This window comes from Cyprinodon tularosa, unplaced genomic scaffold (assembly GCF_016077235.1).
Source record: "Cyprinodon tularosa strain WSP-4 unplaced genomic scaffold, ASM1607723v1 ctg434, whole genome shotgun sequence".
NCBI lineage: Eukaryota > Metazoa > Chordata > Actinopteri > Cyprinodontiformes > Cyprinodontidae > Cyprinodon > Cyprinodon tularosa.
This window is the reverse complement of record NW_024039157.1, coordinates 5710-149888: the sequence shown is the minus strand read 5'-3', so window position 1 is coordinate 149888 and position 144179 is coordinate 5710. Positions and strand designations below refer to the sequence as shown.

Sequence of the window (144179 nt, the reverse complement as noted above, 5' to 3'; positions counted from 1 at the left end):
ACAGATGATCAAGAGTAACGTTATCAACCACGTGACCAAAGCGCGCTTGGGTGACAACAACAATGGCTGCCGCTGGAGAGTTTGGGTGAGTAGATTCTGCTATTAGGTCTGTTCTAGAAGATATCGACAGCAAATTAATTTTAAAAGAGGAACAGAGAAACGCGATCAAGGCTCATCTTCTTATTCTAGGCGTGAAACTGCACGCTTTGATTTTTGTGGACAACAACTGTGCCTCGCTTAACATACGTCACGCACTCCGTTGCTCTTATTGGTTGTAGGTCTATCCAATTGAGTGCAGAGGCATTTTTTTCCTGGTTCGTTCAAAACACGCCCCATAATTACAGCTCTATGGAGCAGTATCAGACTCATATTCTAACTAGAATTGAGTCGGACTACGTCAGGCTAATCGAAAATGGTATCGAGTATCGAATATTTTCCTTAGTATAGGTATAGAGTTGAAAAGTTTAGTATCGTGACAACCCTACCCATGACTCATATATATATATATATATATATATATATATATATATATATAAAGATGCAAAATCCTTTGTCATCTTTACCGTCGACAGGCTGCAGCCATGTCCCGAATTCCTCCTTTTCCAGCAACTTTTGTTGGAATTAGAATTTTCCCCATTCTCTAGCTGTTTCTCCGCCTCCAGCTTCATTTCCGAACATACGGCTTTCGATCAACGGGAAGCAGTTCCACGTAAATATATCGCAATATAACATATCCGATTAGGGCTGGGTATTTTGGCCAAAGTCCTGAATCGATTCAATTTTGATTCATACAGTTTTAAATACCTTAATTTCAATTCGATTTGTTTTTACAATAATGAAAGTGGTTCAACTGTGTTTCAAAACACTCATGTATTATATTTTTTCCTATCATATTAAACGCAAAGTGCAAACTTGTAGTCGGACAGTTTAAACATGAAATGTGAACAAAACAATCTCAAAAGTGCCAACTTGTTTGTGAAAAGTGAAAAAGCCTCACATGAGCAAGCAGACGTGACACAGCAGACATGCATGAGCTGCATTATCTCCACTGCACAAACCATATATGCAGCGTTGTCTGTAACAACTACAGGGTGTTTGCTGGTCAGCCTCCATTTGTTAATGTCTTCAGTCAACCTATTAGCTATATTTGCAGCTGTCTGGCTTGAAGTATTATGGGTGCATCTTTCCTGCTCATTTAAATGTGAACGTCACCCACGTCACTATAAAAGTAATCGATCTCATTCGCTAGACATCGATTTTGCAAAAATGTAAAGGAATCGATTCAAAATCGATTAATCGATTTTTTTTACCCAGCCCTATATCTGATGAAATTGTTTTTAGAAACGATTTTTTTAAATAAAGCATTTTAAATGTCACAATGCTAACATTTAATAAATTTTATTGCCTATAAGGGCCTTAATTTAAGAAATAATAATGTAATGATTTTTTATAATTTTTAAATGACCCGCGGGAATCCTGCATAAATGCTGACAAAAATCAAGAGATTGTGAAAAACTGTTAATGTTGTAAGCTTATAGTCGGTGCTCTACGCTGCCCCCTAGAGTTAGCCAGATGTACAAAGCATAATATCAGTACATAAGCACCTCATTTTCACGCAGAATGTAGATGGATCAGAACAAACCAGCAATTTGTTGTGGCTTTGCATTAGCAGGGAGTGTTTGCACGTCCAGATTTTCAGTTTCAAAGAACATACCACCTCCTAGTGGCGTGGCAGGGAAATTACAATGTTTGGTTAAAACACTATGTAGATTTTTTTTGTAACCAAAAAATGCAGAGTGTTTTTTCAATGGATCCTTGTCGTCGAAATGGATGAATAGGTTTAGAGAAAAGTGTTTTGGCTAATTTTGGTCAAACAGACAACAGCATCGCTCCAAATTGTTTCACCTACAAAGCAAACAAATAACAAGAATAGCAAGAAAAATTTCATAAAAAACAAAGTGAAACTACAAACCAGACGATGCTCCACTAACTACAGTAAGGTACTAAAGATGCCAACAGGCACACGCTAATGTTAGCATATGACCCATCTGTTGCTACATGACGGTTTCATATCTTAACATCCATCTAAGGTTCCTGCATTTAGTTGCGTTTTGTTCTTTTCCACTGCAACCAGAGTTTGATGAAAGATTAACATCCAGGGACAGACAGTTAGATCAATAAGTTGTAAAAAGTAGCATGGTTATAGCAGCTAATGATAAAAACAAGAACAATCAGACTGCAGCCAACAACCTATCAAGCTACTGGACCCCTGCCTGGATCACAATGCAGAATTGAAACAAGAACCAAGTTCTTGATTAAAATCTGTTTTCCAATTAGCTGCACAGGTCCGAGACTGGATTACTGCAACTACAGAGGAGATCAAGAGTCAAAACAACTGCTACAAAAAAACAACAGCATTGAAACACAGTGGAGACAGTGTCATGTCCTAGTCTTTTCTCATGTAATATTTCAACTTATTGGACGATTTGAAACCTTTAACAAAGACTAAACGGCAGAAAAACTAATAAATCTGGAAAGATATATATATGTTTATATAATGCCATAAATAGTGGCCTGGAATGTGGATGTTCTATAGAATCTGTGGTCTGGTTAGAGGACGACTTAAGAGTAAAACTCACTATTTATATACTCTATGTATCCTCACTAGATAGCAGCTGTGGTAATGATAAAAAGAGGTTAATCTAATTCCTCTTAATAAAAGTTCATCATTTTGATTTATATATATATTTTTAAATATCCTATTGCTCTAAATTTTTTTTCAATATGAGTTGAAAGCTTTGACATTTAGGACTGTAGAGCTTCAGCCATGAAACATGGAGCTTTTTTTGAATAAGGATCTGCCAAAGCGCTGACAATCCTCGTTTTTACATTGCTAATGAATGATTTGAAAGTTGACATGGGCAGATAGCATATAATCCCTCTACCTGGGAACGGATTTCAAAAATATATACATAAAATAGAAGAAAAAAGAAAAGAAATTCAACTTGCCAAAGTTTGAGTCATAGTAAACAAACATTAAGCTTTACTACAAAAGAGTAGAAAACCCGAGTCTAACCCATTGGATCCAATTAGATTAGGTTTAATAAGACAATTTAAAAGAAAAACAAGTGAAAGAGTTTTAAACTAGGCTGACAGACTCTGGCCTAAAGACATTTTCTAACCGCCTCAGCAGAAATCATGTCAACACACAAACACCGGAGCTTTTTCCGGTTGTCAGCTCAACTTTCCATTAAAAAACTATCTTTAAATTCTGAAACAAATCCAAATGTGTTTATCACGAGCTAAAGCGTTGGAGTTCGCTTCTTAAAAGCTGTTTTTATGCGTAAGGCCTCCTGACTGGAGACACTAAATTAGCACCAACTTGTGCCAACACGACGGTAACAACATGGTTGTTATTGATAGCAGCAGCTAGCTACAACCAGAAGCTTCGAAAAGCTATCTCCGAATCACTACTATTGCTACTAGAGCGTCTGAATAATGTTTATCATTAGCGAAATGGGCTGCAATGAAGGTCAGAAGCTAGCTAGCTAGGTAGCTAAATGGGATAGGAGGCATATTTAGCTAGAAGCTAGCGGCTTTCAACAACAGCACCTGCTTACGTCGCCTGTAGCTTCCGAGCTGCTAGCTCCGGCTAGCTCCAGTTAGCTTGTGTAAATGGTCGTTACTCACCTTTAAATGGAGTTCAGGTTTAATTTTACTCGGTGAAGCAGTGTTAGCGTCCAATCCGTTCTGTTGTTTGACTGAATGAGGGTATCTGAGAACAATCTTTAGCTAAAATTGAGGCATAGATTTCAGAAAGCCACAGCCACATGTCAAGCAGTCTAGCTGCAAAAGTTGCGCTTCTGGCGCCCCCTATTGGAAGCACGGAGTATTACAGTACATGGTTTATCCATTCGCTTTCGTTTGTGCTCAAAAACAACCAAGCTGAAAGACCATGGGCCACCATAAATAAAGTAAGGACTTGGAAATCTCTCTACATACAGGAGCATTCTCAGGATATTTAGACAGATCAATAAACAAAGTTACCTTCTATGCAGATGATTTATTTAATTTCAAATTGCCTTATTAATTTGCAATTTGTGTTACAATGTTTTAGTTGGAGGAGAAAAGATTCCTATCACACGTCTTTGCCCTTTTCCTGCATGTGCTCTGGGGGAATTTATTTTGTTTAGCTTTATGCAGACTTAGCAAGTCTTGGCAATGATTGATCTTTTTTTTTTTTACTGAACTTTACTGATCTCACATTAGAGAAATTTACCTCTGTATTTAACCCTGCCCCTTGGGGAGCAGTGGGCTGCCATATTGGGGCGCTCAGGGAGCAATAAGGGGTAAAGGGTCTTGCTCAGGGGCCCAGAATGGCAGTGAATGAGAGTTGATTTTGAACTTAGAACAGGATTTCAAGCTCTATACCCTGACCACTAGGCTGCCACAATCAGGTCCTTACTGCAATAGCATAGCATCACTCTAATTAAAAATTAAAGCTTCCGGTTTCCCTTTAATAACAGATCCTGTAAGATTCCAAAATGTTCAAAGATCAGTTTCTGTATGTTCGAACTACAGGAAAGGTTCTAGAGAACTCCTTTTTAAATATAAATGTGAATTACTCCAAAAAGATTTCCAAAATAACTTTTACTTTCATTTCATGCATGAATTCATTTGAAAACTGAATCTTTCAATCAGGCTCTTTGAGCTCTAAATATGTTTAATCTATAAGGGAGGGACAACCTTTCAGCTCTATACACCTGAAAAACTCAGATTTTCCTGAAATCCTGTTCTGTAAATAAGCTAAATAATTCTTGAGATGAAAGAAAAGCAGAAACAAAGAGTAAAGCCCAGGCAAAATGTTCAGTGTTTTATTTAAAAACTATAAACAGTCACCAAAGTAAATAAAGCCAATCTCTAACAGACTGTTAGGTCTATGTATAGTCACACATCCTACTGACACCGCAGAAATGAAGATGGTTGGGGTCGCCCCGGTCAGATGCTAATACGACAGGCAGTCAAAAATGTTACACAACACACGGTAGAGAGAGGACAGTCTGAGGACGTGAGCCGGAATGTGGCATGGTAGTAAGAATGAAAAAATAGTACAATAAAACTCCACACTATATTAAGATAGAAAAAAGTAGTGAAGAAAATATCATACCTGCACGTAAAGCAAAGAACACAGGAGAAAACCTGTATAAAAACTCCATGTATTTAAACCAATTTACAAATACAAAAAAAATTTTTTTGGTACGCGCCCCATGCCCGTACGATGACAAAAAGAAAAAAAAAAAAAAAAACGTTTACAGTGGATTATATGCTCCTCGTGTGTGTGCACGTGTTTTTGGGGAGAAGGGGGGTGTGTGAGGGCATAGGGAGAGGGGAATACCTTCAATATTTTTTTTTTCTTCTACAAAATGACATGAGATATATTATTCCATACTCTTTCAGCCAGCAAAATGAGTTCTACAAGGTATTATAATACAAAAAATGTCACAGTTCCACAAAAAACTGTTTTTTCCCCCATCCCTTAGCTTTACAGCATCAGTACCTTTGCAGAATTATTTACAAGTTTTTAAGTACATTCATCCACTGCTGAGTATAGAATCACATTAGATACAAGTGACCAAGGATCATAAAAAAAAAAAGCAAGATAACAAAAAACAAACATACTACTTTATTAAATCCTGTCAAAGTAATGCTTCTATTACCCCACAGAGCATGTTCTCCAGTGGCTGCATCGGCATCAAAGGATCTTCTTTATATATATTCACAACATATTTACAAGATTCTTTTTTTTATTCATTGTAATGGTATTCATTTTGATAATAAATAAGTGAAAATATATTGACTCAAGTAAGAAAACCAAGCTACCGAGTTTCTAAAGAAAAATTTCTCTGCTCCAGTCGCTGAGTCCTCCTTCCACCCAACCCTGTGAGAACCTTTTGTAGCCCCGCCCCTTCCAGGCCCCGCCCTGTTCCTGCCCTTCACCCAAAGCTCCAACACACTATTGTTTTATGGGATGGACTAAAAAAAAAAAAAAAAAAAAAAAAAAAAACAGGGGGGGAAAAACTTACTCAAACTAAATGTGCTCATGTTTGGGGTTTTGTCAGTGGAGTCCCTCAGGGAAGCAGTCTCAAAAAGAGCTCCCCCTGGTGGGCAGCTGGTGGAAGATCCCCAAAGGCAGTTTTTTTTTTCCTCCCCCCCTCTTTCTGTGTGTGATGGTAGAGAGCGGGTTTTACACAGGTCGCCGAGGAAGAAGGTGAGGGATTGAACGGACGTTTAGGGGTGGAGGTGGAAGCTGCAGAACTTTGTCCTGGTTCCCCCTCCTCTGCTCCCCCCGTCCCTCAACACATGGACCAGCTACTGCTCACCGGCCCCTCGCTCCTCTCTCCTCAGGAGCGGGACCAGAGGATGGTAGGGGTCGTCCCTCTGGCGTTAAGCCTGAAGCGAGCGCTTGAGTTCGTAAAGGCATTTGGCGAGCGTGGTGGAGACCTCCATGTTACTTAACGCCAGCACTGAGAGGTGCGTCTCATGCCTTTTTACCAACCTGAACAACAATGAGGAAGAACATTTTTAAACATCAGCAAAACATCATATTGAAATATGCAAAATTTAAGTCTGAGAGAAAACTTAACAGTCAATTATTTTATAGCGACAGTATGTTTACAAAAAAGGAGTAAAAAGCCTTTACATTAGTAAAAAAATTATAATAATTTGAGCTTACTTAGTAGGAAAGAAATCCCTGTAAAATAATGCATATATAGCAGCTTGTTTTATGACAGGAACAGATCTGTTTGATCACTGCTCTGCTGTAGAACTACAAAGGGTTTAAGTTTAAAATCGACATGTGGTCTTCTTCAGTTTGATTTAATAAAAAATAAAAATAAAGAGCCCATAGTGTCACAGATTGTGGAGCGCTTTTCAGCCTCACACTTTCAAAATAAATAAAAGTGATCAATCTGTCTCCTTGGACAGAATAAATGTTCCAGTAAATTCCCAGCAGTGATCAGCAAACTGCCCGTCTACCATGTGGGGCGTCTACACATTGCTATAGAGACTTTGGAACCCCTAGATACAGTTCCTTGCTCACTAAGCGTAGTGCAAAACTAACTACATGTTCCCATTGAGGGCCTCTGTGTGCATCACATTTACACCAACAAATGATATATAAAAAAAAAACTAAAATAAAAGACGAAAACTGGTGCTTGGCTACATTTCTTTGACCATCTGATTATTTCTGAGAATACTAAATAATCCAATTCAGATCATTGAATGGCGAACTTACATGCGACCACAGTCGGAGTGCTTGGCGATGTTCTTTAATGTTAAGGCAGCAGTTAGTCGTATGTGTTTGGTCACTGGTCCCTCCTTCTCATCCTACAGGAAACAAAAGAAATGTGACGCATGACTCAGCAGATTATCGCAGCAACTAAAAATCTGACGTGCTCCATATTAACTGGCAGGAGAACAGATGAGCTGAACAGATTTAGGAACAGAAAGCGGAGACATGTGGCGTGCTCTACTCACTGTGAAGTCCCTGAAGACCAAGTTTCGAGAACCTCTGCGTAGGGCCATGAGAGCTGCGCTGGGATGATTGACGATTGCTTTCGGCGCCCGCTGAGCCGGAGTGCTGCCTGCTGCTGGCGGCGTCCTTCGCAGAACAAAAAGCAAACTCTGGTTATTAAAGCTGATTTTTGATAAACTGTGATACGAGTCGTGTTAGAGTGGAAGGTCGACGCACTGGGAAGATGTCTGATTGGGACTTTGCGCCTGCTGCTCCTCCAGTTTGAGTCCAGCCAGCAGAGCCTCTCGCGAACAGTGTTTATCCTGGGAAAGCAGAGCAGACCCTGTTAAATCAAAGCGCTCTAGATCTGAACCTAATGAATCTCTGTGAATGATGAGAGGATTTTACCTGCAGATGTGTGATGAAGGACAGTCTCTGACGGGGAAAAGGCTCGCACCCCTCCCACAGACACTGGCCTCCATACACCTCTTTGCCTCCATGTTGCGTCGCTGCGTGGTAAAACACCTGAGACGGCGTCTCGAACCACCTGGAAACCAAAGATGTTTAAGGCTTGATAAAGGTGGATCCCATCAGATGGGAGCGCTACGGAAACAGAACAGAGCTTTGTACCGTTTGCAGGACTGCCACAGGCATTTGAAGTTCTGCCCTGCTTTCCTGCCCGGTTCCGACGGTGCGGTGGAGGTCTGCTGCGCCAGGAGGTGCGGGCTGTGGTTACCTGCTGTTGCGGGCTGCGATGAGGGAGCTGGGGGCGGGGTTACAGCCGGCTAGAGGGGAAACACAGTTTTAGTTCTTCTGATTCAGAATCAGACCAGAGTGGGTTTGTTGGCTGAGATGTAACCCGGACCCGTCTCTTGGTCCAAGTTGTTCTCTCAGCTGCTTTGCTGTAGGAGGTGGGTATCAGTGAGAGCCACATGGTCTTAACTGGACTCACCTTCTTAACCTCCACAACTTTAGATCAGACTAGCCACATTAAAATATAAATTTTTTGTAGTTGTAGAAATGTTTACACAGAGATGGTTCCTGATTTCAGCCCTGAAAACCAAACTACAGCAGAGATGGACCCTCAGGGTTCAACACATGCATTTACCTCGAATAATCAGGACTAATCTTTTCTTTCAACTGTTAATTAAATCTTAACTTTAATCTTAAAGATTCCAGAATTGACTTTTTAAGCAGAAGTCATAAAACTGTGGTAGCAAACAAGGAGACGGGGGTTGGTCCCAGACCACAGTGACTCACCGTGGATCCAGCCGCTTGTGTAGGCGAGCAGTTCCTCTGCTGAGTGGCGTTCTCTATTGCTACTTTGGCTACTGTGCTTGGGTCCGTTCCTGCCGGCACCGCTACCATGGTGGAGCTGCTGCCGGCGTTATTGGGGTCGCTGATGGTGATGATCCGCACTCCCACTTTGCTGGGGATCCCGGAGGGAGCCGTTCCTGTGCTGCGGTCCTCGTTCTCGGCGGGCCTCTTCAGGCCCCGGGGCTCTGAGGCCACTCCGTTGGCCGGGACGGCGGGCAGCGAGGAGTTGGGGAGCAGCTGCTGCCGTAGAGCTGGCACGCCGTGCCCTGGGCCTAGAGGCCCATTGGTTAACTCCGCAGAGGGCCGGCGAACCGCTGCATGGGGGCCGTTGGCCAGGCGCTCCGCCTGCTGGGCTTTGGCAGTGTCCTGCTGGGAAGGGGGGGGACTGGGGAGACTCTGATCTGCAGTCTTTTCAGAGGCGCCCACCTCCCCGTTCCCCAAGTACTGTTTGGAAGCAATGTGATTTGGAATGTTTTTGTTAAAGTTTCCGCCGCTTTCGCCTCGCTCAAAGTCACACACCCCGTTGACCAGGGTCTTTTTGGGGTCCGGGTTTCCCTCCAGCGGAGCGTTCGGGCCTGGAGAGAGAGCCTGCTTCCCATTGGAGGAAGCATTCTCCGTCAGTGGGCCGTTGAGGACTCCCTGGCTGTTCCCTGAGTTATATGGAGGTAGATTAGGCTCCACGCACTTCCCACCGTTTAGTAGCTTGGCACCTGCAGCAACGTCCCCGTTGCTGGTTTTGCCATTTGAAGAGTCTCCTTCTGCCATGGAGGAGTTCTCCATCACCTCAATCTTCCTCTCGTGAATGTGCAGCCCTGTGGCATCCTTGGCCTCTTCCTCCTTCTGACAAATGATCTTGTCTCCTCTGAGGGGTGCCGGCAGTGGTGGTGGAAGTGGTGCTGAGATGTGATGGGGGACTGTTCCAGTAGGAAATGGAGGCTGGGGGACGCCCTGGCTCACAGCAGCCACAGCAGAGGTGGAGGTGGTGAAGCCGGTGTTTGGGACCACAGTGAACGTCACTCCGGCGCCTGTGGGACCCTGAATGATGGCGGCTCCACCAGGTGAACTGGTGGAAATCAGCGGGCCTGGCAGGAGCTGAACCGTCTGGAGGGGAGGAGCTCCTGCAGCGGGAAGCTGGCCTGGGACCAGCTGCACACTGACCGGCTGAGGGGAGGGGCTCTGGTAGATGACCTGCGGATTGGGGGCTATCGTGTTGTTAGGAGGGGGGACCTGTGGGGCGGGCAGGATTAACTTCCCTCCTGGCGTCGAAGGCCCTCGCTTTGGAAGCAGTAGCTGTTTGATCAAGCTGGATTCAGTGGAGGTAGGCTGAGTGGGAGGAGTTTGGGAAATGATTTGAAGCGGCGGCGGCTGCTGCTGATGAGGCCGTTGGGGGGTCAGTGTGTGGACCTGGGCGTTTGATTGAGAGGCAGCAGGCGAGCAGGGGCTGGAAGCTGCTCCGGGCTGTCCTATCTGGACAGGCTGGGCACCGGGAATGGTGGAGGGGTTGGTGAGAACGATCTGGTGGATGGCCGGGGTATAGGCTGCATTCTGCTGAGGGTTTGGGCCGACTATTACCACGCTCTGAGGCGGCTGCTGGTTGGGAGGAGCCGTCGTGGCCGTCGGCCCACCTGACTGGTTTGGTGCTGGTTTGGGAGCTATGTTCTGAAATGTTACACGAGAACCTTGGGAGCTGCCGACGCCCTGAGCCGGATTCCCTCCCCCCTGGGTGGAGGAGGGTACTGAAGCTGCAGCGGAACCCTGGGCGTCGACCTGGGGCACTCCAGAGACGGGGAAGGTTTGAGGCAGAGGTGGTTGCTGGGCGATTGGGGAGCACACACCTTGTACCCTGGCGGTGAGGATGTGGCTTGGTGGTACTGGCTGAAAGAGGGTAACAGGAGTCCCTGTGGGGAGCATGGGGGAGTGCTGCTGCGGAGGCACGGGAGGAGGCGTGGGGTTCTGCGGGCTGTGATTCTGGGCGGCCGCAGACGTCTGCACTGGCGGAGCGGTCCGGACCTGAAGCTGCGGCGCCGCCAGAGGGTTTGGTGGTAACTGGGGGGACGGCTGCCGCAGCACCGGATGATGGGGAACAGTTGGGGGGTTTACACGAGACGTTTCCTGGGCACCTGCCGCCAAAAGCGGAGAGCTCTTTGAGGCACCTGGGGGCCGAGCAAACTGTGGTCCAAGATTAGGATGTCCTGGCGGTAACCCTAGTAACACAACACAGAAACACTGTCGGTATTTCAACAAGTAAGAGGCGAGCATATCCAAGTGGAAAAGCAGCTCTACCTGGTGGGGGAGCTTGAGGGTCTCCAGGTGCTTCATGCCGCGCTGCTGGAGGTGGAGGCGCTGCGGTCGGGTTCTGGGGCTGCTGGTAGTACAGCTGGACGGGGAGAGGGATCGCTCGTCGCCTTATTCCTACAAGGAGAATCTGAAGCTGGTTGCTGGATTTGGCCTCGTCCTGCCGCCTCATGGTGTGGTTGGGAAACACCGTCCTGTGAAGAGCAGTCGGCCATCATCAGAGAGAATCTCTACATTTGCTGATCTGCTTCTGTAGCTGCAAACTGCCTGGGATGCAGTTCGCTCTGTACCTACCGGAGGCATTTGAGGAAGCCGGTGGAGTTCAAGATGTTACTTCTTCCCATTTTGCTGCAGGTGGCCAGGTACTCAGAGTACATTTCTGATCGGGAAATTGTTCCCTCAGGGCTCGTCTCAAAGTGTGCGTTTAGCCTGTTAGAAACAGGTTTTAATTGAACAGGAAAGAAACAGAAAGCGTTTTCCTTTCACATACAAAGAGATTTAGAGAAAACCCAAATCTTACCACTGTAGCGTAAACTTCTCCCCATCTAGTTCGACAATGCCAGGTGGCGGCACATTGGGCTGAACCGGGGCCCTCGTTACTGAGGAGAGAAAAGGAAACAAACATAAGAGGAAAAAAAAAAAACGACAATTCACAACAAAACATTTCCTTTATTCCTGTTTACTGCATAGCTGTAGTACTACTTAGAGCTCACTAGATGTCAGCAAACCAACAACCGTGAATAAGGAACCAATCAGCAGTCAGGAGTCTCTTTAGTTCACAGAAACTTTATCTAAATGAAGATGTCATGTTTGTTTGCTTTGGTTCAAGGCTGCCTGTTTTCAGCTGATCGGAAACTCTGATTTAAAAACAAGCAACCTTTTAACAAAAGCTCCAGTAAGGCGAAGAGTCTGGAAAAATTGTTGTTCGCTCAGAGCTTCTTCTAGTCAAACCTACCAACTTCACAGGATTCTTTGGAATGTTTTGCCACCAAGAACCTCAATACCCAAAAATCAGAATTCAGAACTCAATTATAATTTAGCTCTGGACTTTAACTAGGCCATTCTGACAGTCTTGTATTGTAGCTCTAATTTAATAGTATGGTTTTTTTGTCTGGTTGGCAGGACAGCACGAAGCCGGGAGTTAAGTAAATTCAATACTTCTAAGGGTTTCAAAGCGTGAGAGGCATCTCCTAGAAACGTACCTGGTGCTGAAGCCGCCTGTACTGCCGCAGGTACCTGCTCCACCAACTGCGGTCGGACCTCGGCGGCCTGATCGGCGTTAGCTTGATGCTCGATCAACCGCACCGCTGTCAGGGCGTCCGGTCCGAACGTGTGCAGATCCACCGATACTAACCGCACCAACAAGTCTGAACAGGGAAGTGGAAGCAGAGTAGAGTCAGTGATGATAAAAGAACAAACTTCTTCAAACTTGTGTTTTAGATTACAGACATTTTTTAATCTAAGACAAACTTTAGCTTTTGAATACTTTGTTTATTAAGGGAGAACAGCCACTCTGTCACAATCTCACAGGGATTTCAGCCCAGACTTTGACTAGGCCAATCCAAAACCATCTTTCTCCATATCCAACCAGAGAAGTGCGGCAATTCTTATTTCTAGATTTTGTCAGCGTTAGGTGATGGCAGTAAATGGTTACCTATGCTGTGGTCCACCGAAGCGATCTTGCTGCAGGGAATTTCTCCCAGTTGGGCCAGCAGGTACAGCACCTCCAAGGAGGCCATGAGGAGCATGAGGTCCGGCAGAGTGAGGAGCATTATGACCTCCCTGTAGGACTCCTGGTCCACATACTCACAGATCAACACACCGTTATCATCCGCTTTGCTGAGATTCCCCAGGATCTCCATAGCTAAAACCCAAATATTTGAAAGATTAAAATCAATATTTTCCAAGCAAACACAACCGAAGGGACTAAACTCACCTCTCATTTTGAGGAACCGGTCTCTGGACATCAAGCATTTGGTTATAGTTTGAAAGATCAGGTGCGTCGTCCGAAAATCAACAGGATCCAGCTGGAGCTACAAGAAGAAAAACACATTTTAGACACCCATCATGGGCGGAAATTTCAGACAGGCCCAGAAAGGGACAGCAGTGTCTCACACGGCAATTTAACAGACAATTTAATATCTAAACCGACCCCAGAGGAAGCAGACTGAAGCAGAAAAAGCATGAAGATAGCAGCTAAAAGCACAGATCAACACTTTCCTGAATTCAGAGGAGGATAAAAAGCTGGTTCATGTTCTGAGTCACAACATTCTCAGTCAGAGTTGAAAATTAACTATAATAAATTCACCCGAAATCGAAATTAAAGAAATATTTGCTAACAACAAAAGTCCCATTTCATGAACCGATTAACACTAAAATACAAAAGTGACCGAATTCTCTTGGGCCCAACAGTGGGCTGATCCTATAAGAAAACTGTCAAAGATACAGCAGAAGGCCATCTTTTGGTCATTGAATCCTTAGAGCTACATGCTAACTGGCTGCCTGGGAAAGCGACTGGAAACAAAACAAAAAACCTCTTCTATCCCACAGTCATGATCATAAAGGAACCCAGGCAAACTTTTCTGTAGACCTACCTCAGCGGCTACGTTGCCCAGAGTGTCGAGTCCGAGCTGTCTGAGTGAGATGAGGTTACAGTGGGCGCAGAGCAACAGGAAGCGCAGGCACGTTCGGTTGGCCGCCAGCAGCTTGACGTTGGCCTCCTCGAAGGAGAGATTTCGCAGGATGACGGCGATCTGCAGCACCCGCTGGGCCTCCATGTCACCGGTTCCTGGGTTCCGCGGCGGATGGAAGAGGCTCTGCCAGTGTTCCTCCCGGGACGTACCATCTGTGAAGCGGACGGGGGGAGCATTCAGATAAGAACCAGAAATCTAGATCTATGATCTAGAAGTGACACTAAACCCAACTGAAATCCATTGATGAGTGGTTATCATACATTTCTGCTTAGTTTTTATGTTAAATAATCAATCTTATGATGCACGGCTGAGCATTTTATGCCTTCACACACCCTGATGTGATTTATTGATAGTGTGTCAGATATTTTAGTGCCAGAGGTTCAAATAAGCCACTTATTAAAGCAGCTGTTTTGAAATGGCATGGAGATTTTCCCTGCTGTTTTTCTCCTAGTTAAAAGTGTTGTTTTCTTGTAATTTTTAACAGCAGAAATCATATGCACCCTTATTTCCATCTACTCCTCTTTTAACATCAAAGTAAATACAATGTTAACTCCAAAATAGGCAACTCCTTTTCATTTTAAACAGCAGGAGCTGGAGTTTAACTTAAATTTCTATAATAAATAAAGATCTGCTATAAATCGGCATGAGTTTGAGCTGGAGAGTGTGAAGTGGCGACAAGACTTTTGCTGCGGGCCGTTTACCTTTTGCTGAATTGCTCTTGTCCCAGATCAGCTCCCTGACCTCAGCGTCCTCCACCACCTCCTTCCAGAACTGTAGAGGAACAGATGCTGTTAATGTGGCTGTAAAAACACCAGCGTGACAAAATCTGCAGCGATCCTCGCTAACAGTCTGGTCCAGGTTGTGATCTGCTACCAAAGTGGGAGCTCAAACTAAAGGTTATAATTAGGCTAAACAGCAAAAGGAGTCAATATGACTCACTGTCAGACCAAGAGAAATATGTGGAAACAAGCTAAGTTTACTTGCGCAAAATGTTCCCGATCCAATCTAAACCCTGGTTGATCTGAAAAATCTCTGTTTGCATCGACACTATATAAAATGATCCGATCATGTGTTTGCATGCACCAAGTGTTCTATCAGATCAAGTAATTTAAGTATGCGAGAAACAGTCTTATTTTCCCCCAAACAGTCAAACAGATGTTGCACACATGTGCAGTGGAGATTATTTTCCTCCAACGCTCCGAATGGGTGTGTAATCGGAATGGTGACCATGGGCACCTCTCCTTTTCAAAATGCAATTTATTTCCAATCATTCCAATTTAGGGAGGAATCTTTAGTCTAACATGCTAACCTGGAACATTTTTGAGCTGATCGGGTCTTTAATCCCATCAGTTGTGTCCATGCAAACGCAGCTAGTGAGGTATCTTAGTTTCAAGCTAATGAAATCCCAGTAATGTGGCGGTTTTTTTTATCCAGTGTTCGCCTTTACAATTCAAAGACCAACCAAAGATGAAAGGCAGATATACTTTACCCTGGCAAAGTCTCTTGAGGTTTTCTCCTTCCAGTCTGTCCCAAACACTCCAGAGAAGCTGGCCAGAGCTGCAATAGAACATGGGGTTAGTGGGGGCGGAGCTTAGCTCAGAGTTAGACAGGAGGTATAAAAAGAGATGGACTTTGATGGTAAAACAAACAAAAAAAGGCAGCAGTAGGTGGCAAACTGTTGTAAAAGAGATAGAGTTCTAAAGCAAAAACTATTTAAACTCCAAGTGAGTGGGCGGGGCTTACAGTCGTCGAAGACTCCAGCGTGAGCGAGCAGTAGCGTGACCAGTTTGGGGTCCTTGTCCAGCTGCATGGAGTGCTTGCTTTCGTTAGAGAGCAATGTGCAAACGTTAACAGCAAAGTCCACCTCGTTGGGTAAGCCGGAGAGGAGCGAGAGCACCAGTTTGTTGTAGTCGCACGGCTGAATGAAATCTGTAGCGAGTCCATAACTTTGGCGGAGATAGTCTGAAAGAGAAAGGAGGAGATGGATCAGGGAACATGGATCAGCAGTGGAGAGTGAGAGATAGAGCAGTGCAGATCAAATCCAAGCGTTTCTAAAGATGTTAAACCACAGCCAGCGCTCTGACTGCTAACAGGAAGGTTAGCTGTGAGGAGAAACTGGCAACGCTTAGAATGGTGTCAACAAAGACCGAATGTTAAATAAGAACACAATCTGTAAGACAATTCCTAATCATGCTCAATTTTCCTATCCCCCGAATCATTTCTCCAGATAAATGCTCCTCTATTCTGGTGCAGGGTTTTCAGTGCTGCATTTCTATGCTTTTAAGAATCCTGCTAAAAAAAATAAAAATATCACCAGTGATGCAACTTCAGCAGCAGATAAAAACTGGCCTGAGAGATACTGCTTTATTTCATCACTTCATGAGTCTCTTCCTGCTTTATCTGAAAACAGAACCTCCCCAGTGCAGTGCAAAAGAAATCAGTCTTCATCAAGCCTTTCGCTTCATACCACTTAAAGTTTCTTTTCCTGAGCCTTTGTTTTTTTTTTTCAAGCACCAGTACTCCTGGCCCAAAGCCCATGCTTTGATAAACATAAAGAACTGGTTCCTAACTGGGCGAGTCATTCAAATACACACAGCATCACGGACAGTAGCTTAAATTAACCATGACTGAGCCTGATAAATCCTACTATTAGCAATAATTCATTATGGTCATTTATCAAGATTATATATAAAAAAAAAAATCCAACACATCGGTCTCCGCCAGTCACGTGACTTTTGTTGCTAAGACGCCATTTTAGGTGTAAAAGGTGTAGTGTAAACAACCGCAGCATAGCTAAACGAAGGACTAAAGGCCTGTTTACATAGCAGCCTGTCCAAGATAAGTCATTACAGTTAACATAAGCCTGAAAACAGGGGCGGATTTAGGAAAATCGGTCTCCGCCAGTCACGTGACATTTGTTGCTAAGACGCCATTTTAGGCGTAAAAGGCATAGTGTACCGCGCCCGAGGTAAACAATTGACGTCACTTGGCGGAGACCGATTCAACTAACTAACTGTACTTTATGGCTATCCATGCTTTTCTCAACTAACTCCTTGCTGGATGTTTCAATGAACGTTCATAAATAGAGCAAAGAAAAGCCAGAGGTAAGAATAATGCTGCTCAGATGATCAGGAGTTACAGGTGAGGTTCTGATTTGATCATCAGAGTGAGGTATGGGGTTCATGAGCTATGATAGCTTTGAATATAGAATAATAAAAAGATTTAGAATTTAAAGATTTTTTTTTTTTAAAGTTGGACTTTGCCATTTCAGCATAAACTGGTAAGTATTGGTTAGTGAGAGAGATGTTCAGGACATCTTTATACAGTGTGTACAGGTAGTATTTGGATCCCTTTAAAGTTTTCACTCTGTTTCATTGCAGCCATTTGCTAAAATCAAAAGAGATAATTTTATTTCTCATTAACGTACACTCAGCACCCCATCTTGACAGAAAAATGTACTAAAAAGAAAAACTGAAATATTAAATGGTTACAAGTTTTCAGACCCTTTGCTGTGACAGTCATATTTAACTCACATGCTGTCCATTTCTTCATCTCCTCCTTGAGACGGTTCTATTCCCTCATTGGAGTCCAGCTGTATTTAATTAAACTGATTGGACTTGATTAGAAAAGACACACCGGTCTATATAAGACCTTACAGCTCACAGTGCATGTCAGAGCAAACGAGAATCATGAGGTCAAGGAACTGCTCAAGGAGATCTGGCCAAGGTTACAAAAGAATTTCTGCAGCACCCAAGGTTCCTAGGAGCACAGTGGCCTCCATAATCCTTAAATGGAAGACGTTTGGGACGATCAGAACTCTTCCTAGACCTGGCCGTCCAGCCAAACTGAGCAATTTTGGGAGAAGAGTCTTGGTGAGAGAGATAAAGTAGAACCCAAAGATCACTGTGACTGAGCTCCAGCAATAAGGAGATGGGAGAAAGTTCTACAAAGTCAACTATCACTTCAGCCTTCCACCAGTCGGGGCTTTATGGCAGAGTGGTCCAGCGGAAGCCTTTTCTCAGTGCAAGAAAGCATGCATAGAGTTTGCCAAAAAAAAAAAAAAAACACATGAAGGACTCCCAGACTGTGACAAAGAAGTTTCTTCTCTCATTGAACCTCATTGAACATGTTGACATTAATTCTAAGTGGTAAGTCTGGAGAAAACCAGGCACTGCTCATCACCTGCCCAATAGAATCCTATCAGAGAAACATGGTGGTGGCAGCATCATGCTATGGGGGAGTTTTTCAGCTGCAGGGACAGGACGAGTGGATGCAATTGAAGGAAAGGTGAATGCGGCCAAGTACAGAGATATCCTGGAAGAAAACCTCTTCCTGAGTGCTCAGGACCTCAGACTGGGATGAAGGTTCACCTTCTAACAAGACAATGACCCTAAGCACACAGGTGAAATAACAAAGGAATGGCTTGGGAACAACTCCGTGACCAATCTTGCCTGGCCCAGCCAGAGCCCTGACCTAAACACAATTGAGCATCTCTGGAGAAATGGATCTGCAAGGAAGAATGGCAGCTGTGAAAAACTGGTTTCATCATTCCCAAGAAGACTCATGGCTGTAATGGCTCAAAAGGGAGCTTCTAATAAAAAAGAAAAAAAAAGCTGTGCTTCTACTCAATACTGAGCAAAGAGTGTGAACACTTATGACGATGTGATATTTCAGTTTTTCCTTTTTAATAAATTTGCAAACATTTCTACATTTTTGTTTTTTCTTTTAAGATGGGGTGCTGAGTGTACATTAATGAGAAATAAAATGAACTTTATTGATTTTAGCAAATGGCTGCAATAAAACAGAGTTAAATGTAAAAGGGTCTTCTTTTTGCTGTCCTGTTCGTTAAACTAGTCTTTTATTAGGCCGTTATCTTGCTTACTAACCTACATTCACACAGCAGGCAAATGCGACACAAATATTTCTTTGTCTCTGTAACTCGTATCAACTTTAAGCAGTTCGTTTTTAGATATTTTCATCTCTAAAAATCTTAAAACGGTCTGTTTCTGTATTTGGTTCTAAATCCAATTGTATCAAACAATACTGACACTGAAGTTTTAAGCATTGGTCGATAACAATGCAACTACTTCTATTACCAATTGTATAGTAGAAAAAGTTTCATGAGGTCACATAATTTAGAGAACATTAGCATAAGAACAACCGACCCATTTATTATCTACTGCTCATCCATGAGAAGCAAAATACCAAAATACATAAATGATCAATATCCTCTGATGAACATATACAGCACTTGATGTTTTATCTAACGCATAAGGAAAACCAGTTGATTCCATCCAGTTACTGATTTTGCAGGATTTGCTCCTTCAGGATGTGGAGACAATAAGACATTTGCTGCCATTTCAGGTAGAAAACTTTTCACCAATCTGACTGTGTGACTATCGAGTTGACTCTAAAGTATCCTAAGGTGACATGTACATATAAACTGCATTATTAACCGATGTGTACCATCAATTTTAGGGATAGGTGGAGTATTTTCATCAGCGTGCCAATAATCTGCTCCTTAAAGACACATTGTAAATCATTCTGCTCACTTTTTTAGACCCTTCTTCTTCTTGTTATAAAGTGAGTATAATATTACCAGTTCCTATTGTTCAAGAACACCATTCAAAGCAATTTCGATCAGTGTATTTATAAAGTAAATTCACAACACACGTCAGTTTGGAGAACTTTACAGAGACGATTCACGTCTTCAGTCAGATTGGTTCAGTCTTCCATCTAAGAAAAAACAGCTAATTGCATCCAGTCACTGACTCAACAGCAATCCCTCTCAACAATCGCCTGCATCTGCTATGAACTCCATTAACAGTGTGCTGCTGTGTGATGTCTAAAGAGTTGAGTTGAGGTCATCAGACTGGGGTCTCGTGGCGGCCGAATCCAAGTAGCAGTCTAGATGAGCCTTTAGCAGCTCATCAGCTGCAGGTTAAAAATGGTACAAACCCAATAGGAATTACATGCAATGTTCCTTTCAACTAAACACCAAACTGTCCCTGTTTTATAAAATCTGAAATACATTAAATTTGTCCTCAACAAAAAGAAATATGTGATGAACTTTCAACCAGCTGGAAGGCAGTGATGTAATACTCTAAAGGTCTGTATAGGCAGATACAGTTCTGGTTATTCTGGTCATTTCTTTGACTTAACTTAAAAACCCTTGAAATCCACATCACCTTGGCTAAAAAGGCAAAGCCGTACACAAACATTAAATACAGTCTAAGCACCTCCTAGTTCCTTATTTAATAAGTTAATTATTCATTCTGTGTGCCTAGTTGAAATATTTAATGCAGAAAATAAAACTAGATGCAGTGAAAAAAGAAATTAAGACTAAAGCTGTTGGACAAATTAGTAAAACTACGCCATCTGTTAATCCATCAGTCTATTCCCCTATTGGCAACCCCATCGTGTTTTTTAAATGCAAAATGCTTTGTTGAAGCCAAGATAACCATCACCATTAGGTACAGTAAAACTATAACAGGTTTGTGATTCAGGCTTGCTCATTAAAATCCAACTTTTGAGAGTAGCGAGGGAGAAAAGGCCACCAAACTGCATTTTCCCACAGTGATCATGTTTTGGAGTCAATTAGCTTAGCAGACAGAAGGCTGTCTGCTCCAGAGAGAGATTCTGGGACTAAAAGGCTGGAGACTAATCTAAACTGAGGTGAAAGGAAAACCAACAAGTGCGTCCTTCTTCCCTTCATCAATAACCGCTGTCAGGAAAGTCAATTATCTGAGAGAGCAGGGCCCGCCGGTCCACACTACAACTGTGTGTGGCAAAGGGACATGCACAGATAAGGCAGAGAGACCCGTCTAGTCGACAAAAACATTCAGCTTAAAACGGGACTTTACTCAGAGCGTTTTTTTCTTCTCACACTCCTGCTGCAGAAAAGGCTGGACTGATGCATTCATGTGGCGAGGGGAAAATAAAGAGGGAAAGTATCCTGATAACCTTGGTGAAAACACAGCAGTGCGGACTGAAAAGACTCAAAGCTCCGGACCCATTAGTTAGCATTAGGGCCCGACAGTCTGTAGTGGCTTTGGTCTCAGGACACGATTTGAGAAAACTCCAGTTTCAACCCAGAAGATTTTGTGTCTAAGTTTAAACTAGCAGAAACCAGGAGAGAAAAACGAAGGGCAGAGTCACAACTGCACTGCTGGACAAAAACATAGAAAACAAGTGTATTTAATTTAGAACATTTTCTCAAACTACATTGGCATTATAAAATCCAATTTACCAAGAGTTTGTTTTTCATTCCCTGTATTTAGATGCATAGAGAAAAATAACACTGCTTTTCATGTTTAACTATCTAACTTCCAGCTAACAGATGCAGCGTTTATGACAGATTTCCTAGATCATGTCTGACTAAACCAACAAGATCTAAGCTTTCATCTGGATTTGGTGACATATTCAGGCTTTCTGAGAGCAACAGTTTATAGCCAAACCAGGTCAATTTAGCCATGCTAAATATCTTCAATGCCAAAAGTGAAAAATTATCAGCCAAAAAATATTTTAAGCTTTTTAAAGGTGAAAATATAAAATCTTTCCAGCCAAACTTTGCGCACTCGTGTTCACCAGTTCTCATTCTGGACAGTTTGCCAGTTTAACCTTTTGTTAGCATCAGCAAACATTTAACTTACTTGTTCAGAGGAAAATTAGCCATCAGAACCCATTTACTGTTTTTGTCTTCTTTGTTTTGTTTTTTATTTTGCTTCGCTCAAAAACATGCAACGCTGAGTAGAAGTCATTCCTCAGGTCTACTACAAAGGTACTAGGGTCTGTTTCAAATGACTTCAAGCTACTATTTCAATCAGTAGCAAATCCTTTCAGGCCCACATCACTGTTGTATCCAAAAGTACATATTCATATACCTTTGACCAGGCTTTTAGCTAGCATTGCATACGGCTATACATTGTACGCCTGTTTTTCCCCCTGGAAACTTTGCTCAAATGTAAAAAATTTCACAAGCAGCAGATGCTGGAGTTGAAAATTTTTCCTTTTTTTGCTGCTTGATGTGCCATATCAACCGATCAGAGAAGCTAATCTGTGACCTGGCAGGAAGACAGACAACGCTGCTGATGCAGATCGCTATTATCAATCCTCTGAAACAGGTTATTAACGCCTAAATTAACTTAAATTTCGAAACTGTCGGCATATATGCTCGCTTTTATCATTCTTGTGCTTGCAGTTGGAGCCACGTACATGAAAACATTAACATCTGCTTCTAACCGCCACAAACAGCAGGGAAAAAACAAGCCTAAGGCAGCTGCTGCTGGGGATTCCCAGTGACAACCCACTGTCGCTTTGTGGGGGTCTGGGCAGCTTCAAAATAATATTTTAAGACAGGATCGTTCATGAACTGACTGCCCAGATGATGTTTTCAAGTGTACTTTCTTGCAAAAAAAAAAAAACATGTTAAAACTACTTTTTACTCACTTATCACAGCAAATATAGCAAAGCTACTCACTGCCATTGAACACAGGAGCAGCACAAGCATCAGATGCATCTGTACACATCTGACCTTAATGTGAACAAGCATCAAAAATTAAGCAGCAGATGCAATTTTGCTGGTTAAATCACTGTGTGAAGATAGCATTACACTTTCTGATTTTTTTAATTAACCTGTGAAACATAGGTACCTAAAAATGAAATTTCCACCTCTAGTCAAGCACACCTACTTCCCATAATCAGGAGAAAATTAGTGTTGTAATAAAGACAAAAATGTAGCTGCATTCCACCTCAGAATCCTTAGAGTCTAAATTTCAAGATTTTCTAGGGGAGGATACCTCCTTACCCCCTACACCATGCAAAGCCTAAAGATGTGATACACCAACGTGTACACCATAGGAAGTATCCCTAGATAAAAGCCTGTCTTTGACCCATCAGATTTTTTATAAAACAATTATTTAAATATACTGGTGAAGATTCCCAGTCATCCAGGTCATAGTCATTCCAACAAAGTTAAAAAACAAACCACTGGACTGAATCTTTATGTTGGAGAAACCAAACAACCTCTCCACAGACACATGGCTCAACACAGACTAGCTACCTCCTCCGTAAAAGATTCTGCTGTCAAGCTACACCTTAAGGACAAAAGACAGTCGTTTGAGGACCAGAATGTTCACATTTTGGACAAAGAAGACAGATGGTTTAAAAGGGGTGTGAATTATTTTAAGAGAGATAAAGCAACCTTAAACAGAGTGGGTGGTTTCAAGTTCCAAATCTCAAAAACCTGCAATGCAGCAATAGAGTCTATTCCTTCCCGCTATCATCTCAAACCTCATCGCCATGCATGGACCAAAACATGTCACCCATTAAGCGAGGCATGACAATGACCCTATGACTCCCTTTTCAGAGGCAAAGGCCAGTATCAGGTTTTTCAGTCCAAGACCTCAACGACTCCCCGTTACTAAAGGGAGGACCTGTTTTCTAGGTTCAATTTGCATGTTTTCTAAGCCATAATAAGGCTTTGGTGTGTACCCCTCTATAAACCTGAAACTCAACGCTACTCCAGACATTTTGAATTGAGAAAGCTTCCTGGACTGGAAGCAAAAAGTCTTCAGACTTGGAAAACAAAGTCCAGTGGCTTGTTTTAACTTTTTAAAATTTGTTGGAATTAGTTAAATACTCCATTTGTTTTAGTAATATCTTTATTCTGCACCACTGTAGATGTTTTATGGATGTATTTTGAAAAAAAAATATTTGTTTATTACCTTTAAATACATGAAACCATTTCTTTCATCTTAATTCACTGTGACAGTTTGGAGACTTTGGACTCTGTCGTCTAACACAAAAACGTAATTATGAGGTTACTTTTTTAGCTCTTAAGAATTTTGTCTCAAATAGTTTTTTTTTGGTCATGTAAACTGTACCGATTAAATATTAAAATCAAATTCTGCGTTGCTGTCCAATCCGTGTATCATTCGTTCTTTCTATTTTCAATTGTCAATCAAAAAACAAAAAATAAAAAATTGACTGGTTATTTTGTTTTTTGTTCTTTATGGTTAAACCAAAAACGAAAAAAGGATTTGTTTTTCATATATCAATTTTAAGCTCAGATCAAGAATACGAAATGGAAAAACGGACAGCAACGCATAATTTGATTTTAATATTTAATCGGTACAGTTTACGTGACCCGGAAGTTTGGTGGAGCGTTAGCTAAAAAAACAATTGGCTTACCCCCACCACGTTCGATCAAGCTGCACCAGATAAGGCAGTCGGACCTATCAGCCATGGACAGTTACGTGTTATTTCGAGGATCCAAGCGTGTGACTCTTAAGGAGGAGGATATGACAACGGAGAAAATCAGCAGGATTTTCCAGGTATAACTTTTGTCTTGAAACTTTTCTGTGCACTGTACTTTTAACTAGCAACAACAAACAGCTTCTCGATCAACATAGTGTATGGTTCTAGCGTCGCCATGGTAGCCACTTCATTACCCCAACTGCTGCGCAAAGAGCTATTTCCGGGTCACGTAAACTGTACCGATTAAATATTAAAATCCAATTATGCGTCGCTGTCCGTTTTTCCATTTCGTATTCTTGATCTGAGCTTAGAATTGATATATGAAAAACAAATCCTTTTTTCGTTTTTGGTTTAACCATAAAAAACAAAAAACAAAATAACCAGTCAATTTTTTATTTTTTGTTTTTTGATTGGCAATTGAAAATAGAAAGAACGAATGATACACGGATTCTGTCCATTTTTCCATTTCGTATTCTTGATCGGAGCTTAGAATTGATATATGAAAAACAAATCCTTTTTTCGTTTTTGGTTTAACCATAAAAAACAAAAAACAAAATAACCAGTCAATTTTTTTATTTTTTGTTTTTTGATTGGCAATTGAAAATAGAAAGAACGAATGATACACGGATTCTGTCCATTTTTCCATTTCGTATTCTTGATCGGAGCTTAGAATTGATATATGAAAAACCCAATCCTTTTTCGTTTTTGGTTTAACCATAGAAAACAAAAAACAAAATAACCAGTCAATTTTTTATTTTTTGTTTTTTGATTGGCAATTGAAAATAGAAAGAATGAATGATACACAGATTTTACAGGTACATTTGTTTTGTTTGCTCTATTGAGTAATATGCACATCCATTTGTTCCAGAGCGCTAAGAGGAAAGACTGATTTTTAAAATACAGCAGTGATTCACTAGTGAAAAGGAATTATTTTCTTTTAAAATAAAATGAGTTCAGAGCAATCAAACCAAGATGCTTTGGGATTTGAAAGTGCAGAAAATAAATTTCAAAGCAAATTATCTGGAAATTAAAAATGCTGAGGCTTAAAGAGACATTATGCTCAGGGGAACTGATTTAAAACACATCTGATGAAAGGAACCATCAGAACTCAGCTTTGAGGGTTTGTCTGTGAAATGAATGAAAAAAAAAAAAAGTATGATATAAATAGAGAAAGTTGGATCCCTGGTTGTAGTTGAAGATACAGAAACAGAACTCATCTTCTATACAGAGAGGCAATCACAACAGGAAGCTGCATCCTCGTTGCTGAATGATGTGAATTTTCAGTGAGGAGCTCCTCGGACAATTAGTGTAAAAGCAGCAAAACCAAACAGGATGAAGCGAACAGTGACACTCTGCATACCTGATACAACATGTTGCTGGTAGTTGTAGGAACTGGGGATTGCACCAACAGGAAGGGAGGCTTTGGGGTTCCCCGGCTGCGCTTCTTCATCATCCTCGCCAAAGTGGTGGACTTTCTCATACTTCTCCAAGTATCTGTGTCAGAGGAAGGAAAAAAAAACGTCTTCATTCTGATGTTTTTCCTTAATTTCCTGTTTGGTCTTATAGCAGCAGGTAGGGAATTAAAATTCTGAACAAAGTCAACCTGTCTGTGAGTTCTGGGGTAAAGGAAACAGATCTTATAAAAGTTAATTTGTTAAAGATACCACAACAACCATCACCAAACCATTGATACAATCTACTTCTGCTGGTACCTAAAAAGCAAAGACTTGTGATAAAAATCTAAACATTTTATGTGAATCCTAAACAATTTAAAGCATAAAAAAGAGGATTTCTTCTAGGAATGAGGACGACATTAAAGGCAGACAGAATCGCAATAAAGTAGGTGAATACTGCTGCTAACATTTTTAATAAAATCAGGCTTCAAGTGACTTCAAAGTAACAATTATATGTACTAATGTGACTCATAAGGGAGATGTTTTTGGGCCTGAAGACTCTGCAGAATTATCTGTAGCGTTAAAGAATATCTGCCAACAGTTAGGTTTCCTTGCCCTGCAGCGCAGCAAAGAGAAACATATCTGAGAACGACGTCCAACTCCACAGATCAACAAACAGTTGTGCAGCCGACTGGATAAGAGAGGAGAAGGCAGGAAGGGTTCACAACATTCATGCAAGAAAGGAGTCAAAACCTCTTCATTAATCTGGCTGATACTTTAGGCTGAAAATACAATGAAAAGTTTCTGAACTTAAGGACGAACATAATGAGCTTCTGCTGCTGCTGTGAGTCCTGGCTGTACTCATGAACCCATCTAACAACCCGCTTTTCAGTAATTCTAGCTTCTGACCCCAGAGCAGTTCCTCTTTTACTTTTATGAGCAGCTAAAAGTAAACAAAAACAAGCCGAGGTGTCCTCAGACTAACCCTGTTTAAACTCCTACATGATTCACCAACTGCAAATGATTCACCAGCTGCAAATGAGGTCTGATCAGAAAATTAAAGCAGCAGATGTTTTTTCTTCAATAAATAAGAAGAAAAAATGTCATTTTAGATTCAAAGAAAGAAAAATATCAGCTCCTCTGGCCTCTATTGAGGGGACGAGGAACCCCTCAACAGAAATCATCTTTAAAAATCAGCATTGCAGGCTGTTGTTATTATGACCTGATGGAAAGACTGTTTATATCTCCTGGCAGCGCTCTCCAGGAATCTGAGCCCAAACGTCTCCAGCTGATTAATATTCATGGCTATGTGTTGTCACAGCTGCCTTTTCAAAGCCCTGCCACAGGTTTTCAACACACTTCATGTCAAATGAACTTTTTAAACCCTAATATATCTTATTTCATTGGAAAATTGTCTCCTTACTGACTCAAATCTAGATAGAATAGAACCTTTCAATTCAATAAAATCCATTAACCAAATTTTTTCAGCTCACCTCTTTTCTCTCAGATGTGCATTTCTAACTGATAACTAGTTTTCATTGTTTATTGTGTAACATGATGATTTTACAACCGTGTTTCTTGAATTCTGTTGCCCTTTAAATTAAGGTCACGTCCCAGAGGGGATGATTGAAATCAAATCTAGTTTTTGAAAGCAATATTCATTAATGTCATTAATTTTATTATTAAACTTAAGTCAGGGTAAAACAAAAAGCAATTAATTGGATTTGGTAGGGAAAACATAAAATAATCAGAGATCAGATTTTTCCAGCCATATCCTCAAGAGCTAGATTCCCTCATATTTTAATGTTTGCAGTGCACCAGCTTTATTCACCATAGCTGATCATTACGCAAAATTATTCTGAAATGATGCCAAAAATGTTATTTTTACACATATATATATGAGAAACCAGACCATCCACCTACTGCATGCCTTATAGATTCATCCACTGAGTTTCACCTTGATTGGATTACAGGCAGGTGAACACATGCTGTCCTGCCCTGCCAGCAGACACAGAGAGCAACCTCAGATGGCAGCTCCTTCATCTCTAGACTAGATTCCAAGTTCATCTCTAAGAAGTAGCTACATTTGGGTAAAACATCATATTAGCTTAGTTTAACCACTTCAACTTTTGGCTTAGTTATCCATTTCCTGCAAATATCTGAAGAGTTTTTAGTTTAGCCAATAAAGCTTGTTTTGTAAACATTGAATCTCTGATCCACACATCCTGTGTGCCAAGAGGCAGAAGCTGGAAATGCTGAGCCTACACCAAACATCCAGGCCACATGTGTTGGCGACTCGCTGGTAGCAGCAGAAGCTCTAAGCAGGTTGCAGAGGAAAGCAGACGATCTTTGAGCGCACTCTGCAGTAATGACTGCAGACTAAAGCCGTATGCTCCGATTTTATTTGTACTAAATCTGCTGCCTGGTAATGGGATGGTTTTTTTTTATTATTATTTAAAGTTCAGATTTGATCGAGTGAGAAGAAATGCCAGAACCAAACACTGATTCAATAAGACGTCACATATTTTTTATTCTAAGAAATGTTGTGAAGATGAATTGCCATTTTAGTTTCCAGTAATGAATAGAAGTTCTTAAACCAGGTTAATAAAACCATTGAAGTACCCCAATGTCCACTCCAGTAACTAAGGTTACAACAGATATAAAACTAAGTTTTGAATGAACAGCAGGATACCATCATCAATAGAGACAGACTGAGACATCAAGTGACAAACCCAGGGACTTTTAGTCTTCTAAAGATTAGCCTGCAGATCACTCAAACAAGCAAACTAAGCAAAGAGTTTTCTCCTTTTCTTTCTCCCAGGAGTTATGAAGCTCCATCTGCTCCCATAACTGCATTCCTGCTCATAGATAAACTGTGATCACATTCCTCTGCTTTTAATTCACAGTCTTGTCTCACCCTGATGGGTTAACAGGTGGCTAACGACAGCTGCTTTTAAGAAAAATTTGTGAAGAAATAAAGTTAAGTTTTCTTAGATCACAAAGCTTTGCAATATTCCAACACGACTTTGTAAATAAAAGGATATTTCTCCAAGCCTTGGCATGCGCTTTTGCAATGGTTTGATAAATACCTTATAGTAATGTGATGAAATCTGACAAACAAACAGGGAAAATAGCTCAGCAGCAGCCGCCGTATTTGTGCTGAATCCAGTGTGTGTGGCCGTGAGTCACCAAGCGGGTGCCTGCCTCTGAATTAGGCCCCCGCTTGTTCATCGTGGCAGAGGTAATCCCCGGCTCTCTGGCTGCTGCCGCTCGGCACGCTGGACTATAAATACACTCTGCCATCATTTGTAGAGAGCGAGGGAGCCTGGGGGGGGAGGGAGAGGGGGCCAGGCCTAACTGCAGCGTCATCAACTGCTGTCTGAGCAGAGGCAAGATAAAAAAAAATAAAAAATGGGGGGTTAGTGAGACGGGTGGAGGCACGAGTGCAGCTGCATGTGACGGCACTTCCCCTAACACCCCCCTCCTCAAAAACCATGCATGAATAGAGAAACAACTGCCTCCTGAAGGACTGACATCTACCAACCGACAGAGAGCACAAACCGCCAGCGTTTGCATGAATTTAACTACAACCGTTTGGGAGAGAGCGCGTCTTTTATCCATGCAGGTACTGGGCTATTTTCCAGCAGAATAATACACCCAATGCAAAGCATGATCAACCCCCCCGCCTCCTCCTCTCCATCAGTGCCATTTTATTTTTAGACATCTGGATCGCAGAGGAGAAACCCCTGGCTTTGACTCCAGGATGCCAGATGCCCTCAGAATGCGCCCCCTGCTGGACATGAATACAGCCCATTTCTACACAGCTGTTTTGGCAGGAATTTAACCGTCACATCCCGTAAGAGAAGCACCCAGGGCTGTTCCATATGGCTAAAAAATAAAATCTCGATTTTTTTTGGTCATCTTGGACAATTATGATTTTAATCGGTTTAGAAGTATTAAAATCTACATGCATGTATTTTAAAATATTTTTACTTTATTCAAAATCTATTGTGCAAAGTAACAAATCTTTAGCCAACAATAAATGTATTGTAAACTTAAATATTAACATAAATCTTGTGCAGGTAACAAATGTTCAGCCAATGAAAATTATACAGATTTTTCATTCAATAAAATATGTACATTTACACTGGAAAATGATCTAGAAATAAGTAAAAATTAAAATGTTTACCCTTAAATTGAGCGGGTAAATGAGATGATTTGCCAATGGAATGAGTATTTTTACTCTTAAAATAAGATAATTAGATAATATGCACTTGATATAGGACAATGCAATTGTGTTTTGTTATTTTAAGTGTACATTTTCTTGCTCCATTGGCAAAGTTTCTTACTAACCTCCTCAATTCAAGAACAAATGCACTTATTTTAAGAAAAAATGACTTATCTAGATTTCGATTTTTTTTCCCAGTGCATATATTCAGTACAAGAAAAAGGAGCTTCAATTGCTGAAATATGTAATTAATCGAACAGTTAATAACTTTTATTGCATTATAGTCTGTACCCAAAGCAGTTGAGGTGGGTCCACTGGTTTAGGTTCAGGACCTTTATCATATTTGTTCCACTATCTGTCATCATGCACGCCATTTTCTTCTCATCGAACTTCCACCGTGCCAATGAGCCTTTGAGCCCCTGTGCAATGATCTCCACCGTGTGATTTTCTGGGAAGAAGGTGGTTTGTAAATAGCAGCTGGAACAAAGGCATGTAGTAGTTGCTTAAAACAAAATAGTCTAACTTGTAGTGTTTCGTTCTACAGTTTTGGTAGCGCAACTTCAGCAAAGGTTTTGCGACCTGGTGGGTCATATTTTGGATCACACATTTTTATCATGTGAAGGAAGCCAGGTGTAAACGGGCACCATGTCCTTCTCTATATGAACAGCTACAGCGTCGGTTATCTGTCGCACACTACACTCGTCGGTCGGCACCGCTTTAATAAATGAGGCAGCCAGGGTTACCCACACTGCACTCCCGAAGCTCCGAGTGCTGTTGTGCTGCTAGTCTTGGTTTTGAAAGCATTTCAACAAACCTTGCACACGTCTGTAGTCTGCTCCACATCGGCACATCGAACCAATTCCTATAATCGACGAAACACAAATAAATTTTCTCGGTACCAACTCTTCAGATTGAGCAGCGGCCATGGCGTGAGTAAACAGTGCTGCATGCAATCAGGCGGAAGGAAGCGGAAGCAAAGACGCAAGTAAATGCAGAAGAGACTTCCTCCATTTAGCAAAATTTCAAATCGTGGACTTTTGTTCCTTAGTCCCCATTGTGCCGTTTGTCCGCCAATTCTCTCCACAGAAGTCTGGAAGATTGACAAAGCAGCCATTTAGATTTTTTTTAAATACAAGTGGACTCCATAATTAGGTGAAGACAAAAGGTAAGTTATAAACTGGAGTTAAGAAGCATTACATTAAAAAGGGTCAAGGTTTACAGGTCTGCTACACTATTTTGATATCTAGGAATTTAAAAAATGAAGTAAAGAGGGAATATAAAATGTTCTCTCTCTCTCCAGGCTAACACCAAAGGCTAAAGGCAAATAATGGCGGACCTGTCAACCAACTACACTTTTGGACTGTGGGAAGTATAAAAAAAACAATGACTTTAAATGATCCCAGATACTCAGTTTCAAGAAAGATGTCACAGTTTGTTATAGCCGTCCAAAGCACATAAGAACGGTCTTATCATGTGTGCCGCTGCTTTCAGTCCAATCTGACATTTATTCTGATTACCATTGCCCATATAAATGTAGCTAAATAGAAGATGTGTACATTCGCAGTAGAATTAAGAAAACTGGGGAAACTGATTCCTATGAGAAAGAAGAGCTTCTAAACAAAGACTAAACCATGAGGCAGCTTTCCAGAAGAACCGTTCGCTATCTAAAACCACCTAGATCCCCCCAGAATATTTAGGCAACGGGTTCCCACTTAGCGAGCAAATATGATATAAGACGACAGTAAATAATGCTACTCTTTCAGCTCCTCATTGGCTAATGGCTTCTTTCCCTCTATTCAACGGCCAAATAAATAAGAATGCCGTTAACATACACATGGTGTGGTTGTACTTGTCCAGGAATTTGCTCTCTAGCCATGCTGATTGTTTTACTTTGTAAAGTTCTTGGTGATAGAGACTAAACTGGCATTTTCTTCAACCAAGGCTGCCAAATAATAATAGTTCTTCATTTTATCAGAGCTAAAATGACAAACAGACCAGACAGCAGTCCCCAAGACAACTGATGTAACTATATACAAAAAAACTGAAGGGCTTTTAGCAAAACTGTAAAGCTTACAGCAAAGCAGAAGTTTTTTTTTGGTGGGGAAATTGTATGTGAAAAATCATGTACATACAAGTAAGAGTTTTTGTAAAACGGTTTACAACAAAACAGCATTTCTTCTTTCTTATATAGATCAATGCTCTACATTTGGATCAAGTGGATGTGTGCCCACAATAAATCAAGTGCAGCATGCAGGAAAAGTCCTCAAAAAAGAAAGAAAAGAAAAACACCCCCATTCTCATTCAGACCGAACAACTTTCCGCATCCAGTATGAACTAAAAGCAAAGAATCCAAACTCAAAAGTCTGCTGTACTGTCGACTGTAACAATGCTATTCATCAACTACGGACTGGATCTTTGTTACCATCGAGGAACGCTTTCCAGAGCAAACCCAGATCACATCACAGCAGAAATCAATGAAATACAATACTGGATTTTCCTTTTTTGACCAAAGAATCCAAGTATATATGGGATGGATAGCAGATAAGAGCAGTAAAAAGAAGCAAACAGCTACATATGACCCATTTACACTACCCCTCTGAAACCCATCTGTGCCGAGTTCTGACCCAGCTTGGATCAGTTAACCATGCCGAGCTTGGTACCTTACGATCATTTACACATCACGCTAGCACGGTTCCTCACCTCCTATATGTGGTCCATGATACTACAGCTCTCAAGGCGGGAATCGCGCAAACAAAAATGGCACCACCAATAACATTCAGGAATTTATGTGGCTGGATAGCACCCTTTCAACCAGAGCCTCAGTCTTTGCATCATCCCAGGTCGCACCACACTTTTTTGATGCTATTTATTGTTCATAGGTTGAGAAGAAGTTCGTGTTGTGAACAGGTGAAGAGATCTGTGAATTACCAAGCTGGAAAACCAGTGAATCAACTGACTGTAAATAGTAGCTGAAGCGGCCTGCTCCTGCGCTCTTTGTCATCAGAGAACCGAGCCCCAGATTAACCGTCTCGAGCCCTACTGTTGAACTAGTACTAGATGTAGTGCGGTTTGGTTGTGTCTGGCACGGTCCAGTTCAGTTGCGTTCCATTTACACTCAACAGTTATCTCTGTTTCCGACCTCGGACTGTTCCCAACATGGTTTCAAAGCGGTAGTGTAAATGGGGCTATAGTCTTGTTAGTTGGGAGTAGCCTCTGATAAACAAAGTGCTAAAACTGTTCATAGAAAGGCACAGCGACTAAAAATGGACTCTTCAGGGAGCCAGTGATGAAATGTGACCAACTCTGACCAGTGATCAACATGTACCTTACCGACATTTTATCTTATTTATCAAAAGACCTCTTGGCTAAAAACGTAAGCTTTTCTCTCCATGTCTTAACATCAAAAAATGAGCAGAGAAAAACTGAGATCAAGCTTTATTATATTCATATATAAATATTCAGTTTGTTGATGCCTTAAAACTGAGAGTTTTAAGTATTGATTTGCAGAATGAACAAGGAGCAAGAGTAGATTACCCGGGAAGTACTGAATAGTTTAAGCCTTTCATTGACGATGAAGGTTTACAGCTTATAACCTTGATTAATTCCTACTAGACAGAGAAGAAACACAACCATAAGGGCTGTAACAGACATGGGACGTATCCTAAATATCATGAAGTGTTGAAGCCAGATTGTAGCTGCACTGCCAGGCATTAGGCAGATCTGCCCATCTGCTTGTTAGCGAGGAAGCTGAGAGAAGAAGATTAGGCTATCAGTGGTGGCCCACAGTGCTAGGGGGCAGGTCGAATTACAGACAGACCAAAAAACCCAAAGTCTCCAGAGACTTCAGATGTTATCAGCGATAACAGTTTGCTTCACTCTGTTTGAGAAGGAAGGAACTAGCACCAAGATGTCCATCTTTGTCAAAAACATGGTCAGGGTGGAATAAAGTGCAGCTAATGTGAATGAGATCAACAGGCTGCTTGTTTCAGATGAGCAGTGGGGGAATCCACTGTCAGACACAAGAGTCGGGGCAGAAACTGCAGCACGCGGTGTGAAAACTCACACCCACCGAACACATACAACAGTTTCTGATGGGGTAAAGTTCAGACCCGGTTTCTTTTTCCTTCTAGCAGCAATGAAACAACATCTGAATCCTGACTGCATATGACATTCATCCACATATCTGTTGCCAGTTAAAAAGACTTCATTACTGAGCACACGGATGGACTGATAATCTAGCATTTTAAATCCTGTCTGGTACTGAGGGCATCGGTACGCCTGCCAACAAATTCAACTCAAACATTCACCAATACACTGAATATCTTAGTATCATCTAAATGAAAGCAGGGACTTCTACCCCAACAGACCAAATTACAACAAAACTAGAAGAAGAATACGTAATAAAGAAGCTAGAGACAAATACCTGAATACAACATGACCCTATTTCAAGACATGACCTTTCAAATTAAAGTAAAAAATTCTGCGTTTTTCAAACAGTTCTATTAAAATTTTGAGAATTGTTCAGATTCTGATCATTTAGAATCAATTCTTTTCCCATCTCAAACTGGATGACATTTCTTTTAGCTGTTATGTGAATTAATGACCGAAGTCACGCAACGTATCAATACTAGCATTATATTAACATGCATCGATGAATCCATTTGCCCATATTGGGAGATGATGTTCATACATCTCCTTTATGTGAAAACTATCAGACTGACCCAGTGAGACGCTGCAGTGATCTACCTGCCAGCTGGGAATGGTCGTCTGTTGGATGACAGGGCATTAGTGCATGTGTTCGCCTGCCTGCCTGCCTGCAAATCAGGATAAGAGCGAAGAGTCTATATTGGTTCACCTTTTCATAGCGCTTTTCTCACATGAGAATCGATCCAGAATTGGAATATTGATTTCTTTTTTTTTAAACACAAACCTAGAAAGTTTTACATCCAAAACTCACTACAACAGCAGCTGAAGAAAAAGGAAAAACATGATTTATTTCACAAACCGAAAAGAATTAGCTTTACTGTTTTATGGCCACAATCTATGTAAAAGTGTTTATTACTACTGGAGTAGAGGTGATTCCATATGTTTTCTTTTTTCCTTGGATTGCGGCGTATTTAGCTCCCTGCCGCCGCTCACCAAGTGGCGTTCACTACTAGAGTTCTAGGTTTCCCAGCACACAACTTTTGAGCCAATCATGCTGCCCGTTTCCCCTGCTGATATTAGTAAAAATTATTTGAATGCATATTTATATATATATTTTTTTTTACAGTTTATATATACTATTTCATGTTTAATAGTTGCAGATTTATTTATATTCACCCAGTTATCCAAGTAGAGCTCTCAGAAATAATGCCTCGGGTTAGCCTTTCTGTGACACTAGAACCATTTAGAGCAGAACTCTAAAGAGGTCTAAAGTTTAATGGGTGGAGTTTAAGGAAAAAAGAAAGAATAACTCAAATGACTGCAGCGCATGGAAGCAAGTGGGTCGATGTTTACTGGTCCCACCATGTTGCTGTTTGTATTTCTAGAGGAGAAGTAGGGCTGGGCGATATAGAAAAAAAGCTTATCGATAAAAAAAAATGCATATTGATCGATATCGATAATTATTGAAACGATTTGAAACCATATTTTATGTGCAGCTCTGCCTGGACTTTTTATAATATTGCTAAATGATTTAATTTTAATAAAAAACACAAACACAGACTTCGAATTAAATCTTTATTTAACCAACTTTTTAACCATAACAGAATTGTTTTAAAGAAAAATAACTTAAGAGACCTGAGTTATGTTATTAAATACTGACAAAGAATAAACTAAAGTGACCAGAAAAGTGACCAAAATAAATATAACAAATAAATAAATGCCCCCCCACCGCCGCCCCCGTTTCCTGCTTTAACCTGAGTTATTACTTTGATGTTTCTGGCCCCTCAGCATTTTTATCTCAATTGTTAGAACTACGTGGGAAACTGCCCAGAACTGAAAATATATATATATTTTCCGAAGATTCCTCGGAGGAGAGCCGCGCCGGGGCCTACACAGCTCTTACTCCTGCGGCTGTGAGCGGCTGAGATGATAAAAAAAAAGTTGGTTTCGTTATCAGACTTCGTTTTCACTGGTTCCCGACACATTTTCCAGATGACTGTGGTTTGATTATGGTCTGACTTGCCATGACCGAAATACTGCCAGACTGCCGAACTACAAAAACCCTTCTTTGAAACAATTTCCTCCGCCTCTCCTTGCTGCGACGTCTTCATTGCTCTGTGTTGTGGTTTGAGAGGGCGGCGCTTTGTGACGGCATGCCTGGGTCCGCGATTGTGATTGGTTGGGAGGAAGCAGTGACTAGCATAAACCTACATGCTAGGCTACAATGAGAAGGAAGGAAAACTGCGTTTCTTTTTTATCGAACTTTTATCGACCCTCTTTTTTTCTATTGCGCCACACGTCTATCGATCGATATATATCGTTATTGAATTATCGCCCAGCCCTAAGGAGAAGGTATCTGTTTAGGAGATTAACAGGGATGGTGCTGCAGTTGAAGACTGGGGGATGTTTTGGGATTATTTTAAACTCAACAGAAAACAGCATGGTTCCTTTATCGCGAAACTAAATCAGCGTTCTATAATAAAACGTCCTCGATGCTCAAATACATTTTAGAATCACTTATGGGGACCTTCTGTGATTTTTATTTTATTAACCATCAACCAGGAATGCCTACCAACTCCAAAACGTTAGATGTCCTTTAACACATAAATGAGGATAATATTAAATTTTCTGTTAGAGACACAGCTACTACGTTTGGGCATGCATTTCTTCTTTTGGGTAGCTTTTATCTATGTGGTGACATAAACTGAACCGGAGTCCAGTTTTGAGGACGAATGAGACCGAATGTGAACCCACACCAGGACTCTTAAACAGGTCAAGGACCAATTTGTCTGCTTTTTAATGCTCGCCTGTCCCGATTACAGAAAACCAAAGGAGAGGACGTGACACATTGGAGTAGAAGAAGAAAACAGCATTAAAAGTTCAAAGGAATGAGGAGGAGCAGGGGCACAGCTATGTTTGAATGCCACAGCAGAAACAAACGCCAACCGACAGACTTTGTTGACCTGACTAATGGTGTGAAGCAGCCTTTAAATGTAGCCAAATAAAAACATTTAAAAATTCAGGATTATTCTGGAAACTTTGGCTCTGTTCATCCTTTTACTACTGGTGATAATTCATGCTTTTATTTACATGGATTACGGTAAATAGTGTTCGCCTCTGGTTTCAATAAGGTGAGTTGAGTTGAGTTTAACTGTCAAAATTATTGTTGTATTAAATAAATCTTGAATTGAACATATCCAAATAAGCAAAAAGCAAGTCGCAGTATATTATAAAAGTGTAGAAAACTCCAGAAACAAACCAGCCAAGTTTTACATCTTAATCTGAAAAGAGAGCACCGCTTTGACTGAGCACTAGAGCTGCAGCTCAACGCAGAGTTCCTAGAAGTCAGTGACTCACGGGCCGTGGGGGCAAACTGAGGTTAAACCAGCGGTATCAGCCGCAGCCAACACTCTGCAGTTTGGAGGGAAAGTGAAGAAGCTCGGCCTAATATAATGATTGCATTCCTTCTCTGTGCAAAACTGCAAATCGTATCAACGGGGGGAGTGACTTAATTCATGTTAGTGTAGAAAATGAAATAAAGCAGAATACTCAGAATAAAAATATAGGTCAGCGCCTTAAGTCTAAAAGAAAGAAAAGCTGTAAAGCAAATAAAAAGAGAATTTTACTGAACCATATGCTGTAACTGCCAGTCTTTTTTTTAAAAGCTACTAAAGCATCCCCCCCCCACTTATCAATAACATTACACATTTTCCCTGAGTTCAGGCCAAGGAGAGACTGGATCAGAAGTTAAAGAGGCTTGGATGCAGCATCCATCGTCCCAAAGAGCTGAAAAAAGCGCTGCCGGGAGGACGTGTAGTGCGGGCAGGATAGTGTTCCTGGCCAGGAGCGCTGGCTTATTAGAGCAGCGTTCAGATATCCAATAAGCAGCAGCAGGAGCTCGGCACAATAACCTGTAGGTTGTTTCGCTCCTGAGCGGGAAGATCGTCCGATTCATTCAAAACGGGGTGACTCAGTCAACAGATGGTCGTTCCGGCTAAGAAACAGCATTCCTCTACTCCGACCTGCTTACTAATTTTACATGAGTATACAACTATAAGCCCTTTTCATTCATCGTCTTGAAAACACATTTCTCTAAATGTAGCTGCTGCCACCAATGCAAACACATGCAGACAGCGGTTACAGGTGGGCATTCAACTGGATAATCAGGGTTAACTTGATGTAGGCAAACATCCACCCAGCTCAAGTGTCCTGGAGTGACACAAGTGCATCTGACCCAGCTCCGTTAGGAACAAACACCTAAATCAAATAAGTGACAAAAGATGGAAAATAAATAATAGGCACTGCATGTTTTTAGGACCAGGAAGGACACTATCAGTGTCAGTTTATGCGAGACAAGTTTAGCCGACGTCCACACACCACGGTTCAAGATAAACTTCAAGGTGGCAGGTCTTCCCTCTTTGGGTAACATGGCTAAAACGTTTTCAGAAAATAAATTGGATTTACCTTTTGAAAACAGTTTATATGCAAAAAGAAGTTCAATAAAAACTAACTTTTGTGTTTTTTATGAGCTGTGGTGGCAGCATCATGAAGTGGGAACGCCATCTTAAGCCCCTGTAACACCTTGACGATTTAAGCAATGTATGCCCGAGGTACGAAAATCTTGCAAAAACACTGGCATAAGTTATGGGTACGTTTTATATAAGTTATGAGCTCGCTGAAGTACACTGGCACACATCGTCATACGGCAAGTATGTTGAGAAATTTTCAAGCATATGCTCATATGTGCATCATAACTTACAGGTAAGTTATCTGATTGGTGACAAACGTAAAGTCTAAGTCGTGGTGTCTAGCTTATTCAAAACCTATAAGTAACTTTTTCATAACTTATCAAGAACTTATCTCCTCCGGGCGCATTGCTGCCCCACTCAGGAAACTGGCTTGTGACATTTAATGGGCATTACGCAGCGGTGTGCTGTGCATAATTCAGGCTATCGCTGGACATAAGTTCTGGACTCTTTATGAATACTCTATATATACTCAGAGAATTGATAAAATACATTAGTTCAGCGTATGCCAGCATTTTAGAAGATCCTGGGATGTCAGGCATACGCTGGCTATGTCAAGGTGTGATAGTGGCTTTGGGGAAAGGAAGGAAGAGTAGAAGTCAGATAAATGACATGACGGTGTGACAACAAATTCATTTACATCCAACCCGTCTGAAATTGAACAGAGAATATGAAGCATGAGGCAGGATGGTTGGATACACCCAATGAGATTTCTTTTATACATCTTTAATAAGGAAACGTGTTAACATACATCTTTTTCCATCCAGCATATTTCACTCTACTTTGCGATAATCGAGAAGATTCCAACTAGGACTGCAACTAACGATTCTTTTGCAAATCTCTTAATCTGTTGATTGTTTTTCCAATTAATAATCGGATAGCAAAAGGTTCCTTAAAAAGCCTTTCTGTGAAATGTCTAAGAAGAATTTGCAATAGTGGAGTTTTGCATAGAGTATATTGACAGGCGGAAAAGTTTTCATCTTAAATGCAAAATGTATAGGTATAAATACTTTAAAGTCGTTGGAAAGCAGCTGTTCCAACAGTTGCATTTCTAAATTCTTCTGAGTAGTGTCATACTTTACACGAGTGAATAAAGTGAATTTGATTAGCCGATTATCAAGGGGGCAGGGTTGTTATAGCGGAAGGTTTGCAAGCAAGTTTTATTGTGGCCGGTTTGTGGGAAGCATCTTGCTAACCAGTTAGCAACTTAGTGCTAGTAGGTTCCCGATGGGAAATTACATTGGGACCAAGTAGCACTTAGCAACTACACTGTCAAGGAACGCTATGGACAGCATAAACATGCAAGAGGAGGAGAGTTTAGTGTCAGAGGTTGTGGATGAGTCTCCGCCATCATGCATTTTATTTAGAGGAGGAAAGCGGGACGAAGATGTTGTGGAAGAGAACGCCAGGAGCTTGGTTTGGTGTAGAAGGCTTACAGACGTACATGTTTGAGCCCTTTCCTCGCAACGCTGCCAGTTCTGTTAGCCTTCTCGCCTGCCGAAGACACAGACGTCCATCCCTGTGAACACTGAGACCCAACTCAACGGTAAAGTAAATCATTTTTATTTCTCATTTCAAAAGTTGCGTATCTTAGCTAGGACATATGAATCAAGATGCTATGACCGAAAAAATTTGACTGACAGATGACCGTTGATATATGATTGGCCAAATTTATGTGCACAAGCTGACGTATAACTTAACTGGCCTGCATGAAAAAACAAAAAAACTAAGATTTTAAGAGGATTTTAAAAAAATATATATATACAAATTTCTAACTTTTGGGACAATATAGTCTGATAAGACAAGACTATCAAAGACACAGATGAGGGGAAAAAAAACACAGCCAAAAATCTAATCATAGAGAACACAACCTTATAGACAATTGTATGATCTGATAGGAGACGAAACAAACTCCCAGACAGATTAAAACCATTTTACAGTAGCTAACTGCAGGAATACCATTTATTATCCAGAGGACACATCACAGCTAATAATCCAATTACTTCCAACAAGCTCCCACTTGTTGACAACAGGCAAATAAGAGAGCCCCTTCTTTCAAAACCAGTTGCTTTGTGGAATAATCATGAGTGGGCACACAGGTGCAATCTCTGCAGGGCAGGTGGTAGGGATGGGGACAATGTTTGCAACAGAGCCACAAATGCCAGCTGCTTTACTTCCATTATAAAAACAGCTGGCTATACCAGAGTCAGGGCATGCAAAGCTGCTCCAGATGACACCCAATAAGTAATTCCAAAGAAATTAAACTTAAGCCATGAACTGCAGCCTTTTGCGTTCATTCACAGCTGCTGCTCCTCTGAGTGAGGCTGCACTCTGCTTCTTTACATTTGTAAACACGCCGCACATGCTGCTACCTGAACCCGAGTGGAGGCAGAGCTGCTCGGCGGCTCTCACTTACCGCAGGTAGTACTGTCTTAAAGCGAAGGCTGCGTTGGAGCAACTCCTCGGGAAGTTAAACTCTTCTCCCAGTTCGGCCCACTGGTTTTTATCAGAAACCTGCGAATAAACAAGGACAAAGTTAGCTAATTAGACAACAAAAACAAACTTTCCACAAAAAAAAAAAGAAAAAAGTAGCGCATTCATTTAAAGAAACGTCGGTTTATCAATAACTTTCTCAAACTTATTTAGGGCGAAACGTACCAAAAAATAAAAGTTTAGAAATGTTTACTTGAAAGTAAAATTCTTCTTTAATTTAAATTATGTCAATTTAAGTAGAATTTGAACACTCGTGAATCCATTTGGGACGTGAACGTTACAGTTGAAGCTAGTTAGCCATGTTGCTAACAAGCTAACTTGACGTTCTTTTTTCCTCCCATTTAGAAAATTTCCGATACCGAACTGGCCAATAAGCTGGCTCCGTTCGGATACAAACGCTTCGGCACGCGCACAGCCGTTTGTTCCTCGGAGTAAAGTGTTGAGAGCGGTTTAGCGTATCAACCGACATAGGGGCCCTCTGACTGAGGCCTACCAGCCGGGGGGTGGGGGGGAAAGCCGAAGAAAGATGGCTATGGCGAGGAACAGAATGCAAGCTTCCCCCTCCTCCTCCTCCGGGTTAAAACTGTGTGTAAACGCCGGGAGCGACTCCCCGTGTCCCCCTCCTCCTCCCCCAGGCCGGGCTCCGTGCCGATAATCGATGGCGAACGTGCCCGCTAATTTCGAGTCGCTCCAACTAACGCTCTAGATTCCACGAGCGCTGGGACGCCTCGATTCAAAAACCACACAACAACACATCGCATTGAGATACATGGCAAAACTAGCACAAGGCCAACGTCGACCCCCCGTTAACGGCTTTCTGGAGGGGAGGAGGAGGGAAGGGTTCCACTTGTCCCGGGTTATCCGCGTGGAGTGGTCCAGAAACGGTCCGGTGTGGAGAAATAACACTTTAGCTTCCCACTCACCTTAGCGAATCCACCTAAAGAGACGACTCTGATATAGAGAGCGCTCAGATCCAGCTCTTTCCCACCCACGATAGGAATCTTCTTGAAAGGCGATCTGTTAAGATAAAACATGAAATCAATCAACAGACGTTTAAATAACACTTCTGCCCAACTTGCACGGCTGTGCTATTCCGATTTAAAGTTGTATTTGTTGTTAAAAGGCGCCTGAAATCTCACCCTCTGCTTTGGTGAAATTGCCGCAGCTCGTCCAGGAAAGCCTGTCCTTTCCTTCGCTGATCTAGATTTTTCCCCGTCGAATTTGCCATTGTTTTTGCACGCAAAAACGTTCGAACCCCGCTTCAGTCGCTTCCTAAGACACCAAGGATCCCATACTCCGCCGGCGCTCAGTCATCCGCCGAGCCGAGTGGTTTAAAAAGTTAAAGAAATAGATGGTAGCAAGGAGAGCGGCAGCTCGCTAATAAAGACTGATGCACACAGCGAGCAAAAAAAAAAAAAAAAACCCGATACAAGCTCGGAATAACTTCCCTCGAGCAGTCCCAAACACGGCCGATTTACCGGTAGATTAGAAGCGCCATGGCTGAAGGTGCTGAATTAGTGCTTTTGGTCGCGGCTGTGTTGGTTTGGAGTGGTTTGACAGTGCTACGGACGCAGCTCCGAGGCTATCGCACACACTGTAGAGCGCCAGAGGAGCCAGTTCTCAGACAAAAAGATGTGAAGGCCGCGGAGCCCGAGCTGCTACACAGCGCCACCCGTGGCGTACAGTGGAACTACACTCAGTGTCACAGCGGCTGCTGGAACAATAGAGACTGTTTTCTTTTTTAGGCACCGTCTGACAATTCCTCTCTTTGCCCTACTGGAAAAAGGGTCAGAAGGGTCCTGGAAATGTCTCTGGGGGGATGGGAATGATTATAACTAATTACCACTGACTGCATGTAGTATTTTACACGTAAAGTTACCTCCATGGTTTAAAATGTATTCTGACTCACAGTAGGATAGTATAAACATTTTTAATCCTCAGTCCAGTTGAACACTGTTTATCTTCAGTCAGGAACAGATATACTTCTTTCATCTTTTCTGTTTTTCTTTTCCTTTTCTACTTACACTCCAGTGTTCATATAATCTGTGAAACTCCCTACATAATGAAGCAATTTATATGCATAAATCAAGTGGAACACTATGGCGATAGCCGAACTGCTCCACTTGTGAATGTAAAATCTGTTGGCCTCTTACTGGCATCAATACAATTTTTCTTATTGCCACATTGCCAGACAGTACACTGTTAAAAAAAAAAAGGAACAGATAGTCTGGATGTGGGCCCCTGGGCTGGACAAGGTGTAAGTACAGTGGTGGTTCTAGATCAAATTTACCAGGGGGGGCAGGGTTTTTTCTTTTTTTTCCTTTTTTTGTTGTTTTTGTGTGTGTGAACATCAATTATAAGAATGAAAAAAAAGGTTAAGTCGCTTAGTTTAGTATTTGATCAAATTTGTGTTTATATTTGATTACATTATTTTATTTCAGACATAAAAGTATAAAATAAAGACAGTATATGTCCATATAACATATATCAATGGCGTAACGACACAACAATAGGCCCATAAGCAACATTATCTGGGTGGGCCCAATATGAAGTACAACACTCTGGATTACCCATAATTCAAAGTCGTAGTGTAAAAAATAAAATACTCAAATACATTGTTCTTTTAAGATCTTTATTGCGGTTTGAAACATATTATATGAGCGTATTTTTCACTAACCATCTTTGAACTATACACAGTTATTAACATAGTAATTAAAAGTACCACTGTCTGCTTTGCTATTGGTGTCGCGTTTAAACGGCTCACAATCCTGTTGAAATCTGCCATGTGTTGCGGTATAAATAAGGTCCGTTCAGACAGGATATCAGGTTGGTTTAAGAGGAATTTTTTGCACCATTACGTCTGCAATCATACATCCTAATCCACAATTGCAAAGGGGGCCAACCAGGTGCCAGTGATGGGGCCCCTTAGAGGTTGGGGGCCCATAAGCAACTGCAGTTTCTGCTTACCGATATTTACGCCATTGACATAAATTAAAACAGTCGGAAAAAGGGTGTATTTGCAGAAGCAAGAAGCTTATAATGCAAACCCTCCAAAGCCAATTTACATTGGACTAGAAATAAAAAGAAAAAAAAAGATGGCTACCGTTTATAATACATATGAACGTATGATTTAAGGAAAAATTATTATTCTACAAAAAAAACGCACCAAATATTTTACTGCTCTTTATTGCATTCACGTGTTTCATAATTTTTTTATCGTATTGTTCTTAAATATGTTTTTAAACCTTGTTAATGTTGTATAATCTTTTAGCTCCTGATCTAATTTGTTCCATACATCAACCCCAACAAAATAAATACAATGTTGTTTTCCATTTGTTCTTGCTTTTGGTTTTCTGAACATGCTATTCCCTCTGAAATCATAAGCACTGTCCGTGATCAAAAATTATATAAATTACATTTGTTTACATTTGATCACAGCTACTCTTTATGAAATTGAAATGTTCATTTCACTGCTAAGATGCTGCTCATTCACTACCTGAAAGCTATACTAATCGAAATTTAGTTTTATATACTTTTTATACTCTTGGTGTATACAAAATGACAATAAAAGTTGTCTAAGGTTGCAGACTCAAATGAAAACTGCAATCCTATCTTAGTACGGCTAAAGCTTATTGCTGACTGAAATATATAAATAACTCTGAAACTATATTTCAAAGATAAAATGTTAAATTGGTCCAAAGGACAAATCAGTTATAGTCTCTAATTTCGATGACAGAAATCATTTGATATTATACTGTAAACACTGATATAAAAACTAACCTAAACCTTTGTCTGAATGACTGCCCTTATCACTATATAGGGCATTAGTGATTACTGCATCTTAGATGAGTGTCCAAACATCTAGTGGATGAAAAAGTACTTGGCTCGATTTTTCCCACAATGCATCTTGAAAAGTAGTGATCATCCATGGTCACTAAATGACCAGATATACTTCAGAATACTTTGTGAGAGCTCTCCTTGCAAAGCATCATAGGATTTATTTTCACAGCTGCAATAAATAACAAAGATGGCACAGGAACCGTGCCAGGGGGCGGAGTCACGTGACCAACAGGGAGCGAAAAATAGTGTCTGTGAAATAATCTGTCCGAATTTTTAAGTTCACTATAAAGTCCACTATGTATGTAGTCCCCACTCTATGTAGTGATTGAGGGATTTAGGGGTTAGGGCAGATGTTCAGACACAGCCTTAGAGTTCAAATTTCATAAAATCCGTATATTAGGATCTATGATAAAACATTTTAATTGTTGTTTTTTTCTTATTATTTTAAATAATCTTATTCAATCTACACATTTGCCCTCTTATATCAAGGGGGAAATACTCTAACTTCAAGAAAAATTGGCCTGCTTATATCTAAATGTTTGCGCTGAATGTTTTCAGTACAGGGGCCAGCTCTGCTAGGGGACTGGCCCCTGTTGGCCCCGGTCTAAAACCACCCATTGGTAAATGGGCTTGCAAAAAAAAAAATCTTATTATAAAAGTTTATAATCTTTTGTTTATAAAAAACAGGAAAGCAAAGAATCTTGTTCAGGATTAATGAGCAGGTTTTAGGATTGAAAATTATAGACATTTAAATGTCAATAAATCAGAAGTTTCGTAGTTTATATACATTTAATTGTTCATTGATAGATTTTCATGGCATTAATACAGTGCTTATAAATAACTTATAACAGCATACACTCAATGTTCCCATATACTATTTAAAGGCTAATTCAGTGCTAAAGTAAGTATAATTCCCATTTTACCATCAATAAAGAGGTTTAAAAGTAGGTACATCTAGGGTGCAGGGCTAGAAGTATCATTTTTTTATGCAGTTCTATCATGATAATGATAAAAGTGAAGTTGAAAGGAGTGATCAATTAATAATAACAATAATTATTATTCCTCATAGTCTTTCTCAGGTCATTGTATAGCTATGATAAGATAATTGAACTGTATTGATCTCACATTGGAAAAATTTGCCTCTGCATTTAACCCATCCTTTAGGGGAGCAGTGGGCTGCCATCGCGGGGCGCCCCGGGCAGCAATGTCAAGATTCCAAGGTGTATGTCCTAACCACTAGGCCACCACATAAGCAATAATAGCTTTACAAATACTGCTGCTGGAAAACGATACACATTTCAAATAATACACCAGGTACATACAGAAGTGGGATTTATATCACAAAATATCCCACAGTGATCACCTTTAATAATGTTTCTGGAATTCGTGCTTCCTGTCTTGAGTTTTAAAGTTTTTACATTTTATTTTTTCTCATCATTCAGACGATAAATCGAAAATTTTCATTATGGGAAATTTATTACAATAACGATTAACAAAACCATACAGTACTAGGTTGTCACTCTGTCAATGTCCCATTGTGGGACAATGAAGGGATTTTCTATTATACTCTATTCTATCCTATCCTATTCTTAAAGTACACATCAAGAGCGTGAATTAAGAGTGGATGTAAAGCGAATATTGGAGATATTCTAAAGTTTTAATAACTAGCTCAGATCTTTATCCTCAAATTTTAAGGATAGCTAAAAAAGCTAAAAAAACAGACTTAAAACGCAGATAAAGTGCAGCGATTAAACTTTCGTCTGCAAGTATTTAATGCCTTTTGTATATATATATATATATATATATATATATATATATATACACTTTATTCCTTTTGTGTATATATACACAAAAGGAATGACATGAGGTTTACATATAGATATAATATATATATATATACATACATACATACATATAAGCCTCATATATATATATATAAACCTCATGTCGTCCCTTTTGTGTATATAAATATAGATATATATCTATATATATCTATATATATATATATATATATAGATATATATATATATATATATATATATATATATATATTACACAGGTGTGAATGGGTGCTTGCCTTTGTGCAATCTGTTGCTGCACACTTGGTCAGTGGTTGCTGTGGACTGCCTCTACCTCTTGCTGACCTACTCAGACCAACTTTATTCTACAGAGGGGGGACGAGGAGGGGGGACGGGGGGGTGGGACGGTTGAAATTGCTCCTGATCCCTTCTCGCTGTTGCTGCCAAAGCGGATATTTTCTTGATGGGGTTACATTCAACCATTACACGTACCCCTTTGCTCAATGAGAGAGAGAAAAAAAACCTGTCACAAAATGGCGGAGACGCACGTTAGCAGACCCCATTTTGAGGAATTGACACAAGACAGCGGTGAAAAAAGCGCGTGTCGGTTTTTTGTGTGCGGTTTGGAAAACGGTGCTGCTTTTTTCGCCTTTTAAGCGCCGCGCGCCGGAGTTCACCTCGCGCCTCTTTGTGCTCCCCCACTCTGCCATCCCATTTCTGGGCTAACGGATACGCTCACTCGCTGGCTAGCTAGCTAGCACTGTGAATGTTAGCTAAAAAACTAACCACCGCGGTGATATCCGTGTTAATCCAATTACTCGTTGGAACCTCACACCAAGGAGAAGGATATAATCTGTGCTTTTATTATCAACAAATAAAAGCAGACACCACCACTATAGGAAGAGCCCGCACTTGTTAGCTAATCGCATTTAAGCTAGCTCAGCTAGCGAGTTACATTCCAACCTCTTAACATCATGTTGTTACTCGAATATTTTAAAAACATTTTGTCGGGGATTCAGATGTTTTTCCATCTTTTAAATGCTTCACATTTTACACTGACATAAAGTATCGCTGAGAGAACTGTTAGCATGTTTGAAGTGAACGTTAAATCCTCCCTAGATTACCCGGAGAGTTAACTGCTATTATTTGTTTACAGCTGTGCAGCAATTATTACTCTTGTGTTATAATATTATATTTACAATATTATTGGACGTTATCGCGTTTTAGCTCGTGATCATTGTGCAAAGCTGGTCCTAAATATACTTATTGTACGAAACAAAACAAGTTTCTAATATGCTGCTTGAGTAAAAGGCTAGATCTGTTTTAAATAAATACATTTAATAAACTGTGGTTTAAAATCCAAGATAAAAATGACCTTTATCTGGATTGGCACATGTTATTTTCTGTGAGATGTGACTGCTGTTTTGGGATTTAGATCACCAGCTCTGTATAATATATATTTTTTTTCTTTAAGGCAAGCCTTGACTAAATTATTCCTAACTATTTACACATTTAAAGTTTGTTTTTATGCAACTCATAATTTCTTTTCCTTTTTTTTAAAACTTCAGATCTAGAAACACAGTGATTGTAGGACAACAGATTAATTAATTAATTTGCTTTGTTGCTAAAGCGAAGAATTGTGAAACTTTTTCTGTGAAAACATCTACAGTGATGTTTCTGTAATAAAATAATACTAACTGATGTTTGCTATCTAATCAAATCTTGACTAAATGTGTCCAATCAGGTAAAAAGATTCCGACTTATATATTAAAAACATGGTTTATCACATATTTTTAACTACTAAAAATGTTATTTAATTCCTTTGGATTTGTCAAACCTCTGGTTTCTTTTCTACAATAGAATATGGTTTAACCACTTGTGTTTTTTAAATGCAAATAAATAAATACAAATTTAGAATGTTTCTCCATATGTATAGTAACTCCTCAGACAGTTATGCCATCACCCTGGAGATTCTCATTTGATGTGACAGTCTGGCCTCTGGTGGCATATGGTGCCAATGGAGGGAGTATAAACCCAAGCTGCCCCCAAACAGCCAAACAAAAAGTTCCCAGTGGGACACTAAACGCATGTAACGTCCTTCGACCTCCCCTGCTTCATTCTCTCTTACTCCACAGCTTCAACTTTCTGAAGCCATCGCTGCAGGGAGGCCCATCCGCTAGTAAACAGCTCCATCTTGTGGCCATCTGGTGTAATAGCACAGATTCGCACTGGAACACGTTGTACTTGGACAGATCAGTTGGGAGATTTCTAAACTTGATACTGACACGGCAGGAGTGCATGCTGGGAATCTGAAGGAGGAGGCAGCAGGTGGTGGAGAGGGATCCTCACACAGATGAAAGTTCATCTGTGGACTACTTTGTTCACTCCTATGTGAACTAACCTTTCATAGATATACTAAAAAGAAAAAGTCACCTCTGCCTTGCAGCCCTTGTTTGCAGTGAATATAAAATGGAAAACCTGCTATCAAAATAAATATTTAAAAAAATCCTGCAGCATATTTTCATAGAACCCAAGCTGTATTTATCTTATCCAGTAGGGGGCGCTTGTGTTTAATTTTCACCATTAATTAAAACTATTAATTTTTCATTTACACGCTTAATTCCTCCTTATTTTTCAGTAAATAAATGAACAAATACAATTTTTACTGCAGCAGCAGCATCTTACCAGAAATTTAAGAGAAACTATCCCTTTATTTAAGGTGTATTTACTCAATTTGGGAGTTTTTAAATTCTATTAATTCACATGAGCTGTTTTAAATGAAGCCATTTACAATTATTTTCAAATGAATTAAAATGCAGTTTATTTTATGAATCAGAGAGTCTGTCTCTAAATATGATGTGATACAAAAATATATTCTAGGCTTTAATATAGGAAAAAATAGGGGCGTGTGTTCTGATATCAAAAAGTCCAGAAATAATCGCCGTAACTTGCCCACATCTGTGCTAACAATTGGTGTAACTTGGTTAGATTATATATATATAAAAAATAAAAACCTTCCAAAGCTCACTGTAACAGCAAAATTATAAATTTCTTCAACTTCATACATTTCCATGGTTGAGCCCCTGTATCTAAACATCACATCTCTAATTACAATAGCATAAGGCCATAGGGCTCTACAGCAGTGATGACATCTTCTCTGGATTAACAAACCCTTCCTCTGCGTCTGTTCAGTGTTTATAAGTCTGCACAGAGTCCTAAGCTCAAAAATGAAACCGCAGTAAAGCAATCATAAAGCGGATTGTCTTTATTGCTTTCCTTATTTCTGGTTTTATATGAGATGTTTACTGCTGTATATTTACGAAAACAAGCTGTTTATTTATAGGTTTATTTGGTTTAACTGTTTACACTTGAAATCAAAGTTACAGATTTTTTTAATTAGATGTTGAAGAAGAGTTTTGCACGTTAATCGGTTCAAAATGTTGAAAACAGAATAACAAGCGGAATTCATTTGTATAAGCACAGAGGTACTGAACAGTAACTTAAAAAAACAAAACACACATATACATATATATGTATATATATGATAGATAGATGTATATATATCTATATAGATATAGATATATATTCAATTCTATGTGTTATTCATCTCGTTTCCTTTCCTTAAGTATTCCTGCCTCTGAATACAGCTTCATCTGAAAACAAAAACAAGGTATTACTATAAGTATTTGAACAGAAGATAGATAGATAGATACATAGATAGATAGATAGACAGACAGACAGACAGACAGATAGACATATAGATAGATAGATAGATAGATAGATGATAGGTAGAGACATAGATGATAGATAGATAGATAGATAGATAGATAGATAGATGGATGGATGGATAGATAGATACATAGATGATAGATAGATACATAGATGATAGATAGATATATAGATGGATGGATAGATAGATAGATAGATAGATAGATAGATAGATAGGTGTCTAGACAGGTAGATATAGATAGATGTATAGATAGAAATGTCACCTTTGACTTTTGATTGGTTTGCTTCTCCTCATCATACTTCTTTTCTGCTGTTTCTCTCATCTCAGTTTGTCTCTTCTTATTCGCATCACTGTTCTCTTTTTGTTCATTTATTTCTTTCAGCAGTTCCTGCTTCTCATTTTCCAGAACTCTAATCTACAAATGTGATACAAAACACACACACACAAAAAAAATCACAGTAGGAACTCCAGAGTCATCTGCTGCTTCTGGAAAGAACTGCTGCTTTCTGCTTACAATGTAATATCACAGTTTAGGCTATACATTGTTCCAGGCATCCCCAAACTCGGTCCTCAAGGCCCCCTGTCCTGCAGGTTTTAGAAGTTTCCCTGCTTTAGCACAGCTGATTATAATGATTGCAGTAGACCAAAAGCCTGTTAATCAGCTTTAAATTACAATCAGCTGTGCTGGAGCAAGGAAACCTCTAAAACCTGCAGGACAGGGGGCCTTGAGGACCGAGTTTGGGGATGCCTGGTTAACACGATTCAATCTTGTTTCTTATTCAATTTTTAATCATAAATGATGATTAAACCGACCCTTACCCGTTCTTCTAAATCCTCTTTTCTCATGATATGCCTGATGCCATGAGAGAGGGTGTTTTCATACAGCTTCTGGTAGGCTGCCATGCTCATTCTGATCTCATCTCTGAGTCGCAGCAGAAGCAGACCCCTCTCCTCATAGAGGATGCTTTCCTGCCTGATTAATTCATCTAAGAAATAAATGCGCTGTTGAGGTTACAGGTGAACACATTTTATATAAAGTATGAAATTTAAAATCCTGCTCTGTAGACAATCCCCTTCTTAGAGGTGTCAGGTTTGAATTTTTACATAAAACCATAATCCGAACACATTTTATACATTTTGACTTATTTGGAGCAAGGATTAAACTTCAACATAGTTTTCCTTCCTAAGAATCTTTAATAAGAAAAAAAACTAAAGGTTAATATTGCAGGTCAGAGTGGCAGAGCAGTCATATATATTTCTATTTATTCTCTAGCTTCTGTTAGATCATGTTGGATTTTGACCACCGTTCTTGGCAGATAATGTTAACTAATTTAAAATAGTTTGTTTATATCTGTTAAATATAAAATATTTAATCAAAACCTTTAACAATTCATCTAAGGATAGGGATTCATATATCATCCAGGTTACAGGTGAATCGGGTTTATTTAAAAGTCAGCTTTAACTTGTGTTTGCATTAGAGGATCTAATTAGGTCAGTCTTTTAACCATATATTTATGAGGTGAAATCTTTGGATTAAGTTATATTTTCCTGTTTTTTGAGCTGTATAGCAGTGCTGCCTTGACAGATATGTTGGAATTTAAAATTTTAAAAGCTCTATGTTATGTTAAATATCTGTACCGCCATCATGGCCCATTCTCCTCTTGTAATAAATCTTTTCTCCAGAGATCATTTGATTTTTCCATGTGAAAAACTGCAAGTTTCATTCACCCTCAAATAAACAGACATATTAATTTTTTTTGTCATAAACCTTCCAGCTCATGTTGCCAGTTAATGACAAACGCTAACAGTTTCTTAAAAGCCAACCCAGTTCCCCAGTAATCCAACTGGGTGATCAAATATGGCAATTTTACCTAACATATTAAAAAAATCCATCCTAAGAAAATCTTTTTATCTGCCTGGGCGATTGGTCAAATATCCAGAATAAAGCAAAAAAGCTTTGATGACTTGAAAAAGCGTGTAATTCAGCAGCAACTTAGGTCTGCTTTTCACTCATAGGACAGAAACATTTTCTATAAATTCTAGTTTTATATCTTAGTTATTTTTATCTAAATTGAAGTGGCTAATTAATGATTCCACCACTGAACATAGAGCTCCGGCTGCACAAGTAAAAGGGCCTAAATGAATAGAATAATCATAGCAATAACTATTGTAGCTGTGCAAAACCCTCAGTGAAATTATATAATGAGAAAGTGAACAATATAATCTGTATGAAGTCTTTACCAAAACACTGAGAATAAAGCTCTCTGCGGATGGGACAGATGCCTGCGTGTCGGGCCTGTTCCTGCTCCAGCTTCGTATCCAGCTGTTCCTGCAGCTGGAGGAGATCTGCTCTGGTAGAAGGTGCACTGGATACCCTCTGCACCCACACTTTGTTTCCTTTTGACCATTCCCTGCAACATATGATAGTTAGGAAGTCGAAACTAAATGAAAGAGTTTGCTAAATAAGAGCAGAGGTACTTTGGTGGATGGATGGCATCCAGGATCTCTTTCTTCACGGTGGGACCTTCAGCTTCTGCATATTTTGATTCAGGAAGCGATGGATTTTGTGTGAAGCAGGCCCACTGCAGGAACGTGATAAGATGAAACATTAGTATGGCTAATAAGTTGATCCTAAATCAACTTTGTGTTGTTTATTTGAATTATTTAGACAAAGTCTCCAACTCTTAAGTGTTTGCGGAGATTTTGTAATGAAATCTCATATGAATGAGGTTTTTAAAGGAGATATACTCATAAAGTCAGGTTTATGGACTGTTTTTTAATGCTAAATCTATATAAATTACAAATACTAGAAGTTATATATATATATTTTTAATTACAATTAATGTGAATTTATTAATACTCATATGCACACCTAAGAGCAGCTTAAAAATGCCAATTAACCTAAAAAAAAAACATAAAATAATTGAAATATATCCATATATATGCTTGAGTATGATTATTTTAAAATTCTAATTATGCCATCTGATGATACTGAAATTTATTTTATTGCATCTATAAACCTTTTCAGTGTTTGGATTTATGTTCCATTTTTTTTTTTGTATTACCGGTAGCCTATTAGTACCGACCGTCTCAGCGTTACTCACCTTTTGAGATTTGGAGCTCTTGATCAAAACTGAAATATCGAATTTAAGAAGCGAATCAGATGAACAATTCATTTTTACACTTCCTTTTTTTATGTAAGAAAGAAAAAAATGTTAAGCCTGTACAAATAAAAATTTCCTTGGTTTAAAGTTGTTGCTGTTAATGTCTCTGTAATGTTGTCATGGCAACGTTCTTTTCTAGCAGTTATATACTTTTGAAATTTGCTGGGATAAATCTGACAGAACAATTATATGTCAGTTTGTTACATTACCTTCAGTTAAAAAATGTCAATCAGATTGTATTTTTTAAGATAGAAAAATTGGATAAAAAAAAAAACAATTAATTAATTTGTCTTTGTAAAAAGATTCAGGCTAATTTCACCCTAATTGACCCTAATATATTAAATATTTTTATTGTAATTTATTTTCCTGTTTCTCTTTGTATTAATTTGACATCTTTCAGTCAATAAAAAGCTTACTTTGATCACTTTTAAAACATGAAATATACATTTTATATTCAATTCACTGGATACATTTGTATGCTGAACCATATTTTGGTTGTTTAAAAAAAAAAAAAAAAAAAAAACATCATGTGATTCCACAAATAGGACCATCAGGAGTTAGAAAAGAGCGCTCTAAAACCTTTCAGCAATTATAATAAACTGAAAAGTTCCTCTTTTATGAACCTTTCCCGTTCACAAAAGAGGAAGTTGTCTTAGTTCTCTTAGGAAGGAAAGGGAGTTTTTGAGGACCAGAATGTTCACATTCTGGATAAGGAAAATAGGTGGTTTGAGAGGGGTGTGAAGGAAGCCATCTATGTTAAGAGAGAAAAACAACTTTAAACAGAGGTGGTGGACTCAGATTCCAGCTTCCAAAAACTTGCAATTCAGTTTTTGAGTTGATTCCTTCCAGGTATCACCACACCCCCCACCCCACCACAGACGAACAAAGTACCTCCTCTCTTCAGCCAGGTGAACAATCCCGCCTTTAACAACCAACCTTCAGAATCATAGACAGGTTTCAGATATTACAGGCTAACTTGAGAAGCAAATTACCCGTTCGGCAGTTTCAATTTGCATGTTTCCAAGCAATACAAGTCCTTGTCTATATAAAGACTCAAACTCACTGCGAATCCAGACATTTGAATGGAGAAAGCTTCCTGGACAGGAAGCGAAACGTCTTCAAACCTTGGAAATCAAGTCTAGTGGATTGTTTATTGACTTTGACGTAATTAATCATTATAAAAAAATAGTCTCAGATTTACATGTCCAGACAGGCAGGACAAAAATAAAACAAAACATAAAATGAAAGAAAGTAATACAGAGCTGTAAAAGGGGGACAATAATCATAAGAAAAATTGCTCAGAAAGGAAAAAAATGTTTGGACTTTAAGTCTTATAAGTTTTGAAGAGTTTACATGTTAAAGTCACTTCTAAAATAAAAGCGAGACATTTTTTTGTATTTTGTTCCTTCTGATAAAAATGGATCCAAACTTATAATAACACAGGCGCAGGGTTTATCATCTTTTAGTTTAGCTTTTTTTTAGTATTCCGTAAAAGTTTAAAAAACAATTCACTGGACTTGGTTTCCAAGATTTGATTTGATGTTTCGCCACCTCTCCAGGAAGCTTTCTCAATTCGCTTTTTTTAGTAACACTTTTAAAAAGTTTTTTAAGATAACAAAGTTTAATAAGATAACAAGTCAACCTTTAATAACTTCTGGTTATTAGTTTAGGTGTTAATTAAAACAAAACAATTTAAGATATGGATATGTTAGAAAATGTAATACAAATTAATAAATAATAGAGATAGAAGGAGGATTTAGTTACTTAAATTAAGAATAAAATATAAAAGTGTAGGATATTGTTAATAATAAATACAATTTATTTAAAATAAAGACAGAGGATGATTATTATACTTTGGATATAACAGTAAAGCAGGTAAGTAGATTGGCTACAATACCGTTATTTTAAAATATTATATCTGGAATAATGAAGACATTAAATACAAAAATAAGACTTTTATAGAAAATGGTTTTATAGGGGAATATTACTTGTAAGCCAATTACTAAATCCAAATGCTCATTTATTGTCTTATTCTGACTTTATGTCACTTTTCCAATTTCCTATTACCCCTTAAGGATATGCTGTTGTGTTTGACGCAATTCCCAGTGGCTCATTAAAGCTTTTATCATCTTTACCCACACTTCAAATTTACTCAGGGCCAAGTTTTGATCCAAACTTCATTAATATTTATTATGATTGTCCTTTTAAAAGTAAGAAAACAACCGACAAAAGGTTAAGAAATATTCTATTACGAGATGTTGGACCAATATTTTATTGGAAGTGGACTTGGTTGTTCCTTAAAAGAATACTTAATAAACAATAAAGTAAGAGAAATTTCTTATAAAATTATTCATAATGTTTATCCTGTTTATCCATTTTTGATAAAAAGATATAAATGGGATTTGGACCCAATGTGTATTGTTTGTAAAAATAATAAAGAAAAGCTTATTCATCTTTTTTGGGATTGTAATTATACCAAAAAAATCTTGACATTACTTTAAAAGCTAAAGATATTTTGTTTGGGATGGAAAAATGTGAACTTATCAAAACAGAACTTTTATATCTTATAGATTTGTTTTATTATTTATGCTACATTTCCACACCTCCAAATATTTACAACAAAAACCTAATTTCTAATCTATATAGAATCCTTAAAATGTAGTTCAAATACTAAAACCATGCTACCGTAATTAAAACTGCCCTTAAAGAATTATTATAACCCTCAAGCTTAGATTAGATTTGATTTTGACATTTTAAAATAATAGTTTTGTTCTGTAAAGCCCTTTGTTGTTGTATAAGTTTGTAATTGTTAATGTTCTATATTGTTCATGTATGTTCTTTTTTGCAATATAAAAAAAGAAATACTGTCATTTTGTTCCACAACACCTACCAGTAGGTGGCGGTAATGCGCATTCAAGTTGTTTGCCAACCGCCATCAAACTTCACAAAGAAAAAGAAGAAGAAGAAGACGCGTCTTTTTGCGTCATTACCGCTTCTCAAAAATGGCGTCCTCCATGCCTAAAGACGGCATGAGTGGAAGCCAAACAGCTAAAAAAAACTCAAAAAACAAAATACAAGGTAAGTTCTGAATCCTACCGAGTCAGAGACTATTAACTGCTACCCGGAAATAGGTAGATATTTTTTTTAATAAAGTAAATCGAACATACATTTCCTTTCTAGATTTAAAGACGATTTTTTTTAAATAGCATGATTTACGATCCTTCAACACTTAATTTGACGATATTAATGTATTTTTGTAGAGACAAACAACTTGATAAACATAGATATTTGTTTATTAAATCAAATGAATATGGCTGCAATTATTTTTCAATTTAACTCTTGATCGTCTTGTATCAGTCTGCCTGTCCTTCCTCAGACATTTATTCATCCCTCACTGGATAATCTGTAAACACAGACCATCAGCTACATTGACCAACAACTGATGCACATTTAGAGTCACGTTAAATCTCTCTTCCTGTGATGCTCAGTTTGAACTTCAGTTGCCTTTTTTTACTTTTAGACCTGAACAAAGGAAGGTATATGGAATCAGATGTTTTTTCAGTAAAAAAAAAAAAAATAGTTTTATTATTTTTTATATAAAAAAACAGTGATAGTGGGATGAGGATCAGCACCTCTGAAGCCATTTTTTTTTCCACTGGAGAAAGGTAGACTCTCCTCTTCAGGTCGGTGGAGAGTCCTTGTCTCAAGTGGAGGAGTTCAGGTATCTCAGGGTCATGTTCACTAGTAAGGGACACATCATAATGGCATCAGCAGTGATGCAGTCACTGTATCGCAGGGTGGCTGGGTGCACCCTTCGAAATCGGGCTCAGAGCTCAGTTACCAGGGAGGAGCTTGCAGCTGAGTCATTGCTCTTCCATGTCGAAAGGAGCCAGATGAAGTGGCTCGGGCATCTGTTCCGGATGCCTCCTGGTTGCCTCCCTCGGGTGGTGTTCTGTGCATGTCCCATTGAGAGAAGGACTTGTGGAAGGCCCAGGACACGCTGGAGGGACTATGTCTCTGAGCTGGCCTGGTGTCGCCTGGGGGTCCTGCCAGAGCAGCTGGAGGAAGAGTGTGTGGATCGGGAAGTCTGGGCATCTGTGCTTAGAATCGCTGATTCTGATGATTGCAGTTCAGCAAAAGTCTGTTCAGCTCTGCAGAAGCAGGGAAACCTTTAAAACCTACAGGACAGCGACCCTCGAGGACCGACTTTAGCTTGTCTAGCTTAGTCTGCTGCCTCTGCGACCCGGCCCCGGATAAAGCAGAAGAAAACAAATTAATGGATGGTGTTCTTTGTTTACTGATTGTGTTATCTTTTATTTTTTTGCCTTGCAGTGGACGAATCTGAGCTCCTGACTGTTCCTGATGGGTGGAAGGAGCCGGCGTTCACTCGAGATGACAATCCTCGGGGGCTGCTGGAGGAGAGCAGCTTCGCCACGCTGTTCCCTAAATACAGGGAAGCTTATCTGAAGGAGTGCTGGCCGCTGGTGGAGAACGCTTTAGGAGAGGCAGTACGTACACACAGTCTACATCCACAAACCACACTTCAAGTCCATGGAGACACCTGATGTTAAAGTTCTATAAAACAATCTGATAGTTTTAATTTAAACTGTTCATCCTAAGAAAGGGATTTCTGCAATTTCCCTCCTGTAACATATAAACATGAACATATTAGCTCCCTGTAGCAATTTCAGTGAAACATTTGCTTTGTCAAGCAGGTAAACTGAATAGATGAATCCTTCAATCAAAACTAATCAAATACTTGGTGGGAAATTATCATAATAAACTATTACGTCATTGAAAGCTCTCTTTGGTCAAGGAACAGATGACTGTTCAGGTGCTACATTCAAGTGCAGCAAGAAACTAATTGACAACAATAAGGTGATGATGCAGATATGCTGATATTACCTCTCTTTATTTTGCTTTTAATTCACATTTAATTTATTTTTCTTATTCTTTTCTTCAATACGACACCAAACCCAAGACCGCTACATTATAATCCGGGGCAAAAAAAAAAAAAAAAAAACGGGGAAAAGAGCAGAGAAAACCTTTCCACCTGGAATCCAGATTGCAAATAAAAAGCAGATGTTCTGAACTGCAGCTAATCCTGCCCTCGATTGCAAAGTGGGATCATGAAAACTATGTTTTAACTGACAAAATTACATAAATGCCTTTTCATATATTTAATCTTTTGACCTCCACAGTTTTGTTTCAACAATGATTTAAAACTTAAGGTGATTCCCTTTTAACCTTGGTTGCATTGAGACAGGATCCCAGTTTTAGGCGTGCCCTGATTGCAGTTTTCTGGCTGATAACGACTCTTTAAAATAAACCTACTCTTTATAAAAGTTGTTAGATCACAATTAATCTTAAATGTTTTTAATCATATTTTATCAAAGAAAAAGAATCAAACAATTAGAGCTCTTTTAAATGCACAAGATGATGCTTTCAAATATAAATGAAAAGTTCCGATCATTGTTGATGGCTCATTTTCACACCTAAAGGTTCTGGAGTGGCCTAGTTTAAGTCCAGGCTCAAAGCTTATTGAGATGCTTTCATAGTAGCTGTTAAAGAGCCATTCATTCTGAAAAGAAAGTGCTCCATATTGGTTTTTAAACACCTATTTGCAGTTATCACATCTCAGTCATATTTTGGGTTTAAGGACTAGTTACTTTTCACAGTGCCGGGATGGTTGGCATAGCTTTTAAGTTTTTTTTTACTCGGATACATTTTTAGGGATTGTATTTTCAGCCTAATCAAGTGTCTTAAAATAAAAAAAAGAAAATAAAGCTGTTTATACGGATTGCCACTTTCAGAAGCAGCCTAGATGTAATGTGCTGTTTGTGTTTTTCTCAGCACATCAAAGCCTCTCTGGACCTGATAGAGGGCAGCATGACCGTCAGCACCACCAAGAAGACCTTCGACCCGTATGCTATCGTGAAAGCAAGAGACCTCATCAAGCTGCTGGCGAGGAGTGTCCCATATGAGCAGGTAAAGACCTGCTCATTTGAGTTCCAACCTTTAACGCATTCACTGCTAACCAACCACTGATCGTTATTGATTATTGTTTCCAGGCTGTCCGCATATTACAAGATGACGTGGCCTGTGACATCATCAAAATCGGGACCATGGTGAGGAACAGAGAGCGGTTTGTAAAGCGAAGGCAGCGGCTGATCGGCCCTAAGGGCTCCACCTTAAAAGTAAGCTGTCGATGCAGGTTTGCATTATTATGGAATTTAGCTTGTGGATTTTATTTAAACATTCATATAAAAGTTGTTGCATTAAACCAATTATAGCATAAAAGCTTTAAGAAATGTTTAAACAAGATTAACATTTGTATGGATTTAGAAGAGTCTCAATATTTACAAACTCACATATGTGATCCACACATGTACAGGAGAAGATTTACACATGCACAGAAAAAAACAAAACCTACAAGTGCAAGGGGCAAGATTTGAACATGCACATAATGATTCAAACAAGCAATCCCACTCTTCCATGTGACAAATATATCACCATGCAATATAGGTTCTTGTGATTGTCTGAAATAATGGAGTTATCTAATTGGTTGCAAATCATGGCTTTAAAAAAAAAATGTATTTTTGCATCAAGCCACATCAGGTGAGTCTCAAAAATCCATTGCATTGAAATTCAAATATCACTGGTAGGTTGTAAATAAAGACATAATTGTGCATCACAAATACTTTTTTGAATCTTGTCTTGTTAATATATAAGATTGTGCATCATTGCCCTGTACATGTGTGCATCGCATTTGTTAATTTTAAGTCTATTTTAGCCCCAGACTTCTGCTCCTACAGGGATGCTTCAATTTCATTATTAGCTCAATACCACTAGGTGGCAGCAATGTGTTTTAGCCACATTATCAAACTCATCGCCTCTCTGCAAATTAATCATTATATCATTTGTTTTCTCATGTTTAGGCATTAGAGTTGTTGACCAACTGCTATGTGATGGTGCAGGGAAACACCGTGTCAGCACTGGGGCCCTACAGTGGCCTGAAGGAGGTAAGAATCTCTCAGCGGCCTGTCATTAGAGGGGTTAGTATTGGGAAATATGATGTGTAGCATATTCAGATCAGAAACTGTTCAATACAACAAAACATTTTAATAAATATACTACAGCAAATGTGGTGTTATTGCACCAAAATACCAATAGGTTAAATTACTTGAAAAGACGCCCCCAACTGTTTTTATTATCAATATTTTTATTTTAAGAAAAAAATTATTTCCAGTTTCCTTCACTAATTAAATAATTGATTCCATATAAAGCAAAAAAGTAAACTGCAGGGTTTTTGTTTGAGTACCTAGTTTTGATTTCAGTAAGAAAACGAAAAAAACTATACTGTTTTTATAAGTTAATTAGGTTTTTCATAATAAACTGAATTAATAAATGCTCATTTTTGATTGCTTCTTTGTAACCAATTCATTGCCACTAAAATCTTTTATTATACAGGTACGAAAAGTGGTAATGGACACCATGAAGAACATCCACCCCATCTACAACATCAAGGTATATTCAGCTGCTCTCAGATGCATAGTCAGGTTAACGGGCTTCCAGTTTAGGCTACAAATCTGCATTCATGTCTAATGAAGATTTTTCCATCCTTGTTCTTGATTTCCTGACTGAAATAAATCTCTCTGGATTTGAAAGCCAGGGTTGGCTTCATCTGGAGCTGAAGGCATGAAAAATAAGACGCTAGTCGGCGCAACCATTAAACCTTTAACCGTCACTGGTGTTCCGCCAATGTGCTTTAACCATTTATCATTCTCCCCGTCTTTACCGCCAGACTCTGATGATCAAACAAGAACTTTCTAAAGACCCGGACCTGCGGACACAGAATTGGGAACGCTTCCTGCCCAAGTTCCGCTCCAAAAACCTCTCCAAGCGCAAGGAGCCCAAGAAGAAGAGTGTGAAGAAGGAGTACACGCCGTTCCCACCCACACAGCCAGAAAGCAAGGTGAGAAAGAGTTTGCGTGTAAAATAATGAATGTATGTGTCACTACTATGATTTTTACCATGCATTGTAAACATCAAAGTGTAAGAGAAAATTTTAAGGGATTTTGGTGAAATCAAATATTAGATTAAATTGAAAAGAAATAGATAATCTTTCAATGGTTTTTAATAATTTGAGATTACCGGAATATTTTCTAGACCCTAAACCTTTAAATTAGAAGCCAGAAGTTTCTTGTTGGAGAATCTTTTTTTAAATGTTTTCATTGAGATTGACAATCCAAAACATTGAATATCATAGCCCTTATGTCACCTTATTACTTATTTGGCAGTATAATAATAGGCATTGGCCATTTAGTAGCTTTAACTTGCTTTCCTTTTGTCCCAAAATGCTGTTTCCATTTTTTTTTCTTTTTCTTTTTTACTCGAGTCATTCACTGTAGTGCAATCAGTCCCATGACATGATGCTGCCACTTCCATACATTACAGCTGGGATTGGGTTCACAGGTTTACAAGCGTCTCCCTCTTTCCATTAATCTAAAAGTTGTTTACCTCAGTTTTAGTTCCAACAGACCACTTGGCATGTTTTCAAAATAATTTATATAGCTTTTTTATAATGGCTTCTTCCACCCTGAGCGGCATTTCAGCCCATATCAATAAAGGGGGCATTTCTTCCCTGTACAGGATTTTCCAGTGATGCCACACAAGGAAGCTTTGTGTGTTTTTTAAAGTTACTGCTGAAAAGAAATGCATAATCAGATCAGAAGGGTCCATAGTTATAAGGAGTTTTAACGGTTTGGACTCTTTCACAGGTTGATAAGGAGCTTGCCTCGGGTGAATTCTTTTTGCGTGAAAGCGCGAAAAGGCGGAAGAAGATGGAGGAAATTAAGGTAAGATTTTTTTTGTTTTTTTTCTAGTGCTTAGTTCCTACTGAAAACATGTTTTCATTAAAGGTTGGCGACAATAAAAATAAAACAAAAACACATGAATTTCCATCCTTTTGAAGAATGGCTGATGTGACCTTTTTTGCAACCTTTTTCCTTCCTCAGGTCAAACAAACAGAAGCACTGACCAAGAAGCAGGAGGAGCGGAACAAAGCCTTCATTCCTCCTAAAGAGAAGCCATTAATGAAGAAAACAGTTAAAGGTAGATAGAAAACACAGGTCAGAGATGAGAGGATTGACATCCTAGGGTGACTGATTAACCATCTGTTTGTGTTGCAGCTCCAGAAGGGAAGCTGGACATCAAAGCCATTAAGGACAAAGTCAAAAAAGCCAAAACAAAGAAACTGGGAGCTCCACCTGTGATCCCGGCTCCACCCACCAGCAACACCACAGACAAAAAGAAGAAGAAAACAAAAGACAAAGGCTAAGAACACATCCAGCTCCATCGTGTTTTTAACATTTGCTGTTTGTTGGACAGAAGACAGACACTGGAAATGCAAAGGAGTGAAACATTTCTTTCCAGAGTTTAAGTCCCAAACAAGTTTTCATTCTTTTAAGATACAAAGACTGTTAAAGATGATGTACAGAGTCGCATTTCTTACTTCCTTGTCTCCATTTCCTGCCCTGTGCCGCAGTTTTGAACTGATGATAGTGGTAGCATCTGTAAAAGTAAAGTTTTTTTTTTTTTTAATGACTTGAATCCTGCTTCTATAAACTGTTTTGTCATCCTTGTGTTGAGATTCCACTGATATCATCCTCACTAAAGTTCCCAAGATCAAAAGCAGTTTTAGAGGCTTTATGGTGTTTTTAGAGGGAGAGCTAGCAGGCACTATGTGTAGGTTGAGAGACTGTAAAAATATTAATTCCAGTAAAAACATAAAAAGTTGACATTAATACAAATATAACTAGAAAACAGCACAAAGTACTTTATTGGAGCTATTTCAAGTAAAACTGTTACTTTTGTGTGAGAAGAAGATCCTTTTAGTCAATTTCATGAAAAAAATTATATATTAAGCTGTTGAGAATTAAAGAAGCACGCATGTAAAAGACAAACATGTTGACATACTGTATTTATATAGAGCAATACACAACACCTGTTATTTAAAGGTACTTAATGAAGTAAATCATTGGGAGGTACTGTGTGTTTTTATAAAGGGATGAATCTGATCATTTACTCAGGAAACATTGAGTTTTACTTTTGCAAACCTATTCGGTAAGTTTACATGGTCATAGTCTGAGGCCTAAACTAAATACTCTCCACCTTTTAAAGACCTGCAGTAATACATTTTTACCAGGTTAGAGCTAACGATGCTTATTTAAGCTTCACATGACGTGCGGTTGCTTAAGACAAAAAAAGGCCCATCAACCACCACCGTCCAAAAAAAGTTTCTAACTAAACTCTAACCTTTTTATTTTTTCATCCACATGCTTACAGGTTTGATGTTGAGTTGTTAAAGGTAGGCAGTTTAATCTGTATAATTACTGATAGATCCAGTTTAACTATAGGTCGGGTTTGTGTCAGCGCCCCCTACGGGCTTGATTACTATCCCTGCTTTTCCTCTTTATTTGACCTGTTTTCATTTTCGCTGGCTAACAGATGTTTGTTGAATGTAACTGAGAAACATTCTTAAAACCTAGTCTGGTAAAAGTACAAATTAAACTTGTGAACTACCTTAAAAAAAAAGAAAAAGTACAAACAAATAAATGTACTTTCCACCACATTACTATACAATGCAAAGGGACGTAATTCATCCACACAGGAAGGGCTTTACAGAATATATCTAATCACAGAGGAGCATCATGATTAAAACTTAAGAAAGAATGACTAAAAAGAAAAATGGAGAAATTATGAAATAAAAAACTAACATTTGGAATTAAAGGGCTTGATTTAGACTTTGTAAAGAGTCAAAAATATGGAACACGTTAAATAGATCCAGTAAAACGACAAACACTCCTGTACTTGTAAAATGCTTTTCAATTGAAATGCTCCAGTCACTCACCCATTCAGTTACACTTTCACACTCTCGCAAATGCTGATTTAGAAAGTTCTATATTTAGACTGCTTTATTTGTGTTACATTTGTTTTAAAAACTGCATATTTCACACACAATCTTTATCTCTGAGTGCTCATTTTTGATCCGTAATTGGCAATTTATGGGATCCAAGTCTAAGAAAAGTCTCCTTTAGCTTGCATTGCTTTCTTCATTCAGATCCTCCATTTACCCCTTTGGGTGAGTTAACATCTCATCCAGTATCCTTCTCCTATATATAACCAGCAGCATCCTTTCATGTGCAACTCAATCCTGACCCTACTACCTGAATGTTGCAGCTGGAATGAGTGATGCGACCTGGAGAAGTTTCTTTTTTTAACCTGTTATTGTCCAGTTTTACTTGGCTTGGTGGATTTTACCCATTGTTTGTCTTTAAGGGGATATTTTTGTTTATTCTTGTCCATTACAAGACTTTAAGAAAAATATATTACATCAGATTCCATGGTGTTCTGCAGTTTGAAATCAGCCTCTCTTTGATGTTAAAAATCTGTTCGTTTTTGGGGGAAGAAATCTTGAATACAGTGGTACACTGCAAAAATGATCTAGAAATAAGTCAACATTTCTGAAGTGTATTTACCCTTAAATTTGAGTAGGTAAATAAGATAATTTGCAAACGGAATGAGTATTTTTACTCTTAAAATAAGATAATTAGATAAAATGCACTTCAAATAAGACAATGCAATTATTTGTTCTTATTTCATATGTAAATGATGTTGTTCAATTGGCAAAGTGTCTCACTGACCTCCTCAATTCAAGAACAAATGCAACTATTTTAAGAATAAAATACTAAAATAAATGAGGTGTCCGTCTGGTTCTACTTTAACAACAAAAGGTCTACTCGTAGCAGAAGACATCAGGGTAAAAATAACGGACAGCGTATGCAGAAATGCATATCAGGATGAGGAAAATGGGCCGGACAATCAGGATAACTTTAAAATTTTTGCTAAAGTTGTCGGGGTCCCAGTCCGGAGTCCAGCTGTAGCCTAAACGAAAACCAAAAGTCAGATTTTTTTTATAAATTGTCACTTTTATTTTGAACATTTCTGGCTTTTTGGACTTACTTCTTAGTTTGTCTCGTTCTCCACTCCCTGCAGAGACACACAAGCTTTATTTCCCATTCCATGCATGTAAGTTCAGTAAAATGAGTCCAATAATTGTTGTTAAATTCATTACTTCAACTATTAAGCATAATACTTACGGCAGAGACCGTGCTCACAAATGTCTTGGCATTTAGAGCAGGAATTCCCCTCAGCATAAGGCTTTTTTCCAAACCAATTACCGCTACAAGACACATCAAGTTAATTTTTATATTTCAATAGCAAAAAAATTCAAAGTGCTGTACATGAGAAATGAAGGATAAGTACAAACCAGTTGCTGGAGCTAACGCAAGTTATTCTAGAGAACAAAAATTTATAAAATTCATATTTGAAAGAAAAAAAATGTTTTTTGATTAAAATGAATGGACTGTCTCGATAGCACAGCCAAAGTGCACTTTTAACAAATAGATTTTAAAGCAACAACAGTTATCTTGGAGTTAATTACAGATGAATGGAGCATAAGAATTAAAGCAAGTTCTCCATGTTTGGTTCTGTTTCTGGGTATGCCGACTATGACCTTTGGCCAGACCCGTTGCAGTAATCTATTCTACGAAAGATGAACACATTAAATAGTTATTTAAGTGCCTGCTGAGACATTAGTCCTTAAAACCTGGAGACGTTCTTTAAGTGACTGAAGGCCGAGGTTGTTACCATCGCAATGAGCTTATGAAGGTTCAGGGTTGAGTCTATCACCCAAATTGATTATTGGTGGTTTCTAGCTAGATTACCTGAAGCTGTGTGCTAACCTTTAAATGCTCCAAAAAAATAAATAAATAATAATCATTTCAATTATTTTGATGCAAAAAAAATATTGTCCCATCAATGTGTTGATTTCTACTATTTGTTTATTAACCCAAATCTTAAATGGGATCATCATCACTTGATGAAATCTTAACGTACGTTAACTTTTCTTGTTCATTGAGATCTGAGTTAGAGGGGCATGTAGATATTCAATAGGAGGCACCCTAAGATGGATCCTTGGGGAACATCACATGTGATTTTTGTGGTCTCTAAATGTTCAGTTTTTTTTCAAGTAGGGTCTGAACCTGTCCAGAAAGGCAAACCAAGATGTATAGCAGCTCTAATTAAAGTGAGTGATCATCAATGTCAAATCCTGCTGAGATCCAGTAATACTGCTAAAGGAAGCATCATTTTTGGTCCAGAGACCTTTGAACCAAACCTCCTGTTTGTTATTAGTCCTGAACTGTTAAATAGGCTTCTAGTTGTCAATGTGCAGCCTGGCTTTAAAAATAGAAAACAAGCGGTTGCTGTTGAAGAGTTTGATGGTATACCATTTCCTGCCTCATCAGGTCTATATTCTTTTTAAAAACCACTTCCTTTCTCATCAAATACAGAGTTCAGGTTACCTTGGGGCGTAGTTGCATACGAAAATGGCACCCTCACGGCCATCGAAGTTTTTAATGCCATTTGGGCAGAGCTGGACAGCACAGCCAACCTTGTAGCTGTTTGCCCACACAACCTGAAAACGCAAGTGTGATGCAGTTAAGACCAGATGTTTATGTACATTATGCTGCGTTAAATCTCACATTAGCTTGTTTTCTCTGTCTGACATTAACCCTTTATAGGGCACTCAATGAAATAGTTTGAAAAACAAAATTTCAAGTCAATACAGTTATTGGAATCCAGGACAAGACCTTATTACCTTTGTAACATTAAAAAAGTATGGATATTTTGATGGCAAAAATGTATGTCAATGTAATAACAAGAAACGCCAACTTGCCCTAATATGCTAAGAAAAATAACAAAAGTGCTTCAATTAGAAATTCATGAAAAACACAAAAATTTTTTTTGGTCCAACATAACCTTAGAGACATTAATGCTGATACTGGCACTTACATTTTGTATCTAATAAATCTAAATATAATTGTTAACTAGGCTTATTAACTTTTGAACTTTACTTTTGAAAATTTCAGTTAGCTTTTTACCTTTTTTGCTTATCTTAACTTTTTTCCTACTTTATTTACAGTAGGTAATCTATCATTCAAGGGCTCATCCAATTGGTCAAATGCCAAATAAGATGTACAGCCATGTAGCAGCCTTTTTGCTGAATGGCTGGATATAGATCTTGTTCTTCTAGAACTCACTGAGGGATGGGGGGGGCTCCATTTTTAAGGGGTATGCAAGTGATCAAAAACGCTAACTTGCCCTATTAAGGGTAAAATCAAATTCAATATTTCCTGTTTTAAGTCAGTTCTTAAAGGTACACTATGCAACCGGTGTTGATTTTCCGGCGAGGCTCCCCCCAGAGGGCGAAAGTAAAAGTGCACTGTCGTAACACCTACCAGCTGCCGCGGTGAACCGCGAGGAGGCGACCTGGCCAGAGGCTGCTGATGAAGGGATTCCTACTGTCGGCGCACCGCTGGTATGTGGGGGTCTGAGCGGCTCCGACAGAAAAAATATAGTAAGGGAGGATGATAATCTGAATGAACTGACTGCACTGATTACGTTTTCAGGTGTATTTTCTCACTTAAAAACATATTAAAACTACTTTATTCCCACTGATCACAGCAAATATAGCTGCAAGGCAGAGAAAGGATAGTGAAGCTCCGCCCAACGCGCGTCAGACACACTTTTGCACCGCGCAGCCAGAGCAGCAAAGCTGCTTCAGCCGCGCGTCAGAACTAACTGGTACAAGCAGCAAAAATGAAGCAGCAGACGCGATTTTGCTGCTTTTGCTGCGTCCAGTTTGAAAGCAGCACTGCACAAAGATCGCCACTGTGCTAGCAACGAGCATGCTTTTAACTGGGGGGTGTAGCAGTTCTCGCCGTAAAGCAAGACCAACTCTCGCGAGACTTCTGAACCTGTGGGTGCTAGAGACTGACACAGGAGTGAATTTTCACTCCTGTCCCGTCCCACTCCCACAGAAAAAAATGGTGTCCCGTCCCGATCCCGGGCCAGAGTAGAAATCTAAATCCTGTCTCGTCCCACTCCTGGTGAAATTACTCCCACTCCCATCCCGCTCCCATTCAGAATGACTCCCGCTCCTGCACCACTCCCATTCTTGTTGTTTTTGAGCGCGGGTGAAAAACTCAGAGCGGAAGTTACTATTGGTTTGCTCCCGCTCCCGTCTGCTCCCGTTAATGTTTAATCCTGTACCTTCCCAATCCCGTGATTGTTACTAATACTGACTCCCATCCCACGGGAATCCCACGGGAATCCCGTGACCCATGGGATTCCTGAAAAAATGTCAGTCTCTAGTGGGTGCGGGTCGGTGCTCCTGCAATTGCAAGTGCGTTATTTCCCCCACAGACCACCAGGGCGGCCGAGAATACCTTTGTTCAACCTGAAATGACTCATTTCATCATCCAAAACGTTATGGAACACATTAATTAACTGAAAAATGTTGCATAGTGTGTCCAAACAACCAACTTAGCTCACAGTTTTCACATGTTCATACACCAATACACAGGTCAGTCACCAACTTTAGGTGCCTTGCAGGAAGAAGCTAGAATCAAAGTTTAAATCTTCTTAGTGAAACAGTATTACTCTACCCACTGATCCATAGTTGCCCTGCAGTTTCTTGAAGTATACCAGTCTCTGCTGTCACAAAACACCCATATGATCCTCCCACTTTTTTACTTCAGATTTAACAAAATTTATCACTGCTAAATACGTCCGAAGGTAAAATTTCTGTCCCAGTTTGCGTGTATAAATCTGATGTTTTTTATGTTGCTTTTGCAGAAATTGCTTCTTCCTTTGCAGCAGTCTGTATCGTCACAAGACGTTTTGCTTTCCCTCTTGAGTTAATAAGCACTTTTCAAAAAATGAATGTCTATCTGGTGTTTATCCTGGCATATCATTGTTTGAACTAATCAAGTCACCATCTTTAAGTATCTGGAAACTGTCCCTTAGGAAGGTACCAGGTCTTTAATTGATATCTGGGGAGATTTGATTTTTCCAGCAGGTTTGATTAGCTAATTTTTCCGGTTAGTTCTAATTTAACTCATATTGTTAAAATAACCCTTCAAGGAGCTTGCAAGTCCTGACATAATCAAACCGACTTACTCAAACTGTTTAAAACAGGGTTCTTCAACGTTTTCCAGGGCCAAGGACCCCCAAACTGATGGTGAGATAGAGCAAGGACCCCCTAATTATATATATTATATGAATTTGTGTTAAATCAAATTGGTCCAATAGTCACTCCATCACAGATGGAGTAATGCAAGGAAAGTAATTTCTCCCTAGGATTATTAAAGCATTTGTGATTCTGATTCCTGGTTGATGGGACAGGAAAAAGCTCCTGTGTGTCGCTGAATGTGAGCATTGATGACTAAAAGACATCTTCTGCCTCCATTTTTCTGTTTACTACAGTGTGTTGAATTCAATTCAATTAGTAGAAAAAATGCAGGGGGAGAATATATATAAAAAGTCTAACCAACCGAAACTTTTGCGACCCCCATGCAGTACCTCCGTGGACCCCCTAGGGGTCGCGGACCCCCTGTTCAAGACCTCCAGTTTAAAAGCATAGTAATCCAAACTTTATTTGTGGAAAATTTGACACTGTTCTGGAATTTAGCAGACTGAAAACATTAATCTCAGGTGTCATAAAACAACAAAAGCTGAGTGCTAATGTCAGATACTGATCAAATAAAGGTGTCCCACACCTGAATCAGCTGTAGATGAACAGTGTTCTCACTGTGCACATACCTGTGTGTAATGACCACACATGCCTTTGCAGCTGTTTGCCTCGTAGCTGTAAAACTGCTTTTCATTCACCCAACTTCTCAAGGCTCCCTTTACGCTGAAGTATGACGGGGGGGTCCCCACCCATATGTTCTCTCCTACGGAATGATAGGTAGGGTGCACACGCTGGACCTCCTTCAGGTAGATGTTGTGCTTAAATTGGCAGTGTTTGGCCCATGCTCTGGCAGTAACGGCCAACGCTTCGTCCCATGACTTCATCAGCACATGCAACGACATGAAACACAGCAATTGTTATTTCGCTTTAATCATTTATAAGAACAGGAACTTCTGATTCTAGGTGATTACTTTGAAATACATTATTAGTTTCACTGTATTGTGAATTAAGAAAAATCCACTCAGAAAGAGTATTTTATGTATTATAATGTTTAAAAAATTAAACAGAAATACATTTGGCTCTAGTTAACTGTTTTATAGTCAGATTACCAACAAAACTAGCTTGATATGCATAACATTAACAAGTGAAATTGTAATTAAAATAACACAAATATATATTGAATCAAAAGGGATTAATTTCCTTATAACTCTGTTACTTAATATGAAATAGGTTTACATGCTTTAATTAATATCATTTATAGTTCCTTCCCATGTGAGAAATAAGACTGGGACTTGGCATGTTTCATGCTTATATCTTATAGTCAGTTTAATACTTAAAATAATTTTTTTCCTGCTAAACATAAGCAGTTTTTAATTTAATGTAAAAAATAGATTTTAGGCAAAAGAATATTGTCTGTAGCAGTTAATGGAAGTGGATTTCCTGTTATTTCCCAGGATGCTTTGCATCATGCTAACTGTGTCATTTGAAAATGCGTTTTATATTCAGTTATTTCATGCAACTATGGTTCTTATTTTTCACAACTAAATATCTTGTCTGAGACAGGACTTCAGGGGTAACACTGGTGTCGTATGCAAGAGTCTCTCCTGCAACTAAAGGGTTGTTAGTTCAAGTCCTGAGGCTGGTTTTAGGTGCCATTGTGTCCAAAGGCAATCAGCTTCACCTAAATTGCCTACTGATGGTGGTCAGAAGGCCCGGTGGGGCCGGTATACCGCGGCTTCTATCAGTGAGACCCAGGATAGCTGTGGCTACAATGTTGCTTAGCACCACCGGCGTGCCAGCATGTGAATGACTGAATGTATTGTAAGAGCTTTGGTCAAGTGTCCTTACTTGAAAAAGTGCTAAATAAGTACAGGCCATTTATCTTCTTATTAATATAGTCAAGAGTTTAGGTTTGATACTTTTTTTTTTTTTAAGCAGTGTCCTGTCTGGCAATGTGGCATTAAGAATAATTGTCTTGATTCCAAAAAGAGCCCAACAGATTTTACTTTCACAAGTGTAGCAGCATGGCTATCGCCATAGTGTTCCGCTTGTTTCATGCATATAAATTGCTTTATTATAATTATGCAGGGAGTTTTACAGATTATATGGACACTGCAATGTAAAAGGTTTGATACTTTTATAAAGGAAATTTAAAATCATAGAAAATATAACCGTTAATTTGCAATATAAGAAACTTCATCAATGAAACTCAATAACATTAATGCAACTGGTAAATCCTAACTATACAGTGCTTTTTTAAGTTAGGAGACTTGACCAAAGTGCTTTAGGCCTTCAGTTCTTCACCCCCACACACACACTTACACACTCATGGTGGCAAGCTACATTGTAACCACAGTAGGTAATTTGGGTGAAGTGTCTTGGCCCTGAATTAGAATTCAAGAATACCTTTTAAACTTAACCAAACTAGTATGATTACATCGTATTAGTATCTGTTAAGTTTTACTAGCAGCAATAAGTTATACAAATCTAAGTCTATAATGCTGGATTTAGTAATCCTTAGTTGTCTGTAATAGTTATTATTAAAGTATCCACGTGATACTCTTTGCACTTAATTAAATAAGCTAATTTGAACCGGTTGACATGACTTGGTTAAGTCAGTTAAACATAGCATTTGTGTTATTTTTGGGGAAGTCGTATGAGTGCAACACTGTATGTAGCTTTTGCAAGCTTCCCCTTTTTTAACGGCATAACTGAAAGAAAGTACATTCTAATAGTATGCCATAAATGTTGGTGCTTAAACAGTAAACACTGCTTGGTCTCGTTTTTTTTTAAGTGAAACACAGGTGAGGTGTGCAGTACTTACCATGTAAAGCATGTCGCTCGAAGATGGGCTGACAGCTGAGCGGGCTTCGTTGTGCTCCCTCACGCATTCTGCAGTGAAGTTCTTGTCACTGATCTGAGGCAGCGACATGGACAAAGTCCCCAAATTCAGGATAACCACGGCCCACAGCAACATCCTCTCAGTTCTCTGTGAAGCTCAGTCTGTAAACTGAAACGAGTTGAAGTGACACAGGAAATGATTCGATCTTGAGAAACAGGATGCAGAGTGCTTTTAAAAAAAATATTGACAAGAAAATTTCCTCACCAATGATGCGCATCACACTCTTAATGCAGCTTTCCAAAAGCAGCATTATGATTCATGCATTTTGGGGCAGGGCTCTTTTTTAAATTTTTTATTTGGTATAAACCACATCTGATAGATTTTAATACCTACTATGAAAATGGAGGTGGAACTGTCATGGTTTGGTGATACTTTACGCTGCAGCAGGACCTGACAAGAGCGACTCTAAAGAATTCACATTGAATTCCTTGTTGTATTTGATGGCACATGAGTAAAATGTCAGACCATTTAGAAACAAAAAAAATAAATAAAGCTGTGGCACAAATGAAACCTGTGAGATGACAATGACCCAAAACCTGCCAACTTTCTGCCGAGGACTGAGTAAGAAATAAAAAATGGCTGGACTTGTGTTACAGATGACTTCAGGAAGTCAGACCCAAAGTTAAAGACGCATGTTTTATAACTCCAGTATTACACCCTGCCACATCATCACATGTCATATTACATCATACATGTTTGCAAATATGGAGACATCTCTGGGTCCAGCCATATCAAAATAACACCCTGTTCTTAGATCAAGGCCACTCCGAATGCCCAGTGAGAGATGGCTCACTCTTAAGAATCATCCACTCCTTCTGCAGAAAGAGCAGATCGGTTCATTTCCAAATCTCTGTTTTATACATAATGAACATTATAACTGCATATCCTGAAAGAGGAACTGCCGTATTAGATAAACTGCTTAGGAAAACATTAGTTTGATCAGATGTGTCAGGTAACAAAGTATAATTACTTTTTGACCTTACTGAAGTAGACACTTTATTAGACTTTTATATTTACTTTCAACTCTTTACATTTTATGAATAGATATGTTAGTTTTGTTTCATTTAAGCTCATTTTGGTTATTATTTTGGTATTTAAAAAAACCCAAAATCCATCAAAATTATTTGTTTCATCGTGACAATAATTTTTGTTTTTGGTTGGTGCTTCATGTTCGCCACATACTAAAATAAACAGTTTTTTAATGATAAAGCAAAATTAGACAGTCAGATTTTACATATATTTAATCAGATTTATTATGCCAATGACCCCTGAGTGCTCTGTATAGATATACTATATTCTCTAGGTTTTTTTTACTTTATCATTTAATTTTTTCCATAAAAATTTCTGAAACACGCAAACAATCTAGTTTGTGCTGATGCTAAGCTAACATCTGCTGTACCTTAGGTCAAGCAAAAGCTTTTCATTCCTGGTGGTAACTAATGGCTGCTTTAGTTATTTTCCACTAAATATCCTGACAGTAGGACCAGACCACCAGAAAGATGAGTTAACAGGCATTGACATAATCACCCTCTTTGAGTATGTCTGTCGGCAGAGCAGAAGGGAGCTGATGCAAAGCTATGACAAGGAGGAGGAATACAGTTTTCCTGCCTTGTTCTGCCTCTCAACTACAGAGCTTGTCTGCTCCCATCAGAATGCTCTGCCTGAACAATTGGATGGACTCATGGAACGCTGAACCTGCCTGAATGCTCCATGGATTCCTGGAACCTTGGATCTGCCTGTTCCTGTTCTGATCGGAACCCCTGACCAGGTTACGGACACTGGATCTCAGAACCTTCTTGTTTTGAACAGGTTCCCAGACCTGGCTCAGACTCCTGACAGACTGGGGCTGCAGCATCTGGTTTCACTCTGGGCGGCTCCCGACGCATTTATTGGCAACCCTCCAGCTAGATCCTCTTAGGAGTTGGACTGGACTTTTAAACAAGGTAAGTGACTCACATGGATAATCATCTTCTGTCAGATTATCATGGTCACTTACCTGTGTTTCTCGCTAAACCAGAGCAGTCAAAGCTAGGGGGATCCCTGCCTCTAAGTTCTGAGCACATGACATTTGGTTTAATGCCAGCCATTACCTTTTACTGACACTGACTGAATAGATACTGCTCAAGAATTCTGGTATAAAACATGAAAAAGAAGAAAGTCAGAGGTGATGTTTGGGTATTTATTTGTTTTATTAAAGTGAACTTCATACATGTAAAGAACGTCTTTTGGTCAACTGTAGAAAAAGCGAAGGAGAAAGAGATATGAGTAGAGGATCAAGATTGAGACGGTGAGTGAGAGCAGTTCAACAACATTGGAAAAACCCACCAGAGTCTGAGGATTTTGAGCAAAAATTCCAGCTTGCGTGGTATGAAAATTAGGTGAAAGATTGGTACATTGTATAGTGCTTAGCACCTCTAAAAACTTGCCCCTGTATATAAATTTTAAAATCCTACGTACAACAATGTCTAACTACTCTCTTGCCTTATTTTTTTTTTTACAATTTTTTCAGGGTTTCTTTCAGATCATAAGTACATTTTTATTGCCTGATTACCTTGTTGTTCCACTTCCATAGTAGCTTTTATAAATTTTCCCTTCAGAGCGACATATGTGGGACAAAACAACATTTACCATATTCATTATTATAGGTGGCTGTGGGTGGAGGTTGTGTGGCAGGTGGTGGGCCAAAGTCATCTCCCAGGCATCAACAATTTTAACATTCACCCCTTTAAATATAATCCTGAGTAATTTGTTTTGCTGAAGTGAAAACCAGTCACTGTTGGTTAGTGTCTCATAGAGTGTCAAAGCTTTGGGATTAGGAGTCCGGATGATGATCGCCGTACCTGGCGCTCTGTTTAACAGTCGTAATACTGCCTTCCTTATGCTCAGAAGACGACGGATGTAGACCTCAACAGGGAAAGTACTGAAGTGGGACCAGACTCCAATAACTATGGCAGTGTCTGTGCCTCCAACTACATTGTCCAGTTCATTGGCAACATAATGTTGGAGACTGACTGGCAAGTTACCAAAACGGATGGGAGGAGCATGGCAGTTGAATGTCACCATGGTGTTCTTTGTATAATCCAAGGCAATAAAAGGTCCTGTCTGCTTTGCCGTTTTGAGGTCAAACTTCTTGAGATCTGAAATTAATAAAAAGATCAGATTAGACAGAACCATGAACCAATTCATAATATGATCAGAGATTTTTACTGGGATTTTACCTTCTGTTGATGTGAGTAAATATTCAAACCACTGCCTGATGGTGGAGTCTCCGTACAGGTGAAGCACCTTGCCTTTTAGACACTGGCTAATAGAGCTGTTGGTAAACTGGTGAACTGTGGTGCTTTCTAGTGCTTGCCATGTTCCCTGATAGTAATAACCTGAAGGCTGAGTCCTAACACTTTCCCCTTTTAAGTCAGAAGACAGATGAAAAACAATAACAATGTGAAAAAAGCAAAAAATATTTTAAAACACTTGAACTTGTTTAAAATTGCTTTTACCTGATGTGTTTCTGAAGGTTGTTTCCTTCAGATCTGAAAAAAAGGAAAGTACATTTACTGATTTGTAATCGTTTTGTGGGGCAATTTATGTCAGATTCAAAAAGCCTTTTACCTTTTGGCTTGGGAAAAATAGTGATGTTAGAAGGCCCTGATGCTCGAAGGAAGACTTTCATGTTGACTCCCCTATAGCACAACACATAAAGATATAAACGTTTGAATAAAAAGAATTTGAACTAGATATTATTCTGTTAAATGTCAAGCTTTCTTGATCTAAATAACTTTTAATGCAATTACATTTAGTTAATTCTGATTTGAACTTAGACAGTATATTTAATATTATTATCAACATTTATTTAATAAATAATTCCGTACTGACAGGTGTGGTTGTGTACTGGATTTCAGTCCGGTGAAAAACTCTCTGACTAGAGCCACTTGAGTCTTATTTCTATCAACGTTTTTATTGCAGATTTTAAATGCAAGAATTCTAAGTAATGCACTTGAAAGGTTTGATGGAAATATCAGACTTTGTAATCTTGCAGAAAAAATAGTTTTCACATTACACAGAGCTTTTCTTTCCCAAAAAGGTTATTGCACTAAATTGAAGATGGAAACACATTTGCCTTGTTATTATGAGTATGAGGCAAGTTATAGATTAAGGAGTTCATGTAAAGTTGATTGACTCTAGGATTAATGTTTAGGAGAAACTGGTTTTAAGAATCGTATTATGGTTTTACACTATTTTTGTGGCAGTTTTATCAAATACTGTCCGAGTCATAAAAAATATCTGTTTATACATAGTTAAACTTAGAAATGTTTATAAAATATAATATAACATGAACTTATTAGGATACTGAATATAAAAAAAGACGTTAACATGTTAGCAGTAGCTGCTGGCTAATAGAGGATAGTTGGGCGCCGACCCACATACCCAATAACCTTGATTATGACATAAGAAAACAAAAATTAAATAATAAAATTCGAATATTTAGAAATATAATATTTTTTTTATGTCTAAGATAAATATATAATCTTTAATGATGACTAAAGCGTTTTTTTGCCGAAAATCTAGAGTCTTGTTAAATATTTTACATGCACAGTAGCTCCTCTTCAATGCAAAAGATAGGACCATCCTGGGGCGCAGCTCTCATGCGTCCAGAGCTGAAAGTGCGGCTGACTGATAGGTTTATATACTTATTTAGCAGCAAGGCTTGGCTAACTGCATGCAGCGAGGCTAACACTTTATTCTGGTTCCCTTGCCTCCTTTTTCAAACGTCAGGATATGTCCTAGAATTGATTAAGACATGTATGACTGATTTAAAGTACTTTTCAGAAATTTTAGTGTTGTTTTTTGTTGTTGAACACATAACACTAACCTGAGCACTGCCTGGATTGAATACAAGAAAGCCTACTACTCAATGCCACACACTTGGATCACACAACATCAATAGGCCTTCATTGCAAACTCAATGAGGTTGTGAAAAAACACCCTTGAGGTGAGGCCAATGGCAATACACTTGCACAAGTCTCCACACATCTCTGATTTCACAAAGAAAAAATCTTCATAAATTCAATAACATTGTAGACAACACTGAGCATTGACTGTTGATCAACTAGAGAGTGATTCAAGACAGACAACTATGGAGGATCCTTCTTGCCCACAGCTGTTTACATCTGCAACAACTTCTTAAAAAACCTCTTTGAGTTACAACATCTTAAGCATATAAAAAAACCAGAATGAGATGTTACAATCAAGGGCGCAGTTATTTTTGTGGAAGTCAGATCTTAAATTCAAAATTTTTGCCAAAAACACAGATTATCTAATCTAAATAAAAGAAACTGAATTGTACAACATTGTACCTTATTTTTTTAACATAATTTGTGATTCAATTATTTCCTTTTATATTTTCTTGAATAATAAATACTTTTGTGTTATTTGATCTGCTTAAGTAACTACACTTGGACAGCAATTAATTGGAAGGTCATATTAATATATATTTAACCTTATAAATTCAATATAGATCAAATTAAGTGAAAAGTAGCTTCTTTAGCAATAAGTTCAAATATTCTCAAGAAAAGTTCTGGAGAGATTTTATCATTAAGTGTTGGGATCTGGAGGCTTGTCCACTTTCTCCACCAGAGGGTGCCTGAGATCTTCCTCAGGCATGAGCTTCTCCTACACACCTGTTTCCTGTTTGCTCATTAGGTGACCTACTTAAGGAGGAGGAGGCTGACACTTCCCTGCCAGAGTGTTTGCCAGTAATGGTTAGCAAAACCTGAGCCAGCCTGCCTAAATCTGTAACCCTGATTTTTGAGAACCTGTCTGACCCTGTATCTCTCTGCCTCACAGATCCTGACTTTCCTGAAACCTGAAATCCTGGAGAAAGAAATCTGTCTGGAATCTGCCTGCCCGCACTCAGTCTCAGTCTCTGCCTCTGCCCTCAGCCCTCTGCCTGCCGACTTGCATCTGGACTCACAAGGTCCCCCCCCCCCCCCCCGCTGATCAGATCCATCTCAGGTATTCTACCCCGTCATCTTTAAACTGCAAGTTTCCTGGATCAATCCTAACTGCTCTGTCCTCCTCAGTGGTGTTCCTCCTGTGACCTGTCCGAAGAACCCAGAACCCGAGCTTCACTTTCATTGACACTTTGTAAATAAATCATTTAAACTTTTTCCCTGCCTAAAGAGTTGTTTCTGCATGTGGGTTAGACACCTTGAACCCAACATGACATTAAGTGGTGTCTGGTTATTACAAAGAAACAGACCTACTGGAAATGATATGAATTTTGTTATAATGTACATCAATTGAAAGCTCCCTATAATGATGTAGCTTCTAAATGCTTTTGTCAGATCCTGTTTGGCAAATCATGTTATGCTGCATTGAAATAGTTAATTTTACAATTACCATTACACACCTTTGAAAAAGCTTGTCCTCCATTGGCTTTAGGTTTTGACTGAATCCTTCAAATGAGTGGTCGAGCCTGTCCTCACATTTAAGTTTCTTTGGCTTGTAGCAGAACCAAGGCTCACCTGTGCGGATGTCAGTGAAGTTGCACAGCTGCTCCGGGGGAGACTTTAGGCACACATTACATGTGGCAGTTTCAGTGACAGAACCTGAGCGGAAGATGCTTTTAAAAGAAATTCTAGCAGGCTGCTCTTGGGTGATTTGCTGTAGCACTGTGACTGCCTCGCTGGGGTGGACCAGGGTTACCTTGTTAAAAAGAACAAGAATTTTTAAACAAAATGTACAAACTAAGGTATGAAACAGGAAAAACACTGCAAAATTAAATTAGGTGTCAAATACAATGACAAGTGGTGCTGGTACCGATCTCCAGCTGTCCAGGGTGTACCCGAGAGGCCGGGTACACCCTGGACAAGTCGCCAGTCCATTGCAAGGCAACAAAGAGACTAAAATGACATATAACCATTCACGCACACACTCACACCAAAGGAGAATTTAGTGAAGCCAATTAATCTAACAGTCATGTTTTTGGACTGTGGTAGGAAGCCGGAGTACCCGTAGAGAACCCATGCATGCTCAGGGAGAACATGCAAACTCCATGCAGAAAGACCCTGGGCCGGGAACCGACCCCAGAACATTCTTGCTTCATGGCAGCAGTGCTACCCACTGCGCCACTGAGCAGCCCAAAAATTAGATAACTGATAACTATTTTCCTGACAGAGATCTTATGTTAATTAAAGCAATTTTAAATAACTTGAAGGTTATTGAGTATCTAGCTGGTTGAGCTGCACTTTGTATAGGTTTCATGTTGGATGGTTAGCTACTCTTTATTGTTTTAGCTCTGTTCTTTTTGCCACACATTAAAACTGAGATTTTCCATCCACCTTCCTTTTGAGGGCCAACTTTTCCTGGAGAGAATCAGTTCTGATAATGTTACCACTGGAACCCAAGGTATATATCACAAGAAAGTGATTTAAGCTCCTGATTGCCAAGACTGCCATCATCCTTTGCATGTGGAGGAGACAGAGCCGAAATAAAACTATGGACAGCTTGGCTATGTGGCTTCCTGCTTTAGTTATTGATTTCAGAGAAAACAGAGCTTACTTAACTTTTGAATTCAAGTTTGAAGAAAGATGTCTGGCCTACGAGTAAGGTGGTAATTAATGCACTTTTCCTTATGTTCTATTGTTGTGGCTGTGTAATAAAAAAAATGATTTCAGGCTATGGAAAAAACTTTAGTTTGGGGCCACATGAAATCACAGGCATTCCAACTTGGATATTTTCTCTTTGGGGATGTCTTGAAAGTAATTAATCAGCTACAGACTCAATATAAAAGGTTTACTGGTCTATAATTATATGTATCGTCCATATTTCACATTACAGCACTTTTGTTCCTTCTGGACTAAACTTTACAACTGACACTTAAAGAAAAAAAAGTTTGGATCATTATCATTACCAGTGTTTGGATTGCTGGACAGAGAGGTGTCACTCATCAGAGAGAGTATTCCCAATCTTCTACGGTCAAGAGGTAGGAAAATTTGGACAATAGAAAGTCTAAACATGAGCTTTACATACTAGTCTTGAATTGTAGTAATCTGGAGCTTGGAGGAGTATCCCCTATGCAGCAACCCCAATAAGCGGGAAGGAATCCCATCCAGTTTAGATATTCAGATCAGACAGGAACAGTTCTGGAATCCAGGAGTCCTCAGCCTGGTCAGGGGTCCCGATCCACACAGAAACAGACAGATCCAGGGTTCCAAGAACCCACAGAGCATGAAAGCAGGTTCCGTGAGTCGAGCAACCACCTCAGAAAGAAACGCACCGAGAAAGAAAGACAGAATCCAGCAGGAATCCAAAGATGGTTCAGGCGAACAGCTCAGACGGGGGACAGACAAGACCAGTGGGTGAGATGGAACAGAATCAGGAAATCAAAATCAGTAGGAAACGCTGAAATGCTCTCGCCACTGGTTAGGGAATAAACTCTCCCGAAGACAAAGACTCGAGAATAATCTCTTTGTTGGAACAGGGACATGAACCTTTGAATAGCAAAAACTAACAAAACAGAACCAAAAGACATCAAAAAGAAAACAAACAAACAATGATCTGGCCCTGATAGCTTGACTGAGCCGAATATAAAGCAGGTGGATAAGATGAGTGATAATTAGGAGCTGGGCTGAGTTAAGCAGGTGAAAGGAATGAATAATTAAGGTGAGCTATCAGGGCAGATAATTTTTCTGATTACAGTAACACTCTGGAATTCACTGGGGTCCTGAAAACAACCCTTTCCTTCAAAAATGCTTTGAGAATGTAAATAAATTGCATATAAATCAACTGCCACTTTAAAAGCCAGCACCTAAACACCTAAGGGATATCCCTTCTCTGTAAATAATTAGACAGGGAGACACTCTCTACACTTTTAAGAGAGAGGCTTATGACCATGATCTCTTCTATTTATGAAGGACTTTTTTTTTCATCACACACGCTTAGCAAGAAAGGTTTTACTGTTACCTCTACTTGTGCACTTCCTTCCCAGAGTAAAGAGAATACAGCAGTGTAGGAACCATTGAGATGATCCACCACTTGCCCTGCCACGCCTGCATGAAGAGTAGGGTTGTGTATCCGAGCAAGAAGAACGTCTCCCCCTGACTTCTTTGGACGACTATGGAAGTCAGCAATTTTTATCAAAACCTTCAGTTGATCGCCTACGTGCCAACTTCCACCACCATCTTTTGGAATAATGGTGAAGGTGCTGTGAACAGGATCACTTGTGTCGTTCAGAGAAAAGTCAGATGGTAGAGATGGTGTTTCTGGCCAGGCAATAGACTCCTTCAAAAATTCTAACTCAGTAACATCCTCTGGTAACACAGAATGAAACGAGCAGACACTGGTAGGCATAGGGAGCTCAGTACGATCTTTGAAAGTTATGGTATTCAGTACCGGAGCCTCAGTTGCCTGGAATTTCTTCTTTGACTAGAGAAAAAAATAGGATAAAAAAAAAAAAACAAGCATCACCAAAATGTAGTATCTGCACAAAACACAATACTTTTAGAATTCTGGTTAGTCCTAGTTTTAAAGTATACCAAGAACCATTGATTCAAATTTCAGCTATGTAGCTTAATTCTGATTTGAAAAAAATGCTTTGCACCATATCTCCTTATCCTTACCATTTTAAATTCATGTAGTTTTTTTTAACATCTGATTTGCATTTTTTTTTCTATAGTTGCTATTTAGGATATTTTAATGTCGAGGCTTTTGAATTGGAATTGGGAGCTGCTGACCCTGACAGAGGATTTTGTCAGACAGTTTAAAGAATCCTTTGAGGATTTCACACCTATAGGCAGAAACTTGCGAGGTGGTCAAAAAAAACTTGTGTGGGGGAATTATATCTACCCTGAGTATCTCAGCTTCTGGATGTTGTGAAGTGTTTATAGCTGAGATGCCTACTTGGCATTGCATGGCATTGGGAACAGTACCCCTTGACTAACAAGGAGTTCAAGTTTCTCAAGCTGTTGTTCACAAGTATGGGGAGAATGGAGGCGAACATCACAAGACAGGTTGGTAATACTGATTTTGCATAAGTCAGTTGAGAGAAATAACTATCCTCCACATTGAATAGAGTCATCTGAAGTGGCTCAGGCATTTGGCTGCCATCTGTCCCTGCCCTTGTCTGTGATAAAAGAGACAACTTGAGGATGGGTATATAAATATTAGCTTTGTCTGAAAAATTTAAATTATTGATGGGTGTAATTTTGATGTATATTTCTCATGCTGGCATTGATGTCATACCCTGAGATAATAAATCATTACTTAATAATAACCTATAACTAATGTAACATAAATTTTGCTTAAGGCAGTCATCTGTATTCTATTAAGGAATTATGGTTATATGGACGGAGCTTTACCTTCTACAGATGGTGGGAAAAGCTTTACTTTTAACATTTTATGATGCTTTTATATTTCAAGTTAATGTTTTAAAGATCATTAATACTCACCTCTGTTGGTTTACAAGTTATGTGATCAGGGAAGTTGCTACTGTAGTACATGAACCATACAGCAAACATCAAGAACAGGAAGAAACTGAACTTCTGAGGAAAATGTTTAATACTTAAAACTTGGCCTCCCATTATCAATGCTGACTGGATCTGGCCCTGTGTAAAAATAAAAAGACAAAAATGCGCTTAGGTTATGGATTGTTACTTATTTAATACATTTTGAAAAATTTAATATATAATTCCATTTTAATTCTTGTTTCCATGAGAGGACAAAGAAACAAAACAAGTACAAGGCAATAGAAAATCATAAGGTAACCAGTATCATTTATCACTTGATTTATTTTCCAATGTATGCACTTTCTCCATGAACAGACATCCTTTAGAAGAAAAGGTTTTGATTTGACTTTTAAAAGTTTTTAAAATGTAACAAAAAGAAAAGAAAAACAACAATGTTAAATTTGTGTATCGTATAAAAAGTCTTTATTGTTCTATTTTTGAGTAACATATACTTGATTATTGCACAGAATGCATTTTATATACTAAATGTTTGCAGAAAATCCATCCATCCATCCATCCATCCATCCATCCATCCATCCATCCATCCATCCATCCATCCATCCATCCATCCATCCATCCATCCATCCATCCATCCATCCATCCATCCATCCATCCATCCATCCATCCATTTTCTTACAAGCTTAATCCCAAGTGGGGTCCTAAGGGGTGCTGGTGCCTATCTCCAGCTGTCTGCGCAGGTTTGCAAAAAATATGAACTTTAAAAAGAAAACAAAAGACTTTGCCTCTGCATTAAAATGTAATTACTGATAATCCATTGAGCTAATTTTAAAATAACAAAACATTTTTGTTGTGTAGTAACTCTTTTTTTAAATTCAACACATGCAATGTCAAGTTGCAAAAATGTTTCTTTGATAACATGCAGACCAGAGGTGCGCAGATCGATCCTAGTATTCATAACAATGATACCAACACTGGTGTTGATATTAAACAATACCTGTGTAAAAAAGATCAATACTTTTTTACTCCTTCTCTGTGTTACAGCACTTTGCTCCTCCCCCTCTCATCACTGTCTTGCACCGTCACTCGCCTCAGCAATGCCAGCCAAACAAGAAATATTTGTTGTGATGTGCTCATTTAAATTCATTGTCTTAAGATTTTGTTTTATATTGCTTTGGTTCTTTGTTCGTCTTGATGTTAAATAAAACTGTTGACCTTTTTTTGTATTCTTTTTATATTGTGATAATCAAAGTAAAAATCACAAAAACACCAAAAGGTCAACAGTTTTAAACACTAAACATCAAGCTTAAATATAGAAAAAGTATCGGTATTGATAACAGTGAATTTGCACTGTATTTAATTGGTCTGTGTAATGTTGAGGTGAAATAGTAAGATACTATTTTGCTACATCACCTTCCCATGATTCATTGGTTGACAGGGAGAATAAATCACGATTAAACAGGAGTTAGAGCTTATTTATTTATCAATTAAACTATCCAGAGAGAGACTGCAGAGAAAACCCTGATTATTTACATATCCTGAAGGTGAAAACTTTAAAGACTTGTTTGAATCACACAACAACTAGTAATTTGAATACCTCTGGATATGTTGCTTCAGTGCCTTCATCAGCATTGCTTGGTTTGCTCTTTACATAACTCTTTTTAGGTTTCTAAAACATTCTCATTGTTTAATTTTCTTATAATGTAATTGATTGTTTTAATTATGTGAAATGGAAAATGGAAAAGAAAAAAAAGATTTTTATCTCTTTATATTTTTTGTGTCTGAAACTTTTGTTATGAATGGAACGTGGTCTGAAATTATGTTGAAATTGATAAATGTTTTTCAGCAATTGATCATTCAATTGATCATTCAACAGGAGGGACAATTTGCTTAAAGGCAGGAGATTGGGATTGGTGATCAATGTCTGTGTCTGATCAGAGTACAAGTATGAGGAGTGAGCATATTTTTCGTGCCACCGACCTGAGCCCACAATTGCATCCCCTAACTCAAAACCTTCCTAGCGTGCTCTTAACTCTGAAAAACTCTCCTCTTCCACCTGCACTTCTACATCCCTTCTTTTCATTGTCTGTTTGACAACATTTTTGTTCATGCTCACTTTGATCTCTCACATTTGGCTTCATCAATGTGTTGTGATCCATTGTCGCTGATGTAACTGGAACTACGCCCCTCTGAAGACACACCCCTCCGGCGAAGGTCTTAAAATGACTAGCTTCCCATATTAGCTTCCCATTTTGCCGTTAGCTTCATGTTGCTGAAGGCTAGACAAAGCACTTCCAGCTGAGGGCTACGCTAAGTAGCAACCAAATCCCTCTGGAGAAGTTTGCGCCTTTGCTGGACCAAGTTAGACTGTCTTTTTTCCTGCTGTTTAGGAGGAGCTGAAAGCAGTGTTTTTATTCTCCCTGCAATTCAAACCGAGTTAAACACAGTGTATCCAGAATCCTGCTGCAGCAGAGACAGAGAAGAGCTAATCCAGCTCTGCTAACCACGGAACAACGGGGCCCCCAATCGCTGTTCGCTGAAGGAGCCGTTAGAAGCTGACAGACCATGACTGCCTAAGACGGAGAGATGGAGCAGTGCTGCAGAGGTTCTGCACAGGTGCTGCTACAAGCTGCGGCTATGTGCTAACCACCTTAGCTAAAATGGGAGACGTCCCGTGCTACTGTGAGTTATAAAATTAAACCCCTTGCAAATTGCCTCTTATTGTTGCATCGGATTGATCCAAATCTCTTTAAGCTGCTGTTGGATGAACGGACTGGACTGAAGACAGATATGCAGAGAACCGGACGGAGCTGAAGGCCTTCAATCCACGGAACCAAAACAGTAATATCATCCCTCCCCCTCCTTTCTATCTGATGCTTTATAAGTGCTCTGCTTGGGTGAACTAGGTAGAGTAGATAGTCGTGTTGGTGTTTTTATTTTAAATAAGCTTTCTGATTCAACTGCTGATGGTTTTAAAGGTTTAAGTAAATGCTAATGCTTACTACATAGACTGAACGGCCTTTTCTTAGGGTGACCAAATGTCCATATTTCCCGGGACATATCCGTATTTCACGTCCTGTCCCGGGCGTACCAGGTTTTTTTTAGAAAGTGAGGAAATGTCCTGATTTCACTGCGCACGACGCTCTGTGTGACGTAATCCCTGAGCCGCGTCAGTGCGGGCAGCCCTGTTCTTAATCAGAGGCTCTGTTCGAAAACCTAGGACGCATCCTCCAAGGACGCGGTCTACCTAGACTGGATCCTTCGAAGTCCTTGAAAATATGGAGACCGGAAGAGTTTTGGCTGTAAATTCGAACAGGTCCCCCCTGTTTACCGCTGTATGCTCTGTTGCTTAGCAACCGTGAAAGTTGACACTCAAAGCAGGAAAAGAATGAATACCGAGGTTTTCAAAACTTTGTTTATTTATTTATTTTAAAAAAAGTTAAAGTGAACAAAGACTACACTCACAAGAATCCAGAGTGGAATAAAGGTTTCAACCACCGTGAGCAGGAACAAATAAAATCAAATGTAATGATAGAAACCTTAGTCAGTTAAATAACCTGCTGCTGTCATTTTGCACATCTCTGATGTTGCTGCTATTTTCAAATATCCATTACTGTAAAAATGTCCATAGCAGCATATTGGTTATTAATTATCCGGTTTTATATTGTTAAAACACTTCGCAGAATTGCATTTTTTATATTTTAACTCTTCCCTATTATGTTATTCTTATACATTTTTCTAAGGTCCTCATTTGTGTGACCATTTTCAATAATCTTTCTGCTGCTGTAAATCTGCCCATTGTGGGACAATAAAAGGATTTTCTATTCTATTCTATAAAAGGGTTAGAAATATATAAGTAAATCTAAACAATGTATCTACAAAATATATCTGCAAAATCTCTAATATTCAACAAAAAATACTTAGTTAAGCATATTGTGCAAAACAACAATAAAAAAATTAAACTCCTATCAGATTTATAGTCCCCACTCTGCAGATCTATTAGAATCTGTCCTTAAATTATAGCCAAACCCATTTACACAGTAACAGATAAAAACCTTCAGATAAACCAAACATTACCGCCACATATCTGACTCAATAACCATTAAAACAACTATTTTCATTCATTTCAGACGGAACTATTCACAGAGTTGTATTATATTAAACTGAACTTCCAATTTTCACCACTGTTGTGCGCCAAGTAACATTTCCTCTGATCACGGACCAAATCCCGATGATGAGACACTTGTCCTGGTTTTCCCAAATATTCTCAATTCACTATAACGCGAGTACGGACTTGTGTCCTTGCCAAGTATGTTCTTGAGAAGAACACAGGAAAGTATGGTGAGAACGGGAACACACAGCAGAATTAATACTTAACTAACTAAATTATTACTTTTTTCATTTAATGGGGGAAAAATTAACACAGTCAGATAAACACAATCAAAAGAACATTTTGCCAGATAAAACAAAAAAATCCCCATCAGAGCCAGCGGTACTTCACACACGGCTATGCCAAGAGAGGGCTGCTGGCTGCCGTTACCCTCTGAGGTCCACTGGTTGCCGCAGTCCTCTCAACTTCAGAATTATTTTTTTTTTATTACACATTAAATCGGTAAATGTACGATGTAGTGACGCTTTAATGTATAATCTTCTCGCCTCAAACGATAAAGTTCATTATTTTTCATAATGTAATGATAAAACTTGAACATTCATATATTTTAGATTCAGGTCCTTTATTGTCCTAATAAAGATGATTTTGGCATACAGCTCATGAAAACCGAAAATTCCTATCTCACAAAATTAGCATATGATGAAAAAGGTCTCTAAACAACCTATGCACCTAATCATCTGAATCAAGAAATTAACTCTAAACACCTGTAAAAGATTCCTGAGGCCTTTAAAACTCCCAGCCTGGATCATCACTCAAAACCCCAATCATGGGTAAGACGGCCGGCTTGACTGCTGTCCAGAAGGCCGTCATTGACAACCTCAAGCCAGAGGGTATGACACAGAAAGATATTTCTGAACGAATAGGCTGTTCCCAGAGTGCTGTATCAAGGCACCTCAGTAGGAAGTCTGGGGGAAGGAAAAAGTGTGGCAGAAAATGCTGCACAACGAGAAGAGGTTTTATGGAAGATTGTGGAGAAGGGTCGATTATAGACCTTGGGGGACCTGCGGAAGCAGAGTAGAAACATCCAGAGCCACCGCTCACAGGCATGTGCAGTAAATGGGCTATAGGTGCCGCATTCCCCAGGTCAAGCCACTTATGAACCAGAAACAGCGGCAGAGGCGCCTGACCTGGGCTACAGAGAAGCAGCACTGGACTGTTGCTCAGTTTGGCATGCAGGTTCATTGAGAAATAAAATTTGTGCTATTGTATGTTGGGTTCTTGAATTCCAAAACATTCCTGTACAAGTGTCGAAAACCACATAGTGTGGCAGAGCAAGGGCTTGTTGTCAGATCCTGCATTTACACACTTTTTAAAAGTTAAACTGTCTCCCTGCAGGGCAACCTATGCTACGTTCACAACTAACGGGATTTCGGCGGGAAAGAAGCGCCTGCCGCTTCATTTTTAATTCTCGTACACATTAAGGTGAGACGCACCTCAAGAACATCTTTGAGCAACTCCTGAAGCACAACCATTGAAGTGTGTACTGATCCGTCTGATGCTTTTACTGCTCCTTTGTTAAATGGCAGAGAGTGGTTTTGCTATATTTGTTGTAATAAGTTGGTAAAAAGTAGCTTTAATATATTTTTAAGCGGTGGATGTCACTGTGTGTATGGAGGTGATCTAATTAAGACAGCGTTTGTGTCTTTAGAAATACACAGGATATGGGCACATCTTGGAGCCGGTCTCATAAAGGGGAGCTATCTGTAATTCTAGGGCATGGAGGCAAGATGCATACAGGTCAGGGCATTGATGGCGTGTCAGTTCTGATACGGACAGCTGAGCTTCCACCTGATGCAAAACATGGACTCATGAGGTATAAGAAGGAGGAGATGACCTTGTTTGGGGCTCAATCTTTGCCAGACGCTCGCTGACGATTTTGAGCCCACAGCTGTGCAAGCTCCAAGCATTTTCTTTGTCCTGTAACAACCTGTTCTGAAATAAACTCTGTTACTTTTTTACTCCTGTTTTTATAGTCCTATTTTATATGGTTTTACCCAGTTTGAGTTAAGAGTAGTAAACAACTTGCTCCCAGGAAAAGAACCGGTAGGGAAGTCCCGAGGCGCAACTGCCTTCAGGGGGACATAACTTCCACATTTAACATCCGTTAATAAACTGTTTTAGGGGAGTTAAACATTCTGCCATTTAACAAAGAAATCTGCATCAACGGCACTGTGTCTCTCTCCCTTCTCGCTCCCAGATCAGCTTCTCTGATTGGTTGATGTGGTGCAGCAAAAGTTAAAATTTTCCAACTCCAACATCCGCTGCTTGTGAAGCGCGTCACATGTCTCAGCTGCTCAGGTGCGCGTTAACCATTGACTTTTCATGTAAACGGCTGCTTCTGCTGCTTCATCACGTTAGGTAGGAACCTAGCATAACAGACAAGAGGAGGACACCTAACTGACTGTCCTTTAGCAGAGAGCAGGCGGACAGTTGGTAGAAATGGGAACATTTTCATGCCCACATCTGTAGATGCCATGAGCATGTAGGACACAATTTTCTGTGGGATCGGATGCAAATCTGATTCGGTGTGTTCAGGGCTTTATGCATTCAAGTATACCCCTCAGGAGGAGGAGTATGCTTGAAAATAACCTGAAAGCTTTAATTGTCTCCTGAGTATGGACTATTCAGCATTAGTCCTCTAGTCGAACTGCATTTGGCAAAAATCACATTGTGTGGTTGTTGAGCAAAGGAAAGTTGATAATAGCACAGAATGCCTATTTTCATGAAGCGAAAGGCATATCACAAAGCAGGTTTAGTGGAAATCCATTATAAGTTCAGCAGTAACTTCATCCACACCCTGACTTTTCCATTTCAGCCAACAGACGCAGAAGGGCAGAAGAATCCTAACGGAGAATCCAGAGCAGGTGAAGGAGCAGACACGAACAGAATAGAACACACAATAGGGTACGCAGGAACTTTCACACTCGAGACAAATAATCTGGCAGGCAATAAACAGGTAGCTTAAATAGGAACTGGAACAGGTGGAATAGATGAGAGCAGCTGAAAACTGGGTGGAGCTAAGCAGGTGGAAAAAAATATCTAATAATCCAGTCATCAGTACCAATATTGTCATCCAAAATCATTCATATTTTTTTGGATTATTTTGGATTTCTAGCTTTGATGCACAGTCCACCAACCAAAACAAAAGCTAACTGTTATCAGTGTAGAAGAATCAGCTTAACCATCTGTAATATGGTTACAATATGGTTCCTCAAAAGCTTAAGACTTTTGAGAAGGCACCTCCTGTTTGGATGTGGCATTTGTAAATGTGTTGCAAATGTTTCCTTCTTTTTGTACACTAGCTAAGAAACATTCCCTTGGGACTCGAACAGCTCTGCTCAGTCGTTTGAGAAACTACTCTCACAAGTGCAGCACATAATCTATTTATATCAGATTAAATAACATTAAAATTTTAGTAAAAGAAAGATAAGCTGAGGAAAGTTTATCTGTAAAATTTTTAACAGATTTAAAGGAACAGAAAACTCAAATTACTTTATGTGATGAACACATGAAAAACAAATTTTAAAAGGTAATTTTCAGATGCATAATAATTGAAAGTAAAGAGAAGTTTGTTTACAAACCAAAACTAAATATGTTTCAGCCAATAGTTTAAATAAAACAAAAAATCAGGAATGTTTAATGATTAATTTGTGTTATCTTTAGTCAAAATATTTTAAACTGGGATAAATATTTTTTCCAAAGTTCACAGTGAAATAAAAATTGAAATGTTATACTGTGTAAGACGAAAGGCAGGCAGCTTTACTTGAAACGTTCTAACCATGTAAGAAAAACAACACATTTTAACTTAAGTTGGTTGGAAAAATTCCTGAATGTCGTCATTTGCTCGACTATTATTCACAATAAAGTAGTCAACATTTTTTAGCCTGATTTGTGTTTTCAAAAAGTAAAAAAATAAATTGAGAATAATGTCAATTTTACTTACCTTTGCATTTGTTTTCATTGATGTCCTCACTTTGTGATTTCAACAGAAGAGTTTAGACTTATGTGTATCTGTCTCTCACTATCTTCCCATCCTTTAGGGGTGTGGCTATTTTTACATGTTTTTTTCTCTAGTTTGTTTTTTCCACAGAGCTATGTAAATAGAAGACTTATGCAATTTTTTTTAAACAACTTATCTGCTTACAAGGGGCAGTTGGTGCTATCCTGGCATTAATTGATGGTTTTACCTCTGGCTTGAGGCATGTTATCTAGTGAGGGTTGTGGTTCTATCTGACAGTGATAGAGCTATCCCCTAAACTAGAGCAGCAAGGAACATTCAGGCCATACAACGCAATAAACGATTTTCAGTTCAGAAAGTGTATTTTATGTATTATATTGTTTTAATTGTGGTAGCTGCACTAGTGAAATAGTAATGCATCTGGCTTTAGTTAACTGTTTTATAGTCAGATTACCAACAAAACTAGGTTGATGTGTTTAACCCTTTAAAGCCTTAACCATGAAATAATTGACAGAAAATTCTAATTTTCCAAAATTGGAGTTGTCATTGAACTTTCTGACAAATTAAATAAAAATATACATTTTTAATTTTATTTTTAAAATTACATCTTTTAGTTGCATCAATTTTTATATATTACTCATTTCTATATAATCTTTTATATGTTTTCCGTTCACTACTTGTATCTGATTATGTCAGTGAGGGTTTCAAGAACAAAAACATCACACTGATGATGCAGACGATTCAACAACTCAGATATCAAATATGATGCATTTGACTTTAAAGGGTTTATATTACCAGGGGAAATTGTAATTAAAAAAACACAAATACATATTGAATAAAAAAAAGAGATTTATTTCCTTGTATCACTATTACTTAATATGAAATAGGTTTATATGCTTTAATTAATATAATTTATAGTTACTTCCCAAGTAAGAAATAAGATTGGGATTTGGCATGTTTCATGTAATTATTTTATAGTCAGCTTAATACTTAAAATCATTTATTTCTGCTGAACATAAGCAGTTTTCAATGTATTTAAACAACAAGATATTTTAGGCAAAATAATATTATCTGTAGCAGTTAATGGAAGTGGATTTCCTGTTATTTCGCAGGGTGCTTTGCATCATGCTAACTGTGTCATTTGAAAATGTGTTTTATATTTAGTTATTTCATAAAACTATGGTTCTTATTATTCACAACTAAATACCTTGTCTGAGACAGGACTTCAGGGGTAACATGTGTGTTATATGCAGGGTCTCTCCTGCAACTAAAGGGTTGATAGTTCAAGTCCTGAGACTGGTTTTAGGTGCCATTGTGTCCAAAGGCAACCAACTTCACCTGAATTGCCTACTGATGGTGGTCCCAGGACAGCTGTGGCTACAACGTTGCTTAGCACCATCAGCGTGCCAGCATGTGAATGACTGAATGTATTGTAAAGCGCTTTGGTCAAGTCTAAGTACAGGCCATTTATTATCTTATTACGGTATCTAATATAGTTAAGAGTTTAGATTTGATACTTTTATAAAGGAAATTTAAAAATCATAGAAAATATAACCATTAATTTGCAATATAAGAAACACCATCAATGAAAGTCAATAATATTAATGCAACTGGTAAATACTAACTATACAGTGCTTTTTTTTAAGTTAGGAGACTTGACCAAAGTGCTTTAGGCCTTCAGTTCTTCACCCCCACACATCATCAACCTTGTGGCAATCCACATTGTAACCACAGCTGCCCTGACGCTCACTAACAGAAGTGAGGCTGTCAGGCCCTCTGACCACCATCAGTAGGTAATGTGGGTGAAGCGTCTTGGCGACACGACATTGAAAACCAGAGCTGGGGCTTGAACTGCCAATCCTTAGGTTGCAGGAACAAGTCCCGCATCCGCCACTGTGACCCCACTAGAATTCAAGAATATTATTTAAATTGAACCAAACTACAGTGATTACGCCTTATTAGTAGTGTTGCATCAATGCAGATACAAGTATCCAGCAGGCCCCGATCCAGCACTAAAATGGTGGTATCGGTATCGGGAGTACCAACAAATAGTGCACCGATTCCATTTTGAGAGCCCAAAGTTTATTCAACTAATTTCACTCATTCCAGATAGGCAATAAAAAGTTCTACTGGATTCACTTTGTATTGGTCTTTTTCCTGCTTCACAAAGGTAGGCAGCAGCTTGACAAAGCCATGATGGCAATTATTTTACACACACCCACACACACACACACGCACACACACACACACACGCACACACACACACACACACACACACACACACACACACACACACACACACACACGCACACACATGTTGTGTCACAATATCCTTGTGGGGACCTTCCATTGACTTCCATTCATTTCCCACTAATTTATATGGCCTAACCGTGACCCTTGCCCTAACCCTAACCATTACCGACACATACCTATCCCTAAACCTAACCTAAACTCAATTCACACCTTAGTCCTAAACCTAACCCCCACCCCAAGAGGAGAAACTTTCCTTATGGGGACCAGTTGTTAGTCCCCACAAGTACTATATGAGTCCCCAAAATGTAGCATATTCCTTGGAAATTGTCCCCACCAGGTATTAAAGACATGGCCACACATAAACACACACAATTTCAATTTCAAACAGATGTTATCTGTATGGTATCGGTATCGGCAATAATGCACAGCCAGGTATCGGGGAGAAAAAATGGCATCGGTGCAACACTACTTAGCCTATTAGTATATGTTAAGTTTGACTTACAGCAAGTTATACAAATCAAAGTCTATAATGCTGGATTTAGTAATTCTTAGTTGTCTTTAATGGTTATTATAAAAGTATCCACGTGATACTCTTTGCACTTAATTAACTAAGCCAATTTGAACCGGTTGACCTACGTTTAACATAGCATTTGTGTATTTTTTGGGAAGCTATATCAGTGCCCTACTATATGTAGTTTATGCAAGCTTCCCCTTTTTAAACTGCATAACTGAAAGAAAGTACTCTCTAATAGTATGTCATTAATGTTGGTGCTTAAGCAGTAAACACGGCTTGGTCTTGTTTTTTTGGCAGTGAAACACAGGCTGAGGTGTGCAGTACTTACCATGTAAAGCATTTCACTCGAAGATGGGCTGACAGCTGAGTGGGCTTCATTGTGCTCCCTCACACATTCTGCAGTGAAGTTCTTGTCACTGATCTGAGGCAGCGACAACCATGGCCCACAGCAACCTCCTCTCAGTTCTCTGTAAAACTCAGTCTGTAAACTGAAACAAGTTGAAGGGACACAGGAAATGATTCGATATTGAGAAACAGGATGCAGAGTGCTTTTTCAGAAAATATTCACAAAACAATTTCCTCACCTACAGTATGTTGCGCACCAGACTCAGCAGATTTCCAAAAGCAGCATAATGATTCGTGCATTTTGGGGCAGGGCTCTCTTTTTTTCTCTCGAAATTTTGGTATAAACCACATCTGATAGATTTTAATACCTACTATGAAAATGGAGGTGAAACTGTGATGGTTTGGTGATACTTAATGCTGCAGCAGGACCTGACAAGAGCGACTCTAAAGAATCCACATTGAATTTCTTGTTGTATTTGATGGCACATGAGGAAAATGTCAGACCATTTAAAAACTAAAAAAATAAAGCTCTGAAAGAAATGAAACCTGTAAGATGACAATGACACAAAACCTGCCAACTTTCTGCAGAGGATCGAGTAAGAAATAAAAAATGACTAGACTTGTGTTACAGATGACTTCAGGAGGTCGGACCCAAAGTTAAAGACGCATTTTTTATATCTCCAGTATTACACCCTGCCACATCATCACATGTCATATTACATCATACACGTTTGCAAATATGGAGACATCTCTGGGTCCAGCCATATCAAAATAACACCCTGTTCTTAGATCAAGGCCACTCCGAATGCCCAGTGAGAGATGGCTCACTCTTAAGAATCATCCACTCCTTCTGCAGAAAGAGCAGATCCGTTCATTTCCAAATCTCTGTTATATACATAATGAACATTATAACTGCATATCCTGAAAGAGGAACTGCCGTATTACATAAACTGCTTAGGAAAACATTAGTTTTGACCAGATCTGTCAGGTAACAATGTACAAATACTTTGTTACCTTACTGAAGTAGAAATTTCCTTTATCTATACATTACTGGATAAATTATTTTTTATAAAACTTTTTACTTCTACTCCTTTCATTTTTTTTGAAATTGTCTCTACTTTCTACTCTTTACATTTTATGAATAGACTCTTTAGTTTTGTTTCATAAGCGCATTTTCATTGTCAAAATCATTTGTTTCATCATGACAATAATATTTTTTGTGGTTGGTGCTACATGTTCACCACAAAGCATACCATACCATACCAACTTTATTTATGAAGCACTTTATACACTGACAGGACAGGACCAAAGTGCTGTACACGATCATAAAATACAATCCAATTATAAAATAGAAAGGATAGAGTATAAAACACATATTAGTATACAAACAAAATAAAACTAAGTGAAACCTCTTAAATTGTGCCAAAACCCAAAGAAAAAAGATGAGTCTTAAGAAGGGACTTAAAAATAGCAAGAGAAGAGGCCTGTCTTATGCTCAAAGGCAGATCATTCCATAGTTTAGGAGCTGCCACAGAAAAAGCATGGTCCCCTCTGAGCTTGTATTTTTTGTCTTTGGGACCCTCAGAAGCAACTGATCAGCTTACCTGAGGGATCTGGAGGGTGTGTAAGAATGTAGAGGCTCAGACAGATAAGGAGGGGCAAGGCCATTAAGAGTTTTAAAAACAAATACCGGTAACAGAATTTTAAAATCAACCCTAAAATGAAGTGGCAGCCAGTGTCAGGAAGCTAAAACATGGGAAATATGGTTGAATTTTCATGTACCCTTTAAAAGACGTGCAGCAGCATTTTGAACCCTCTGAAGTTGGGAAATATACAAATCACTGACCCCTGTATAAAGTGAGTCACAGTTATCCAGCCGTGTGGTCAAAAATGCATGGATCACTGTTTCGAAAAATGCTGTCTGGAAAGAATGGGTTTTACTTTGGTTAGCTGCCTTAAGTGGAAAAAGCTGGATTTGATAACGGCTCTGATGTGTGCTTCCATCTTAAGACTAGCATCCATCTTAACCCCTAAGTTTGTAATAACAGGATTAATGTACTGGGCCAAGGAGCCAAGACTGGTCAAGGAATCAGCAGTGGATCTGCCAAAGTAATTACCTCTGTCTTGTCTTCATTGAGTTTCAAAAAATTTAGGCCCACCCAGGCCTTCACATCTTCGAGACATAAAAACAGAGATTGAAAAGAGGTGAAGTCTACATTCTTTAGCGGTAAATATATCTGTGTGTCATCTGCATAGCAGTGAAAGGCAATCCCATGTTTTCTAAAAATAGACCTGAGAGGAAGGATGTACAGCAAGAAAAGAAGCGGGCCTAGAACTGAGCCCACACGACAGTGGAGCAGAGGGGCACCTATGGGCATCAAAACAGACACAACAAGTATGTTCAGCCAAATAAGATCTAAACCAATCTAGAGCTATGTGGCAGATGCCCACTCACTGTTCCAGACGGGAAAGTAAAATGACATGATCAACTGTATCAAAAGCAGATGATAAATCCAACAGCACCAAAACAACAAAGTCACCTGAATCAGTTGCTAAAAGTATATCATTAAAAACTTTGAAAAGAGCTGACTATGTGCTATGAAATGGTTTAAAAAAAAGACTGAAAAACATCTAATGTGTAATGTTCATTAAGATAAGCCATTAGCTGATTACAGACTACCTTCTCAAGAATTTTTGAAATAAAAGGCAATTTAGAGATACGTCGATAATTTGCCAGAACAGTAGGATCCAAAACTGGTTTCTTAAGTAGAGGCTGCAGTACTGCATGTTTCAGAGTTTTAGGAACAACGTCTGAGGACAAGCTACTATTTACAAGAGCAGGGACAGAAGGACCTATAATAGAGAAAACGTCTTTAAATAATTCAATTCATTTTATTTATATAGCGCCAATTCACAACACAAGTCATCTCAAGGCACTTTACAGTTCAACCAGTTCATACAGTCAAATTGATTGCGTTCTGCTCTGCGGCAGTCTCTCCTGGTAGCCGGAGTGACCTCATTTAACCAGGGTTCACGCTTGGATTTTGGAAGTCTAATTTTTAGTAGTGCCAACAAATGCAAGGCTGCTTTACTGGTAGAATAAAACCAGTTGCTGAGTTCCTCAGTCTTATTTCCCACAGCCTGTGGAATGGTACAGTGACCAGCAGTAGTAGGGTTTTAAAACATTACAGAGCCAAAATGCGGCTCGAGTTTTAGCTTTTCCACGGGACAGCGTTATCTCAAATAAAACAGGCATATGGTCAGAAAAGAATGAGTCACCAATTTTTAAATTAAAGGCTGATAGACCATAAGATAAAACCAAATTAAGAGTGTGATCATACTCATGAGTAGCAATAGTCACAGAGTGCAGAAAATTAAAAGAATCAATAACATTAAGAAATGCCTGAGCCATAGGTGAAGTCGGACAGCAGACATGAATATTAAAATCACCAACAATGAGAACCCCTTCATATTTTGGCATGATAGCGGCCAAGAAATAAGGAAAAGTCATTTATAAAGTTTTTTTATACTTTGGTGGCCAATAGACTGCAGCACACAATATGGTGTGAGAGCTTCCAAGTTCAAATAGCTATTATACAAGGGTACAGGCAACTGTTTGCAAGTAAAACAATTTTTAAAAACAGTCACTATTCCTCCAACAGAGCCCGACATCCTTGGAGAATTAAAATAGCCGAAGTTCAATAGGACAAGTTCATTAAAAATGCTGGAGTCACCCAAGCCACGTGTCCATGATTCTGTTATAAATAAAACATCTAATCCTTGAAAGGAAAAGAAATCCCTAATTACGAAAGTTTTATTTGCCACCAACCTGGCATTTATCAAACCGATCCTGACAGAAATCGGCAGATCCACGTCATCAGCTGCCGTCCGGGACTCCCGGCAGAGAGGGCGCAAATTGCTAGGATTCCCCCTGCGTCCACAGGGCCGAGAAGCGCAGGGGCCATGGGACTGGACGATCCATCCCGGCCTCTACCGACAGGAACCAGACAGGAATCCACAGGATCCAACACACAGAATGGGCAGGAAAGGCGGAAAGGAAAGGCACCACCCCACACATCCTGGAGGCAGAGAAACTGGGCCGCAGAGCAGCCTTCAATCGCACTAGCTGCTATAGGTCATCAGTACTGGTTTCCAGTCGAGGCACCAATGTCCAGCAATGTTTGGCGATCATACACAATCAGAGAGTTTAATATTAAAAGCGGACAGGAGACAAGGGCAAAACAGGAAGAAAGTCAGACGGCAAGCCTCAAACACCATCTTGCCAAAGCTAAAATAAATAGCCATGCTAAAATAAACAGTTTTTTCATGATAAAGCTAAATTTGACAAAATGAGTTGTGCGCAATAACACAACGAGTAAAAGAAAACTCCTGTGAGTTCAAGATATCTTTTATTAAAACGTGAGCTGACGTAGATAACAGCAAGAGCGGTGAATTATATAAGCTGTGAGCTGTACAAAAAGCAGAAATAAAAGACGTTGATTAAAGGTAAAAATACATGAGCTCTGAGCTGGACACACACCAAGCAAAATGAGACTAATAGAGGAGAACAGACAGAGAGAGTGTGTATGGAGCGGCATGAGTGCTGCAGCTATTTTTAACTGTGTGAATGTGAGTGCTGCAGATGTTTAAAGGGATAGTTCGGTATTTTTGACATGAATCTGTATGGCATCCCCATCACCAGTGGCATGCAATCACACTGACTTACCCCTGGCAGCGTCCTGTGAGCAGAGTTATCGTCCAGTTTTGGTCAAGCCGAAAGTAGTCCGGCAGGTTTGCTAGAGTCAGCGAAATAAAACGTTTCTCTTCCCAAAACATTATGTGTTCAAAAGAGTGATATTTTTGCATCCCAAAAACGTTGTAGTGGAAAAAGTCCCACGTCGTTATCACTTGGTCCTCTTTTCTCTCTGTTCGTATCAGTGCGCGCCGTCATTCAGACAGCGAGCCCAACAACAGCCATGTTGTTGGGCTCGCCTGGGCGGAGGGAGACATGGCTGTTGTTGGGCTCGCTGTCTGAATGACGGCGCGCACTGATACGAACAGAGAGAAAAGAGGACCAAGTGATAACGACGTGGGACTTTTTCCACTACAATGTTTTTGGGATGCAAAAATATCGCTCTTTTGAACACATAATGTTTTGGGAAGAGAAAAGTTTTATTTCGCTGTTCCTAAAAACCTGCCGGACTACTTTCGGCTTGACCAAAACTGGACGATAACTCTGCTCACAGGACGCTGCCAGGGGTAAGTCAGTGTGATTGCATGCCACTGGTGATGGGGATGCCATACAGATTCATGTCAAAAATACCGAACTATCCCTTTAACTGTGTGCTGTTGCAAGATTTATATTGAGTGTTGCTGAGATTATAAGCTGTGTGACACCAAATATTTTCGCTCTGTATGGAACATAAAAGGTCAAAATAAAAGGAGGTAACAGGAGGTAAATATAAGGAAATAAAGCAATAAGTGAACATAACTGGATAAATAATTCTAAGAATATAAAAACTCAACAAAAGGAAGAAAAGTGATCACTTTATATCTGCAAAAGATGTCTGCTTTCACTTCTAATTGCTACTAAGTCACAACTATAAAGGGTTAATTGTACCCAATGCTTAAACATATTTGGTCGATAACTTCCAAATTACTACAGAACAAGTTGTTACATAAACTGGGGATATAAGACAAGTTAAAGTTTTGTAAGGCGACATGTGAAAGCTTTAAAACACAAGTATTTTTTATTTTTTCTTCTCTCTCTTCTTTTCCTTTCTTTTTCTCTCATCCTCACTGAGGCAAAAAAAAACCTCCCGTTTCTTCCTCTCTTCTCGCACTATGAGCCTGCTGGGTGTGCGCTGACACACACACACTCTAGAAGCTTTAAAATGCCATGGCGTTCTATATCTGTTTAAAATACAGAAACAGAAGGATATTATTATAAACATCACTATGTTAGAAGCCGGCATATGTCTGACTTTATAGTCTGTTTTTGTCTAACTGTCTGTTGCATGCTGTTTATTCAATATCTGTCTGGGGTATAAAATAGTTGTCCTATTATGTTTCAGTGTAAACAGATGATCAATAAATACGATATGGTCTAGACAATTTCTATTAGAAAGGGTTTTGGTTATCTTTCGTTCCAGTTGTTATGCAAATGCTGTTGATGTTTTGGAGGTAAACCTTGAAAAGGAAAGCTGAAAATATAAGAAATATATTGATTGATATATTTACAATTTACGATGTCTTGAAATTAACCTTTTAAAGGTTAGAAGATCTATTAGTACATTTAAGTGCTGTAAACCCTAACACTCCCTAAAATTAAGGTCCAAAAAGTGGTTCCGAGTTCTGTCCCGAGGCAAATGGAAACACAACACACAAACACATTATCTGAACACACAGATTCTGCCTGACTCACACAGAGCAGCCATTCACTTAGAGGCAGGAGAAGAAAAAAAAAACACACACACACAGAGACAGAGTGCATGCAGAGGCGATCAAAGCGAAACGGGGGACCAGGAGTTTTAAAGCAGTTTTAACTTAAAGGAATAGTACACCCAAAACATGATTAGCCTTCATTTTCTACTCACCCCCATGCTGAACAACACTCTGGAGTACTTTTTTGATATCTCAAATGCATCTGGAGATCTGGGAGGCTTCTTGCTGTCTGCTGACATTCAAATAATGGAGGTCTATGGCGCCCGAGACAGAAAGGTCCATAAAAGTCCACAAAAAACGTGTCAATATTCCTCCATACTGCTCGTCCAATGTATTCCAAGTGTTCTCAGTGGGTAGCATCCAGAATTTACTCGAAACGAAGTCATTTAGAATGTTTTTAGAGCATAAACAGTAGAGTATAGGATTTCCTGAAAGCGCGCGCCGGCGCGACGCTACGGAAGCCGGCAGACCAAGCCAGATGAAAGTGCGCATTCAGCGTCTGCTCTGCCAATAATGCAAGCGTAGAAGAAGAAATGTGCTGTTTACCTGTGCAAAGAAAGAAACAACGAAAGAAAAATGTCTGAGGACTTCAGTGTTGAGGAAGAGCATGAGTTCTTTGCCGAGCTGAATGCGCTGGTTTGGTCTGCCGGCTTCCGTAGCGTCGGGAGCGTGCATGTGCACGCTTTCAGGAAGTCCTATACACTACTGTTTATGCTCTAAAAACATTCTAAATTACTTCGTTTCGAGTAAATTCTGGATGCTACCCACTCAGGACACTTGGAATACATTGGACGAGCAGTATGGAGGAATATTGACACGTTTTTTGTGGACTTTTATAGACCTTTCTGCCTCGGGCGCCATAGACCTCCATTATTTGAATGTCAGCAGACAGCAAGAAGCCTCCCAGATCTCCAGATGCATTTGAGATATCAAAAAAGTACTCCAGAGTGTTGTTCAGCATGGGGGTGAGTAGAAAATGAAGGCTAATCATGTTTTGGGTGTACTATTCCTTTAAAGACAATTATTACCTTCCCACCCTTGATGGTTCTGGAGATCTGGTTCCCCTGGGGCCCGCATCTCCACTGTGGGGAGAACCAGCCGCAGCAGACCCCAGTTTCCTGGGCAGGAGGCAAAGAGCAAAAAGAAAGAGAATCCTTTGTGCTCTGTGGTTTTGTTCTTTCCTCACAGAGAGAGGGGTAGGTTTTCACACCTCTGGTGGCTTCCATGTGACTTACCTGTGGAGGCCTTTGCTGAAACGGTGGTTGTTGCAGAGATTCCACAGCTGATTCCACATTATCATGTAGAGATGAAATATGGACACTGGTTCCCAATGTCCAAAAAGTATGATCATGGCATATGGTGCAACACATGTAAATGCAAAACATGGCGGGGGAAGTTCTAATCAATGAGTCACTGTACGTACAGATCTCCAATGGCTATCTGGGAGCACAGTTACTGTACATGGAAAACTTAAAGGACTGTGGCCCTCCAGGGTACTCTCTGCTTGGGTATATTTACAAGGAAGTACCACCAAATCTGACCAACATACAGACACTGTTCTGGATGAACCGAGGTGGTCTGTTTTTTGCAAGGCTTTCGGGGCTTTTCCAGAAATTGATCCTCTCACCAAGCTGATTCAAAAGTTCTGAAATTTAACAGCAATCCATGGTTAAGCTTCTATTATAAAAATGCCAACAGCAACCCACTAAATAAGGTAAACATTCCCACTATATATATTAAGTGCCAGAACAGGAATGCCATATTATGCTATGCAATAACTGCTTATTCTTAAAGAAGCGCAGCACTAAGGTCTGCTGGGATGGTGACGTCATCAACCGGAATTAAAAATGATTCCTTCTTAAAAAACAAATCAGCACAAACACCCTGCACAAATCAAGTAACACTGAAAAGCAGATCATTTTGATTCAGTTCTGAGCTTAATTGGTTGTCTTCTGGAACACCTAAAAAAATCTTATCTAATAATATCTCTGAAACAAAAGTAGAACACTTTTTTTTTAATGATCATAGCTGCACAAACCTGGACTACGACCAACCATTTAGTCTATTTAGTTTTTTTAAGTGGGTGGGGTGTCAACTTCACGAAGCTGAAGCTCCTCCTATGTGATGGTCCGGGGTGTAAACTCTGCCTTTGAAATGCAGAGCGGGGCTCACAGCGGACACTGTTCACGGTCTGAATGCACCTTTAGAAGAAAATCTGTGTTGTTGGCTTGCAGGTGATTGAAGATGAATACATATGACCATGTCTTTGAAATTGATTTTTTAGGGAACATCTTTCATATCCATAGAAAAGGGTCTTAGTTACAATTAGACATTTAGGTACAGCTCATGAAAAATGGGAGCAACAACAAAAGTAATAGGTTTTTATTTTAGTTTAGTGTGATAACACCAATACAAATGTTTAATTTAATTTCAAAATAAATATCTTAACACGCGTATACATAAAAGCCATATAACCACTTGACAATTACCTTGAAACAAGTAATAAATATTTTGTTGTTGTAGAACCCTTTTTACCCAGTCCAAATCCAATGGAGTTATTGTTTCTCAGATAACGTATACATAGGAGGAATCGTGGTTAAGTATGAACATAATTTATTCCTGTCATGTTTAACAAAATCATTAATTTAAGCACAAATTGCATAAGAAGATCTCACCCTCTATCAGGCCCTTGAGTCTTTGGCAATGTCAGGGGAAGACCTCACTACTGTCTTTCCCTTTTTATCTTAAAGTCAGTCAAATAAAAAGAAAGTAATCTTCAACAGTTTAAAGCAAGTTACTTTAAAGATGACGTGTTAAATAATGTTTTTTAAAGCCAGTTATTATAAAGTATTTTTACAAAAAATATCAATAAAATTATCTAGATCTACAATAATTAAACATACTTTGTAGCAGAAATGGGATTCAAATTTTGAACACACAGTTTCTAATTGCTATGACTGACTAATTTATTGTGTAGAGTTGACAAATATCAAAAATAGCTATTGCCTCACTTGTGGCAGATAGAGATTTTGGACTGTAACAAGAGTTCTTATTTGCTCAGAACATAGGTAAGAACACAGAGTAAAGCAGCGGTGTTAGGAGAGTAATGTTTTCTGCCTCAGGAAGTAATTTTCACAACTGATTGCAATTATTTGGATGGGTAAGCAACTTCATTTGGACACACATGTATTTGCAATACACTGATGGCTACACTACCCTTGTGTGCCCCATTTTATTTACTATTGTTTTGCCTTTTCATAATGTAACTAAGTTTAAGTAATCACCAGTAGCTGTCCAATTACCTGGGCTATTCTAGTGCTTTTTAAAATTATTATCAGAGGGACATATGTAGGACAAAACAACATTTACCATATTCTTTATTATGGGAGGAGGTGGGTGGAGGTTATGTGGCAGGTGGTGGGCTAAAGTCATCTCCCAGGCATCAACAAATCGCACATTGACCTCTTTAAATACTGTCCTTAGTATCTTGTCACGTTGAATTGCAAACCAGTCACTGCTGGTAAGTGAATCGTACAGTGTTAGTGCTTTGGGGTTAGCAGTCCTGATGATGATCATTGTATCTGGTGCTCTGTTCAACAGCCGCAACACTGCCCTTCTTATGCTCAGCAGGCGTCTGATATAGACCTCAACAGGAAAAGAACTGAAGTGTGCCCAGACTCCTATAACTACAGTAGTGTCTTTGCCACCAACAACACCATCCAGTTCACTGGCAATATAACCTGTATTTATAACTGGCAAGTCACGAAAACGAGCAGGAGGAGCGTGGCAGCGGAACTTTACTAAGGTGTTTTTTGTGTAATCCAAGGCCATGAAAGGTCCTGTCTGCTTTGATGTTTTGAGGTCAAACTTCTTGAGATCTGAAAAAGGAAAACAAAATAGATAAGAGTATGAAGCACTTTCAGCTGTTACTAGAAATTTCCCCAAACAGAGGTCACTAAACGTGGGGCATTTCTCAATGTGCATATTAGTGCATTTTCATGTGCTAGTAAAACATCATTAGTCTCAACCCTAGTACTGTTCCAATTCACAAGAACACAAGACCAAGAACGGACAGAAACCACAGATGTTGTTCTCGCCTCTCCCTCTTTACCGAGCATGTATCTAAGCAGACTTGTGCATTCTTCAGTGCGACACCTGTCCAGCATGCACCGCAGCAGCTTCAAGGGTAGCTCAGAGAATTTAACTAAAGGTTATTTTCTCTTGCTGTTGTTCTATAAAAGTACATTTTAAGGTCATTTGATGCAAAGACATTATACTTTCAAGCTTTACTATATGCTGCTCCGCGACCCAGTTCTGTATAAAGCCGGAGACGACGAGTACGACAAGCTTTACTATATGGCCAATTAACTGATTTAGTGCGTAATAAAAAAAATTCTTTACCTATATTGAGAGGACCGTGTCATACAGTGGAATTCCAAGGATAAGCGCAGCCAGGCCTAACGTTAGCAGCAGCAACCCTCTCTTTAATGTTGACAATGTCAGTCACTTATTTTCTCTGGTCCATTTCTTGTTTTTACCAGTGAGGACATGTTTAGCTGCAAGTCACTGTTCAATCGCTGGTTGTTTTCTGAAAAGTTGTTATGGTATGTTCACAAATGGCAAAATTTTGGGGGAAAACCTGCTCTGATTAAGAGAGATGGCATACATCCCTCTTTGGACAGTGTAGCTTTTCTTTCTAGGAAGCTGGAAAAGGTTTGAGTCCTCTAAAACTCTGGCAACCAAGGGTCCAGATCAGGAAGGAGCTCTCAGAAATAAGATGCAGCAGTCTCTATGAGCTATTGAGGGAGTGAGGATTAACTTGGAGGTTTTAGAGAGAATGATGAGCAAGAAGGTCTAACAAAGGACACACCTAGTCTCCAGGCTAGGCAAACCAGCATAGAGCCCTCCGAGATCAGAGCCTGGGCCAGGCTGAACTTTCGATGTCTCAGCTTTCCAAAACAGAGACCAACATACCTTGCAGGCCTGGGAATTTAGGCAAAATATTTCCAGCTGAAAATTTCGGGTTATTTCTGATGTAGGGAAATTATTCTTTAAAATATTATTTTACCAATTGTTTTATTTACATCTTGGATTTTAATTGTGAACTGATTTGAAAACATTCCGATCCCTCCGAATTTGTGCAAAAGCTTATCTAAAATCCCTCATGCCAAACTCCTGAATATGTCATGTTTGAGAACTTTGAGAATTCACAGTAATGTGATTCTCATATTCCTGTTATTTGTTCTGTTTCTCTCATAGACATAACTATGGGCTCAACTGTTGCTGTGAATAATTCTGTGTTCTCCCTTATCCCTTTTGGCTTAAAAACCTACTAAGTGCTCATCTGCTTAACTTTTTTCCCTTCTATGTTTCCTTTGTGTGTCTGCTTCTGTCTTCTTGAACTCCAAGTTGGCCTCAGAAGGTACCTCACACTAAGCCTAGTTTTGCTGGAGGTTTCTTCCTCCTAAGAGTTTTTCTAATCTATATGAATGCTCAGTAAGAAGGATTGCTTCAGTGAAAAACACAATGAAAGAAAAAGTCTACTGTTGCCACAATACATTACAATTCTAAAAAAGTATTTGTATCTATGAAATCAGCTGGGTTTCTTTAAAGAGACATTGAGTTTGTTTTAACTGAAAAATATCTTTAAATTTGCCTTTTTTTAAACATTTATTAATCAAACATTGTTTAATGAGCAGAATGACACCTCAGTAGTTCAGGACCGATGCATCTATAAGTTTGTAGTCTATTTTACTGAAAGTACTTCGGGTCAGAAATTTACCCGCTGCTCACCGGATGTGACATCAAGCATGTCCATATTAAATGGGTCCTAACTAGTAAACAATCAAAATGTTAAATTCAAGTTGGATTTTGTGAATACTAAGAAGTGACAAGCATCCAGCTCAACTCAGCTACCAATGGCAACTCTGGGTAAGGTGAATAAGTAAAACAAAAACAAAAAACAGTTCTGTTTTTTGGCCACAGGTAGTAGTATCATTAGAAAACTCTGTATTGCCTCTTTAAATAAAATAAGAAAATAGAAAATAACACTTTTAACCAGTCTGGCTGGATGATTTTAATAGATGGTCTCAGTAACGTGCATTATGATTACAAGTGTTGTGTGTTGGGAAACTACCTGGAGTGTTTGTGATTAAATATTCAAACCACTGCCTAATGAAGGAGTCTCCAAGCAGGTGCAACACTTTGCCTTTCAGACACTGGCTAATTGCAGAGTTATTGGTAAACTGGCGAACCGTGGTGCCATCTAGTGCTCGCCATTCTCCCTGGTAGTAATACCCAGCATGTTGAGTCCTCACACTTTTCCCTGCAAATTCAGAAAACAGTTAAAATACATATTTAGAAGAAAACAGTATTTTAACTACTTTTATTTATATTCATTATATGTGTGTACACATATATCAACAGCAGTTTTACTTGGTACATGTTTAGGAATTGTTTCATTTAGATCTGCAAAAAAAATCATAAAGAAAATTAAATCTAGCACATTATTCTACATTTCAAAATAAAAAAATATCAACCATGAGGCCCTCTCAGACTAGGAAGAGCATATAACAAAATTATTATTTAGCTTTCCTCTGGATGAGCTGTCTCGGCTTGCCAAGCCCCCTACAACCTGCAACCGTGACAACCAGTCAGACTTCGTAAGGACAGCAGCTAGCAATTTGTAATAAATAATACATTAGATGAAGGATATAGTTTGACAACTGGTCTGCTATAGACTGTTCTGGACAACTGATTTCCCCTTATGACATTATATAGAGAATACTTTTCACGCAGAGGGTTTTGAGCACAATTTAGTTAAAAGTTGGAGAAAAGCCATGATAGAGGTGAAAGGATTTTTTTCATTTGTGAATGACATACACAGGCTTTAGGACACATAACTGTTACAAAATGTTTATAATGCGAATATTATAATATGGGTCCTTTAAGTGATTTCATGCATGGCACCAGGAGTCACCATTTCATATTTGGAAAAGATGATTACTAGTTATTTTAGCTGACAGTAATTCATATCTTTGGGGTTTTCAAGAAAAGAAACTCACCTTTCTTTAAGTACAAGAAATACTGTACAAAATGACATATTTAATTCTAGACCCCCGTTTGGTCGTTAATCTTATCAAAGTTGTGGTTGTGGTATATTTTATTCCTTTATTTGGTAGTTCTCAAACCTGTTCCTCAAATACTACTACCCTGCCTGTTTTAGATTTATCTCTGTTGCAGCACCCCTGATTCAAATATTGAATGAAGGACAGTGGTGCAATGATTTCGGCAGGTCTGATTCCTCAGAAGATATAACCTGCTTGTCTGCGCCCTGTTCTCGTAACCACTCATCTGATCCACCTGCAACTATCAGTATATAACCAGCCTTCAAACCAGACATCACTGCAAGATATTTTGAACCAGCTCTATTCCAGCATTCTGAGTCCTGACTTCTTGCCTGTTTGCTTGACCTGATATGTCCGTGTTCCTGGTTGGGACCCATTGTATTCCCCTGGACAAAACTTTAACCAACACAGAAGGATTTCCTGGAGACATCCTGGATGAACTTCTGAGCAAAACAAGCCTCCGTGACATAACACAACAACAGGCGACACCTGTGATTCTCCATTCTCAGATTCAAATGCTCACCATGTCTGCTCTTTTTATGGTTGTTAATATTCCCTCTCTTATTACAAAGGTGGTGAGATCCAGCTCTGGTTTCAGACCTGTCTTTCAGTTGCAGTTTTCTAGATAACGAACTGTTAAACCATTACTCTGTGTTCTGGCAGACTTCTGGGTCCTCAGATTTCATTAGTTACAGATGATATTTGAGGAGCAGGATTTAGAACCACCTTTTTAGATCATGACACTGTTTAGTTGTCTGTTTTGGGGTTTCTATATAATGTGGTATAATTGTCTTTGTTGTAGTCAGTGGTGTCATTCTTGTAATTTCTGTTCATCTATTGCTGTCTTAAATTTAATTTGCCTTGTTTCCATCTCTCACACACAAGTTGAACAGTCCATTGTTCAATCATAATTGTGGAAACCTTCCTTACTAATTTATGTTCTACGTGCTAAGCTACGTTTGCCTCTTGTAGTTCAGCATGTATTATCTTTGGTAACAGAAAGCTCTAACTTCTTTCTGTGCTTTAGAGCTTTGTTTACACTTCGCTCCCAAAAACAAAAAATAAGAAATACCTGTTGCAGAACGAGACTTTCAGAGAGACCAGGCTTGTGTTGTATTAAAGTGGGCTGGACTACAAACAGGCAGTGAGGAACTTTTTTGACTATATGTCCATCTGTTGACTCTGCACATGGATTATCTCTATTTTTCATGTATTACCTTAATAATATTACGTAGGTTACATGTTAAGGCAATTTTTTTTCTCTAACAGTTCATCTAATTAGGACAGTTCTTCAATCAAGATAAACAGTTATCCTGTTAATTATGTACATAACAAAGATTCAGGAATGAAATTGGGGCACAGACAGAGTGGATCATTCTTAAAACTGAGATCTATGCCATCTATGGTCTACAATTTTTGTCAATATTTGTTGTCATGCCTCAGTTACTGAATACATATATTATTAAGTGTTATTTAAAGTGTTTGTTCCAAGCGATCTCTTCTCACAAAAGAATTGAGGAGAGAAAGCTAAAAGGTGTAAATACAGAGGTTCCCTTTGCAAAATGATGTTTCCTACACTAACCTAAAAGTAGTATTACTCATGGAGAGCCACTGATGGACCGACCCAAATATGCAGTCGCACAATAAGAGGTGAGGACATTCATTTTAAACAAGTATCTCCAGGTTTTATTTGAGGGAATGTTCTAAGGTTTCCAAAAAGTATGCCATAAGAAAATTCAGTTTTTGAGCATTGAACCTACCAAGGAACAATTTGAACTTCTGAGAGTTATTTGTTCCTTATATAGTTTTAGATTGAACCCCAAAGTGCACAGTTTGATTCCTGTATAACTCTTCTCAAACAATTCTTCAAGTTGCATTTTAATTACCTGTTCTTTGTCTAAGGTCAGGCAAGAAGAGGAAAAGAAATGTGCTCGTGACATCACCCCACAGGTCGTCTGGAGCTGCATTTAACGTGTTATTAATAGTCTCTAGATGATAATGAATTTTACTTTTTTACTATAGTGGGGGAATAATGATTAACACAGTAAGGTAAACACAAATCAAATTAATGTTTTGTCAAAAAAGCAAACAAATAAAAAAACACCATTTGAGTCAGAAGTACTTCAAACACGGCTACAGAGAGCTGCTCCTGCTGGCCTAACATTAGCCCCACCTGCATTTAACCTCGGAGGGCCACTGGTTGTCACGGTCCTCTAAGCGTTTGAGCTTCTTTTTTACATATTTGGCTTGGATTAAATTCAGTAGATGTATATATAAAGTATCAGTAGATATATATATATATATATATATATATATATATATATATATATATATATATATATATATATATATATATATATATATATATTCTCAAAGTTGGTTTGGTAGCTATTATCTGTCTTGTTCTAAATCCCCTTTACCTTTTAGTTTGGGTAGAATAGTGATGCTGGAAGGCCCTCTTGCCTGAATGAAGACTTTCATGTTGACTCCCCTATAGCAGAGCATGGACAAATAATAAACCTTGTCATGGAAAAAAATAACTATTAACAAGAATGTGACCTATTTAATTTTACTTTTACCTCTTTCAATAATTTGATTCTATGAGGAATTTAGAAAAATATAGGTAATGTCATTCTTACCAGTTTCTTAGGAGAAAATGTGATATTCACCATTTTTATCCTACTTCCAATCTTCTTTCAGGTGTTACTGCTTGAAACTGCTCTAGTGGTAAGATTTGCATTCATTTCACTCCATAGTACCAAAGCTTTTTTATTACACAAAAGTGGAATGTTTGGGTCTGAATTCCTCAACTTACAGTTTCGCCCTTAACATTTTTATGTTTATACATTTTATGAGAGAGACTAAGAGTGCAATAAAGAGATTATAGATCTGAGCTTAAGATGTGCGGCGCACGTGCATATTAAGAGGCTATTTTACAGAAAGTTGAATCCGGAGAGTTGAATCCAGTTGATTGATGGGAACTACTTTTACTTTGCTCTATGTTTTCTAGACTTAGACGTAGACAGATTTACGGGTTTTGTCATTTTGTATAAATGAGTGTATACAAACGAAATTTCGAGAAATTTCTAGTTTTATTGTTTTAATTTCTGGATATATAACACCGCCCAATCTCAGACACTCTGGTTTAACAGTCCAGACCACGAGTGTCCCCAGTGCTGCAGTCCCAGAGGTGAGGCTGGAAGCTGATCCTGGTGAGACAGGAACAGAGACAGGTGGCAGGATCCAGACTTCAATGCATCCACAGGGTTCCAGGAGGGTTCAGAGTCTTACTGGGACCAGAAGCATGACCAGTTGGTCACGCACAGGAGCAGACAGGATCAGGTGCAGACAGGCAGGCACAGTGGAAGAGGGTAGCCGAGACAGGACGAAGGAACCGGAACTTGAAGCAGACTTTAAACTGGTCTCCACCCAGGAGCCAGGCTTACTTTGATAAAAACTGAACCTCCCCCCATAATGAGCCAAAAACCCAGAGGACTCAGTGGGGGAGGAACAGTGGACGATTAGGAGACGAGACAAACACTAAAACCCTCTTTCCACTGGCAGCTAGGATCCAGGACATGAACCAAATAAAAACTGAACAGAAAGACTAGCAGAAAGACAAGCAATGATCTGGCACTGAATGCTCAGGCTGAACTGAATATAAACCAGAGGAAACAGGTGAGGGGAATAAATTATAATTGAGGCTGGGAAGGAAGAGGGCAGGTGAGAGGAATTACTAATTAGGGGAGAGCTTTCAGGCCAGATCATGACACTTACATCGTCTTTTCCCATCTTTCCCTTGCTCCTCGTGATTGTTTTCCCCTGATGTCTCCATGGCTCTGGTTTGTTTTACACTTTTGTATGTTGGATTTTTGGATTCCCGCCTCTGTTACCTGTGTGGATTTATTAAAAACTGCAAGAACTCACCCCTGCCTCTCAGCGTCTGCATTTGGGTCCTCGAACCTCAACCAAAACCTGACAGTAGGAACCAGCCATCATGGATTTCGCAAAGCCAACCAATGACAGTCTTCCCTTCATCAGTCCTCCTTGGTGTCAGGATCCCAGTTTTTGTGTTCGTCTGTTTGTCTTGTCTTTTGTGTTTCTCCCTTTCACCACCAGGAGGCGCCTGGCTCCGGTTCGCCTCCTCACACACCTGCAAGCTGTTGCCTCATCACCGGACTGCATTTAAGCCGCTGGATGCCACTACTTCGACGCCAGAGTGTTTGCCAGTTTGGGGTACTCTAGCCAGGCCTTGTTTTTGCTGAGTCTTATCTGAGTTTTTGCATTTTTGAGTTTTTGTTCTCTAGCTAAGCTGAGATCACATTGAGTTTTACTCAGCGCTTGTTTCTTCCTGAGTCTCTACTTTGTTTGGTCATTGTCTTTCGGCAGGAAGCCTTCCTGCAAACTGGACCTTTTCGGACCGCCTTCTCCCAAGTGGGATTAACTGAGTGTTACACTGAGCGACGGATTCCAAACAAGAGGTTTGGATCCAGCCACCTTTGAGCACGCTGAGATCACCCTCTGAGTAAGGAAGTCATCTTCACCGCGACCCGTTCAAGTACCACAGGAAAACTGAGTTGCAACCAGCGGCTGCAACATTCCACTCCGTCCGAGTTCTGGGTAAACCCTGTTCCGCCCTCCATCGAATCAAACAAACCCTGGAAGACCAACACACAGACTGGAGTCTACGTGTCTCTTCTTCTCTGGAAACGTGAGTGGCAACAAATCCTTCAAGATTAACAACTCCAATTCCCCACTGAGCCTGAATTTAACAGTCTGTCTTCCCCTCGCCTTTCAGTTTCCCGGCCGAGCAGAGTTCGGAGGAACTCTGCACTGAACTCAAAATACCTTTCAATAAAACCCGTTCAAACTTTTACTCTGTGTCTCTCTGTTTGGCTTCACTGCATGTGGGTCCGAGCTTTAGATAAAATCATGACACTTGGAAGTGGGTAAGTGCAGCAGAACAGTTAAAGAAGAACCTGGAGAAGTTTCCTGAACTCCATCGTTTTTTTACATTGCCAAAGCTGAGTGGAATATTCAGGATGCTTTTAACTTCACCCCCCCAAGGCATCACTACATCACCAACCTGCTCTGCTGTCTCTCACCTCCGATCCTGTTCCTCCACCATCACCAACTGTTGGTCCTCGCATGCTATCTGCTTCCTCCAGGTGTAAGCACCGCCGCCGGGGAAAGAAGGCAACTTCCCCTCTGGCGGGTCAGCCTGACGCCTTCTCTCCATCTCCGGCGGGTCACCATGACGCCTCCACTCCCTCTTCGGCAGGTCAGCCTGACGCCTGCTTCAGTTCCCCTCCTTTAGCGGGCCAGATCCTGAGCCAGATCCCTTTAGCAGGCCAGATACCGAGCCAGAGCCCTTTAGCTGTCCAAGAACCCCTGAGCACATCCTGCGCCATCCTGAAACCCCTGAAATTCAGGAAAGATCTAATAGAGAGACTGTGAACTGTGAGACATCCAGGGTTGTGCAATCTCCAAGGCCAGTCAGCGGGGACTCCACACCTCCTCATGGGTTCCTGCATCGCAGTCAGCAGCCCCCTCAGAGGTTACAGAGCCGCAGTCAGCGGCCCCCTCTGAGGTTCCTCAGCTGCAGACGGCGTCCTCCAAGGCTGCTGCAGCAGAGATGCCGTTCTCCAAGGCTCCTGCAGCAGACAAGACACCCTCCAGAGGCCCTCCTCCGTCGCCTCCGGCCTCATGGCCGCCCTCCAGAGACTCTGCCTCTCCTGCGGCCCTGTGACCGCCCTGCAAAGACTCTGCCTCGCCTCCGGCCCCACGGCTGGCCTTCAAGACTCTTTATTGTCCAGAGACTTTTGGTTGCTCTCGCCAACATTCACAAGAAATGCAAATTTTGCAGCTGGAGTAAAGGATTCCCATGTTATCTCTATGTAGAAGGATGGATCCAGAGCAACACAAAGTGGAGCGAAGCTGTGTTAAGCTGGTAGTGAATGTATAGAGGTGGAACTTTTGTTTATATTTGTGCCGCGAAATGCAGTCAGGGACTAGATGTTGCTAAGAGCTACAGTGAAGGAGTGCATCAGAGATTTTTCATAAAAAATGTGAAATAATGTAGACAAAAGATGAGGTGAGAATACTCTTAAGAGGAATTAAGGAGGTGTTGCACCATATACCATGATCTTACTTTTTGGACATTGGGAACCAGTATGGATATTTCATGTTGACATGATGATGGAATCTCTGCAACTGGAAATAGTCAATGAAACGGGGGGTGAAGTCAAGAGATATAGCATATGATGTTAATTCTGAATGTGAGCTCGCTATCAGCCAACATGACAGAAAATTCTGCAAAATGTCTTTTTAATACATACTCACACATGTATTGTATATCTCCAGATAGAACCATACCTGTCATCCCTTTATTGCACTCTCCATCTCTCTTGTGCATAAACATAAAAATATTCATGGTGAAACTCTAATTTGCTAAATTCAGAGAGACCCAAACTGAAATATTCCACATTTTGTATAACAACAAAGCCAAGATGCTGCCAAGACTGAAATGATTTTAACATGATGCTGAACTTGCCATCCATTTACTGCTCTAGATGTTATTTCAATAGTAACTTGATCTTATATAGAGCTCAGTGACTGCTCTTTCTTTTGACAAAATGACAACAAATTAAACCCGTGTCCCCTGGATACTGACATGCAGTTGCATGTGTAGTAATAGTTTTGTCAACAGTGAATAAAAATCAAATTTATAATTGCACAATTGCAAAATATATAGTAATATATCCTAATAAATGGACAATTTATCATGATTCCTTGCATTAGTACTGGTTTGATTCATCTTTCAAAACACCTGTCAGTTCCACCCTATTCCCAATCAACCTTCATCAGATCCACTTGCTCTCCTATCGACATAACCATCACTCTGACTGTCCCTAGTGCCAGATTATTATTTGCCATCGGTGAGTTTATTCCACAATTCCTGTACCCATACATCTGCCTGATACTGACTAGATTCTGCCTCCTGATTCTCTGAGCCTGCCTGAACCATTTCAGACCAGTCATAATAAGTTTTTGGATCTCTGACCTGTTTTCTGTGCTCTGACCCCGTGTTGGGAATCTCCCATGGATATTGTCTATTTACTTTGTTCAGATTCTGACAGTGCTCCAGGTGGTGAATCCACACCTGAACCCTGCAGCTGGGAAGGAACAGATTGTCAAAGGAGGAAAAGCAGCCCAGACGTAAATTTAATTTATATTTCTATGGTGGTCAGGGGCACAGTGTCAATCTGTCCAGCAAAAGGGTCAGGCTGAATAGAGGAGGGGAGAACTCTACAGAGCTGGACAAACATGTCCAATTCTCCTAACTTGACCTTTTCAGTCTGTCTATCGATATTCTGTTTCTCACCAGACCTCTGCTTTCATTTATTTCGAAGTGGACACAGAATTTATGGAGAAAGGGTTTGCAGAGAGACTGGGCATTCAACTTCTACCTGGACATTCCTCTCACAATGTTTTTACTTTGGATAGATGCCCACAAAAGAAAGTGCACTTGGTGTTGGAGGAAGTTAGTCTCACTATTGGAGGTAATCATAGAGAGAATATTTGCTTCAAGATAATTCCGTCGCTCAGAGTTGCACATTCCCAGGGAATCCCTCCTGTATCACTCTTTTTGAACTGACTACTGGGACTAGTTGAAGCGACTGTTGTAAATATAGGAAAGTTCTTGTATAGGTTTTATACTTGTGCAATGCACCTTTAAGATGCTCTTTACATTTAAATTTTGATTTTTGTTTTGACTTTTAAACACTTGTTTATTTGTTTGTTTTCAACCCCAAAATATTCTTCTTGAGAGAAATGGATGCATACATCCATTTCATAAAATTATCTTTATTTTGTTATTGTTTTGCTTTTGTGAAAAAGGTTTCTAATATTTCATGTTAGAAATATTATTGTCCTTATAAATACTATATTCAATGAAACAATATATCCTGGTTATGTTAAACCAGAAGTTAAATAGTAATATTTCCGTTACACTAATTTCAAATATTCCTAAGCAGAAATACTTTACAGATTACATTTTTGAACTATGCCATTTTTGTAAGGAAAACAGACCTGCTGTAAATGATGAATAGTTTCCCCCTTTGTCCTTCTTGGGATTTTGTGGCTTGTGTTGTGGGTGAGATTTAAAAATGAAGCTAAATATGTAGCTCATGCCTTACTCATTTTTCATCTTCACCAACCATCATGTTAAAGCAAGAGCACTTTAGTAAGATCTGGAGATATCAATTTACTAGAGTATCATGGACTGAATAGTCATGGTATATTTCTACCCAAGATGTTTTCTTTTTAATAAATCTTGCTATACAAAGTTATGGTGGTTGATTTTGCAGTTGCACTTACTTTTGAAAGAGCTTGTCCTCCATGGGCTTTAATTTTTGATCGGTTCCTGCAGATGAGTGGATGATCCTGTGTTCACATTTAAGTTTTTTTGGCTTGTAGCAGAACCAGGGCTCGCCTGTGCGAATATCAGTGTAGTTGCAAAGCTGTTCCAGGGTTGCGTTTAGGCAAACATTACAAGTGGTAGATTCAGTAACTGAATGTGAGCGGAAAACACTTTTAAAATAAATTCTGCCAGGTTGCTCCTGGGTGATTCTTTCTAGCACAGTGACTGCCTCGCTGGGGTGGACCAGGGTTACCTTTTTGGAAAAGAACAAAAAAGTTGAAAAAAAAACTTTATCAAACAACATTAAAGTTCCCTTATTTCTTCTTATGTTACAATATGCTTTCTTTGTCAAAATCATGCCCACAATGGTATTTCACTTGGTTACAGCATATCTAAATCATCCTAAAAAAATATGCTCTCTTAAAAGCAGACCCTCCCCGTTTCTCCCTGTATTACCTTCCCTCAACTACCTTAACTATGTCAAGTCTGCCCAGTAAACCACACACCCGAATTTGTCCAATCAGCAACCAGTGGTATATGACAGATGGGGTTTACTTCAGTTCAGGTTTAGACAAATTGGCTGTTTTTGCAAATAACATAAAAAGCAACAACAGTTATTCTTTTTTGGATTATGTTGAAATTGTAAAATATGTTTTTGGGCTGTGAGAGGTCTCTGACTTTGTTCAGCATTTCTCTGAATGTCTGTTTGCCAGAAGTGGCGTGCCATAGCAATGTCATGACACCGCCTTAGCCATACGGGTTGTGCTGGTGTCCAGTGAAGGCACGCATCTTTCCTTTGTGTTGCACAAGTACTACCACAGAAGTATAAACATTTTATAATAGATGAGTACTCTGTTGTGCCAACACATACCCAATTGGACACGTACTAACTGTTCAGTTAATTTCAGTTTATTTAGTCATTAGAATTAATATTGAATAACATAAATGCAAGTGATTGCACAACACTAGACAGAGCCTAGTTCATTGTCTCTGTCTAGAGTTGTGCAATTTTTTGCATTTATGTTAGTTAATATTAATTCTGTTGGTGTAACAGAATCAGAATAAATTACTTAAATGAACCCAACAAGCAAATAAAGAAAGGTAGTTCTGTTCTAGGAACCCCTTTAGAATCTGTGGAGATAATTTGCAGAAACAATATAAGTTTTTGTCTTTGGACCAGAGTCTTTGAAAAAGAAGCTGATTAATCATAATTTCATCTGGATATATTGAAAGGGTCTCAGGTAATAACTTCTGGTGCTTTGTCTAACAGGACTTTAATTTAAACTCCAAAATGATGGACTTCCATAGCCGTCCCAAAAAATCAGGGGGAGATGTTCTACTTGCTCGGCTGCACAACCCTACCCTTTCTCCATCACTCCACATCAAACAGCTTTCTAGAATTGTCTATTATATCTTTATGTATAATAAAATATTGCAGAATTTAGTCTTGACCAAGATGCTGAGAAACTGGTCCATGAATTACTTAAAAGCTGGACTATTGTTATTCTTTACTATCAGGAAGTCCACAAACTGTAGTTTAAAGCCTTTAGCTGATCCAAAATACTGCAGCCAGAGTTCTAAAGAAAACAAAGAGAAAAAAAAGAGAGAGCTCATGTTTCAAATTCATTACCTTCTCTTAATTGGTTTCCTATAAAATACAGAATTAAATTAGAATTAAAACCCTTATTTCTTCTCACATACAAAGTCCTAAATAACTTGTTCCATCTGCTCGGTGTCTGCTGGCGCCTGCTCTCCTCACTCTCTAGGAACTCTGGGGGAGATGCCCGCCGCAACTGCGGTCTAACCTCCCGTCTGTATTCAGCTGTGTTCTCCGTGAGCGGACTAAACTTTGAATCAGGTCAGTGACTTTGCTCCAAGTCATATTCAGCTCCACATCCAGTCACTGACCTGTATTCTCCTATCTTTGCAGATATCTACCCCCAAGCACACGAGCAGCCCCGAGCTCCAGTTTGTTTTAATAAATGTTTTTAACTTTCCCACTGGCTGTCTTGCCTCGAATTCTGGTTCCAACATTCTGAGTTCATTACACCTAGAATTTCTAAAAGTATAATATGAAGCAAATCTTTTATTTATCAGGCTACTTTCTTGTGGAACAATCTTTCAATTTTACTCTTTGAGGCTCAAAACTTTCCTTTTTAATAAAGCTTATGGCTAAGAGTTTCTAAGGTTATCCTGAGCTATCTCTATGGTTTGGTGCTATAGGCTTATACCCCATTTACACTACCCTTGAAAAACCGTGCCGAGACTGGTCCGAGCTCAGTAACTGAGATAAATAGTCGAGTGTAAATGGAAAGCAAACTGAACTGAACCTAGCTAGACACAACCAAACCGAGATAACTGCAGACCAGTTCCAGAGGTGGGCTCAGCTCGGTTTTTCCCTGGCTCGGTTCTCTGATAACAAGAGCGCATAAGCAGAACGCATCATCTCCGTCTGGCTGCACATCCCGATTCTCACTCCATTCCAGTAGTAGGCGAAAATGCCCCTCCAGAAGTTGTTTGCCAACCAACACAAAACAGAAGAAGAACAACTATAAACAACTATAAACATCAGTTTATAGTTGTTTAGAGTTGCCATCTTCGCCTGACCCTCCGCAGACATCGAAGTACAGCAATAATAATCAAGCATAACTTTCTGAATGTGACAGGTGCCGCCATTTTGATTTGCTTGATTCCCTCCTTCTTCATCTTCTTCTTCTTGTGTTTTATGGCAGTTGGCAAACAACTTTTGGTGCATTAACGCCACCAACTGCTTGATTTCCTCCTTCAATACTAGCAGTAATACCGCAGATTGTCACTAGGAGGCGAAGAGTAGAGGAACCGAGATAGTGTGATGTGTAAACGGTCGTCAGAACCAAGCTCGGCCTGGTTAACTGATCTGAACTAGGACCGGTCTCGGTATGGATCGGTTTTTCAAGGGTATTGTAAATGGGGTATTATACTGCTGGAGAACCACTTTTCATCGTTCTGCTTTTTTAATATCTATTTTCCCATTCCGCAGTATTTGCTAGTTTAACTTTACTCTATGTACTCTCTGATTTTTTGGTCATTATAGTAGCTTCATCTGGTCCTCTTTGGCTTTGACATTCTTGAAAGAAAAATCAGCTGAGATGCTACCCTCAACAACTTCGACTGATAGGGTCAGGCCTGTATTTTAGTGCATAGTTCTGCATCTATCCTTGGCATAGCTATAGGCTCATACTTTTGGCCTTAATATTAGCTTATGGTTAATCAAACAACCGTGTCTTTAGTAGACAAAGCCACCAATGGATGTAGTTTACCGTTATCTTTTCTCACATTTATGGATTTGTGGATCAGTGCTTCTATTTTCCCTTTGGTATTTCTGCATTAGGGTACTTCCACTCCCAGTCAGTCTCAGCAGAGGGCTGCTCATGATGAGCCTGGTTCTGCCTGAGGTTTCCATTGAAAGGGGAATTTGTCCTCTCCAATGTCGCTGAATGCATGCTTAGTATGAGGAATTGCTTTAGAGTCAGGAACATAATTCAAATGAATGTGTACTGTCGCCACATGCTTATCCAGGATAAGCATATCCCTCAAAGTCAATGACAGGCTGAATTTTTTTTTTTAAGACAAAAAACTTATAAACAACCCAACCATATCATCTGATTAAATTGTCTCTTTAAACTGCCTTGGAATGACATGTCATAAATTGGCGTTATATAAATAAATTGAATTGAAAATTAAACTGAAAACTCTAATGGCAAACTTTCGGACTGCAGAGATCAATATAAACAATAGACAAAGTTTGTTGATCTGCTTAATTGTGTTTTTGTTGTTTTGTTTTTCCTGGACAAAGCAAACCCTGAAGCTAATCTATCATCATCTTGAAAGTATATCCAGATCAGTGCTTTTGCATTCCTTTTGAAAGTTTGCAATGTCTTCTCATCCATCTATCCATTTTCCGTCACGCTTATCCCAAGCGGGGTCGCGAGGGGTGCCGGTGCCTATCTCCAGTTGTCTACGGGCGAGAGGCGGGGCACACCCTGGACAGGTCACCAGTTTGTCGCAGGGCATGTCTTCTCCCCCAGTCATTCTTTGCAGATGGTTATTCATGCTGAACCTTGATCCTAAAAACATCTGTATGAGGGATTACTCCTCCAGGTAGCAACAGTGGACATTCTCTGCATAGTGTTATTGACTTTGCAGTGTTCAATCATGCCTAGCATACATATAGGGAAAGTTGAGGGGAAAACTAATTGTACGTTTATTTTGCCTAGCCTGGTTTATGATGTGATGTAATCTGAAAAAAGCATTCCATCTCTCTTGTGCAGCAGATGTCCTTAAACAGACAGTGACCTGAGAACAAAATTAAGGTTCACTCTTCAATCTTATACAGCCAGTGACTCATTTTTAGTTTGGACATTTGCATCTTAGAGAGGTAAAAATGGTTAAATAATTGTGTTATAAGAGTAGTTGTAGGGTGGCCAGATGTCCAGCTTTAGGGCGGACAGTCCGGATTTTCATTGAACTTTCCGGCGTCCGGCGCCGCATCCAGCCGGACATGTATTTGTCCTCCTTTATGAGGCACTAGGCCTGTAGAGCAGATTTTTATTTATTTATTTATTTTTCTTGCTGGGCTGCAGCACAATATCCAATCATCAAAAATGCATCACTATCTGATCTAACAGATGATTAGCTAAGAGTTGTGGCGTGTCAGATAAAGATCTGCTTGTCATTGGTCATAAAAGTAAACAAGGATCAGAATCACTGATGCTAAGTATTACAGTCAGCATCCTGTCAAAACCAGGACATGGTTTAACCCAGAATGGACAAAAGGGCGTGAATTTATGACCAAAGGTAGTGGAGATTCATTCCACGGTTTTGGGAGCAGTCGAGGAACAGCTGCAATGGAACGGCGTGCGAGTACGGATTAACATAAAAGTAATAAACGTGCAGCAACGAACTCTTCAATGTTGGCTTTTACATTAAGTTTTGTCGCCCCTGGATGCTAAAATAACTTGCGCAGAGCTGCAAGGTGGACTATACTATAAAACATCACTAGTCCTACGGAAGTGTAGACTGTGACTTCAAAGTGGATTTCAGTGATTCGCCCATAGCTAAAGGGATGACCATAAAGACAGGTCTGCTGTACACAGAGACACTTAAGATAAGTTCCCTAAAGACTAAGGCTCTTAAAAATAAAGCTATACTTTTAGAGCAGTTGAATGTGTTTTCTACAATCTTTTTGTTGTTTAAAAAATATTAGGCTATTTTATTATGAATCTTTCTTGTTAAAAATATTTTTTTAATGTTTAAGTCCACACATCTTATGCTTTGTGGTATTCTGCACTTTAAAGATTCATCTCGGTGGTCACTTTTTAAATAAATACAAATGCTTGGAACCAATTCTTTTTTACATTTCTTTAATATTTTGTTCGATTCAGCTACACAAGCATCCTCTTTAAACTACTAAGAATTGTACTATAAATGTGACTTTACCCGATTCTTATGTACACCTTAGTAATTTATTGATATGCCGCACAATGTCCTCCTTTTTGGTGCTATAGAAATGGCCACCCTAAGTAGTTGTCAAAACAGATAAAATATGTTATTCTTTGTGACTATTCTTATTTTGCAACAATAAAAATGTATGGTGCTTGAGTAATGTTCATTGATCTCTTTCTTGTTAATTACTGACACTATTATTTCCCCATCACACACACACACACACACACACACACACACACACACACACACACACACACACACACACACACACACACACACACACACACACACACACACACACACACACACACACACACACACACACACGTAACAGGAAAGGTTTTAGTGTTACCTCAACTTGTGCACTTCCTTCCCAGAGTAAAGGGAATCTAGCAGTGTAGGAACCATTGAGATGATCCAACACTTGCCCCGTCACGCCTGCAGAAAGGGTAGGGTTGTGCAGCCGAGCAAGTAGAACATCTCCCCCTGATTTTTTGGGACGGCTATGGAAGTCCATCATTTTTATAAAAACCTCAAGCTGATCGCCTAAACGCCAACTTTGACTGTCATTTTTTGGAAGAATTGTAAAGGTGCTGTGAGCAGGATCACTGGTGTCATTCAGAGAAAAGTTAGACGGTAGAGTCGGTGTTTCAGGCCAGGTAATGGACTCCTTCAAAAATTCAGACTCAAGAGTGTCCTCGGGTAACACAGAATGGTAGGAGCAGACACTGGTAGGCTTATGTGGCTCAGTCGTATATTTCAGAGTGATGTTGTTGGGTATCAGAGCCATGGTCGGGGAGACTTTCTTCTTTAACTAGAGGAAAGTATAGGAATTAAACAAATCAGGTGTCATAGAAATGAAGTCTGTACAAAATACTGATTACTTTCGGAATGCTGCTTTGACCTAATATAGGTACACCAGGAAGAATTAATTTTAAGTTCATTAAACTTCACTATGAATATAAAATATTATTTTCTATAAACTTTACACAATGACAATTCAAACCTAGTTGCATTTTCCTCAACTCAGTACTTTTAATTAACTTGGCCACTTCTGGCTATCATTTGTTTCACACTGTGTGTTCCACTTGGATTACTAAGAGCCCAAGAACTGACATGGGGAAAAAATATATGAACATTAAGCGAAAATTCAATCTGAAAGACTCTTATCAGCTTCACCTGAGCCAATGTCCCTTGTTCAGCTCCAGCCAATCAACTCAGGGACTGCACCAGTCATCTTTCATGATGCCCTTCATTTGGTTCCTGGCCTTGCTTGCTTTCCCACACAAAAGCAAACTAAAAGATCAAGTGTATTGTTACGCCTCTTTTGAACCTGATGGGCAGCCTCTTTTTGTCATTCGTGACCTTCCCTCACCTGTTGGCCGCTCGCACTGATCCCCTGGCTTCAGCCTGGATTCATTCCAACAGGCCCACAAAGGCTTTTCTCAAGCTGACTTTTAGTCCGTCCTGCACCAACTTCAACTCAGAGTCCATGGCGGGCGCTTCAAACCCTCAACGCATCATGGCATGCCCTTTGCAGTGGCCACATTAGCTTCTAAACCCATCTTGGTTGGAGCATCGCACCCTAAACCCATCTCACCTAAGTGCATCACAGCAGGCTTATCATGGCTCCCACGCCACATCATGGCGGGCACAAGGTGACTTAACGCATCACGTTAGTCGATGATCAATGATCACCACCTACTTGGTCACTGATGTTTTTTCTTTGCTTTAACTCCCCGCATCTCTCTGCACCTCCCCTCCTTGTTAAATGCTCAACATTCTCCTAGCCCAGGGGTCTGCAACCTGCGGCTCCAGAGCCACATGTGGCTCTTTGGACCCTCTTCAGTGGCTCTTAATAGTGGCTAAAATGTATATAAAGAGCTAAATAATTTACTTTAATATATACCGGTATCAATAGCTTTAGTGTTTTTTATAAGTGGGAAAAGAATTGAAAGAACCAGAAATATGTTTTAAGAGACATTTTTCTATGAATTAGCTTGAAAATTATATGTTTTAACATTAAAAATACATGAATTGTTGATTGTTTGAGATGGCAACAACTAATTTCCTATACAAGATTAAAAAAATAAGGTTTTCTAGAAAAAGTCATGTTACATTTTGCGGCTCTAAACAACTTTTACTTGGTCGGACTCTGTGCAAAACTGCTCTTTGGATATGAAAGGTTGCAGACCCCTGTCCTAGCCTATAAGTAGGCATGATTAGTGCCATTGATCTAGTGGTGGTAAGCCTTCCTTTACTTCTCCTCTCCATATTGTTCATTTTTTGTTTCTCTATGCCTGCGGGCACTTAGTCCGTCAAAACAAACTCATCAGCACACAATCTCTTTACCAGCTCTAATCGTTATAATCGTTTTCCGTATTAGTATTGCATCCTCATATGTGATAAAGAGCTTTCACCTTTTCTCTCGACCAGTCTCTCCATTTCCCCATCTCTACCAGCGCATCCCACTGTGTCGTCTCTTTCCATGTGCCCATATATCAGTGCAATCAGCTGCACTGTTCAGCCTGATCTTGCTGAGCAATCAACTGCTGAGGCTTAGCATCTATGCAATCAACTGCACAGCTCAGCATTAGTGTTATCAGTTGCGCTGCTCTGCATCCCTAACTTCTATCCATGCGCTCCTCTGGGGGGCTAATCTACTAGCTCGGCCTGGCACCTTTTATGGGGGTATGACTACTCTAATCCTTTTGTAGGTTGGTCATCCCAGCGAATTTTTATTTACAGCATCGAAGTCTGCTGTGGCCCAAGGATTAATTTTTTCTCAATGAAAAGCACTTATTTGCTGCTTAATTGGATCACTCTGCACTGATCACATGAACATATTTGCATCTTTTCATCCTTCAATTGGAACTTGAGCTGAAACAAGTGTTCGAGACAAACATCAGTTGGACAGCAACAGTCCACACACACAATGGTATATCTAGTCTTCATACCTCACAGTCAATATTCTATTTAAATGCCTCACATGAGAAATCCTTGCAAAGCCAGGTCTATCAGAATCTCTTTATATTTTGTCCTACGCCTAAAATAAAACTCGATTATATTAGCCTTCTCTATCATGTTGGTTTGTTCTTCTTACTGTTACAGAAAGTGTGCTATTGGGGGGAAATATTTTAAAATTTTTCTGTGCAACATATAATTGTGCTGTGGCCACAAATAAGTTCGTCATGAGAACAAGTTTCGGCACAAATTAGATTTTGAGAGCACAAAGTAGTATTTTGTGGAAAAGATTAATATTTTGTGCACACAAAGCAGTACTTTGTGGCCACTAATTAATATCTAGTGTGAAGGAATTAGTATTTAATGTGAACAAGTCAGTATTTAATGGGCACAAATTATTGTTTCATGGGAATGAATAGGTATTTGGTGCACATGTTATATATAAAATGTTCCCCATATCAGTTCCTGGGCTCCATAGGTTACTGACCATTGGTTACATATGTCTATTGTGAGTTATATTAACCCTTTTTCAGGCAGACTGTAGGCACTTTTAGACTGTCTGTAGGATAAGATATACAGTCATTTTTTTAGTTTGGAAATACATCCCAATTATGAAGATTGGCCTATTGAGTGCATATCTATCACTCAATGTCTGTTTTCTTCATTATTATCAAACATTTCTTCAGTGACACCTCATTCTGTTAGAGAGGTATAAAAAGTTTCTACATCTTCATTTGTCTGACTGTTTGTTCTCATTCTTGCAGGAATTTATTAATAGTAGTGCTACTACTATCATTTGTACCAATGGTGTTTGTTAAATGAATTTATTCAGGCGCATATTTTCTGTTTACATTAACAAAAGTTAAATTAGAAAGAAATATAGCGATGTACGGCAGTGATTTTTAACCAGCCGTGGGAAATGATCTATTATCACCTAATTAACAATTGTAAGGTGTCTGTGCTGTAATTAAGTGTGACAGATAATATAATACTCTTCTATTTCAGTGGGTGGCAGCAGATACAGGGATACATGCCTGTAAAGACAACAGAGGGACAGTAACAGTTTGGGATCTCAGCAAGGAGAGCAAGTGACAGTAATAAAGAAGTTTTTGAGAGGAGAAAATGCAAATGCAGAACAGGGACCTGGACAAAATTCTGACCCAGATGAAGCTTCAAGTATGAGTGGTTGACAAAAGAAAAAAGACAAGACAGTGAGCACAAGGCAATACAGTGAAATCTATCTTTAATTTGGATTTGTTTTCAATGGAGATGCAGCAGCACCAACTGTGTTGTGCTTGCTGTGTTGTTAGAAGCTTTCCAATAGTGCAATGGTGCCAAGCAAGCTTAATAGGCTCCAAACGAAAAACTCTTTCACTCAAAACAGGGCAATGGACTATTTTGTATGTTTATGTACTCTCATGGTTTTAGTTCTGTTTCAGTTTTCTTTTTTCATTTTCATTGGTTTTATTTCCATTTTGTCTTATTGTAGTTGTTTTTGGCTGTATTTGAGTTCTTATGTATTTCTTGTTTACCCTCTGTTGCCCTCTTGGGTCAGTCTCCTTCTACTAGCTCCCCTCTAGATTCTTCTGTCCAAACCTTTTCCTCAGCTGCTAATTAGTCCTCCCATTGTTTCTGTTCCCCATAAATACACCTCCTGTTCAGTTACTCATGGCTGGTTCCTTGTCATTTCTTTGCCCTTCATCTGTGTATTCCCTAACATCTCCTGGATTTTAGTATCTTCAATTTGTGGACTTTTACTTCTGCTGCCCTTTGGAACTATATTAAATCTTCAGTTTCCATCTCTGCATTTGGGTTCTGCTGCTCTCCTTCAGAGACTCTTCTTTGTCGCCTGTCCTCCAGAGACTGAGCTTCGCCTCCGCCCTCTCAGCCGGCCTTCAGAGAATGTGCTTTGTCCTTGCCCACCTTTGGCGGGTTGTTTTGTGTTTTGGACTGACCCTGGGTGGGTTGCTTTGTTCTGGACTTTTTAGGGTGTCTGGTTTCTGCTCTTAAGTGGGGGACACTGTCATGGTTTTGGTTCTGCTTAAGTTTTCTTTTTCAGTTTGTATTGGTTTATTTCCATTTTGTTTTATTATATTCTATTTTATTCTATTCTCCTTCTCCTAGCTCCCTTCTACATTCTTCTGTGCATACCTGTTCCTAGCTGCTAATTAGCCCTCCTTTTGTTTCTGTCTCCCATATATACACCTCCTGTTCAGTTACTCTTGGCTGGTTCCTTGTCATTTCTTAGCCTTTCATGTGTGTTTCCCCTGATTTCTCATGGATTGCAGTATTTTATTTGTGAAATTTTGATTCTGTTGCCTTTTGGAACTGTATAAAATCTTCAAGAATCCACCTCAGCTTCTGTCTCTGCATTAGGGTCCTCTAAAAATCTCCACGCAACCTTACTCATATAAACAATGAGAAACTAGTAACTTTTTGAGGAAAAACCACAAAGGTTAAATTGAAAACCCTCAAAGCTAGCTATCTTTTTGCTGAACTCGTAGCTAACTCATAAAACTCCCACACTGTGGCAGAAAAATTAATACTGCCAGCTTGCAAAGCTATTGTAAAAGATGCTTGGCCTTGATGCAACCAAAGAGATAGCTTAAGTGCCAGTGTTGGATGATGTTGTGTTGTGTGCATAGAGATCTTGAGGATAAGTTATCATTTTATTAATCTTCAGCTTTTACAGAATGTTTTGACTGGGTTAGGGACCCATATATCCCAGCATCCATTGCTGGATAGGTCATGAATTTAAAGGAGCAAGAGAAACTCACTGAACTAAAACATGATTGTAGTTTAAAACTAAACTTTGCTGAATTTCTTTTGGACAGTTGTTGGTTATCTGTTGCCAAGGAGTTCCCAATTCTGGCCAACAGAGCTATTTTGACATTGCTCCTGTTTTCGGCAACATATCTATGTGAACTGAGCTTCTCTAAGGAGGAACAGTTTTATCATATTTAAAAATAAATAGATAAATAAATAAATCTTCAACAAATGAATAAGCATACAATTAAATGCTCCATAAATACAATAAACAAATACATGTAGGTAGAAATAAAATTATAAAGTTAGACAGTAATGTATACATCTCTTTTAATTAGCTTCTTTATTTATTCGCCTTTCTAATAATTATCTTATTTATTTATTGTTATAATCTTCAGCTTCATTTATTAATTACTTATTTATGTATTATTATTTAAGTATTAATTTATGTGTATGTTATAATATTTTTGTCTGTTTTATTCTTCCTTTGTATTTCTTTACCCTATTTCTTCAGTGCTATATATTTATGCCTGTTGTTTTTACAATTCTGTATGCATTTCTGCCTCATTATGCAAACGATAAAGGGGTGTTTCTTAGAGGGTCAACTTCTGCTCATTGGCTGGTTAGCATTTTACTGCATCAGTCGAATCTACAGCAGGACAGGAGAGTCTGAAGTCCAGTCTGAAGTCACTGGCCATTTCTCAATTCATAAGAACGCGAGTATGGACTCATGTCCTCGCCAAATATGTTCTTAAGAAGAACACAGGAAAGTGTGGACTTTCCTGTGTTTTCAGGAGTACACACCATAAATATGGGTCATTTGGAACAGAAGCGTACTCGTGATGTCACCACACGCTTGGCTAGTCTGGAGCTGCATTTCACCTCCTGTTATTAATAGTCTCTAGATAATAATAAATTCTGACTTCTTTCATTTAGTGGGGGAATAATAATTAACACAGTCAGATAAACGCAAATCAAATGAACATTTTGCCAAATAAAACAAAAAAATCGCCATCAGAGCCAGTGGTCCTTCAAACACAGCTATGCTGAGAGAGGGCTGCTGCAGACAGGCTAGAATTAGCCCTGGCTGCCCTTACCCTCGGAGGTCCGCTGGTTGCCATGATCCTCTCAACTTCAGTAATGCTTTTTTAAATTATGCATTAAATTGGTAGATGGGTCATAATGTTCTTTCCTCAAATTATCTTAAAACAAAACTTTTATTGAACAACAGCAACAGAAAAGAGTACTTTTAACTTAATACTCTTGTTGGGATCTGGAGATTCTCCACCTTCTCCAGCAGAGTGCGCTGTGGATCTCCTGGGCTGGAGCCCTCCAGCACAGCTGACGTTCATCAGCCCATCAGGAGACCTGCCTATATAAGCAGCTGCCAGACCTTTCTTCAACGCCGCAGTGTTGACCAAGTTTGGAAACCTGTCTCTCGTGTGAAGCTCTGGAAGAGCTTAGCCTGTTACCTGCCCGCCTGCCCTAGAGAGCCAAACCTGAAGATCTCACTCTGGAGTCCACCTGCTGCTCTCAGGGAAAGAGCTAATCACTCAAACCAAGGTCTGACACTAAACAGTCAGAAGCTAGACGCTGCTGCTGCTGAGCACTCTGCTGAACCAACAGTCTCTGGACCCAACCGGTTCCCTCTCTCAGAGAAGAAAGCCTGGACCTTGTAAAGACGCCTGAGAATCCTGCCCGGACCTGTTTCCTGATTCCTGTTCATATTAACCTTGTGCAAACCTTTAATAAACTCTGTTGAATTTTTATCAGTCTCCAAGTGGTGTTCTGCATGTGGGTTTAATTCCTAAACCAACCATGACAACTCTGAGCTCTTTGTGTTAAGAAGATGGGTCGCCAACCAATGAGCAGAAGTCTCTCTAAGACACACCCCTCCTCATTTGCATAATGAGGCAGAAATGCAGACAGAAATGTAAAAACGACAGGCAGAAATAAATAGCATTGAAGAAATAAACAGGGTAAACAAATAAAAAGGTAAAATAAAACAGACAAAAAAATGATAACAAGCACACAAATAAATACTTAAAAAAAGTTATTAACAAATAAAGTTAAAGATTATAACGGACAATAAATAAATAAGGCAATTATTACAAAGACGAATACACAAAGAAGCTAATTAAAAGAGATATATACATTTATGTCTCAGTGTATAATTTAATTTCTACCTACATTTATTTGTTTATTGTATTTTGGGGGGGCATACATAAATTCTATGCTAATTTATTTATTGAGCATATATTTATTTATGTATTTATTTTTAAATATGGTAGAGCTGGTCCTCCATACATCCCAAGCTTTGTTCATCAAAACAGGCCCAAGTGGGCATACTGTAAATACATTTAGAAAATATATTATTAACTATATCTATAATATGTGCCATGTTAAGTGTTAGGGTCATTTTGGTTGGCATTTTGCCTGAGGATTTTGTAAATGAAAAAATGTGCTCAAAAAGTTTGATAATCACTGCTGTACAGTATACACTCAACAATAGGTTTTGGACTGCATGAATTAAAGCAATAATTCTGTGGCTTTACTTAGGTGTTAAGGAAGCCCAGGTTGTTTTAATAGCATCCTTCAGCTCCTCTGTTTTGTTGGCTCAGGTGTTTTAAGTTGTAGATGTGGTCATTTTGATGACAAATAAAGTACTAAGTCTTGCTAAATCGCAAATTTTCCTACCAACCTAACTTTATTTACATACTTAGATATAGCACTGTGAAAAGCTAGCTTTTACCAATTACCTTTTTTTTATCCAACTCACCTAATGGTTGATCAAGTTAGCTTTCCTACTAACTGCCATGCAAGCCATTATGTGAAATCTTTATATTATTATTTTTTCATCACTCACCTTTATCAGTAATTTTGTGGGAAACAAAATATTTTTAGTCAAAGTTATCAAAATTACTGAAACATTTCAAATATTTTAATAACCTGTCTAACTTTTTGACAGGGTTACAAAGATAAATCTAGATTTAAACAATGTTCTATTTATAAACCAGAAACGATTTCTACTGCACGTAGCCAACTGGTGTGGCTTTTAAAGCTGTAAAAGGTAGTTTGAGGCCAACGTGGTGGCAGAGGAAAAAAGACTTGGGCCTTGGAGGTGTTTGCTGAGGCTATTGAGAAAGATCATTAGTCTGCCTCAAAGGTATTCATTCAGTCAAACTGCTTTGTTTAAACTATATACATTGAGTGAGGAGTTGCCAGCCACGACTGGGGAAATGTTTGGATGGTAGAAAGAATAATCTGAGGATCAACTCAACTCATTCCTACAAGCAGAAACTAGGTGCTCAGAGTTGGACTTGTTCTTTACACAGGCTGAAGTCACCAAGTTAGTTTAAAAGCTCATTGTGACTTTAAAGATGGTTGAGATACATCCTGAGTATTTTAGATCTCTTGATGCTGTGGATTTGTTGTGACTAGCACACCTCTTCAACATTGTGCATCAATCGGACTTACAAACTGGTGTGGGAGCCAGAGGGTTTCTGGTATAAGGACCAGCAGATTTAATTTCTCCTTTTTGTGAAAGGTGTTGTTCTGCTAATTGTAGCCAAGAGTTACTGCATGTCCTAGTATTCACAGCTGTGTTTGTGGACGTTTAAATAAAGCAAAGCTCCACCATTTATGAGTTCTATAGTTCTGAACTTGAAATGGGTGATTTGCTTTCCCCAGGTCAGAGGATTAGGGCTAGGGTCTTAACCCTCCTGTCGTCCTTGGGGTCAATTTGACCCCATTCAATGTTTATCATTCAAAAAATATTAGTTAACTTTTTTTTTTTTGCTTCATATTTCATGACTTTTCCTAATTAGATGGGGACAACTGGTAAAGCATAAAATTTTTGTGATGTTATTTTTTTAATGTGCTGAATACATATTACACGCATTGGTTGTCCTCTGGGGTCAATTTGACCCCAAGCTGTTTTAGCTGCTAAAACTTGTCAGTGACCTAACATGACAACACCTGCAGGTGCAGAGTTGATACATTTTAGTTGATACATTTGAACTGAGACATCTGGGGATCTGTGTGACCTTCTGAACTCACACCTGCCAAAGTAGAACTGATTTTTCCCGCCTTGTGAAGGGCGGGTTATTCCTACAACGCCATTGGTAGTTCATGCCAAATCAGGGAGGAGCAAACATAAGCTTGCACTACAGTCCTCTATCCAAATCATTCCTCACTGTGCTCTGAGTATACTGCAATCTGCACACTCTCTCTTTGAAAATGTCTTCTGGAAAAGGTTTACTGTCAAAGAGGTTTTGGAGCAGCTCTTTGACAGTGAAAGTGACTTAGAGGAGACTGTCTCTGAGACTGAGGATTGTGTTGAGGAGGACCCTGATTTTGAGGAATTCTCATCTGATGAGAATGAGAGTGTTGACCCTCCTGTTGTCCCTCAACCACCAGCAGACACAATTTCATCCAAAAATGGAAAAATAATATGGTCCCTTTCCCCACTGAAACAGCAGGGTAGACATAGCGCAAGTAATATAATCAAAATGGTTCCAGGACCCACCAGATATGCAGTCAGCCATGTTGATGACGTCATCATTCGAGCTCTTCATAACACCATCAATCAAAAATATTGTGCTTGGGATGACAAATTTAGAGGGAAAGCGTGTTTATGGGGACAGTTGGAAAGACTTGGATCTAGTTGATTTGGAAGCCTACATTGGCTTGCTAATTTTGGCAGGACTTTATAAGTCAAAAGGTGAAGCAACAGCAAGTCTTTGGAATGCTGAGACTGGAAGGGCAATATTTCCAGCCACCATGTTGTTTCTCTCTAAAAACTGTTCCATGTTCTAACTACTACGTGACATGTTCTCATTATCCATTTTCTGTCACACAAATGAATAAAAAAAAACAACAAAAAAAAAACAGAAAAAACAACCAAAAAAAATCATAAAAAAACAAAAACAAACAAAAAAACTCTATAACTCTGCCATTGCCGGTCCCAAGCCCGGATAACAAAAGAGGAGGGGTGAGTAAGATCCTACAGTAACTAGCAACAAATATATTACAACAAAATAGATAAAAATAAGTAAATAAATATGTTTATGAGAGGAAAGGGGGAGTCACCAACATTAATCAATATGGTTCATTTGGTAAGAGTCATGAATGTGCTCAGAGTCATGAATGTGCTCAAAACCTGTAAATTTGAGAAGATTTGTATAAAAAAATCAAAATAAACTCATTTTCATTTAAAGGTTTGGCCTGATGGTGGCGCTAGAGGGAAGGTCAACTCACTGATTTTCAAGGGGTTATTTATGTATTCAACAAATAAACAAAGTGCCTGTCACAAAAACTTGGTCAACAATATTCTGTAAATCATTTTCTGGAGGTAAATATCCCTGGGGTCAAATTGACCCCAAGGACCAAATTTGTTACTATATTTGAGGACGATAGGAGGGTTAAGTTGAAGTGTCTCTAGCTCTTGTTTAAAAAATGCTCAGGAGAAAGACTGAGGCCGCTGTTGCAGTCACACAGTAATTGATGCTATAACAGTAACTGTAGGTGTGTTGAAGAGAGAGTTGAATGAAAAGGCAAAGCTCTTCATTTGTAGCTTTTCAATCTATTTTCCTGTACTTGCCTATTGCATAACAAATCTGGTGTCTGGAAAGTCACTTAAAATATGATGAGTAGCTGGGCTATCCTGGAGGGCTTGGAATAACATTGATAGGAGTCAGCTGAAGTGCCTTGGACATCTGTACTGGATGCCTGTTAAACACTTTCAGTGAAACCTCCAGGGGAGAACCCAGGGAATGGCCAAGGGCATACTGGGATGCTGGAGACTATGTTTTCCACTGGTTTGGGAATGCTTTGGCTTCCTGTAGAGGAGGTGTTTGAGGAAAAGAGGTCTGAACATCTCTGCTGAGACTACTGCTTCTACAACCTGGTGTCAGAAAACACTGAAGGTGATGAGTAGAACTTTTACTTGATAGATTTTTTTCCTACCAAGAACAATGTAGAGTAATGCTGTAATATTTTTGATTATTATTTCTCATTTGCGGAAACACAAGTGTTAGGGTTAAACACACTGCATGAAAAGTGGGATTTTCGTCAATATACGGCACTGTAGATTGTCGTGGAACTTCAGGTTAGCGGCAGTTTACGGCAATTTGCAGGCTTCGTCGAAAACTCCCGTAAATTGTCAGAAATTGACGTGGAATTTCTTAGGCAGTGTTCCCCCCATGCAATTCTAGGGGAGGCTTTAACATGTAAATGAACATGCTGTGAGCTATACAAATGCAAACCAGGGTTGCAGGGGGGGTTTTACCCCAAGTGACATCTTTCTGAGGGAGAAAATCTCTGATACAAAGAGATCAGATTTGTATAGCCTCTCACATTTTAGCTTGAATTGATTTATTTAATTAAAGTATAGAGACCAAAACAGATCTTTAGCTGACAGAGCAATACATTTAGAGCAGTAATTATTTTTAAAAAAATTTGCATTTAAGATAAAAAATAAAATATTGTCTGTCAATATGCTCAATTCACAATTACTTAAGTGGAAAAGTTTCAAGAAATGAGTCTGAGATGATTCACTTTATAACATGGCGCATTATCCTGTTGGAAGTAGCCATCAGAAGATTGGTACACTGTGGTCATAAGGTCCGGCCAGGTCAAGATCCGCAATTGCAATTGCACCAAACAGGAAAAAGAACATCGACAAATTCCGGTTCGTCAAATTAGAATATAGCAGCAACAGATCGGTAACTAGAAATTATAGCACAATTCTTATATATATATAAAAAAAAAAAAACTAACACCGTTTATTTAAATGATTGGATCCAAACTATTGGTTATTCACCAACGAGGAAGCAGATTTCTCATCTCCATCAAAATATTTATTTTATACCGAGGGACTTAAACTTTAATCAAATCCATTCAAAAGAAACTTCTTATTACAGGAATGAAAAGAGATGCTGAGTTTGGAAGTAGTGAACAAGTTCATTCAAAAAAAAGCAGTTTTGAATTATCCTTATCCCCGTTACAAAAATCTACAAAAATATAAATATATATTTGGGCAGAAACTGAACATGTGCTGGATGATGGTGGGATTTTTTTAATATGTCATATTAAATTAAGCCCTCACAGGGTTCATACAGGAATGAGTGACTCTAATTTAATGCTATTTTAATGCTATTTTTTAATTATTTTTATTGATCCGCGGACACCCTGGTTCATCTCGCGCATGCTCTGTACGATCTCCAAGAAACCCAGAGCGGCGCGGTGTGCAGCCCACGTGGAGGATGTATGCTTTGCTTTGTGCAGGCGGTCAGGAGCGGAGAATGGGGGATTTCGGGGTAGGGTGGCCATTTCTATAGCACCAAAAAGGAGGACATTGTGCGGCATATCAATAAATTACTAAAAGAGGATGCTTGTGTAGCTGAATAGAACAAAATATTAAAGAAATGTAAAAAAGAATTGGTTCCCAGCATTTGTATTTATTTAATACATTGTGGTGTTTAAAAAGTGACAATTTTTTAACACGATTAATTTGCGCAGAACTCCTGCAATTGATCATAAAGCAGTTGTTTGGAAAAGAAGCTCGAGAAAGAGCTAGAGAATAGGACGATGCAAACTGCAAAAAGTGGCTGGAAAAGAGGAATTCATGACATGGCCGCAGCCTGTCGAGAGTAAAGATGATTTCACCATGTTCTCTATCTATCCATATATATATATATATATAAACTTGAGTCATGGAACTGTGCTTACAGCTCCTTATTTCATGTAAACTAATAACTTGTGTACATGATACTTGTTGATGGCATTAAAATTATTTCTAATAGCATTAAAAGAGCATTAAATTAGAGTTCCTCATTCCTGTATAAAACCTGTGAACGCTTAATTTAATCTGACATATTAAAAAAATCCCCATCATCATCCAGCAGATGTTCAGTTTCTGCCCAAATATTTTCTTTCTGTTGTGGATTTTTGTAACAGGGATAACTAGGATCATACATAGTTTGTATGAACTCTGTTTATTCTCTGCTTCCAAACTCATCATCTCTTCATCCATTCCTGCAATAAGAATTTTCTTTTAAAGTTGTGAGATTCACTCTAGAATCTCACAACTTCTTCCTGTTCTGTTGAAGCACCAATAGTCTGCATCCGATTATTTAATTAATTGCTCTTAGTTTTTGGGAATATATACAAACTATGCTCTAATTTCTAGATACCGATCTGTTTTTACTATAATTTAATTTGACAAACCGGGTCTTCTCTACATTCTTTTTTCTGTTTGGTGCGATTGCAATAGCGGGTCTTGATCTGGACGGACCGGAGGGGAGCAAAAAATAGCTCAGCTCCGTATTTTGACGGTGAAGGACGGAGAAGACGTACGTGGGCGGTGACGAGCGGAGGATGTGGAACAGCTCTCATTGATTTACATGACAAGTACTCCGTACGTGAGCGGGGCGGAGCGGAGCGCTGACGGAGTATGTGGAATCTGGGAGTAAAGGAGGACAAATACACGTCCGGCTGGGTGCAGCGCCGGACGCCGGACAGTGCAATGAAAATCCGGACTGTCCGCCCTAAAGCCGGACATCTGGCCACCCTAACCCCCAGATTCAACATACTCCGTCAGCGCTCCGCTCCGCTGACGTACGTCGTGCGGAGCGCTTGTCTTTCATGGAAATCAATGAGAGCTGTTCCACATCCACCGCTACTCCTCCGCACGTCTCCGTCCACGTACGTCTTCTCCGTCCGTCACCGACAAATTACGGAGCCGAGCTATTTTTTGCTCCGCTCCGGTCCGGCCAAGTCAAGATCCGCAATTGCAATCGCACCAAACAGGAAAAAGAACCTCGACAAATTCCGGTTCGTCAAATTAAAATATAGCAGCAACAGATTGGTGACTAGAAATTATAGCACAATTCTTATAAATATCTAAAAAAAAAAAAAAAAAAAAACTAACACCGTTTATTTAAATGATTGGATCCAAACTATTGGTTATTCACCAACCAGGAAGCAGATTTCTCATCTCCATCAAAATTTTTATTTTATACCGAGGGACTTAAAGTTTAATCAAATCCAGTTAAAAGAAACTTCTTATTACAGGAATGAAAAGAGATGCTAAGTTGTAGAGAACAAGTTCATAAAAAAAAAAAAAGCAGTTTTGAATTATCCTTATCTCTGTTACAAAAATCTACAAAAATATATATATATATATTTGGGCAGAAACTGAACATATGCTGGATGATGGTGGGATTTTTTTAATATGTCATATTAAATTAAGCGCTCACAGGGTTCATACAGGAATGAGTGACTCTAATTTAATGCTATTTTAATGCTATTAGAAATGATTTTAATGCCATCAACAAGAACCATGTACACAAGTTATTAGTGTACATGAAATATGAAGGATCTGTAAGCAGAGTTCCTTGACTCCTGTATGTATGTAAACACACACACACACACACATATATACGTATATATATTCTCTAGCTTTTTCTCCGCCTCGAGCTTCCTTTCCGAACATACGGCTTTATAAACAGTTCCACGCAAATTAATTTCTTTAATTAATATTAAAGAATCATAAATGCAACGATAAACATATTTAATTAATTTTAGTGCCAATTAAGGCCTTGATTAAAAAAAGAATTATGAATTGTAATTATTTTTAATGATCCGCGGAAACCCTGGTTCATCTGGCGCATGCCCTCTACGATCTCCAAGGAACTCAGAGAGGAGGGGAGGGGACCACAGCGGCGGCTGTAGGCTTTGCTTTGTGCAGGCGGTCTGGAGCGCAGCGGGGCGGAGCGCAGACGGAGTATGTGGGATTTCGGGGTAAAACTCCTCTTGGACGCGATGGCGACACTGCATCGAACAAGACGAACTCAAAGAAGAGATGCTAGCGGTAAATATATGTTCGATTACTGCCTGCTAAGCTAAAAGCGGCCTAGCCTAAGCTATGGCTAATAGCAGCCTAGCTATTAGCCTACTAGCCTAGCCTTGCAAGAACAAGCTTTATTAAAGTGCATTTTTTGTGATTTACAGGAAGCAGTACGCCGTCTTAACAACTCGGAGACTAATTGCAGGCGCTATGAACCGGAGCAAGGGTAAGATTTAAAGAATATGCTTTCATTCTGCGGTAAAAGGTAATGGATACCGATCATAGCTTTACATTTTGTTTTCACAGACCTCCTTTTTGCTCGGAGCCATAATCAGCAAGTCCAGATTTGCACGATGATGATAAAGACGACATTGTGTGTAAGTGACTTGTTTTAATGTTTTCTCCTTCCTTGTTACTGTGACTTGCGTTTGATTTTTTATTTATACCGCTCTCATTTAATTGTTTTCCAGCTGCCTGTAAGACGTATTTTCAGACGGTATGCAGGAGCTTCAGATATACGCTGCCAGCCAACACGCTGCGTTCGGAGGCAATCTGCTCTGAGTCGGGCCAGACTCTGCCTCGCTTTCAGCTGCTGAAAGCGAGGCAGAGTGTGCTGGCACATGAACTCTGGAAGTTCCACTTGTACGGTCGCCGCCATTTCGTAGGCCGGATCTCTCTGAACTCTGTGTTAAGCTGCAGTCCCGGTTAGAAGCGATGCCGAAGTACAGAGCCACGCACAGTAGGCGTCTGCACATCGGACCTGCCTCGGAGGGAATGCTGCCCGTTACCTCCAACCCCGAGGAAGCAAACGGACCGTTCACGGACTTTTAATTTTTAGAAACGCATGTGTTTGGATACGCGTTGTATATAGTTGTGTGTGTTTTAATAAAGCTCTTTCTTTGCATAAACAGCTTCCTGGCAAATGTTCATTTCCTGTATAAATTCATTCATGTCCTTGATGGTAGCATAATAATTGTGTAGTAGTGTAGGATAACATAAATACACACCATATGAATGAATAAATATATGAATGAATAAATATATGAATGAATAAATAAATATATATATATATATATGAATAAATATATATATGTAAATATATATATATATGCCAACCAATCACGAGCGACTTTACTTGTTTAAAAAGAAGCGGTTCCGTCCAATACTCAGTAAGAAAATTAAAGCCTGGCGTGGCCACGTGTGGTTTTGCTGCCAATCACGAGCGATTTCATTTGTTTGAGAATAGTGGTTTCAGCCAATACTGAGAAGGTTATTCAAGCCAGACCTGGCCAGCCGCGCGGGTTTGCTGCATTCATATGCTAATTAGGGCCATTAGTACAGCAGATCGCTCTCCACATACGTCACGGTACGTTTCCGACAATTTGTGGCACGACAAACGCGGACAAGCACGGGTTGCAAATTGTCGGAAACTGACGAAAATCAGGCAGATCTGCGGGAGTTTACGGGGGTTTACGGGGACGAAAATCTCACTTTTCATGCAGTGACAGAGATTATGAGGTAACAGTTCAGGTGAATCTATACCTAAATAAAAATAATAATTGACATTTAAGGTAATGTAACACTTGTACTCCATGTTAGGTGACAGTTATATGGACAAAGCTTTAGTACCTTTAGCTTTAGTACCAATGTAAATTAAAGCTTTACCTTGCAAGGATTTGAAGGAAAGCTTTATTTTTAGGATTTTATGATGCTAACGTATTTGGACTTAAGGTTTTAAAGAATAAATACTCACATCTGCGAAAGTGCAGGTTATGTGATCAGTGAAGCTGGCACTGTAAAACATGAAGCATACACCAAACAAAACTAAGGCGAGGAGCATCCATCTGTACTTCAGAAGAAAATATTTTCTGAAAGTTTGGACTCCCATTATCATTGATGAATGGATCTTGACCTGTGTTAAAAGAAAAAGTAAAAAATGTAGTTAGATAACTGAATTCCAGTTGTTTATTCAATTTTTTATGAACAAATAAAGGATTCATTTTTTTTGTTTCTTCTATCCTCTGCCAGATAAGTGAGAGAGGATAAATGTCAACCTTTTTAGGTTATTGGTATTGTAAGAATTTCATAACATTTCAAAAGTCAAATATCCAACTACATAGTTAAAATGATCAATTATATAAATATGTTTAGTTTTAGTTTGGAAATTAACCTACACTTCTTTTTGCCTTACAAATTGTATGTTTTCATACAATTTGTAAGGCAAATTTCATACAATTTGTAAGGCAAATTTGTAAGGCATATTTGTATTTCATATAAATATTTTTTCAAAAGTTAAACTTGAAAAACAGAAAGGTTTAATCTTGGCATTACATTTTCATTAGTTTAGGTAACACTTATCCTGTCAAAGTTTAACACTTGCAACAACATGTGGCCAACAGTTACTTTTGATTAGGCAAAGTGCTAAAAAATAACTGTTAGCTGACTGCTGCCCAAAAACCAACAGACATTATACATGAACAGCGTGACATTGTCAAATCAACGTAATCTATGTTTAATGGGGAAACAAAATCATAGCAAAATAAAAACATTAAGGAAATAACTGCAAAAAAAACCCCATATGTTTGTAGATTACTGTATTTTGTGGACTACAAGGCGCACCTGAATGTTAGACACACAAGCCAAATGTATGGGAAAGTCTTGTTTTGTTCATATATTAGCAACACCTAATTAAAAGCTGCATGTGTATTTAATGTTTAACATATGTAAGAGAAAATGCACAAAAGGGATTGTCAGGAAAGAGATGGCTGTTTGGGAACACATCCCTTTTATTAACAGTTTAAAAAAAAAAAAAGCTACCGCTACATATTTGTATAACTTTTTACGTATATATGTACAAGCACTGGTAATTACAAGTACGAAACATGTACTGTGCTGTTTAAATGAGAAACAAATGTACATCAGATGCACATCAGAAAAAGTAGATTTGGCCTACCTTTTAAACTAAGATGCAGCTTATACTTCAACAAGAAACAAAGTCAGTCATTCATCGCCATTGCCATTATTTTCTTCCTGCCCACTAAAACCACCAAAGTCCTCTTCTTCAGTGTCGGCAACAAACAGGCTTACAGTGGCTTCATCATCCACTCTCCGCTTCTCTACTTTGCTGTCGCTTTCAAAACCAAAGAACTCCTTGTTGTCAGTGTCAGAATTGAACACCCTCTGAGGGGCAGTGGAGTTGTTCTCTTCATCACACAGCAGTCCAGCACTTCCAAATCCGTTGGTGATCGTGGATGTTTTGACACTTCTCCACGCTGTCAAAATCCGCTGGCAGACTTTGGAAAAACTTGCTTTTCACATGAAAACAGTTTTGGTAAATTATTTATCATCCCTTGTCATCCACACCTCCCATTGAATGCGTAGTGCCACTTTGAACATGATTCACGCTGTTGTCGAATGGCAGCAGTTGCTTATTTTTTTGCACTAAATCTTACAGTACTACTTTGCCTGGTGCAGGGACATGTAACCAACATATGTTGGTTAGGTACTGTAACCCCAGATTCTATGAATATAGGCGTAGCCCTTTAAGGCTCTCGCTAGTGGGTTTATTCCTTCGCCCGTGCGCAAGCACTGAAAACTTTAGTCCACGGCCACCTGCTGTGTGGGCCCCACTCGGGTCCGTATAAAATATATATTTTTTTTTTTTTTTTTTTTATTACAGTGTCCTGTCTGGCAAGGTGGCAATAAGAATAATTGTCTTGATGCCAAAAGGAGCCCAACAGATTTTACTTTCACAAGTGTAGCGGTATGGCAATTGCCATACTGCTCCACTTGTTTCATGTATATAAATTGCTTTATTATAATTATGCAGGGAGTTTTACAGTTCATATGGACACTGCAATGTAAGTAGAGCAGAAAAACAGAAGAAGAAGAAGGAAAAAGAAAAAGAAAAAAAAAAGGACAAAAGATGAAAGAAAGAGGAGATAGGAAAGAGACAATGACAAAACATTTTCAGTCTGCTTCATCACCTGCAATGAGATGAAAAAAAAGAACAGCACAACCAAAAGACACGGTACGAGATATACAATAAAGTAAACACCTTGAAACTATCGCTAAAGTAATATTATTAAGTCTGACATGTACTCTGTGTTACCTGAAGATATGAATGTGGGGTTTCTGTTTGGAAGTGAATCTCTAAGTACCTGAAGCCTAGCACCTGTAGTTGTTTGTGAGGGTGAACTTGTGCATGTAAAGTTTTAACCATAGAAAAAATGCTCAATAGTGGTTGTGGAGAGCCGGAGAGGCACACCCCCCAGAGCACTGAGTCCAGCGCTGGGAGTCCCAAAGCCCCAGGGGCCCAAAGGGACCCCAGAAGCGAAGGCACCAAGGCGGGGCCAGCCCCGGAAATCAGACCCCCACCAAGGGAGGAGGAGAGACAGCCACGAAGAAGTCCTCCAGCCACCGCCATGCCGGCGCCCCGGGGAGCCGCGGGGACGAGTCCGCGGGCCCCGCCGGCAGCCGGCCACCCTGAAGTAGAGCCGGGCACCGAACACCAGCCCCCCCACGGCACCGACCGAAACGCCCCAGCCCCACAGAGCACCGAAACACGCCCCGCCCCCCGACACCAAGCCCCGGCGACCGGTCGCAACACCCACATCGACCGTACCACCCAGGAAAAACACTCAGGCGGCCCCGCCTGCGGCCGGGGCCCACGCGCATCCGCCACGAACCGGCCGCGAGCGCCGCGGGACGCCAACAGCGCGCAACGCAACACAGAATCAGCCCGAGAGCAGAAAAGCCGCCCGGCGCAAAACCGCAAGAAGAGCAGACCGCAGCCGGCGCAACCGCCCCCCCCCCCAGCAGCCCGAGGGGCAGCACAAAGCCAGAGCGGAGCGAAACATGCCGCCCCCCCACCGGACGAAGCCAAAGCAACACAGCCACGTCCGCCATAGATTAGCCATTTCCTTAGCCCGGTCCGTATAAATAACGGTGAGGCCAGACAATTGGCTCCCAAATAGCAATTTTCCTTAGCCATTTAGGAACCAGTGAGGCCCAGAACTTAAAAGGCTATGCCTATATTCATAGATTCTGGGTTTACAGCATGTAACCAACATTCTATTTCATATAGGCTTCGCCCTTTAAGGCTCTCGCTAGTGGGTTAAAGCCGAAGCAGGATGCGGTCCATGCCTCACTGGGTCCAACCCGAAGCATAAGCCTAAGCTGCCTGTTCTCACAAGGAGCTTCAGCTCAGCCTCCAGTGTGCGTTATTGTTCACATATGAAGCGCCATGCGCAGCTGAACCACTGAGAGGGGAAACCTCTCTGTTCAGGGCTGAACCTGGACAACAGACCTGAGTCTATTAACTGTAACAGTAACGATGGGTAGAACAGGCCAAAGGCTCACAGATGTAACACTCCTCAGTCATTAAGCTGTCATCTTCTCTGTCATGGTGCATACCACAATGGAGAGGTCTGGGCAGAGGTTGAGATCAAACCTGCTGCTGATGACGAAGAGGACAAGTTACAACAGTAACTGTCTGAACAGAGCAGGTGAACAATCCCTGAGAGGAGCAGGGACTGCAAGAAAATAGTTAGCAGCTGAACCATACATAATACTCCAACATAACCATGCCTGCTCATTTCTGTCTTCAACATCTCTTGTCACAGAGAGTAATGAAGATCAAAACAAATAACATCAGAGATCACCAACCAAATAAACCTCCCAACTCGAGGTGGGAGGAGATTTTCCAGGTGAGCGTAATGATCATTCTGTCATAACTTAAACATCACGCAGGTAAAATCTGATGAATTCTGATTCTGAATGAGCATGGAGATGACCAGGAAGCTGCCGTGCAAATGTCCTCCACTGTCATTCCTCCATGCAGCGCTGTGGAGGATGAGATCCCCCTGGCGGAATGAGCTTTTAGCTTTTCTGGAGGCTCCAATCCAGAAGTAGTATAAGCCTGTGAAATGGCCTCACACAGCCAGTGTGAGAGGCGCTGTGCAGTCAAAGACTGCCCGGCAGAGTTCTCTCTGTAATGCACACACAGGTGCTCTGTGCGGCGCAGTGCAGTCGTGCACGCCACGTAACACGAGAGCGTGCGCACGGGACAGAGGAGATGGTGCATAACTCACTCCCCGGAGTTATGAGGAGGAAGATAGAAACAATTCAGAGTTATCACCTTCGACCTGAAAGAGCTTGTGATGCTCTTGGGTGTGAAAGCAGGATTAGGACGCAGCACAGCTGAGCTGCCCTCTCCCTGTATGCTGAGAGAGGAAGGAGCAACAGAGAGGGCGGACAGATGGCTCACTCTCTTTGCAGATGTCAGAGCCAACAGCAGAGCTGTTTTGAATGCTAAGAATTTAATTTGAGCCTGATCTAAGGGCTCAAATGGTGCTTTAACCAGAGCGTGCAGAACCAGCGCTAAATCCCACTGAGGAACCAGTGGGCGTGACACAGGTCTGTGTCTGTGCACACCTCTCAGGAATTTTTAAAGACTGTTCTGTCACACACAAATAGCCACAGCATAAGTCTTATTTGTGCTGAGGGCTAAATTTCTGGCATATAGCGCTGTTGTAGATGCAGCCTGTGCACCCTGAATGGTGTGCATGACAAGGTGCGCTGCCACGGGTGGCCTGACAACAGCTGCTGCAGGTTGGGGAACGTATCAGTGGGACCGGAGGGAAAGCATAAAGGAGTTTCTGTGGCCACAGATGAGCAAATGCGTCCACTCCTAGAGGTGGATCCTCCTTCGGGCTCAGGGTCCACTGCTGGCCTTCCAAACCTGCTCCAGATCTGAGAGATCAGGTCGTGAATCTGCTCTGATAGAGAGCAGATTCTTGAGTGCCCAGCAGAGCAGCCGTCTGGCAACGTTCAGAAGCTGAGCTGAGCGCACGCCCCCTTGCCGGTTTATGCATGCTGCTTCCACCCTGTTGTCAGTGTGAATCAGAACATGCTGATTGTGCAGCAGGGGAAGAAAAGGCTGAGTCACTTTCAGCACCGTGAGGGGCTTCACCACGTTTATATGGAGAGACATGTGGTCTGGCCACTTCTCTCCAACT

At 39.5% G+C, this 144179-nt stretch overlaps 7 protein-coding genes across 7 annotated transcripts in view; 1 reads left to right on the top strand and 6 right to left on the bottom strand.

Annotated features, from left to right (window-relative positions):
* The window catches only part of scaf11 (SR-related CTD-associated factor 11), a 21067-nt gene extending 17204 nt beyond the window's left edge, over positions 1 to 3863 (bottom strand). Inside the window, exon 1 of the mRNA XM_038299755.1 lies at positions 3691 to 3863. The gene's annotated coding sequence lies outside the window, so the exon portion shown is untranslated. The remainder of the gene's footprint in view (positions 1 to 3690) is intronic.
* A 989-nt stretch (positions 3864 to 4852) lies between these two features.
* arid2 (AT rich interactive domain 2 (ARID, RFX-like)) lies at positions 4853 to 42498 on the bottom strand. Its single transcript, XM_038299758.1, has 21 exons — positions 42002 to 42498; positions 41786 to 41879; positions 40786 to 40883; positions 25436 to 25569; positions 15562 to 15780; positions 15308 to 15375; positions 14520 to 14589; positions 13720 to 13970; positions 13062 to 13158; positions 12780 to 12989; positions 12328 to 12492; positions 11646 to 11724; positions 11420 to 11554; positions 11114 to 11319; positions 8774 to 11034; positions 8144 to 8298; positions 7922 to 8060; positions 7751 to 7836; positions 7537 to 7660; positions 7295 to 7386; positions 4853 to 6556 (listed from the first exon to the last, which is right to left on the bottom strand). The coding sequence occupies exons 1-21, from the start codon at positions 42088 to 42090 to the stop codon at positions 6445 to 6447; spliced, it is 4884 nt and encodes a 1627-aa protein (XP_038155686.1). The 5' UTR covers positions 42091 to 42498; the 3' UTR covers positions 4853 to 6444.
* A 7602-nt stretch (positions 42499 to 50100) lies between these two features.
* Positions 50101 to 52840, bottom strand: LOC119792916 (axonemal dynein light intermediate polypeptide 1-like). Its single transcript, XM_038299763.1, has 5 exons — positions 52710 to 52840; positions 52473 to 52642; positions 51051 to 51217; positions 50494 to 50646; positions 50101 to 50154 (listed from the first exon to the last, which is right to left on the bottom strand). The coding sequence occupies exons 1-5, from the start codon at positions 52838 to 52840 to the stop codon at positions 50101 to 50103; spliced, it is 675 nt and encodes a 224-aa protein (XP_038155691.1).
* A 3516-nt stretch (positions 52841 to 56356) lies between these two features.
* Positions 56357 to 63321, top strand: krr1 (KRR1 small subunit processome component homolog). The gene is made up of 10 exons (XM_038299775.1): positions 56357 to 56473; positions 57728 to 57903; positions 59249 to 59383; positions 59467 to 59592; positions 60334 to 60417; positions 60866 to 60922; positions 61200 to 61370; positions 62176 to 62253; positions 62413 to 62509; positions 62587 to 63321. Exons 1-10 carry the CDS (start codon positions 56398 to 56400, stop codon positions 62733 to 62735), a joined length of 1149 nt encoding a protein of 382 aa, XP_038155703.1. The 5' UTR covers positions 56357 to 56397; the 3' UTR covers positions 62736 to 63321.
* Positions 63322 to 64525: 1204 nt separating this feature from the next.
* glipr1a (GLI pathogenesis-related 1a) lies at positions 64526 to 98117 on the bottom strand. The gene is made up of 7 exons (XM_038299776.1): positions 97930 to 98117; positions 72319 to 72504; positions 70124 to 70372; positions 66823 to 66935; positions 65557 to 65639; positions 65420 to 65446; positions 64526 to 65341 (listed from the first exon to the last, which is right to left on the bottom strand). Exons 2-7 carry the CDS (start codon positions 72469 to 72471, stop codon positions 65193 to 65195), a joined length of 774 nt encoding a protein of 257 aa, XP_038155704.1. The 5' UTR covers positions 72472 to 72504; positions 97930 to 98117; the 3' UTR covers positions 64526 to 65192.
* Positions 74901 to 101838, bottom strand: LOC119792915 (NXPE family member 3-like). The gene is made up of 8 exons (XM_038299762.1): positions 101780 to 101838; positions 94084 to 94243; positions 81361 to 81822; positions 78806 to 79101; positions 76006 to 76076; positions 75894 to 75926; positions 75615 to 75800; positions 74901 to 75533 (listed from the first exon to the last, which is right to left on the bottom strand). The coding sequence occupies exons 1-8, from the start codon at positions 101836 to 101838 to the stop codon at positions 74944 to 74946; spliced, it is 1857 nt and encodes a 618-aa protein (XP_038155690.1). The 3' UTR covers positions 74901 to 74943.
* A 1090-nt stretch (positions 101839 to 102928) lies between these two features.
* Positions 102929 to 139071, bottom strand: LOC119792914 (NXPE family member 3-like). The gene is made up of 6 exons (XM_038299760.1): positions 138914 to 139071; positions 121933 to 122394; positions 116051 to 116346; positions 110092 to 110162; positions 106681 to 106869; positions 102929 to 104422 (listed from the first exon to the last, which is right to left on the bottom strand). The coding sequence occupies exons 1-6, from the start codon at positions 139052 to 139054 to the stop codon at positions 103857 to 103859; spliced, it is 1725 nt and encodes a 574-aa protein (XP_038155688.1). The 5' UTR covers positions 139055 to 139071; the 3' UTR covers positions 102929 to 103856.
* Between the last annotated feature and the right edge of the window lie 5108 nt (positions 139072 to 144179).

Excerpts from the sequence above, each read along its gene's own strand:
- arid2 (XM_038299758.1), bottom strand. The coding sequence starts at position 42,090 with ATGGCAAATTCGACGGGGAAAAATCTAGATCAGCGAAGGAAAGGACAG. Across the intron at positions 41,880-42,001 it reads CAATTTCACCAAAGCAGAGG|ATCGCCTTTCAAGAAGATTC; the intron begins GTGAGATTTCAG and ends TTATCTTAACAG. Across the intron at positions 11,320-11,419 it reads GGCTTCCTCAAATGCCTCCG|GACGGTGTTTCCCAACCACA; the intron begins GTAGGTACAGAG and ends TGCTCTTCACAG.
- LOC119792916 (XM_038299763.1), bottom strand. The coding sequence starts at position 52,840 with ATGTTTCATCTTATCACGTTCCTGCAGTGGGCCTGCTTCACACAAAAT. Across the intron at positions 51,218-52,472 it reads GCTTTATTCTCAGTGTTTTG|ATGAATTAATCAGGCAGGAA; the intron begins GTAAAGACTTCA and ends TTTATTTCTTAG. Across the intron at positions 50,155-50,493 it reads AAACCAATCAAAAGTCAAAG|ATGAAGCTGTATTCAGAGGC; the intron begins GTGACATTTCTA and ends TTTTGTTTTCAG.
- krr1 (XM_038299775.1), top strand. The coding sequence starts at position 56,398 with ATGGCGTCCTCCATGCCTAAAGACGGCATGAGTGGAAGCCAAACAGCT. Across the intron at positions 60,418-60,865 it reads CCTACAGTGGCCTGAAGGAG|GTACGAAAAGTGGTAATGGA; the intron begins GTAAGAATCTCT and ends TTTATTATACAG. Across the intron at positions 62,254-62,412 it reads AGAAGATGGAGGAAATTAAG|GTCAAACAAACAGAAGCACT; the intron begins GTAAGATTTTTT and ends TTCCTTCCTCAG.
- glipr1a (XM_038299776.1), bottom strand. The coding sequence starts at position 72,471 with ATGTTGCTGTGGGCCGTGGTTATCCTGAATTTGGGGACTTTGTCCATG. Across the intron at positions 70,373-72,318 it reads CGAGCGACATGCTTTACATG|TCATGGGACGAAGCGTTGGC; the intron begins GTAAGTACTGCA and ends GTGCTGATGAAG. Across the intron at positions 65,342-65,419 it reads AGAACGAGACAAACTAAGAA|GCTACAGCTGGACTCCGGAC; the intron begins GTAAGTCCAAAA and ends GTTTTCGTTTAG.
- LOC119792915 (XM_038299762.1), bottom strand. The coding sequence starts at position 101,838 with ATGTGGAATCAGCTGTGGAATCTCTGCAACAACCACCGTTTCAGCAAA. Across the intron at positions 79,102-81,360 it reads AAGGAAGTGCACAAGTAGAG|GTAACCCTGGTCCACCCCAG; the intron begins GTAACAGTAAAA and ends CTTTTTAACAAG. Across the intron at positions 75,801-75,893 it reads AACCTTCAGAAACACATCAG|GGGAAAGTGTTAGGACTCAG; the intron begins GTAAAAGCAATT and ends CTGACTTAAAAG.
- LOC119792914 (XM_038299760.1), bottom strand. The coding sequence starts at position 139,054 with ATGATAATGGGAGTCCAAACTTTCAGAAAATATTTTCTTCTGAAGTAC. Across the intron at positions 110,163-116,050 it reads GAGGACAAGCTCTTTCAAAA|GGGAGTCAACATGAAAGTCT; the intron begins GTAAGTGCAACT and ends GCTCTGCTATAG. Across the intron at positions 106,870-110,091 it reads TATTCTACCCAAACTAAAAG|GGAAAAGTGTGAGGACTCAA; the intron begins GTAAAGGGGATT and ends CTGAATTTGCAG.